At 34.1% G+C, this 144,179-nt stretch overlaps 7 protein-coding genes across 11 annotated transcripts; 5 read left to right on the top strand and 2 right to left on the bottom strand.

Annotated features, from left to right (window-relative positions):
* Nucleotides 1-2,058: 2,058 nt before the first annotated feature.
* On the top strand, nucleotides 2,059-3,898 carry LOC141711603 (NAC domain-containing protein 18-like). The gene is made up of 3 exons (XM_074514180.1): nucleotides 2,059-2,357; nucleotides 2,679-2,992; nucleotides 3,081-3,898. The coding sequence occupies exons 1-3, from the start codon at nucleotides 2,168-2,170 to the stop codon at nucleotides 3,627-3,629; spliced, it is 1,053 nt and encodes a 350-aa protein (XP_074370281.1). The 5' UTR covers nucleotides 2,059-2,167; the 3' UTR covers nucleotides 3,630-3,898.
* A 26,220-nt stretch (nucleotides 3,899-30,118) lies between these two features.
* On the bottom strand, nucleotides 30,119-35,453 carry LOC141711602 (peptidyl-prolyl cis-trans isomerase CYP37, chloroplastic). 3 transcript variants are annotated; one of them, XM_074514177.1, is made up of 12 exons: nucleotides 35,188-35,453; nucleotides 34,228-34,485; nucleotides 34,062-34,151; nucleotides 33,685-33,780; nucleotides 33,060-33,167; nucleotides 32,551-32,600; nucleotides 31,930-32,029; nucleotides 31,505-31,558; nucleotides 31,067-31,225; nucleotides 30,862-30,984; nucleotides 30,661-30,710; nucleotides 30,119-30,550 (listed from the first exon to the last, which is right to left on the bottom strand). In XM_074514177.1, exons 1-12 carry the CDS (start codon nucleotides 35,395-35,397, stop codon nucleotides 30,442-30,444), a joined length of 1,407 nt encoding a protein of 468 aa, XP_074370278.1. In that variant the 5' UTR covers nucleotides 35,398-35,453; the 3' UTR covers nucleotides 30,119-30,441. The 3 variants fall into 3 exon arrangements, with proteins under 3 accessions (XP_074370278.1, XP_074370279.1, XP_074370280.1); XM_074514178.1 differs by having other exon boundaries at nucleotides 30,119-30,537; nucleotides 30,662-30,710; XM_074514179.1 differs by having other exon boundaries at nucleotides 34,228-34,493; nucleotides 35,188-35,403.
* A 19,221-nt stretch (nucleotides 35,454-54,674) lies between these two features.
* LOC141711601 (trafficking protein particle complex II-specific subunit 130 homolog) lies at nucleotides 54,675-69,348 on the top strand. 3 transcript variants are annotated; one of them, XM_074514175.1, is made up of 21 exons: nucleotides 54,675-54,821; nucleotides 55,868-56,097; nucleotides 56,798-56,979; nucleotides 57,425-57,608; nucleotides 58,030-58,120; nucleotides 58,936-59,096; nucleotides 60,337-60,426; nucleotides 60,546-60,707; nucleotides 60,974-61,035; nucleotides 61,188-61,278; nucleotides 61,754-61,917; nucleotides 62,227-62,434; nucleotides 62,787-63,332; nucleotides 63,435-63,647; nucleotides 63,988-64,363; nucleotides 64,467-64,563; nucleotides 64,668-64,752; nucleotides 65,149-65,338; nucleotides 66,085-66,383; nucleotides 68,643-68,733; nucleotides 68,868-69,348. In XM_074514175.1, the coding sequence occupies exons 1-21, from the start codon at nucleotides 54,758-54,760 to the stop codon at nucleotides 69,041-69,043; spliced, it is 3,762 nt and encodes a 1,253-aa protein (XP_074370276.1). In that variant the 5' UTR covers nucleotides 54,675-54,757; the 3' UTR covers nucleotides 69,044-69,348. The 3 variants fall into 3 exon arrangements, with proteins under 3 accessions (XP_074370276.1, XP_074370275.1, XP_074370277.1); XM_074514174.1 differs by having other exon boundaries at nucleotides 68,640-68,733; XM_074514176.1 differs by having other exon boundaries at nucleotides 68,596-68,733; nucleotides 68,868-69,105.
* Nucleotides 69,349-70,002: 654 nt separating this feature from the next.
* LOC141710568 (uncharacterized) lies at nucleotides 70,003-70,484 on the top strand. Its single transcript, XM_074513133.1, has one exon. The coding sequence runs from the start codon at nucleotides 70,099-70,101 to the stop codon at nucleotides 70,303-70,305; it is 207 nt and encodes a 68-aa protein (XP_074369234.1). The 5' UTR covers nucleotides 70,003-70,098; the 3' UTR covers nucleotides 70,306-70,484.
* A 5,956-nt stretch (nucleotides 70,485-76,440) lies between these two features.
* Nucleotides 76,441-77,771, top strand: LOC141710567 (uncharacterized). Its single transcript, XM_074513132.1, has 2 exons — nucleotides 76,441-76,528; nucleotides 77,039-77,771. Exons 1-2 carry the CDS (start codon nucleotides 76,448-76,450, stop codon nucleotides 77,510-77,512), a joined length of 555 nt encoding a protein of 184 aa, XP_074369233.1. The 5' UTR covers nucleotides 76,441-76,447; the 3' UTR covers nucleotides 77,513-77,771.
* A 23,471-nt stretch (nucleotides 77,772-101,242) lies between these two features.
* Nucleotides 101,243-102,603, bottom strand: LOC141710566 (uncharacterized). The gene is made up of 2 exons (XM_074513131.1): nucleotides 102,325-102,603; nucleotides 101,243-102,213 (listed from the first exon to the last, which is right to left on the bottom strand). The coding sequence occupies exons 1-2, from the start codon at nucleotides 102,539-102,541 to the stop codon at nucleotides 101,423-101,425; spliced, it is 1,008 nt and encodes a 335-aa protein (XP_074369232.1). The 5' UTR covers nucleotides 102,542-102,603; the 3' UTR covers nucleotides 101,243-101,422.
* A 1,126-nt stretch (nucleotides 102,604-103,729) lies between these two features.
* On the top strand, nucleotides 103,730-108,123 carry LOC141711600 (uncharacterized). Its single transcript, XM_074514173.1, has 12 exons — nucleotides 103,730-103,912; nucleotides 104,035-104,148; nucleotides 104,617-104,727; nucleotides 104,814-104,876; nucleotides 105,009-105,122; nucleotides 105,205-105,354; nucleotides 105,907-105,984; nucleotides 106,087-106,308; nucleotides 106,391-106,477; nucleotides 106,746-106,865; nucleotides 107,040-107,132; nucleotides 107,642-108,123. Exons 1-12 carry the CDS (start codon nucleotides 103,766-103,768, stop codon nucleotides 107,699-107,701), a joined length of 1,359 nt encoding a protein of 452 aa, XP_074370274.1. The 5' UTR covers nucleotides 103,730-103,765; the 3' UTR covers nucleotides 107,702-108,123.
* Nucleotides 108,124-144,179: the final 36,056 nt, after the last annotated feature.

The raw sequence follows: 144,179 nt of genomic DNA, 5'->3' as shown, positions 1-144,179 counted from the left end.
CTCGTGACATGCGAGCTGGGCTCGTGACATGTGAGCTGGGCTCACGTGACCACATGCGAGCTGGGCTCATGACATGAGAGCTGGGCTCACACATGCGAGCTGGGCTTAAGTGAGGACATGCGAGCTGGGCTCACACATGTAAGGTGGGCTCACGTTTGTCATTTAGGCTCTCATATGCGAGCTGAGCTCGGTTGTGCCCATGCGAGGTGGGCTCAGATGACTTCACGCGAGCTGGGCTCGGTTGCCAACACGCGAGCTGGGTTCGGTTGCCCACACGCGGGCTGGGCTCAGGTGCCCACACGCGGGCTGGGCCCATGAGCCCACATCTTATGAAATCAAAGGTAACATTGTATTTATTGGTTAAAAAGGAAGGTGGTGCGGGCCGAGGTCGCCAGGCCGGCCTGCATTAGAGGACTTTGTGTTCGACATGGAAAGTGGCTCATAGATGACTGAGTTGCTCGCAAATTTCGGGGCCGACACGGGTTATTGCTATAATTATGGGAAGAAATACGGAGATGCCGTGATATTATAGGAAGCGTGTGGAGCCGGTCGAGATTTACGTGACTAATTGGCTGAAGGCCTGACTTTATCGTGGGCTTGGGCTGCACGGGCTGAAGAGTCCTAACCCTAGCCTACGTGACTTGTTCCCCAAGAACTACGTGAGGCTTGATCCTTAGAAATAGGATACGTAGACACTTGTATGAGACATGGGTCGACACTTGACAGAAAATAACAAACCCTATTCTTTCTTAAGGAGTCTACATATAAGCTCAGCCACCACCAAACAACCTTTCTCTGCCCTCAAACACCGTCCTTGATCTTTGTTCCGCCCATTAACCTCCACAACATTGTTATACGAAATTCTCCCTATAACAGTTTGTATGGGAGCTAAATCGTGCAAGTCTATTTTTTATAAGAATGTAAAGGCGATGTATGTTAACAACTTATTGTATGAAAATTTAAATAATAATTGTATCGGTTTAACATCCTTGTTAATCATCTTTTACACTGTGTTTCACAAATATTTTTGGAGTGAAAAGAAAAAAAAGTTCAAGAATATATTTATACTACTTCTTATTCAATGATTTTTTTGGAGTGAAAAGAAAAAAAGGCTAAAGATTAAGAAAGAAATTCTCTTTATATTTGTCTCTAAAATTTTCTTTCTACTTTTGAGAATATCGTGAGAGAAAAGAAAATTAATCATTTTCAATTATTTTCTCTTTTTTTTTGTAAAGTTTGGGAACAAAGTGTTAGAGATTGTGTGATATATTTACAAGTTTAGATCGGTTAAGTTTGATCTTTAAAATCTAAATAATTGTAAAAAAGAGAGGATATGTAAAAGTTTTAAAATTTGTAATTAATTAATATATAATAAAGAATTGATAGTTGATAGTCAAAATTAATTATTACTCAATAGTCAATACTAGTTCTGTAATTTCTTTGAACTTCTTGAATTTACCAGGAAACACAACAGGCTCCACTTTGTCGAAGTGGTCCCACCATGCAAGTCCTTGACGTGTCAACACCTGAGTGTTTTAGATGATAATTAATTTCCTAATTTCCAGTTCAAGGACCCATAACACATCTACGAGTCTTAATCACCCTCCATTTTCATACCCTTTAAAATGGTTACAAAAATAAATTTCAGCTTGCATACAACCATCCGGTAAATTACTAAATCCATTAACAATCCCATCCTACAATTACTAATCTACCCCTGATCAGAAATTAATTCCCATGCACTAATCATGCTAACCCTATCTTGATTAAACCGTGGTCCCTATAACCCGTCTAAAAATTACTTCCTCCGTCTTCCTGGATTGTTTACATTACTTTTCGGCATGTTTTTCAATGCTTTAAAATATAGTTTCATAATATGTTTTAAAAAAAATTTCTGAATAAAAGTTCCATAAAATTTTTAATCAAAAAAAAAACTTTTAAAAAATATTATGCAACTATAATTTATAGAAGTTTCGAAATATGTATCGAATAATAACATAAACATCCGTGGGACGGAGGGAGTATATATAAAATAACACTACCTGCAACCAACAACATCAACATTTTTCATCTCCAACCCCTGTTATTTTTCTTCTTACTACAGTGTTCAGATGCTCTCAAAAAATAAAATTTTAGTAGCTATTGTTATATAGTAATAAATATTTTAATGGAGAGTACGGATTCGTCGGCAGCATCGCGTAAGCAACAGCCTCAGCTGCCACCAGGGTTTCGGTTTCACCCGACGGATGAAGAGCTGGTTGTTCACTATCTCAAGAATAAGGTTGATGCTGCTCCTCTTCCGGCTGCCATCATTTCCGAAGTCGACCTCTACAAATTTGATCCTTGGGAACTCCCTGGTACGTCTCCTTTTTACATGTCCATTTTGAAAAAAAAAATTACGCATATTAAAAAATTGTCATCATTTGGATAAATTTCTCATGTGAATACTTCTAATTCCTTTTCTACAATCAAATTTACATGTTAATCCGATTAATTTATAAGTTGGTCCGTCAGTAAGCCTTAACTAATTAACCGGTTGCTATGATCAACTTACATATGTATCATGTTCTCGCACAATTTATATTTTTGTTCGTGTAAGTGTGTTTACATAGAAATAGTGAGAAATAGTAATATTTCTATAAATAGTAACAATATGAACATTTTTGCTGGTTGATCAGCCAAGGCATGTTTTGGTGAACAAGAATGGTACTTCTTCAGTCCGAGGGACAGGAAGTACCCGAACGGAGCGAGGCCGAACCGGGCAGCCACGTCAGGATATTGGAAGGCCACCGGAACCGATAAGCCAGTGTTAAGCGGCAGTGGAAGTCAGAAAGTAGGTGTTAAAAAAGCACTTGTGTTTTATGGAGGAAAGCCACCTAAAGGGATCAAGACTAATTGGGTCATGCATGAATACAGACTCATTCCTGATCATAACAAGTCCAAGCCTCCTGATCATTCTGATCTTTTAGCCAATAAGAAAGGATCCTTAAGGGTAATTAATTAAATTACTTTAAATTACCACACATACTGTTCTTTTTATTTGGTTTTAATTTAATTCGGTTTTGATTTGTGTTGTGCAGCTTGATGACTGGGTATTGTGTAGAATTTACAAGAAGAAGAACACTCCACAAAGGCCAATATTAGATGATCATGAAAGTTGCGAGTCTATGTCTATGAATGAATTAATGTTACCATCATTTGGGCAATTACAGAGTCCTCATAAACTGCCATCACTAGGGCGTTCATTTCTCGAAAATGACCCAAATATGTTCGAAGGAATGGTAACAGATGGAACTAACATTCAGGGCTCCATGATTAATACTTCGTTCTCTTCTTTTCCTACAACCACAGCCAATCTCCTCTCCCTGAAACCTAGCTTTCCAACTTCAAGTATGTACTGGAACAACAACACTGAAGAAGGCGCGATGAATACGAGTGGAGCTGCAGGTACTAATAATTGTTCTTCCAGCTCAAGCAAGAGATTCGTTACGGAGAGGGGAGAGCATGAAAATGTGTCGTCATTTCCAAGTTTGTTAATTCAGTTTCCGCAAAATTCTCAGGCGTCAATACATGAACAGGCTCCAACGCATGAGCCACAAGGTTTCACCAACTGGTACTCTCAGATATGAATATCCATGCGAGACTTATAACTTATAAGCAGTTTATTGGTGAGTATATATTGCTAGTAATCTAGTATACTATATATATGGATGTTTAGAAGCAAGTACATATTCGGTACTGTTTGTGATTTGTATATGCATATAGAGATTAAATATATATGTAGCTAATTATACAGTACATTCGACAAAAAGGTAACATATATATTCGAGATATTATGATATTGTATTGAGATTTTATTAACTGGCCATTACTGAAAGGGAAGGGTTTTTGTTAGCCAGCTTGCCTCTATTTTTGGTTGCATTCCGTTTTCATGGAACTACACTATACCGCATAGTCTATAAATGTATTCCATGCTGAGTCATTACTCATTACTATAGACATGCAAGGGGCGTTTGAATCATTAGTTGTCATGAGATACGAGAATACGAGTGCAAATTGAAAGGGTATTGATATGACTTGATGAGAATGAAAATGATTTGGTATTTCAAATTAAAGATGAGTAGTTCCATTCCAAATTATTAAATTAGTAATCACAACACTAAGAGCCCATTTGTTTGTAGCTGAATAACCCTCAAGAGACCGTATCGGAGCGATTCTACTTATTCATACTGTTTGCGTTTGATTTACTTGCTAAACGAATCATATTAATCATTCTGTTCAAATACTCTGCCTGATTGATTAAAAAAATATATTCAAATATTCATACGTTGAGGCCTCGATTATATAATCAATATGACCCCGGTATAAACAAAAATGCAACCTAATAAAAGCATGAAATTTTGTACATGTCTAAATTATTAATTATTGGGTTTTTAATATTTGAAATGAATTCGACACGTATTTTAATACTCTATCTATAATAGTTATATAATTTTTTTTAAATTTTTTCTTCTGAATAAATACTAAATATTTAAACTTTTATACCAAAAAAATAATTCAAAATAAGTTGTAAAACTATGCCAAGAGCCTTAAAATGTGTGTCAGATACTTTATTTCAAATGTTAACAACTCAAATGACAGAGGAGTAATATTTTTTTAATATATAATTTGATATCCGTATTTCGTCAAAACACTTTGTTCAATTAGGTCTACAAAATTGGAAAAAGAATGCATTCGGATTACTAAAAAAATAGCCAAATAATATTATTCATTCTGAATTTAGATATTTGATTGTTTCGGATCGTTAAAAAAATATTAATCATTCTAGTATAAATAATATTCATTTTAATTGTGCTGGTTATTAATCATGAACAAAACTCCCCTACATATATATTTGTTTCAAGCTATTTTCGATTATTCAAGTTTTTTTGGTTGAAAATCGTTCATAATTAATCTGTCGAAGTATTTATTACGAAATTTGATCCATAAATCTGGAATTATTTGAACAAAAATTGGATTAGTTTTAAAATTTCAATAATATATAGTATATTAATCTTATATATAATAAATTTAAGAATTTACAAATAGTTTATAACTATTATTCAGATTTTAAAAGTCCAGTGAACTAAACATCTTTTAAAAATTAATAGAAATTTTTAGAACACTCCTTGTTCGCCAATTGACATTCTAAAGTACACGTTTATTATATTTCACAAGTTTATGTGATTAGAGCAATTTCAACCCAAGACATTTTAATGATGTAAATTTTAGTGTAAAAATTAACTTTAACCGAAACTTTAATAATGTCAAATTTATATCAAATAAATAGTATATATGACACCAAATTTGGTGTAATTTTTATACCAAATTTAGCATAATTCGTAATTACTACCGTGTCCTTACCTTTATTAACAAAAACAAATTTATTCTTATTATATCCCATTTATATCCTCCTATATCTAAACAAACTACTTGCTTTTGAAAAAGTACGAATATCATATTTTTATTTAAATATTTATTGTAAGATATACCGTAAATTAGTTGGAGTTTATTTTATAATTAGTGTAATTTTGACAATATTTTAGTGTCAAATTTACACTATTTTTTATTATAGATTGGAGATGGTCTTAAGAACAATAATATATAGAAGAATATATTGTGACCGTTTGAAAAATAAAAAAAAAATAATTTATGATTTAAAATAAATTATGAGGAACTTATAAGTGATAAGTAGATGATTATTTATTAGTTATACAAGTGTTTGTATAATTTTACTTATAAGTTAGAATTTTTTATACCTTAAATGAACCAAAATGAATAAATTTAAATAAAATTATTTTAATTCTCTAATTTTAAATTAATTTCATAATTAAAAACATAGATTTTAAAGTCAAAGTTAATAAAATTCCGAAAATACGAAATAAGTTCAGAAAAAATATCTCTTTACAACAATTCAAAATTAGACTTATAAATTAGTTAGACAAACATTCAAGATAAGAACTTATAACATCAGCTGACTTATAGATATAGGACAAACAGGCCCATTTTGTTTCTTCATCTCAATTGAAGGATATTGCATGGCAGAACCCTACCTATACATACGCCATCCGGCCATCGTTCTCTTCTATTCTTCCTAGCAAACTGGCATTAATCTTTTTCTTTAATTAAGATCAGTAAATCACTAACTATATTTCAGTACTTCTGATGATGATCCTGCATGTTAATATTCACTAATATTTTTTACTCATTAATCACTCTGCAGTGTAGTAGAGAACTAGTGAAAATGGAAATAAATTGTCCAGATCGATCGTTTCAATCTTGCAAGTGTACGTATGAGAAGGGAAAAAAACAAATGAAACAAAAAAGAAACAGTGAAAAATGGCCACAGGATTAAAGATGAAAGGAACCTTATAAAGAAAGTTATCTTGATCGAGAGTTGAGGTCATGTAAAATCGATCGTTCAACATCGTTGTTGCAGAGAAAAAGAAAGAGGGATGAGCATTTTGTATTTTCTGAAAGCAGAGAAAAGACACCACCGTACCTCATTTTGTCCAACGTTATTCATCACTTCAAATCATGTCCACTGAGATTAGGGCATGGGCATGGTTTGCCACCACTGAATAAGTGGCTTGTTGGCTTATAAGCCTGTTTGTTGACCCAATTTATAAATTAAATTTACAATTTACCTGAAACAAAAGAATAAAAATGGATTCAGGCACCGATGAGTACATTGAACTATCCACTTCCACTTGATACCTATTGTAATGATAAATGCTGTCTAGCCGTGACCTTCTCTTGAATTCTCACAACTCTAACTTCCAAGAAATTGGTTTAATGTTAGTAAAGAAATATTTTTTTTAACTTATTTTGATTTTTAATTTTTTTTATTAATTTTAGTTTTTAAATTTATGTTTTTAAATGTTAAGTTAATTTAAAAGTCATGAATTAAGATAATAATATTTAAAAAATATTTATTTTAGTTCATTTAAGTTAAAAAAAATCTGACTTATAAGTAAAATTAAACAAACACTTAACTAACTTATAAATATTATATATTTATCACTTTTAATCCACTTATTAATTTTAAGTTATAAATTACTTATTTTAAAATTTCCCAAACGGGCACCATATTTGAGTGACTTTGTTTTCTCTTAAATTGATTTATATTAAGTAGAAATTTAAACATATTTTAAAATTAAGTTAAATGAAATTTATGATGTTATGCAATCACCAGTAGTTTGGATTTACAATCGGGATCATATTTAATTTTATTATACTCCCTCGTCCAAGATTAACTGTTGTTTTGTTGACTATTGGGTGGTATAAAGCTCAATTTTAATCGAAAATTAGATATTATTCTTTCATAATTTCAAAAAATTGAAAGGTATAATTTAAAGCAAATTTGATAATTTTCAATGATGTAGTTTCGTAATTTTCTAATTAAATAATATACGTAATTTTTAATTAAAGTCCAGTCAATTTAACTTCAAAAAGGTAAAATTGTATGGTTAATCTAGGGCAAAATAATATATTTAAATCTAATATTTAATTAGTTATGTTAAAAAGTAACAATTTATTATTAAGGTAAATTTCGGTTGATGAGAAATAAAATAGCGATAATAAATAGTTTATTATTATTATTATTATTATTATTATTATTATTATTAAGAAGGCTAGTTCAAACAACCAGGTTCTTATTTCGATATTATCTTTCAACTCCAAGAGCGATCAATCGAATCAAATTTGAATATTTTCAAATTATAACACATTTTTTATGATATCTTTTGACTGCACTTTCCCTTTTCGGTAATGAGTACAAAATTAAATTAAAATCATTACCGGCTTAATTTGGTAATTGACATTTGACATTATGCCACACGTATGATAAACTCAATATACAATACGTATTTTTCCATATACGCCAAAAAATTAACAAAGCTTTAATTTCTAGTCACTAATTTACCATCCATATACGAAGAGGGGGAAACGTATACGTTTTTGTACTTAATACACGCGCAAGTTGATATACATGATGATAACCTTTTTAAAATGACTAATACTTTAATTATTGGTCATGTCAATTTATCATGGCTACACAAAAATTGGGTTCCTGGTGCAAAATAATATTTTTACTGTGAAAAGTATAACTAAAAGATAATTTCAAATTCTTTTTGATTTTTTCTTTTATAAAATAATACTAAATATATTAATAAGAAAATATTTAAATTACAAATGTGTCGTATGAACAAGTAATAAGTTACTCGGGAAGACCTGCATCATTAAACTTAATTGTTAAAAAATATGGGTGGTGGCCCTAAATGTCTCTTAAATGTGAAAAATGGTCCAAAATGTTATTTTTGAAAATTATGCCCATAAATGTTATTTCAAGACGGTACATCTTACAGCGTTTAGGCAAAAAACCCAAAATGATACATCGTGTGGCGTTTTGACACTTTACTTTTTTTTTATAATGTGCAAAACATTAGATAATGTAGAGTTCGCTACATCATGTAGCGTTTTTACCCCAAAATACTACTTTATTTAGCGTTTTACATATATAGTTTTTTAAAAAAAATAATTTTTAAGCTCAAATAAAAAAAATTAATACTAAAATACTAAAAAATTATTTAAATTGATCCTAAAACTCAAAAGGTGATTGGTGAACCATAAAATGTCAAAAATTATTAAATTAGGTTACACTCTTAAATTTAAAAGTGTTTAATTTAAAATTTATATTTTTGGTTCCTAGACCCTAAAACCCAAAAAAGTATAATCTATATTTAAAATTTATATTAATTTTTTTGTTAATATTTCTAAAACCTAAAAAAATATTGATGAACCCTAAATGTTAAAAATTGTTAAATTATGGTATATTCTTAAATTTTAAAAATATTAAATATAAAGAAATATCGAAAACGTAACATTAAGTGATGTTTCCGGGTCCCTAAACAGTACAACAAAAGAAGTTCAAAATAAAAAAAACAAAAGCATACAAAACATTACATGAAGTAACGCGATGGCCTTTGAAAATTAAAAAAAAAACAAAACAAAACAAATTGCTACATCGTGTAGCGTTTTGGATTGTTTTCCGAACGCCGTGATGAATTAAAATTTAAGGCTATAATTTCCAGAATTGACATTTTGGACCATTTTACACCTCAAATTGACATTTTGGTCCATTTCTCAAAGAATATATCTTATGGAACATGCTGTTTTTTACACTTCCTCAGAAGCAAGATTACAAACGATAAAATCCGGAGGAGAAGGTAACACCTGACATAATATGTAGCTTGTGCTAACAAATGCGCTACAATATTCACATATCTATAAACAAATACGACTAACACTTCATCAAAGTGTTTAAGAATTTCTCGACAATCATCAACAAAAGTATCAAAAAAAGATTGACATGTGCTTCTATTAACTGAATCAACCAAGCATTTAGCATCACACTCAAAGATATATTTGTGACGTCACCCGTTCTTAGTCCAGGATAATGCTTCACGTAACCTAATAGCCTCGACTTCTCTAGGCATCCATCTACCACGAACCACATTACTACGAGCTCGAATAAATCTTCCACGGTCATCACGGATTACACAACCCATACCCATCTGCCCACACTTCGGAGTACAAACATCATCTACGTTAATCTTCACCTATCCATGAGGAGGTTTACACCAGACACGAGGGTTTCGCCGATTCTGAGTTGTTTTCTTCATTTTCTCTTCTATAGCACTTTTCCAATCATTGAACATATTATAAACATTAGACTGAACTCCAAAACATGATGTGTTGACTCGATTTCATACCCAACTATTTCTTCTGTGCCACAAGTTCCCACAAATCAGACCCATCATGGCATTTTGTTCCTTACTTTCACTCTGAAACACGCGTTGAAACAGTGTCATAGCAGTATCATTAGGCATCGTAATAACATCAACACTCAAACCTGCTTTGGCCCACACCTCCTGAGCAAAATCACATTGGAATAAAACATACAAATCATATTCCACATATCTCTGACACCATGAACAAAGCATCCAGGAAATTTGAGTTTGAAATATACCTTGCACGCAAGATATCAGTCACTAAGAGGTTGGCATTAGTAATGATTTCCCAAGCCTGCTTGGCCAACAAGGTAATATTGAAACTTCGTAAACTTTTAAACCCCAAACCATCATTCTCCTTCACTGAACAGAGCCTCTCCCATGACATCCATTTAATCTCTCCACTCAATTTTATATTCCCCCACCAGAAAGCGTTCATCTTCTTCTCAATTTTGTCACAGATTTCCATTGAAATCAGAAACATACTCATCCAAAAGTTTGGAACAACTTGAGCTGCAATCTTTAATAAGAGAACTTTGCATGCCTTTGATAACGTTTGGTTTTGCAAGGTTTGTAACTTATGATCAATTATTTATGGCAGAAATGAAAAGGTTGCAGTCTTCCTTCGCCCTACGCACATGGGCATCCCAAAATACTTGTTAATGTTTGTGCTCTAGAGACAACACTATTTATATTATGAAATATTTGGATTATTAATTATGATTCTATGGATTATTATTTAGTAATTTATTGTATATTTATTTTCTGCGATAAAATGTTAGATTAATAAATGTCCTTGGAATATAATATGTAAATCTATATCTCTAAGTACGTGACTTAGAAATGAGATTATGAGAATAGTATTATTATTCCTAAAGGTCCCTAGTCGAGTATTATTATTAAGGGACAATAATAAATACGTTAAGACTAGTGTGTTTGTTGACTGATGATCACATCTCATTGATCATAGGTATGGTGATACTAAAGTCAAAACACAGGCACATGTATTAAATACATGATGCTGGATTGACCCGTTGTGAGATACTACATGTTTAATGTGTCATAAGTTAATCTCACAATGATAATGATGTATTGGTCCTTAGACCTGAAATTATTATATTTCTATACAAAAATTAATATACTTTGATACTATTGAAAGTTATCCTTGACTGGTAATCATAAAAGTAATTATTGGGTATATTATGAATCATATGAGAAATATGAATGATCTAGATGGGATTTAGCCCTCCTTTATTAAATGAGTGATATTATTGGCCTCTTGATTGAGTAAGACTATAAAATGCATGGACGTGCTCAAATAGTGATTTGTTTAATAGTTTACTCATTGATCAAGGAAAGAAGGATTAAACGCTTGCAGAGGATGACACAATGCATGCCTCGAGTTTGATCTATAATATAAGGCTAAAAGGATTATATTACATTGTACATTATTCACGAAAGATTTAATTGAATCACCAATTAATATTATTACTTGGGTAGCAATGATGTATTACTAGATGACACTCATTGTTTATAATTTTATTATTGGAAAATAAAATTATCGTCAACGCAATAATAACCTAAAAGGTCACACAAAGAACGTTTAAAACGGAGTATTATTTAAATTATGAATTTAAATATTTTATTATTATTAATCGAATTTAATTATTAAATTAATTAAGTGAGACTTGATTAATTGTATATTAGAATTCAAATTTAATAATAATATAAACCCAAATCAGAATAGGTCTTTAGAAGCTCATTAGGTTTAGAGTTAGGCCTTAATCCTCTCTCTCCCCTATATATACATTAAGATGTATAATTTTAGAGTTAGTCGTTGCATCACGTTTTTGGAGAAAAACCCTAGCAGCTCTACATCTTAGAGAGGCTAGAGAAAGAGAGAGAGAGACAAAGGCAATCAAATTGGCTACTACCGGCTCTGGTGATCGTTGGACGATAGGACGTTCGTGTGGATACCTTTGGAGAGCAAATCTTCGCAAGGAGGGCTGCTGTGGTTCATCAAGATCAGAACGTTCATCATATTCAGAAGGAAAGCTTTATTAGGGTACATGATCCTATTCTTCATAATTTTCCGTTCATTATACATAGATCCTGAGGTAGGGATTCAAAATTTTTGATTTTCCGCTGCGTTTATATGCCCGAATCCCTAACAATGGTATCAGATCTATGTATATAATGTATAACGCCCCCAAATCCGGGGCCAGAGGATTTGGTCGTCACTATAAAACCTTAATCCAAATTAACCTGTTTAATCAATAAATAAATACCAGCGGAAGATATTTATCATTTATGACCCCAAACTAATCCAAGATTTGTTAAGGTTACAGTTCTAGAAACAAGATATCCAAATTCCATAAATAAATTTTTCTCTTTCTTTTAAAATTCTTTTCAACAATTCTCAATCTCAACACTTAACCCGCTAGTATAACTTCGAAAAGAAGTATACTAGGCCCAACTATAAAATAACACAATTATAATATAATATAATATAAACAACTTTACACAAAAAAACTTCCACTAGTCCGCAAACCCTGGACCAACCGCCTTCCAAAAGCTTCTTCTTTGCTTCCTTGAATTACGCAGCTAAACAGCGCAAGTTAATCCTCACTAGAGGTTAAATTTGAAAACATGCAAGTATGAGCGAAAGAAATGCTCAGCAAGTTCATTATAGCATATATAGGGTCTTTTGATATAAAACCGACATCTGCATTAGAGCAGATCATTTAAAATCATAATTTGCTAAACCAGAAAATTTAGTTAAGGAATCCCAGAATTGATTCCTTCTTTGTATTCAAAATCCTTTTGATATTTTTGAGCGAAAATGCTTCATCAATACTTTGAATCTTGACAAAGATAAAACTCGTAAAATAGTGTTTACGGAAATATCGTAAACAACAATACAATGAAACAATGATTATGGACTGAATCATAAAAACTTATTCAAAACTGAACTCTTGAAATTAATACTCATTTTGTTGTCATATCAAATTAGATGTCAATACGAACTTTGATGCTCACAACATCCCATACTGAAGTCAACATCAATCATCTATACTAATACCACCTTTGATATTTAACAACAAAGTAAGTATCAACATAAATCAGAAACAGAATCAAAACTGCATTTAACCATTAATCCAAAACAGAAACAGTTGATAAATCATTTATTTTATGAATATAAAAAATGATATGATAATTTAGATTGGGATCATTCTCCGATGGGCATACTATCACATGTTGATCCGCCCGTGTGATAGCACTGGTTCATGATTCGTAGAAACATGTCCCCAAAAACACGAGTACTCAAATAAAAAGGCAAGATACCTGCCTGTGGCAGAAATTGTGTCATAATATTTCACATGACACTTAGAAATAGCCCTCCGCTGGACCGTCCGTCCCGGTCACTTACGTAATTTGATCCAATCTTAAAACCTTTTATTGAAAAGGGGTCGTAATAATCGATACCCGAAATAATTTTATTCCCCCGTTTACTTGGGTAGGAATATTCGCAACCAAATCATCTTTTTCAAAATCCAAAACATTTATAAAACCAGTAATTTGATAAGTAAAATCACTTAGCTATTCTGAACATTGAATATCAGAAGAGTATTTGCATAATAAGCATTTAATTTAGTGATATGTAAAACAGTTATCTATTCTGAAGTGAGAATAGGAAAGCAATACTTGCATAATCATAAACAGTTGGATATGAAAAACATGGAACTATTGTGGAATTAGATAGAAAACGTGCATAATAGGATTCAGAATTAATATCACTTGAACAATAAGTGATGATATGGATACTTGCCTTTGGGTTTTTAGCAGTTAGTCACACCCGCAATAACACACTTATCTCAGTCTGGCATCTCATGACCTCGTTATCCTTCTATTTTGACAACTCACTGATATGCTGCTCCTGCGATTGCTAGAAGCCATATATCCAATACCATTCCATTTCATTCTTCCCAATGTCTGGTCCTGATCAACTCGAGCGATCCGCATCTATAATTAAAAAATACAGCTTTAATCATCTAAACGATAATTACTCGACGAACTACGCGTCAAAAGTCTATCGTCTACCCATACGATAGCCCCACATAAAGAAAATAGTCAAACACAAGACTCTTGATCCACGTACGCACGTAATTCACATAGCACTTAAACACATAACTCACGTATCACATAATTCATATCACATATGGCTCAGTTTATCGAAAGGTTCGACTCGGTACGTTCAAAACCAAAATCATGTCAAAATATGGTTTTTCGATCAAAAATCGACTCAGAAAGATTCACAAATCAAACGGCCTTTTAATACAAAAGAAATTAGGTCTCAAAAATATTTTTATTGGAAGCGAAATATTTTTCTGAGTCTATACGCATTCGTTTCGTATTAAACGAACGAACGATTTATTTATTACGAATAAAAGAAGAATAAATCAATTGATAATAATATTAATTTTTAAATCCCAAAATATAAATTTTACAAGCTCAAAAAAAATTAAAATCAATATTTAGGAAAAATCAGAATTAAAAATAATTTTTCCATAAGAATTAAAATAAAATTAATACAAATTATCTAAATAAACTGATTAATTATCAAAATAATTAATCAATTTAAATGAATAAAATTTTTGGATTTTTGAAAATAATAAAAGAAAATAATTTTTGGAATTTAAAATAATTAAGTAAATAATTATTAGGATTTAAAAATATTAACTAAATGATTTTTTTAATATCTAAAAGGAATGATTTTTAAAAACAAAATTTGAATTTTGAATTAAAATTAAAAAGAAAATACAAAAACACATTCTGGAAAACAGGAAATGGGTTTTCAGGATTAAAACCGGGTCGATGTTGGAACAAAACGGGTCGGGAAGTCGGGTCGGCCAAGAACAGGCAAGAACTCGCCAGAGTTCTGCCCAGATTCCGGCCGGCCACCACAACTCCGGCCAGCTCCGTTTCTCGGCCAAAACGGTATCGTTTATAACATTTTTATGCGTAATCCATCTCAAATCAACCCAAAAACACAACGGTGCAGACAAACAGAGCATATCATACTGGGAACTCGATTTCTGATCATCACCGAGCAAGAACTCGGAATAATCCGGCGAGAACCCGAGTTCGCTCAATTTCGAACCAAACTTCACGATTTAGAGGCTAAAATAAAGCTCGTACAATCCACAATCCATTACAATCAACAATAGCCTTGGATAATCATCAATTAACTTAGAAAAAGAATTCAAAATTGAAAAAAATAAGACCTCGACCTATATTTTTCGGCAATCAAACGATTCAAATAATACATGAAAACGATTCTACAACTCATGGGGAAACTATCTATAACATCAACAACAATCAACAACACCCAGAACTAAAAAAATAGAATTCAAGTTTATGAACATGAAAAATTGAATTTACAATTCGATTACCTTCAGCTAATAAAGTTGATATCAAAACAGAGAGCTCGATGAGAGTTTTGATTCGGTTACTCGAACTTTAAAAATGAAAATCAGAATCACTCTCAACCGCTTGATTGATTTCTGAGGATTTAAGAACACCGTCCTCACCCCCACACCCTTTTTCCTGATTTTTATTATATTTTTAATAATTTTTCTGAAAATAAAATAAAATATAACAATATAAACTGCTATTTCTTTATTTATGTAGAATCAATACCCCAAAATAAATTAAGGGTGTTTTTATTCCCATAATTAAAATAATAAAGCCCCAAAATCATAATTACGGGGAATAATTTTAAAAACAATAAAATATAAAATTCGTATCAAAATTTCCCAAAATTCGCGAATAATTCAAAAATACAACAATACGGGAAATTTAAAATACGAGTAATTCTTTAAAAATAAAATGCGAATTTTGTGGGCTTTGACGTCCCGGTGGGGTCCCGGTCCGTTAATTTTTGAAAAACAAAAATGATTCCTAAATTAACCGAAAGTCCCGAAAATACATAAAATACATTCAAATGCACATAAAACGAGTAATGCAAGTAAACACGCGTCCAAATTACGGATCGATTCATATAGATACAATTTAAACACGTAACAAGTATCCTATTGGATCATATCAGATCCGAAAATAAATTACTTAGCCACTAAGTAACTATAAAACGATACAATTTAATACCAAATTTGGATAATTATCAAAACCGGGCTTCTTATAAAACATTTTATACGAAGATAATGTAATAATATCACGTCTTTCGAGAATACGGGTTTTGTTGATTTATCAAAACGATTGTCGTATCGAAAATTTTATGCCGGGACACGTACGGGTCAAACCGTAATCCGGATCGAAAAAGTTAAAACACAGAAAATGCTCAGAATATCCAGATTAGGTTAGGAATGAGTTTTCGGAAGAGTTTCGGGTTGAAAAAACGCAAAAACGGTTGAGGTTGGACGATTCCCAGCTTTATAATTACTCAGAAAATAATTAATAAATCCATAAATTATTATAAAATCATATAACAGTCCAAAAATTACCTGAAAAATATCACAATTATCTATATTTTATTCTTGACATATAAAAATTAGAATACTCAAAGAATATCACATATAAACATCCAAACATCACTTCCAATTATCATATAATTCACTAAAATTCACATAAAAGTTACATAAACAATTTCAAATAATAATAATAATAATAATATCTGAAAATATGGGATATTACATAATGGGATGATTTTATTACGTGTTTAAAAGTTTTTCAATATATTAAGCATGAATGAGATCTGTCATGTATGTATGTGATACGGTTTATGTGTGAGATTTAATATGCATGCTGTTATGTTTATTTATGATCGAACTGTTATGAAGAGCTTTCTGTATATTCACGTGATGTTTACGTATATGATGATACTAGCACGTAATATTATGCCATGAAAGATCAGTATGTGATTTGTATGTTATACATAATATATGGTTTAAGATAATGATCTAAACTGTTGGACATATGGTATATTGACATGATATGTTCTACGGGGAATGATTAGTGTGTATAGGATACATACTTCTGTAACTACATAAGATGCAGTAGGGGTAGAGACTGGTTTAGATATGATCTGTAGTTCTGAAATTGGATTTCTGTACTAGACTGGTCATCCGTAGATGGTTTTATCCGTTGAAGGATTTATCCGTCGATGGTTTCATCCGTTGATGGATTTATCCGTTGATGGAGTTATCCGTCGATGGTTTTATCCATTGATGGAGTTATCCCTCGATGGTTTTATCCGTTGATGGAGGTATCCGTCGATGGTTTTATCCGTTGATGGATTTATCCGTTGATGGAGTTATCGGTCGATGTTTTATCCGTTGATGGTTTTATCCGTTGATGGATTTGTGAAATATCCGTTGAAACTGCATTTGATGTAGCAGGGGTTGGTTAAGATATGATCTTTAGTTCCGAAATTGAGATTTCTGTATTAGACCGGTCTTCCAAAATTAAAAATTTCTCTTTTGAGCTGACCTGGCAGCTCGACCTCGCCCAGGGCTGCCGCCCCGGACCCCCGCTATATTTTGTTTTTCTCAAGTTCTTTATTTGTTTACTTGAGCATGGTGTTGGTTAAGGCCTTAAGACCTTTAGATTAAAGTTTATGGTTTTGGTTTTATAAATACGACTTGCATATCGTTTTCATTATTCTTGTAATTATTTAACCTCGAATGTAACTCGAGTTTTCTTATGTAAGTACATTAGTATAGGTTGTTTTAATGTAATGTACTTCAAGACGGTATGATCCAAGAGGAGTAGCAACAATCGAGACAAGAAGAATGAAGACTTGTAATTGTATTTATGTTATTAACCATATATTGACTTTGATCCTTTCATTAGCTTGGAAGGATCACATAGGATAAAGGTCAAAACCAAGCACGCTTACATACCGCACTTTACATATTGATGTATGAATATGTGTATAGAATAGTTAATGATGCATGCTTTAATTAGATTAATCATGCATGAATGTATGTATTAGATACGTCACCCATGTCATGCCTGCTAAACAAGATAAAATCTGTAACGACTCAAGATTTTAAAATTTACAAACGATTATGAGATTCTCGTGTTTATGAAACACAGAATGAAATACGAATCTTCTTTATTTCCGATATGGGGCGATTTTGTCAACAACGGGTTCATTGAACTTGTAAGGTTATGGGTTTTAAGCGAGACCGGTGTGACTCCTCCACTACCTAAAAATCAAACCATTGACGAGTATTGATTTGAAGTATTTTATTCAAGGAAAAATAGGGAATCTCTTTATGATGGGATAATGATCGTTATAATACTAACAAAACCCTAATTTTTATATTAAATTGTTTAGATGCCTTCCAATATTCCAACACGTTAATCCCTAGATCGATAAGAGTGGGTTCGCCATTCATCTATCGTTGGACGGCCTGTTGAAGTATATAATATTTTTTTAGACTTTTGGGTTTGACTTAACTAAGTTACCACAATAGGATTGTGAACTTAGAGGCATAGAGTTTAGTGAGATTTATTGGATAAATATGAATAAATGTTGTTCCGCTGAACTATCCAAGAGTTATATAGTTGATATAATTGACAAATGTTGTCTACCTTATTGAATCATGTTTTAGGAGTAAAGCCAAAGCTGAACTAAAACGTTGTAAAATTTGGATCTTGGCTCACTAGAAAGTATATAGAAGATATTCATTCCGAATTAATAGTTAGGGCTATTAATTTGATAAAAATAGTGAGAGATATATATTTTGAATATATATAAATAATCACTTGAACATAATTTAATAATCATTTGTAGACTAATTTATCTTATGCACTTAAACATTGTAGATAACAAGTGGCAAACAACTCAAACAACTTCTCTATGCGATCAGTCCTTGAGAAGGACAAGCTGACAGGAACAAAATTTCTTGACTGACAGAGGAACTTGAGGATTGTCCTCAAACAAGAGCGCAAGCTCTATGTAATTGATATCCCTCGCCCTGCACATCTCCCTGAAGGAGCATCACGTGCTCAACATAGTGTTTATCATAAACATATCGATGAAGACACAGATGCTCAATTTCTCATGTTAGCGACCATGAGTGTTGAACTTCAGAAACAACATAAGAATATGGATTCTTATGATATGATTGAGCACCTTAAACGTATATTTGAAGGACAGGCTCGTCATGAGAGGTTTGATACTTTCAAATCGTTGCATGCATGTAAGCAGGGACAACGTGATCTGGTTGGAATGCATGTTCTAAGAATGATAGGGTATATGGAGTACCTTGCCAAGTTGGGTGCCCCAATTGCTATGGAGTACCAGATTGATCTTATTTTGTAATTCTTAAACAACAGTTATTCTCAATTTGTGATGAATTACAATATGAATGAGATAGACTAGAACCCCACCGAATTGTTGGCTATGTTGAAAACTGTTGAGACCAACGTTCAAAAGGCGCCCCTACTCCCATGCTGATGGTGAATAAGGGGAAGGCCAAAGGAAAGGGTAAATGGAAAGGCAAGAGGAAGATGGGATCTAAATCTAATGCCAATCAGAAACCTAATCTGACCAAGGCTTTGAAGCCTAAAGGTGGTGTTCCAAAGGTTGGTGATTGTCACTATTGCAAGAAACCAGGTCATTGGAAGAGGAACTGTCATTCTTATTTGGAGGATCTGAAGAAGAAGAAGAAGAAGAAGGATATTATTGCTGCTTCTGATTCAGGTATTTATGTTATAAAAGTCAACTTGTCTACTTCTACATCTTGGGTATTGGATACTGGATGTGGTTCTCACATTTGTATAAATGTGCAGGAACTGCAGGGAAGTAAGGCATTGACGAAGGGAGAAGTCAACCTACGAGTTGGCAATGGAGCAAAGGTTGCTGCTTTAGCTGTAAGGACTTATCATTTATCGTTGCCCACTGGGCTTGTTTTAGAACTAGATAAATGTTTTTACGTGCCTGCGATTTGCAGAAACATTATTTCAGTTTCTTGTTTGGACAAGAAAGGTTTTTCATTTTTGATTCAGAACAATAGTTGTTCCTTTTCATTCAATAATGTTACCTATGGGGTTGCACGTTTATTTAATGGTTTGTATGTTCTTGATTTAGACACTCCTGTCTATAATAAAAATAATGATAATAAACATATTAAGATGAAAGACTCAAATCAAACATACCTTTGGCATTGTCGTTTAGGTCACATAAATGAGAAACGCATTTCCAAATTACATAAATATGGTTACTTAGATAAGTTTGATTTTGAATCATACAAAGAATGCAAATCTTGTCTCATTGGCAAAATGGCTAAAGCTCCTTTTACCGGACAAGGTGAAAGGGCCACCGAACGATTAGGAATTATACATAGTGATGTATGTGGTCCAATGTGTACGATGGAAAGAGGTGGCTTTTACTACTTCATTACATTTACTGATGATTTCAGTAGATATGGATATGTGTATCTTTTGAAGAACAAATCCGATTCTTTTGAAAAGTTCAAAGAATACAAGGCTAAAGTGGAATAGCAAATAGGGGAAAATATAAAAGTTCTATGATCAGATCGTGGGGGAGAATTCTTAAGCCTCGAGTTTAAAGGTTTCTTGAAGGAGTGTGGTATCATATCACAGCTTACTCCTCCTGGAACGCCTCAATGGAATGGAGTTTCTGAGAGGAGAAATCGTACCTTGTTGGACATGGTGCGATTGATGATGAGTCTAGCAGATCTTCCAATAAGTTTATGGGGTTATGCTCTAGAAACGACTGCATATACACTAAACTAAGTTCCAACTAAATCGGATCAAAAGACTCCATATGAGATATGGACTGAGAAACGTCACGGCATGTATTTTATGAAAGTATGGGGATGCGAGGCGTTTGTGAAACACTTGATGTCTGACAAGCTGGGAGCAAAATTGGATAAATGTTATTTTGTGGGATATTATGAAGAAACTAAAGGGTATAGTTTCTATAATCCTACCGAGAACAAAGTGTTTGTTGCTCGAACCGCTGTATTTCTTGAAAGAGGGTTACTTTCCAAGAAAATTAGTGGGAGGACTATAGATCTCGATGACGATCGAGTTATACAAAATAACATTAAAGCAGAGTTAGAAAATGGGAAAGAAGAACATCAAGATGTTCCTGTTCCGGAAACACAGGTTGTTCTTAGATCTAGTAGGACTCGTCATGAGCTAGAGAGATATTATGGATTTCTCTTGACTCAAGATGATGACGTAATGCTCATAGACAATGATGAGCCTCTTACCTCCCAAGATGCTATGAACAGTCTAGACTCCGAGAGATGGCTAGAGGCCATGAAATCCGAAATGGAATCCATGTATCAAAATAAAGTATGGACTTTAGTTGATCCACCTGAAGGGGTAAAACCTATAGGGTGCAAGTGGGTTTTTAAGAAGAACACTGACATGGATGGTAAATACAGACCTATAAAGCGCGACTAGTGGCAAAAGGTTTCAAAAAGTTCATGGTATAGACTATGATGAGACTTTTTCACCAGTTGCTATGGTCAAGTCCATCAGGATTTTGCTAGCAATAGCTGCTTACTACGACTATGAGATTTGGAAAATGGATGTCAAAACCGTTTTCTTAAATGGGAGCCTTGAAGAGGATGTATACATGATTCAACCTGAGGGTTTTGTTGATCCCAAGTTTGCTAAGATGGTCTGTAAGTTGCTTCAATCTATTTATGGATTGAAGCAAGCCTCAAGGAGATGGAATCATTATTTTGATGAAATAGTCAAATAATTTGGCTTTATTCAAAACGAAGATGAACCATGTGTTTACAAGAAGGTTAGTGGGAGTCATGTGGCATTCCTAGTACTATATGTAGATGACATATTACTAATAGGGAATGACATACCTTCTCTACATACTTTTACGACTTGGTTGGGAAATAGTTTCTCCATGAAGGACTTAGGCGATGCTACCTATATATTAGGGATCAAGATCTATAGAGATAGATCAAGGAAATTAATCGGCCTAAGTCAGAGTACATACATTGACAAAGTATTGCATCATTTCGGGATGCAAGAGGCAAAAAGAGGATATGTCCCAATGTCTCATAGGATATTGATCTCAAAGACAACTGCCCTAAATCATTAGATGATAAGTGCCGTATGTGCAAAGTTCCATATGCTTCGACAATTGGATCTATAATGTATGTAATGATATGTACTCGTACTGATGTTTCGTATGCCTTGAGCATGACGAGCAGATACCAGTCTAATCCTGGTGAGGGTCACTGGACAGCTGTCAAGAATATTTTTAAGTACTTGAAGAGGACTAAAGATTCATTCTTGGTGTATGGGGGAGATGAGAAGCTAGTTGTAAAGGGTTACACTGACGTCAGCTTTCAGACAGACAAAGACGATTCAGTATCTCAATCAGGTTTTGTGTTTTTCCTTAATGGAGGTGCTGTAAGCTGGAAGAGTTCAAAGCAAGAGACAGTAGCCGATTCTACAATGGAAGCTGAGTATATTGCTGCCAGTGAAGCAGCCAATGAGGCTGTTTGGATACGAAAATTCATAACGGGACTTGGTGTGGTTCCATCGATCACAGATCCAGTTGATCTTTACTGTGATAATAATGGAGCCATTGTGCAGGCTAAAGAACCAAGGTCCCATTCCCGGGCAAAGCATATACTTAGGAGATATCACCTTCTTCGAGAGATTAATGAAAGAGGAGATATACATATATGTAAAGTGCAAACTGATGATAATGTTGCAGACCCACTGACTAAGACTTTGTCGCAACAAAAGCATGAAGGTCATACTAGTTCCATGAGTATTAGATACATGGGTGATTGACTCTAGTGCAAGTGGGAAATTGTTAGTGTTTGTGCCCTAGAGACAACACTATTGTGTTTATATTATAAAACATTTGGATTATTAATTATGATTCTATGAATTATTATTTAGTAATTTATTGTATCTTTATTTTCTGTGATAAAATGTTAGATTAATAAATGTCCTTGGAATATAATATATAAATCTATATCTCTAAGTACGTGACTTAGAAATGAGACTATGAGAATAGTATTATTATTCCTAAAGGTCCCTAGTCGAGTATTATTATTAAGGGACGATAATAAATACGTTAAGACTAGTGTGTTTGTTGACTGATGATCACATCTCATTGATCATAGGTATGGTGATACTGAAGTCAAAACACATACACATGTATTAAATGCATGGTGCTAGATTGACCCGTTGTGAGATACTACATGTTTAATGTGTCATAAGTTAATCTCACAATGATAATGATGTATTGGTCCTTAGACCTAAAATCATTGTATTTCTATACGAGAATTAATATACTTTGATACTATTGAAAGTTATCCTTGACCGGGTAATCATAAAAGTAGTCATTGGGTATATTATGAATCGTATGAGAAATATGAATGATCTAGATGGGATTTAGCCCTCCTTTATTAAAGCAGTGATATTATTGGCCTCTTGATTGAGTAAGACTATAAAATGTATGGCCATGCTCAAATAGTGATTTGTTTAATACTTTACTCATTGATCAAGGAAAGAAGGATTAAACGCTTGCAGATGATGACACAATGCATGCATCGAGTTTGATCTATAATATAAGGCTAAAGGGATTATATTACATTGTACATTATTCACGAAAGGTTTAATTGAATCACCAATTATTATTATTACTTGGGTAGCAATGATGTATTACTAGATGTCACTCATTGTTTATAATTTTATTATTGGAAAATAAAATTATTGCCAACGTAATAATAACCTAAAGGGTCACACAAAGAACGTTTAAAACGGAGTATTATTTAAATTATGAATTTAAATATTTTATTATTATTAATTGAATTTAATTATTAAATTAATAATTTAATAATTAAATTATATTATAAACCCAAATCAAAATGGGTCTTTAGAAGACCATTAGGTTGAGAGTTAGGCCTTAATCCTCTCTCTCCCCTATATATACATTAAGATGTATAATTTTAGAGTTAGTCGTTGCATCACGGTTTTGGAGAAAAACCCTAGCAGCTCTACATCTTAGAGAGGCTAGAGAGAGAGAGAGAGAGAGAGAGGAAATCAAATTGGCTAGTACCGGCTCCGGTGATTGTTGGACGATCAGACGTTCGTGTGGATACCTTTGGAGAGCAGATTTTTGCAAGGAGGGCTGCTGTGGTTCATCAAGATCAGAACGTTCATCATATTCAGAAGGAAAGCTTTATTAAGGTACATGATCCTATTCTCCATAATCATCCGTTCATCATACATAGATACTGAGGTAGGGATTCGAAATTTTTGATTTTACGCTGCATTTATATGCCCGAATCCCTAACAATACTTACCCGGATTTTGCATTTCACTGACGCCAAGTTGATCAAAGACTTCTTGCCTATTAGTTTCAGAAGTATTTGAGGAGAATGTAACTAGCGATTTAGCATAGTTTATCATTTGCCCCGATAAGCTTTCATATCTACAGAGAATTCTCTTCATAACACTCGCTTCTATCTTCGTAGCTCTGAAAAAGAAATGGCAATCATCTGCGAACAATAAATGAGAAATCGTAGGTGCACCCCGAGCAATAGTACATACATGTAATAAATCCATTTCTTTATGACGTCTGGTAATTGAATTAAGCCCCTCTGTACACATAATATAAATATATGGAGATATTAGATCACCCTGACGTACTCCCCTTTGCGGAATAACATCTCCAAATACACTACCATCCCGAATAAAACTATACGACACTGAACCGATGAGCTTCATAATTTGAGCAATCCACACTTTTGAAAAACCAAATTTCTCCATAATGCTACTAATAAAATTTCATTACAACTTGTCATATGCTTTCAAAATATCAATTTTAAAAGCTACTAGACCCTTTACTCCCTGAGTCAATCTTATCATTTAGTGATTAATTTCAAATGCAATCAACGCGTTATCTGTAAGGAGCCTTCCTTCTATAAAAGCATTCTACTTATCCGAGATTAGGGCTGAGCAAAATTGAACCGAAACCAAAAAACCGCACTGAACCGTGCTAATTCTGTTCAGTTCGATCCTGATTTTTTAAAAATTATAATACTATAATTTTATAGTATATATATTTTACATATATCTTAAAAATTATATTGGTAAATTTTTATTTGTAATTGTATTTATACACTCTTAGAACTCTACATATCACCTTACTTTAATTATATTTTAGATTTTATAATTTTTGGTTTAAATTTTTAATACAATTATATTTTTTCCCAAAAATTCGGTCTTTTCGGTCCAAAACCGGACCGAACCGAATTATTTCGGTTTAGTCCGGTCCATAATACAATTTCGGTCCGGTTCGGTCCAAGAAAAAAATGATAATTCGATTTTTCGATCTATTCGGTTCGGTCCGGTTTTGGACCGAACCGAACGAATGCTCAGCCCTATCCGAGATTATATATCCTAAACGGGTTTTTAATCTATTTGACAAAACCTTAGACAAAACTCGAATCAAAAGGTTACATAAGGATATAGGTCATAAATCTGTCATTGACTGGGGTACTTTGATTTTCGGGATCAAACACACTACCGTTCAGTTAACATCCCCTTGAAGGTCTCCTGTCCTCATAAATTCTTTACAAAAATTAACCACACCTTCCTCAATGATATTCCAATATGTCTGAAAGAATGTCGGATTTAAACCATTGTGCCCCGGTGATTTATCCCAATACATAGAAAATACATCTTCCTTCACCTCCTATGGTGTAAAATCTCAGCCTCTAAATCATTGTTCTGTTCCTCGTAAAATTACAAACTTTTTCCCTCTCTAACAGGCTGCCACTCGCACCTGAAGATTGAAACACTTGTGAGAAGTAATCCGTTATAACATTCTGAATCTCATTTTCCGTGTCTTTCCATTCGCCTCTCCCATCCTTAATTCCTCGAAACCCCTTTTTTTCCTCAGACCTGATGCAAAATTATGATAAAATATGATGTTTTGATCTCCATTTTAAAGCCAAAATTGCTTTGCCCGTTGACACCGGTACACTTCTTTTTTCTCCAAAAGGTTTAAGAACTCCCATCTCACCACATTATAAGTTTGAATACCATGAGAATCCCTTCGAGCCCTAAGTCTATTTAGATTTGACGACATTTCTGTAACTTTCTTTTGAACTCTTGACTTATTCGACCTCCCCATTACTCGAGCTTTAGACAGCAGTACCTTATTCTTTCCAAAATTTCTTGCCCTGCAGTATAGTCCCAACTGTTCTTTACCAAATTAAAACAGTCTTTCTCCTTTATCCAGACTTTTTCAAATAAAAAACGCTTGCTTCTTGGCACATACACTTGCATATTCAAATTAAAATACAACGGCAAGTGGTCAGAAGTAGCCACTTCAAGTACCCTCACTTCAGCTGACGAAAACAAATTGCGCCATGTCTGCGTAACCAATCCCCGGTCTAACCTCTCTTGCACCTAGTAGTCCTTCCCTATAAATTTCTCCTATGTAAATTTCGCCCTAACATATCCCAAGTCCATCAGAGCACAATCCTTAATTGTATCAAAAATACCATCCAAACAATTTTGAGGATGATCTCTACCATCCCTCTTCTCATCTGCGAACATGAGATAATTGGAAAATCCTATAATGCACCACGGAAGCGTCGACTTTCCTGCTAAATTACGTATCAGATTCCATGATTCCTGTCTTCGACTTCGCTCTAGTATATCTCCAACGCCCCACTTGATTACGCTCTACTTCAAAATCAATAAAGTGATTGCCTACCTCACTTACTTTACAACCACCTTCGTTTCTCCAAAACAAAGTCAGGCCACCACTATGGCCTTGAGCATCCACGACTTTACATCCTGCAATTTAGGGTACGTCTTTTATTTTATTTTTTGTGGTTAATGTTTCCGATAAAAAAATAAAATTGGACTTATTTTGATCCACAATTTCTTTAAGAAACCTAACTGTCCGTGGTTTGCCCAGCCCACAACAGTTTCATGTTAAGAAACTCATTGTTCTAGGCGGGCCTATATCATAGGACATGTCTCTCGCAATTTTTTTGTCCCATTTTTTGAACATAGGCTCATCTGAAATATCCTCCAAATTATCTCCTACATTACTCAAATTGTCAACTCGTCGTCGTTTTGGATCTATAACAACTATATCCATATCACCTTGATTCCCTCCCAAATTTCCCCTTTTTGGATTTGAAAAACTAATGACTCCTATTCCATCATCCTGATTTCTCGACATCATTCTTATCCCCCCATTCTCGCCTAGATTATCGCGTATATTTCCCTCCATCTCCATGGATTGTACCTCTGTCATGTATCTGCCTTGTACGGTGGTTGTCTGATGCATCTGTATGTATTCCAGTTCTTTACCAAACTTTACTTCCCTCACCACCATTACGTAACCATCTTACTCCTAGGTTTTGTGACTGCATATTTTATGAACAATGTCCTTCTCAAAGTTTGCATACACAAGACTACAATCTCTTTCTGAATGTCCCAGAACTCCGCATACAAAACAAAAAGTACTTAAACGTTCATATTTAAAATTCACCCAACTCCAATCCTCTCCTTCCCATTAATCTTTATCGTTCTTTTCAATGATTTATCTATACCCAAAATTACTCGTATCCTTATTTTTCTACTGTGTGCTCTAAACACAAAATTCAATACATTTTGATGAGTTGTCTTATTTTTATTGTTAGAAATTATCCATCATTATTAATAAAATAAACATTAATAAAAAAATATCATCGAAGAGTTTATTGTGTGCCCACGGTCCATAAGAGAAAAATCGAATAAATAATTATCTGTATACAAGTAGGGGTGTGAATTCGGTTAACCGAAACCGAAACCGAATTTTTTTTCGTTTAACCGAAACCGAAATTGTGGAAAAACTGCTACTGAAAACCGAACCGAATTGTATTCGGTTTTAAACCGAAATCGAACTAATATTTCGGTTATAACCGGAAACCGGATTTTAAAACCGAACTTAATAAACTATAATCAGGATCCAGGACTCTCTGACCAAGTTGGATCAATCTTGATATATATACACCAACTAACAATAACATTTGCTAACATATTAAGGTAGAAATACACTGGAAAATGAAGACATGCAGTTTGTCTGAAGGCAAAGCAGCCAAAGTCTGCCAGTAACCTTTCTCAGTCAAAACAGTAGAGCACAATTCCCAACTATGAACACAACCATACAGATGTATCAGATAATTTGGAGATTCAGATTTCAGAAATGAAGAGTGAAGAGTGAAGAGTGAACTGAAGACTGAAATCTGAAGTAATCAAGTGACGGAGATTCAGATTTCATATAATTGATATATGTATCAGTATTATGTTTATGTATAATTGTATATTAAAATATTAATATTTTGTATACTGTATAGTAATTCGGTTTTTCGGTTAACCACGATTAAAAACCGAATTACCGAAAAACCAAATTTTAGGAATTTTACTGCCGAAAATCGAATCGAATTTTACAATTTGGTTAATCGAACCGAAATTATTTCGGTTATTCGACATACCAGATATTGAACAACTTATAGCTTCACGAATATAGAAAGTTCAAACATTACGGCCCAGCATCATAGAGCTCGGAAGCCATACGGCTGCTGCATCTTCTGTTGTTAAACCTGGGCCACAAAAGAGTGTAATTTCATTTTTTATTTTAAAATCCATCAAAAAACAGGTTGAGATTAAAAAAAGGCGGCCAAGTTAAAGAAAATATTTTCGTTTGTTTTTACGAGGAAAGTATGTTAATATTCAAATTATATATTACAAATCAAAACAAATATATAAAATAGAACTTGTCTATTTTGCTATCAAAAATTTATGTTTTAAAAGGACTTTTTTGAAAAATATTCAAGGCCAAAAATATTTTTGCAAAAATGTTGTCATTTAAAAAAAATTATAAAAAAAAAATTATTTACAAAATTACTATCTTTCAAATTTTTTTTGTAAAAATACGGTTTTCTGCACTTGATACAAATTTCTACAATTTTATGCAACCTCAAATGCAACAAAAAAAACTCCATTCAAGTATTTGCATATTTTTCTGATTTTGGTTGCAACATATATTTTATAAAAAATTTGAGAAGATAGTAAGATAACAAAAAAAAATTAAAAAATAGTATTTTTGTTAATTTCTCTTTTTTTGTACAAATAATCATGTACTGTGGACTACAGAGACGCGGGCAAAAAAGAATTATATTAACAGATAATCTGAATTAATATATCGCAATTGTTATATGCAGTACTTCATTCACACTATAAGTTTACAAATTACAACTAATCATAATTGGCTTCATGAAATTGTAATAGTATATTCTAATGATACCTTTTCTAGATTATTGAATGAAAAAAGTTCCACAATAATCATGATTATTATGCTAGTTGCATTATAAAACGACTCACCTAATTTGTCAAGGTCAATTAACCACTCCATAATCCACATACCCGGTTGTTCAAGGAAGATCAAAGTCAATCCAGTGCTACACAATTTTTATACAACAGGGGGCACCATTTCTTGACTGCTGACTCTTTCATTTCAAAGGAGTTAATCAATCTAGAAAGACAAAAAAATGATATATATACCTGGCATTTACATTTCTTTACCTCCAAACTAAGAAATGCAGACCATTTCCTCCAAGAAAATGATGGCAAGGACACTAACTCCAGAAAATGTATCATCAATAACTGGTCATTACAGGGTTGAGAGATACCATGATTCGAAGAAGCATTCCATAGGAACGCCAAGGCGTCACCAACACACGAGTCTACGGTCCATGACTCTCCATAACCACCGGGAGGCGCCGCCCAGGGATAAGTTAAGAGGGCGTAGAGCAGGCAAAGAGGTAGCAAGAAGGGCTCTGATGCCACCGATTAGGAAGCTCAACATGAGGTGGCGGAACTTCCAGCCAACCCCAAGTCGCCTCTCTAATATGTCAATGACGTAAGTTCTAATGAAATCTCTAATGCAGATCGTTTTAGGTAATTTTGATGATTAAATCTCTTGTATATATGATGATGTGATTGTGCATATCATCCGAATATATGCTCATTTTTGAGCTTTTAAACCTCAGGAGTCAACTTTAATTTGCTTTTGTTCAAGCTCGGCCTATTTTGTTGGCTCTGTACTGGAACCTTGCTTATTTAATTTTTTGTACCAAGTTATCTCTCGAAAACTAGTAGTTTCTGTACAAGGATTTCCGCAATCCAGTTCTACTAAAAATTGCCCAAAAGGATGGGCTCTAAAAGTTTGACAATGCTGTGAAGAACCTCAAATCTTTGATCAAATAATCAACATAATTTAACAATCACGTCTTTATAGCAGTGAGGTCATCAAGATGAATATCTTGTTAGTCCTCGGAAAAATGGCTACACATAAAATAGTGAAGAAACAAAACATCACCAATTTAGTGCAGCTACACAGTTGTTTGTACCTTTGTAGTAGTATGGTTTTCTGGAGAAAAGTTCTCAGCAAGAGAGAAACAGAGCTCGAGTCTGACAACAATGGATTACCCAGCTGATTGATGCCTTGTCAGATGTATAAACAAAATTGAAAGAATTAAGGTAGACGGCCATGGAATCAACTTTCTGGCAATACGAGATGGTCAAGTCCTTCCACTAGCTTTGCAGATTGGATCACATCGCCACTCTTGATCTCAGAAAGAATGTCTTTCCCAGCAATTGTATAGCTGCATTAAAAAATAAGAAAAGAAACAAAGGAGGCCACTTGAGTATTCATTATATTCGAGAGGAATTTATTTATGTAGCAGAACAAATGCTTGGGGATTTCGGGAGATACCCAAACACGGAAAATTGGCCCTCGTCAAAAGAGAGTCCTCCTAAGCCAGACTGATTCATAAAATTGCTAAATTTAGAACAGTTACTTAGTCAAAAGTGCGGCACATCGTTAAAGATTGACCACAAAAATATATATGGTTCAGTTTAGAAGTACAGGCATATAAAAGAATCAATGAGAAATATATCGTCAGCTGCTACTCACAAAACTCTTGTCATAGCGATAGAAGAAAAATTGATTTGGTGAGGAATACTCGTCAGAAACATCACTATGAGCCATCACTACTGCACCATAAACTGAAAGTGGTAGCACAGGCAACTCCCCATCCTACAAAAAGAAACGAGTTGTTATCCAAATTAATAAAATGTTACTTATCTTTTTCTTATAGTGGCACCAAAAGTTTTCATACCTGAATGCTTAAAGTTGTTTTGTAAAGTGGCTCAAATTGTCCTGCGGGCATAATCTCTAAAGGAGCACTGTAACCGATATTTTTGTCCACCCCGCTATCGGATAATATTGCTTGATCAGTAGATTTAAGCTTCACCCCATCGTATGCCCCATCAACTACCTAAATCACAATTGAGTACTTGTTGATTAGTTCAGCAAGTATTTGCCACCAACCTAATCTTCGTAAAAAGTCGGTTAGGTCCTGACCTAATTTATGAGAAAATGAAAGATTAGATTTTGTACAGAACACTACAGCAAGCAATTCAGGAGTGAGGAAGCAACTATGGCAAATATAGGCCCAGAAGTAGTTTTTTAACAATCTATAAGGCAGTTATAGTGGATGCATATAGGTTAATAAAAAAATATTCGACGAGGATGAAGTAAGAACTTACTACCTTACCAGTTTGGCAAAGTTCCCGGCTGTAAGTGGTGCTGAATATCCATCTATAACAACCTGAAGTCATGTATAACATCAGTAGGTATACAAATATCCACAAGCGTCGGATAACTCTTCCATTACTATAATTTTTAATACTTTTGATTTGGTATCACTTGAGTGATAAGAAGTAGAAGTGTGAGAACACCTAGTTTTAAATTGTGGTACTATTACTAATCATCTCAAAATGATCTAACGTTTCATTACTAGGAAATATATTAAACTCTCAAAGAAAGCTTTAAGGATACTACTAAAAAGACAAAAACAATATCATCCCCCCCTCCCTTTTGCACACCATGAGGTTCAATGGAAGGACATTATATTCGGCTCAATGACAACTATTGCAATCGGGGTATATATCTATATTCACAAAGGAATATTCTTTATACCTGGATTTTGGCAGTCTTTCGTGATTCACCGCCAGCTGGCGAAAATGTTGAACCATCCTCTTTTGCAATTACAAATTCAACTGTTCCTCTTCCTGTAAACCTTTAGATTCAATAAATTTTAGCACCCTAGAGTTAACTAAGGTTTTTGACTTCTAAAATTAACTTCAAAAGCACAATTGATGGTATACAGTGATAATATCATCACAGGCTCACAGCACAAGAAGGCAGAGAACAAATCCCATGCAGTACCCTGAACCTAGCCTTTGTACCATGTTCAAATGGTTAAAATGACCAGACATTAATTAGTAAAGTACAAAAGAAAGTAGACAATTACTATAACTTGTGCATTAAATCCGAGTCCCATCATTAAACCCCTAAAAAAGTAGGAGAAAGCTTGCTTGCAATTCAATTTTTTAATTAAATAATAGTTATAAAGAATATCTTTATGATTCAACTTTGTCTTTCAAGCTGTTAAGGGTTGACCATGATTTTGATATTTTTGTTTCGTTCTTCCCCTCATCCATTGACATTTCTCAGAACAGATAATTGAAAGGAGACAAAGAGAACCAAGGGAGGGGGCCATGGTTGTTATATCAAGTAAAAATTTTCAAACACCTTTACCTTGGATATTTCAAGTACTGTGCCGGCAACAAAAATGACAACCCTGGAGCCTGTCGAAAACCAAAACCTTGACATTGATCAGTCATAGACACGCCTTACTATATTTAAATATTATAGGGTATACTATCACATTAAAAATTTTATAATTATTTTCCAAACCCTCAATGCTTTGGCTCTACTCTGTGGACCAATTTGACCACAGTAATTAAATCGTAGTTACTAGCAAATTGGTCTCCAGCATATATATTATTTGACCACAGTAATTATTTACTAATGCTTAAACTCCTCCCCTCTGTCATTGCCAATAATAGAAAGCAACTAATGAAATTAGTTTATATTTATATAAGAATAAGACAGAAACTTAATTCAGATATAAGAGAGTCAGTTTGACATCTTTAATCCAGAGCCATATCAAAAATTCCTCTTACAAGCGTAAACAAGTAGAGGGTCCTAAATATGTCTAATCAACATCTGGAATGATCTAGTATCTGTTAATAAACCATAATCACCTGTAACAACTCGAGTTCTGCAACAGTGTCCAGTGAAGATGCTAGACCCACTGACACTCTATCTGGATCTTTATCTTTTATATATCCAAGAAGGGTTTGTAATCCACCCTGAACATTGACGAAAAGTTAAGATACACCACTTGGGGACTACATCATAAACGCTCAACTTTATATACATATATGAATTTCCCTGCTCATTAGATAAGAAATTTAAATTAAATGAATCGTATTTCCTCACAGAAGGTTATACTAAGATGATGAAAGTGAATCTTGAAAGAACATATTTTTATATTTTAAAGCTAAATAGTAAAGATAGTGGCTTTTAATTGTTCCATGAGGGTAGCAGAAGTAACTAAAGAAATGTAGCTGAGTACCATTAGGTCCATTATGATTAAGAATAGTAAAATTTATTATCCAAAACTCAATAAGTACATAAAATATATCCCACTCCAGCTAGCTTCTGCTTGAGAAGGAATTTTTTAGGCTTAAAAATCTAAGGTTCCATCATTTAGGTCCTTAGTTGTTTTTAATTTTAGATCTACTTGAGCTAAACAGAAAATGGAGACATAACAGTAAATTTACTTGTCATTTCTACCTTGAGTCTATCTATTTTTATGTGACATACCTTCCCATCTATCAGGGATGTATACAACTCCAAACCCTTATCCTTAAAATCAGCCGGGACACTAGCCAAGATGGATTCTTTTTCATCCTTGGCAATCTGAAATAAAAGAGAGGTAAAACTATAAAATAAAACAATTAAGGATCACTGGGAGAGTTACCCAATTTATATGGTAGCAACATAAGCAGATGCTGAAATTTTTTATCATCTACTTTTAATTGGCACCAATCATCTAGGGCTAGACATGCTGGTTCCATTTAAAATAAATAATGATTTCTTATTTGAGATGATTCTTGAAGTTCTAGCACACTTTATTTAAGGCACCTAACCAACTACAATAAGTTTCTTTACCAGTAGTTAAGGATCCAAAGTAGGAGTACCTTTAGAGCCTTTTTAACATTACCCTCCATTGTTCCAAATGGCTTTCTCTGTGGTATCCTTAGCAAATATGAAATATCCTCCAAGGAATCCTAAAAGAATAAGGGAATATTCACAATATATCATATCTAAAGAATTGAATTTTTTTACGATGAATCTTTCTGTCACCTGTATGGTCTTCATGTTAGTGTTTGCAGGGATAGCCTTTCTCAAAGCTAGTTCCCCAGTTCTAGGGAGTTTTGTCTCTGGGGAGTAAAGGACTGCATTTGCAGGAGAAACAGACCATGATGCCCAGCCCGGTAAAGGTAATGAAGATGTCAGCTGAACGAAAATAACAAATACGGAAACTGCAGTCCCAAATTTCTTCATCCGATCTTCCAAAGTTGATGTACATAGAGTAGTAAGTTTGTGATGATTTATAGTTTCCTGCATGGCTAGAAACTAAATCAGGGGCAAGGAAAATCTTAAAAAAAGCAATGTATTGCTTTGAAAAAACATCCAGAACACAAAATACATGCCGCAAAGTTGTGAATTTATCAAATAAGTACACTACGAGCATTCAATGCTTGCATGATCTTGGAACATAAATTGAAATTCAGAAGCCTTAAAAATAATATAAAAAATACTACACAATCGATATTAATAGGCTAGGAGAGGACAACCCGTAATTATATTGGGAGTTCGCAGTGATTAGTTAAAACTCTTAAGAAGATCACCTGAGTTCAACTACAATCTCTTTTGTTAGGCAATGTAGGTTCAAGTAACAACTACTAATGCAATTTTATTTTTTTTTGACAAGAACTGATAATGCAATTAGAACATAGAATTATTAGTATGCATTACCATGGTGTTCAATATCTTTAGCAAATTGATGAGTCCTATTTCAATATATACACATAAGGATAAGGGTCAAATTCCAAATACATTATCTGCTTACAATTTAGCCAGGCACAACAAAATATTTGTAACTGTACTCTGGAGAGAGAGAGGGAGGGAGAGAGAAAGAGAGAGAGAGAGAGAGAGAGAGAGAGAGAGAGAGAGAGAGAGAGAGAGAGAGACAGACAGGGATACAGGGAGGGGGGGGGGCGAGAGAGAGAGAGAGAGAGAGAGAGAGAGAGATGAACTAACCGCTGATGAAGGAGGGGTGATCTTTGTGGAGAAAATGGGAGAAATGAGTTTGGAGTGAATGAACCATCTTGATGGGTTTTTTTGTTTACGAACGGGGATGAGTGAACAACATGCAAAAGATTGTTTGATTATAGAAACATTAGATTTAGATACATTGTTATTAAGAGAAAGCTTGTGGGAGACAGAGGAGGAGGATAAAAGAAAAGCCATGGAAACAAACGTTGTCTGGAATTTGCAGCTTTATCCAAAATCCTATCTTTTTCTTTTGCCACCTTCACTTTGAAAACTTGGCCAAATTTATTTGCAAATTTATTTATTATTTATTATTTTAGTAAAACACTAAATTCTAAGGTAAATTGATTTAGAATGTACAGTAATTTTTTCCTAAGGTAGATGTTCGTTTTTTAGTTATTAACACAGGCCTGCTTATTTGAAAACCACTTAAGTGGTGGCTTGTTTTTTGTCACGTCACAAAAAAATTCGAAAAATTCAATATTCGTCCGAAAAATTCAGAATTCGTATCCGAAATAAAGCGGATATTATCCGTATCCGAAACAAAGCGGATATTATCCGTATTCGAATCCGACAATTGCGGATACGGATACAGATATAGGCATATTTGTATCCGATAGATATATTTTATATTTAAATATTTAAATAATTTAAAAATATATTATATTAAATTTATAGTATATTTATGTGTATATATATACATATATATACGATTATATTATGTTTGTAAAATTTATAGACATAGGGAAAAAAATCATTTGAGTTCAACAAATTTAATGATAACGATATATTGAAAAGATAAATAAAAAATTGATTTTTTGAAAAATTAAAATATGATTGAATCACTTTATCTCTTATCTTAATTTTTAATTTTTACTATATTTTTTCTAATTTTTTCATTTTTTTAAAAAATTTAATAAAAAATAAAAAATCTGATTTAAAATCGGATTCAGATCCGGATATTATATGTATCTGGATAGTATCCGTCGGATCCGGATCCAGATATAATTCTTTAAATATTTTCGGATTCAGATACGGATACACATATAAATTTTCGAATTCGGATCCGGATACGAATATAGGCAGGTCCGTATCCGAATTATCCGTTTGATAGCCCTACATGTCACCTACATTTTGTTGATATTAGTTCATACTATTTTCTCAGAGAGCTAAAAAACTAGATCACTTCGTCGACATTTTGTTGGTATGTTATAATCATAACATTTTCCATCAAGTTAACAATCTTAACCAACAATGTTGCCATTATGGATATATTTTTCTCAACTAAACCACAATGTGGTTGAATATTTTAATTAATTAAAAATTTATCTTCCGTGCAGAGATCCTGGACGCTTCTTTTATCTCGAGAATTTTTTACATAACGTTATAACTTATAAGGCATATTTATATAAAAATTTAGAATAGGATATATAAATTCTCGATAATTAAAATTGATGTTTTTCATATATCCCCCTAACTAGTTTGAAATTTAAGTCTTTTCAATTTTTTTACTAATATTATGATTTTCGGTTATACTAAACCAATCTAAGAACTGCATTACGATCTCATTTTTAAAAAAAATACAATTTTATCTTGTTAGTAATATTGATTGTTTAATTATCTTGAAAAATAAAGTTAAGATCAATTTGTTTGCAGAAATGTAATGTAAATTTTGAGTATATATATATATATATATAAATTTTTGAAATGAAAACAAGTGTGAGCAAGTACTTATAGTACAGACATAAATAACAAAAATCAACAAGTTGAAACTAAACACAACCCTAAAGAGGGAAGGCGAGGGTAGGTTTCATATTAATTAATATGGTTATTTTTTGCATGTAATCAGCAATAGACAAAAACAAATTCATTATTTTAAATGAAATCATCTCTATAACCTCATACTAATTATACATCATAATCTTAGAAAACATTATTTTATAATGTTATCACATACAATCAGATTTGAATCAGAATTTTTACCTCTTACAATAGCTTTCTGGTCACCGGAAGTCTCAACTCACCCTTGCCCTGTTATCCACAACGCTCTCCAAGCTCCTTTGGATATTCTTTGGCTGGATGCAGGAGTCCTCACACGGTCTCTTCCATATCGCTATTCGTCAAGATATTATTTTTCTGAACCAATTCTGATTGTATACAATACTTTATAAAATAATCTGTTTCTATTATTATGATATATTCCTAGCAGAGTTTATAGAGATTGAAGAAGTTTTAGCCAGACATATTGAGAGAGAGAGAATTGAACTTCAGAAATTTTCAGATATCTTTTCCATTTCCTCTATGGACTTATTTATAGTAGTCTTTTTATATGGTTACAGATTACCGGGATAACCGGTTTCTTTTACATAATTACTAATAATTCAGGAATCTTTTCTTTTCTTTGTCTGCCATTTCTTCTTTTGTCATCTCTTCATATTTTCTTCATCTTTATCTTTTGTGTCTGCCATGATATCTTGCAGGATTTGTCGTCTTTTTCCAGGGAATCTGCTTTTCTTTTCTTCTTTCTTTATCTTTGTCTGCCATGATATTTTTGGAATCTCCTGGTAATATAACTTTTTGGTTTTCACCATTCAATTTGCAATATTCTGGTGTATTACACCATTTTTGTATTATGCAAAGGGATCAGAATTCATCCCTTTGTCATCATTTCTCAGACTGATAATAGGTCTTTTTCGAGGACCTGTTATCCTTTGATAATATTCAGTAGTATGTTTTGCATGATTATATTTCAGGTTTTCTATTTTATCAAGCATCATTTCTAATGCATTAGTACCTGAATTTTGTATAATATTATCATAATATAAAGTTATTATACTTTCGGTGAAACCTCCACCATGGCTTTCAGAAATGATTATAGCTTTCCGAGCTCGTAGTATATCTTGTATTTTGGACCTGAGGGTAGCTAGTCCAATAGCTCGTTTTTCACATAACCATTCCTGGAATTTGTTGATATCACAAGGATTTGGTAATTTCAAGCTTTTGGTTTCTCCCACAATATCTGTCATATTCCTTCCCAGTTTAAATAGTTGACATATTATTATGGGTTTTCCAACTAGATCGGTTGATGCATCAAAAACTTGTATTCCGTATGAGCCTGCTCCCATTTCCCGTATCATAGCTTCCACGGATTTGACAATTATACTTGGTAGCTTTGATATACAATACATGGTTTCATTTGTTAAGATCTTGTCAACAAAACCATGTATAAACAGGTTATATACTATGTCAGGTTTTGCATTTTCACAACAAATGTATCTGGGATATTTTGTAGATTTTGTCAGTCTGCAAATATCAGGGTTAGATTTATAATCATAATATTTCATCATTTGCTCGTATGTTTTCACTGTCTCAGGTGAGTATTTCAGCTTATCACTCATTGATAAATTTGACAGAGTAGTTGATATGCTGGTTGAAGGTGATGGCATGGTTACAAGCTTTGATGAAAATGTCATAGGTTTTATTGTAGGGATTGCAACTGAAGCTTGTAGAGTTGTTTTGTCTTTTACAGCTTCCATAATTTGTTTCAGAAAATGTTGGTTCTCCTGAACCAGGGTTTCTATCTCCTTTTGGAGTTTGGTGATTTTTTCATTATTGGTTGATATATGAGATGTAACATCAGTGATATATTTCTCAAAATTTTCCATCTTTTGTTATCCTGCTAAGAACAACAAACAATTAAATTTTCCCTTTACAAAAACAAAATGCATGACATTCAATGGTATTTAATTTTCTGATAATTGATATTAATAATTCATCAATATTCCTTCTGTTAGGAGCGAAATAATAACCAATGTGTTTTTCTATTTCTAGAAATCCTTTATATGCTTCTTCTAGTTTTTCTGTGTTATTTTCATCTAATCCTTCGAGAGCAAAATTTTTTATAAATTCTACAGCTTCTGAAGTAGTAGTCCATATTATTAAAGATCCTGATTTGATTTTCCATGGTTGAGCTTGTCTTCTTGTATATTCTATTTTCATTGTTTATTTTCTCTGCTAAGATAGTCAGCTAACACATTTTTTGTTCCTGATATATTTTTTATTACAAAATCATAACAACAGAAAAAAGATTGCCATTTTCTTCTTTTATTTAATTCTGGTAATAATTCTATTTTATTAGTAATAAAAGCTTTCACTTGAGTATTATCTGTTCTTACTACAAATTTAACAGGTAACAAATGATAATGAAACTTTTTAATCCCATATTTTACAGCTAATAGTTCTTTTTCATTTATGTGGTAGTTTGATTCATTAGGTTTCCAAGTTCCTCCTGCATATCCACATATATGTGTATTTTCTTTATCTATGTCATCCTTCTCATATGCTATTAGGACTGCTCCCCATCCTATATCACTAGCATCAGTATATAATTCTAAATGATCTGTTTCTATGGGTATTCTATGTTTTGGTAAATCTTTCACCTTTTCCTTAAGAATTTTTATACAGTTTTCATGTTCTTTTGTCCATCCAAAAGGTTTATTTTTTGTTAGTTCCTGTAATGGTTTTCTTAATTTAGGTAAGTCTTTAATATGATCTGAGGCATAATTTATTATTCCTAAAAATTGTTGTACCTCTTTTTTATTTTCTAATTTGTCCTTAAAATTTACAATCTTTGTTACTATATGGTCTTGTAATTGTATACCTTCTTTATCTATTTTGTATCCTAAATATTCTATCTTATTCTTAAATATTTCAGATTTCTTTTCAGAAAGTAATATTCCATGCTGGTCTATTGTTTTTATAAATTGCTCTAAATGCTTTATATGCTCTTCTAAAGTTTCACTATATATTAATATATCGTCTACATATACTATACAGAAATCTTTTAATTTTCTAAAGATTTGGTCCATTCTTCGTTGAAATATTTGTGGCGCATTTTTTAATCCAAAGGGTAATACTATCCATTCATAATGTCCTTGCGGAGCACTAAAGGCTGTTAAAGACCTTGATTCTTTGGTTAATTTTATTTGCCAAAATCCACTTTTACAATCGAATTTACTAAACCATTTCTTATTTCCTAGTCTATTTATAAGATTTCTTTTGTATGGTAAGAAATATCCATCAAATATAGTTTTCTTATTTAATTCTCTATAGTCTATTACCATACGGGCTTTTCCCCTTTTTTGTTCATTATGTTTTCTTACAAGGAAAGCCGGGCTACTATGTGGACTTTTACTTTCTTGTATTAATTTTAGTTTTAATAATTCATTGATTTGATTATCAAATTCTTTTTGGTCTGAAGGGCTATACCTTATAGGTTTAGATCTTATTATATCATTAGGGTTTAATAATTTTATTTCAGCATATATTTTTTCCTTATCCCATAAACTCATAGGATTTTCTCCGAAGTTAGATTTTAATAAATTATTATATTTTTTGGTTAATTCTTGTAGATTATTATTTCTTTCTATTCTTAAATTGTTTATAGTATTTATAGTACTTATTGGCATAATTCTTTTTAATACTATCCACTTATTACACGGAGTTTGTAATGATAGGGAATTTGAAGTTACTATATGTGTTTTAAAATAATCTAAAAAGTTATTTCCTAATAATATAGATTGCTTCATCTTATTCTGATATACAATAGGTAAACTGAATAATGTTTTATTTAGCTTTATTCTCATGTTTTTTGCTATTACATCTAATTCCTTCTTTTGTTCATTAAATCCTGATACCCTAGTTCTATGTGTATTAGATTTTTCCCATCTATACGAAGCTAAAACTTCCTTTTTTACTAGACATAGATCTGCTCCACTATCTATAAATATTTTTTGTTTTAGGAATTTATATTTTTTATATTCTACATCTGCTTCTATGTATATTGCTACCATTCCTCCCAATTGCTTTCACTAGATGATTCATAATTTATAAAGTTTATTTCATTATCAGTTTCACTAATATAAAACTCTTCATATTCATACCATCTATTGTCATCTTCTTTAATTTGTTCTATTTCCATTATGAATTGTGATGTATTTATATATTTTACTTTCTTTTCTTTCAGTTTAGGACATTTATTAGCATAATGTCCTTTTTCATTACAATTCCAACATTTACATTCACTTATATCTTTCTTTTTAAAAGGTTTTCTTCTAAACTTTCTCTTATTTTTATATCTTCTCCTATTTTCTGGTGTATTTCTAAATTTCCTAAATCTTTTTCTCTTATATTTGTTGTATTTATAAGGATAATTATTTCTATTTTGTTTGCTTCTGTACTTATCATATGATTTTTTCTTATTATACCTCTTCTTATAGTTCCTATAGGGTTTTTTATCTTCACATCCAAATACTAATCTTCTTTCAGTGAATCCACATATTTCTCTTAATCCTAGTTTTTTATCCTTTTTAACCTTCTGTTGTACCCTATATTCTTCACATTTTCTCATTAGATATCCTCTTAGTACTCTTATTCTTTCACCGAGGGTGTTCTCACGAGGTTCTAACTTATTATATTCCTTAGTTATTTCAGTATTATAAGGTTCTGGTAAATGATCATAATATAATTGTTGGTATATATGTCCTTCTTCGGGTAAGAATCTAGCTTCATAAAAGAATTTAGTGAAACTTATAGTATATTCTGGTAACCTATTAATTTTACAGCATTTCATATTATTTAGATTCATTATTATTTCTATTTTTCTTTCTATTAGAACTTGGTCTCTAGCTACTATCCAAGGTTCTCCTAAAAATTCTCTTTTTAATATCATATCAAATATTTGTAACATTGATTTCCAATCCGTTGCATACCTTAGTACTTCAGTTTTTAACTGATATTCTATAGATTCTATCCAATATGCTACCTTTCCAATTAACGTTTTTGAGATCAAGTTATAAGTATATTCTAACTCATCTGTATGAGTGGAGTTCATTAATGCTATATACATTCCTAAATTCCAATCAGTTATTCTCCTACTAATTTCTTGTTCTTCATATACATTATCTAAGTCTAAAAAGTATCCATTTAAGTTTACGCCTTGTGACATTGATCCTATAAATTCTTTAAATTCATTATGTTGTCCTATTGGTATGTGTTTTGGTATCGTGTTCCTATATCTTGTTATAACTTCCATATTATGGTCGGTTACTTCTTCTTCTGGGTAGTTATCCATCTCCTCATTTTTTATTTCTTCAGTTTCTATATCAGTATAATTTTCTTTATCTTCTTGGTCACTATTTGATTCTTGTTTTATTACTGCATTTACATTTTTCATTCTTTCTAAAGCTTCTATTATATTTTTATTTTCTATTTCTATTTCAGAATTTTCTTCATAATTACTGTTATATTCTTCTATTATATTCACTGTTTTTCCTAAATTATCTTGTTCCGATTCACTAGTACTTGTTTTATTATTTGTAGACACAGTACTAGAAACTTCACTTGTATTCTTTTTCCCTTTTAACTTATTTAATTGTTTTTTCAATATTTCTATTTCTTTTTTATTTTCTTCTGTTTTTTCATTTAATTCCTTTTTTGTTTGTCTTAAATCTCTTTTTACATCTTTTAGTTCCTTTTTAGTTTCTTTATATTTATTTTTATATTTTTTATATTTTTCTAACCATTCTTCATTAGTATTTAATCGTAATTTTTTATTTTCCGTTCTTATTTCTTCTACTTCTTCCTTTTGTTGTTCTAATTTTGACTTTAAATATTCTATCACAGTTGTATCAATCTTAAACTCAGTTTTGCTTTCACAATTTGTTTCCTTTTTTAATGGTTCATACTTATATTTTTCTCTTTCTAAAATTTCTTTTCCATGATTCTTTAAAAATGTTATCACGTTATATTCTTTTTGTTCTTTAGTTTCCATTAGAACTTTCCTTTTTTACTAAGTTGTCCCAAATTGTCTAATACCTTTCCTATTGGTTCAGATATATTAGGTTTCATTTTACTTATATCTATCATCATTGGCTCATTAACTCTTCTCCATGCATTTATGGCTTTTAATTCTGGCTTATTTGTAATTTCTTTTTCTGGTATAATTTTTTGTTTTCCTTCTTCTAATTTTATTAACTTGTCTAGTATCATTTTTAAAGTAGGTATTTCAGAATTATTCCATAAGCTTGTTAACTCTTCTCTTATTATTTGTCTCAAATTTTCTTGATTATCTTGTTTTTCTACCAATCTCATTATTGCATTTAGTTTTTCCTTAACTATTATTTCTTCCCATAAATTTTTTATAAATTCTGAGTCTGACATTTTATTATTTGTTGATTCGCTTCTTCCAACCATTTCCAACATCTATCCAATATTTACTAGTATTTTTACTCTGTTCTTCTAATTTCTTAATATCATTTTCTAACTTTGTTTGTCTTTCCTTATATTCTAAATATTTTATTTGTGAATCTATTTCGCTTTCTAACATACTCTGTATCTTCTTTAACTTTTCTTTCTTATTCCTTAATTTTTCTTGTATATTCATAGTTTTTCTATAAATCTTTCTTTTCCTTGATCTACTATTTTTATTCCATTATTATTAATTTTATAATTTATCATTTTTAAGAAGTCGCTTCCTAATAATAATTCACTCGAACTATCATATTCTATTACTCCTATATTTATATTATATTCCAAGTCTAATATCTTAAACTTTAAATTAGTACATTTAGTAATAAATATTTCTCTATCATTTTCTGCATATCTGTAAGTCTGAGGTTCTATCCACTTACAATTTTCTTCATTTACCTTGCTTATATGAATAAAACTTTTGGTAGCTCCTGTATTAATTTCTGCTATACAGTCTCTTGTTATTGTTTCGTCAAATATTATTATTTTTATTTTCAAACTATCAGTATCTATTTTTATCAAATCTATCTTTCTACTCGTCATACTCATTGATCTAATTAATCTTATAGGATTTTGTTCTTTTCTAAAACTTAATCTAGATCCTTCTAATATTGGTTTGATTCTCTGTCTTGGAATCATTTGTCTATTACTAAAATCTATTGTAATTTCTTCTGGGATTGTTATTTGAGATTCTTCTTTATGCTCAATTTTTTCTAATATATCATTATATAACTTTGGTACTATTATTCCTAATTCCGTTTGTTTCTTCACATGATGGTTTCCAGTCATAGCATAAACCATTTTGGTTTCTATACTAATAACTTTACTTCCTTTTTGCATTTTTATTCCATCTAACTTATAGTATAATGTTAAAGATCTTTCTTTATTTTCATCCCTTAGGGATATACTGAAATCGGGTTGTATTATAAATTTTAATTTCTGATATATCAAGTTTCCTTTTATTACTGCTATTAATGAATCTTGTATATTTCCTATTATTCTATCATCCAATACATATATCTGTATAGGGGTATCGATATTTTTCTGAAAATATGCTTTTATTGTAAATTCTATTGCTCCAAAATATATATTTTTTAGTTTATTTGCTTCCTTTTGTTTTAATTTGGATAATTCTCTTTTTATTAATCCATCCGTTATTAAATTTATTCTTGTTTTTCCATTTATTGTATCTATATCTATTATATTCTCATGTTTTTGGGCTATATACCTAACTTCCTTATTTCTTTCAAAATATGATGTCTTGAATATCTTTTTTATTGTTAACTCTTCTGTTTCACTTTGAATTTGATTATATATATCTGGTTTAAAACTTAGAGTTTGTGATGTTCCTCCTTCGTATTCATCCATTTGATAATACATATCTTGTTTTTCACTTATTTCTTCTAATGACATTTTATCCATCTATATTTTATCCAGTTATATTATTTGTTAAAATTATTCTTTTAAGTCCTTGTATTCTTAGTTTATCATTTCGAAATGTTATTATCATATTTCCAAGTTGTTGGTAAATTCTCATAATTTCTTCGTTATTCTCTCTTGTCCATATTATTTTATTTTTTCTTTCTAGTAATTTTTCTAGATCTCTTTCTAATTTTTCCTGATTTTTTATTAATTGCTTTAGTTTTCTATTATTTCTAGTTATTGCATTTGGATCTATCCAATTCATTTTTTAATTTTTTGTCTTAAATCGTCTATTAATTTATATTGTTCAGTTAATACTTCTTTTAAGTCTTTTATTTCGATTTCTAAATTAGTTTCTTTAATAAATTTTTCTCGCTTTAGTAAAAGTTTTTCTTCCTCTAGTCTCCTAATTTTTTCATCTCTTTCTTCTAACATTGTTTGTATCATAGCTATAATATCTAATTTTTCATTTATTATTTGCATGCTTATCTTACAACTTTCAATATGTTGATTTATTAGCCTGTTATATGTAGGTTCTTTATCAGCTATATACTGAATTGATTGTATCCTTAAGTCTTCCATAAGTCAGATTAATTGTTTGTATAAAATTTTCTTACACATCTGTTGTGTTGCTTTGTTTTCTACCATAAATAAAATTAATAGAGTTGCTATTATTTTAGATTTATATCTTTTATTCTTTTCTCTATTTATTCTTGTCGGAGGTCTCATTTAATTATCAAATTTTATTTCCTTTTTACTATTCATTAGTTACTATTCACTGTCGGTTACTATTCAAATTGCTACAGTGTTTTTACTATTTTGCTACAGTGTTTTTACTATTTTGCTACAGTGTTTTTACTGTTCATCTCCCGCCTATTACTGGCTCTGATACCAATTTCAATTTCTAAATTTTGTGGGTGTTATATATGTTTAAAGATCTACACAACCCTAAAGAGGGAAGGCGAGGGTAGGTTTCATATTAATTAATATGGTTATTTTTTGCATGTAATCAGCAATAGACAAAAACAAATTCATTATTTTAAATGAAATCATCTCTATAACCTCATACTAATTATACATCATAATCTTAGAAAACATTATTTTATAATGTTATCACATACAATCAGATTTGAATCAGAATTTTTACCTCTTACAATAGCTTTCTGGTCACCGGAAGTCTCAACTCACCCTTGCCCTGTTATCCACAACGCTCTTATGGAAGACTTAAGGATACAATCAATTCAGTATATAGCTGATAAAGAACCTACATATAACAGGCTAATAAATCAACATATTGAAAGTTGTAAGATAAGCATGCAAATAATAAATGAAAAATTAGATATTATAGCTATGATACAAACAATGTTAGAAGAAAGAGATGAAAAAATTAGGAGACTAGAGGAAGAAAAACTTTTACTAAAGCGAGAAAAATTTATTAAAGAAACTAATTTAGAAATCGAAATAAAAGACTTAAAAGAAGTATTAACTGAACAATATAAATTAATAGACGATTTAAGACAAAAAATTAAAAAATGAATTGGATAGATCCAAATGCAATAACTAGAAATAATAGAAAACTAAAGCAATTAATAAAAAATCAGGAAAAATTAGAAAGAGATCTAGAAAAATTACTAGAAAGAAAAAATAAAATAATATGGACAAGAGAGAATAACGAAGAAATTATGAGAATTTACCAACAACTTGGAAATATGATAATAACATTTCGAAATGATAAACTAAGAATACAAGGACTTAAAAGAATAATTTTAACAAATAATATAACTGGATAAAATATAGATGGATAAAATGTCATTAGAAGAAATAAGTGAAAAACAAGATATGTATTATCAAATGGATGAATACGAAGGAGGAACATCACAAACTCTAAGTTTTAAACCAGATATATATAATCAAATTCAAAGTGAAACAGAAGAGTTAACAATAAAAAAGATATTCAAGACATCATATTTTGAAAGAAATAAGGAAGTTAGGTATATAGCCCAAAAACATGAGAATATAATAGATATAGATACAATAAATGGAAAAACAAGAATAAATTTAATAACGGATGGATTAATAAAAAGAGAATTATCCAAATTAAAACAAAAGGAAGCAAATAAACTAAAAAATATATATTTTGGAGCAATAGAATTTACAATAAAAGCATATTTTCAGAAAAATATCGATACCCCTATACAGATATATGTATTGGATGATAGAATAATAGGAAATATACAAGATTCATTAATAGCAGTAATAAAAGGAAACTTGATATATCAGAAATTAAAATTTATAATACAACCCGATTTCAGTATATCCCTAAGGGATGAAAATAAAGAAAGATCTTTAACATTATACTATAAGTTAGATGGAATAAAAATGCAAAAAGGAAGTAAAGTTATTAGTATAGAAACCAAAATGGTTTATGCTATGACTGGAAACCATCATGTGAAGAAACAAACGGAATTAGGAATAATAGTACCAAAGTTATATAATGATATATTAGAAAAAATTGAGCATAAAGAAGAATCTCAAATAACAATCCCAGAAGAAATTACAATAGATTTTAGTAATAGACAAATGATTCCAAGACAGAGAATCAAACCAATATTAGAAGGATCTAGATTAAGTTTTAGAAAAGAACAAAATCCTATAAGATTAATTAGATCAATGAGTATGACGAGTAGAAAGATAGATTTGATAAAAATAGATACTGATAGTTTGAAAATAAAAATAATAATATTTGACGAAACAATAACAAGAGACTGTATAGCAGAAATTAATACAGGAGCTACCAAAAGTTTTATTCATATAAGCAAGGTAAATGAAGAAAATTGTAAGTGGATAGAACCTCAGACTTACAGATATGCAGAAAATGATAGAGAAATATTTATTACTAAATGTACTAATTTAAAGTTTAAGATATTAGACTTGGAATATAATATAAATATAGGAGTAATAGAATATGATAGTTCGAGTGAATTATTATTAGGAAGCGACTTCTTAAAAATGATAAATTATAAAATTAATAATAATGGAATAAAAATAGTAGATCAAGGAAAAGAAAGATTTATAGAAAAACTATGAATATACAAGAAAAATTAAGGAATAAGAAAGAAAAGTTAAAGAAGATACAGAGTATGTTAGAAAGCGAAATAGATTCACAAATAAAATATTTAGAATATAAGGAAAGACAAACAAAGTTAGAAAATGATATTAAGAAATTAGAAGAACAGAGTAAAAATACTAGTAAATATTGGATAGATGTTGGAAATGGTTGGAAGAAGCGAATCAACAAATAATAAAATGTCAGACTCAGAATTTATAAAAAATTTATGGGAAGAAATAATAGTTAAGGAAAAACTAAATGCAATAATGAGATTGGTAGAAAAACAAGATAATCAAGAAAATTTGAGACAAATAATAAGAGAAGAGTTAACAAGCTTATGGAATAATTCTGAAATACCTACTTTAAAAATGATACTAGACAAGTTAATAAAATTAGAAGAAGGAAAACAAAAAATTATACCAGAAAAAGAAATTACAAATAAGCCAGAATTAAAAGCCATAAATGCATGGAGAAGAGTTAATGAGCCAATGATGATAGATATAAGTAAAATGAAACCTAATATATCTGAACCAATAGGAAAGGTATTAGACAATTTGGGACAACTTAGTAAAAAAGGAAAGTTCTAATGGAAACTAAAGAACAAAAAGAATATAACGTGATAACATTTTTAAAGAATCATGGAAAAGAAATTTTAGAAAGAGAAAAATATAAGTATGAACCATTAAAAAAGGAAACAAATTGTGAAAGCAAAACTGAGTTTAAGATTGATACAACTGTGATAGAATATTTAAAGTCAAAATTAGAACAACAAAAGGAAGAAGTAGAAGAAATAAGAACGGAAAATAAAAAATTACGATTAAATACTAATGAAGAATGGTTAGAAAAATATAAAAAATATAAAAATAAATATAAAGAAACTAAAAAGGAACTAAAAGATGTAAAAAGAGATTTAAGACAAACAAAAAAGGAATTAAATGAAAAAACAGAAGAAAATAAAAAAGAAATAGAAATATTGAAAAAACAATTAAATAAGTTAAAAGGGAAAAAGAATACAAGTGAAGTTTCTAGTACTGTGTCTACAAATAATAAAACAAGTACTAGTGAATCGGAACAAGATAATTTAGGAAAAACAGTGAATATAATAGAAGAATATAACAGTAATTATGAAGAAAATTCTGAAATAGAAATAGAAAATAAAAATATAATAGAAGCTTTAGAAAGAATGAAAAATGTAAATGCAGTAATAAAACAAGAATCAAATAGTGACCAAGAAGATAAAGAAAATTATACTGATATAGAAACTGAAGAAATAAAAAATGAGGAGATGGATAACTACCCAGAAGAAGAAGTAACCGACCATAATATGGAAGTTATAACAAGATATAGGAACACGATACCAAAACACATACCAATAGGACAACATAATGAATTTAAAGAATTTATAGGATCAATGTCACAAGGCGTAAACTTAAATGGATACTTTTTAGACTTAGATAATGTATATGAAGAACAAGAAATTAGTAGGAGAATAACTGATTGGAATTTAGGAATGTATATAGCATTAATGAACTCCACTCATACAGATGAGTTAGAATATACTTATAACTTGATCTCAAAAACGTTAATTGGAAAGGTAGCATATTGGATAGAATCTATAGAATATCAGTTAAAAACTGAAGTACTAAGGTATGCAACGGATTGGAAATCAATGTTACAAATATTTGATATGATATTAAAAAGAGAATTTTTAGGAGAACCTTGGATAGTAGCTAGAGACCAAGTTCTAATAGAAAGAAAAATAGAAATAATAATGAATCTAAATAATATGAAATGCTGTAAAATTAATAGGTTACCAGAATATACTATAAGTTTCACTAAATTCTTTTATGAAGCTAGATTCTTACCCGAAGAAGGACATATATACCAACAATTATATTATGATCATTTACCAGAACCTTATAATACTGAAATAACTAAGGAATATAATAAGTTAGAACCTCGTGAGAACACCCTCGGTGAAAGAATAAGAGTACTAAGAGGATATCTAATGAGAAAATGTGAAGAATATAGGGTACAACAGAAGGTTAAAAAGGATAAAAAACTAGGATTAAGAGAAATATGTGGATTCACTGAAAGAAGATTAGTATTTGGATGTGAAGATAAAAAACCCTATAGGAACTATAAGAAGAGGTATAATAAGAAAAAATCATATGATAAGTACAGAAGCAAACAAAATAGAAATAATTATCCTTATAAATACAACAAATATAAGAGAAAAAGATTTAGGAAATTTAGAAATACACCAGAAAATAGGAGAAGATATAAAAATAAGAGAAAGTTTAGAAGAAAACCTTTTAAAAAGAAAGATATAAGTGAATGTAAATGTTGGAATTGTAATGAAAAAGGACATTATGCTAATAAATGTCCTAAACTGAAAGAAAAGAAAGTAAAATATATAAATACATCACAATTCATAATGGAAATAGAACAAATTAAAGAAGATGACAATAGATGGTATGAATATGAAGAGTTTTATATTAGTGAAACTGATAATGAAATAAACTTTATAAATTATGAATCATCTAGTGAAAGCAATTGGGAGGAATGGTAGCAATATACATAGAAGCAGATGTAGAATATAAAAAATATAAATTCCTAAAACAAAAAATATTTATAGATAGTGGAGCAGATCTATGTCTAGTAAAAAAGGAAGTTTTAGCTTCGTATAGATGGGAAAAATCTAATACACATAGAACTAGGGTATCAGGATTTAATGAACAAAAGAAGGAATTAGATGTAATAGCAAAAAACATGAGAATAAAGCTAAATAAAACATTATTCAGTTTACCTATTGTATATCAGAATAAGATGAAGCAATCTATATTATTAGGAAATAACTTTTTAGATTATTTTAAAACACATATAGTAACTTCAAATTCCCTATCATTACAAACTCCGTGTAATAAGTGGATAGTATTAAAAAGAATTATGCCAATAAGTACTATAAATACTATAAACAATTTAAGAATAGAAAGAAATAATAATCTACAAGAATTAACCAAAAAATATAATAATTTATTAAAATCTAACTTCGGAGAAAATCCTATGAGTTTATGGGATAAGGAAAAAATATATGCTGAAATAAAATTATTAAACCCTAATGATATAATAAGATCTAAACCTATAAGGTATAGCCCTTCAGACCAAAAAGAATTTGATAATCAAATCAATGAATTATTAAAACTAAAATTAATACAAGAAAGTAAAAGTCCACATAGTAGCCCGGCTTTCCTTGTAAGAAAACATAATGAACAAAAAAGGGGAAAAGCCCGTATGGTAATAGACTATAGAGAATTAAATAAGAAAACTATATTTGATGGATATTTCTTACCATACAAAAGAAATCTTATAAATAGACTAGGAAATAAGAAATGGTTTAGTAAATTCGATTGTAAAAGTGGATTTTGGCAAATAAAATTAACCAAAGAATCAAGGTCTTTAACAGCCTTTAGTGCTCCGCAAGGACATTATGAATGGATAGTATTACCCTTTGGATTAAAAAATGCGCCACAAATATTTCAACGAAGAATGGACCAAATCTTTAGAAAATTAAAAGATTTCTGTATAGTATATGTAGACGATATATTAATATATAGTGAAACTTTAGAAGAGCATATAAAGCATTTAGAGCAATTTATAAAAACAATAGACCAGCATGGAATATTACTTTCTGAAAAGAAATCTGAAATATTTAAGAATAAGATAGAATATTTAGGATACAAAATAGATAAAGAAGGTATACAATTACAAGACCATATAGTAACAAAGATTGTAAATTTTAAGGACAAATTAGAAAATAAAAAAGAGGTACAACAATTTTTAGGAATAATAAATTATGCCTCAGATCATATTAAAGACTTACCTAAATTAAGAAAACCATTACAGGAACTAACAAAAAATAAACCTTTTGGATGGACAAAAGAACATGAAAACTGTATAAAAATTCTTAAGGAAAAGGTGAAAGATTTACCAAAACATAGAATACCCATAGAAACAGATCATTTAGAATTATATACTGATGCTAGTGATATAGGATGGGGAGCAGTCCTAATAGCATATGAGAAGGATGACATAGATAAAGAAAATACACATATATGTGGATATGCAGGAGGAACTTGGAAACCTAATGAATCAAACTACCACATAAATGAAAAAGAACTATTAGCTGTAAAATATGGGATTAAAAAGTTTCATTATCATTTGTTACCTGTTAAATTTGTAGTAAGAACAGATAATACTCAAGTGAAAGCTTTTATTACTAATAAAATAGAATTATTACCAGAATTAAATAAAAGAAGAAAATGGCAATCTTTTTTCTGTTGTTATGATTTTGTAATAAAAAATATATCAGGAACAAAAAATGTGTTAGCTGACTATCTTAGCAGAGAAAATAAACAATGAAAATAGAATATACAAGAAGACAAGCTCAACCATGGAAAATCAAATCAGGATCTTTAATAATATGGACTACTACTTCAGAAGCTGTAGAATTTATAAAAAATTTTGCTCTCGAAGGATTAGATGAAAATAACACAGAAAAACTAGAAGAAGCATATAAAGGATTTCTAGAAATAGAAAAACACATTGGTTATTATTTCGCTCCTAACAGAAGGAATATTGATGAATTATTAATATCAATTATCAGAAAATTAAATACCATTGAATGTCATGCATTTTGTTTTTGTAAAGGGAAAATTTAATTGTTTGTTGTTCTTAGCAGGATAACAAAAGATGGAAAATTTTGAGAAATATATCACTGATGTTACATCTCATATATCAACCAATAATGAAAAAATCACCAAACTCCAAAAGGAGATAGAAACCCTGGTTCAGGAGAACCAACATTTTCTGAAACAAATTATGGAAGCTGTAAAAGACAAAACAACTCTACAAGCTTCAGTTGCAATCCCTACAATAAAACCTATGACATTTTCATCAAAGCTTGTAACCATGCCATCACCTTCAACCAGCATATCAACTACTCTGTCAAATTTATCAATGAGTGATAAGCTGAAATACTCACCTGAGACAGTGAAAACATACGAGCAAATGATGAAATATTATGATTATAAATCTAACCCTGATATTTGCAGACTGACAAAATCTACAAAATATCCCAGATACATTTGTTGTGAAAATGCAAAACCTGACATAGTATATAACCTGTTTATACATGGTTTTGTTGACAAGATCTTAACAAATGAAACCATGTATTGTATATCAAAGCTACCAAGTATAATTGTCAAATCCGTGGAAGCTATGATACGGGAAATGGGAGCAGGCTCATACGGAATACAAGTTTTTGATGCATCAACCGATCTAGTTGGAAAACCCATAATAATATGTCAACTATTTAAACTGGGAAGGAATATGACAGATATTGTGGGAGAAACCAAAAGCTTGAAATTACCAAATCCTTGTGATATCAACAAATTCCAGGAATGGTTATGTGAAAAACGAGCTATTGGACTAGCTACCCTCAGGTCCAAAATACAAGATATACTACGAGCTCGGAAAGCTATAATCATTTCTGAAAGCCATGGTGGAGGTTTCACCGAAAGTATAATAACTTTATATTATGATAATATTATACAAAATTCAGGTACTAATGCATTAGAAATGATGCTTGATAAAATAGAAAACCTGAAATATAATCATGCAAAACATACTACTGAATATTATCAAAGGATAACAGGTCCTCGAAAAAGACCTATTATCAGTCTGAGAAATGATGACAAAGGGATGAATTCTGATCCCTTTGCATAATACAAAAATGGTGTAATACACCAGAATATTGCAAATTGAATGGTGAAAACCAAAAAGTTATATTACCAGGAGATTCCAAAAATATCATGGCAGACAAAGATAAAGAAAGAAGAAAAGAAAAGCAGATTCCCTGGAAAAAGACGACAAATCCTGCAAGATATCATGGCAGACACAAAAGATAAAGATGAAGAAAATATGAAGAGATGACAAAAGAAGAAATGGCAGACAAAGAAAAGAAAAGATTCCTGAATTATTAGTAATTATGTAAAAGAAACCGGTTATCCCGGTAATCTGTAACCATATAAAAAGACTACTATAAATAAGTCCATAGAGGAAATGGAAAAGATATCTGAAAATTTCTGAAGTTCAATTCTCTCTCTCTCAATATGTCTGGCTAAAACTTCTTCAATCTCTATAAACTCTGCTAGGAATATATCATAATAATAGAAACAGATTATTTTATAAAGTATTGTATACAATCAGAATTGGTTCAGAAAAATAATATCTTGACGAATAGCGATATGGAAGAGACCGTGTGAGGACTCCTGCATCCAGCCAAAGAATATCCAAAGGAGCTTGGAGAGCGTTGTGGATAACAGGGCAAGGGTGAGTTGAGACTTCCGGTGACCAGAAAGCTATTGTAAGAGGTAAAAATTCTGATTCAAATCTGATTGTATGTGATAACATTATAAAATAATGTTTTCTAAGATTATGATGTATAATTAGTATGAGGTTATAGAGATGATTTCATTTAAAATAATGAATTTGTTTTTGTCTATTGCTGATTACATGCAAAAAATAACCATATTAATTAATATGAAACCTACCCTCGCCTTCCCTCTTTAGGGTTGTGTAGATCTTTAAACATATATAACACCCACAAAATTTAGAAATTGAAATTGGAATCTTTAGTGATTGCTGCGATTTGAATTAATGGCCAATTTCTTGGCCCAATTTCAATCCATTAAAAGCTCGTGCGATCGCATCATCGTTGCCGGTAAATTTCTAATTCACTCATTCAAACCCTAATTTCTCACTTCACTTTCCTCAACTAATTTTATTTAACTGTTATTTACTTTGCATCACTTAATTAATTACACTTTTTAATTAATTCATATCCATTTTTCACTACAGCTAGTGTTGATTGTAGTATCAGTGATTGCGAAATTGCTTAGTTTATAGTTGAACTGAAATTGCTGATACGAGTTTGTTGTTGTTCGTTTCGGAATTAAGTTGCGTAATGTAATTCAGTTAAACTATGCGATCACTCGCTCTGTATGTTTGGTTGCGGTTTTACTTGGTGATTATGGATTATTTGTATACAGATCTGTCGAATTCTGTTAGGTGAAATTTGGAGTTGGCATTGATTGGTTGAGCTGATTTGTTTGATTTTACGTATTGATTAAACATTGTCTGTTGTGTTTGGTATACTTTTTACGTAATTAGAATGTATTAGGTATTTGGCAATAGAATTTGTATATGCTTGTTCATTTTTTGGGAGTATTGGGAAAGAACTTTTGTTAGCATTGCGATGAAATAGTTACATATGTATGTGTGTGTGTGTGTACATATATGGTTAGTTTTTGAAAAGGTTTTTGCAGTGTAAAGTGCTTAAAATAACTTGTCCTGTTTTAATGAAGTGATGGCAAGAAGTTAATAGTTTTGTAAGACGTGTTCAATTTAAATGCTTCGTCTACTCCTCCTGCATGTATTCTACTAAGGATACAAACTTTGACTCGGTTGATTTTGTACATATTCGGAAATTCAATGTATGTCAATCGGTGAAAACTGTCTATCAATAGCCTTCATACTCGCTGTTAAAATAAAAAAAGATGAAGCACAATACAAATTATGTACTTTTTAACCCGTCATTATTAAAAGAATTTTTTACTTGGTTAGATCTATATTATATTTTTTTCGAAGTTTTTTTTTTCTTTTTCGCTATCATTTTTTTGTCACATTTGAGACCATGGTTAATATTGCAAACTAGTTTATAATTTTCGTTGTTTAATATTACACATTCATTTTTCGAATCCTTTTCAGTTGAAGATGTGAGCGATTTGTGGCCTCTTGTCAAGAAGGACTTTGAAGAAAGGTTGCCATTAAAAGGAGCTGTTTTGAATAATAAGACGCGCAATCCTGTTTTTCTCGAAACCCTGCCAGTTGAATATATCTTGACAACGGAAGCAAGACTACGTAGTCGATTTCCTCATGAATTATCATTATTTTGGTTCAGAGAACCATACGCAACTGTGGTTCTCGTTACATGTGAGGTAAATCTGAATTCTTTAAAACTTGTAGATAATTTTAAAGTAGCTTTTTTGCTATCCAAATGCTAGAAACAATTTGTTAGTTCTTAGAATAATTTATATGCAACTCGTGACCACCTGAAAATAAGTCGAAGAAATTTTGTCCGTGATCCTGCTCCGGTCCAAATTTCAATATGGATTATATTTTTGGTCCATTACATTTCTAACCTGAAAGCCATATTATAGATTCCTTATATTTTTCAGAGATTCGAACTTTCAGTTATGACAATGTATCTACACACAATAGACACGAGTAAATACTAAATCTTAACACAATTAATGAGAAAATAACATTTTTTTAACACAATTAAGTTACAATACTGATGCACAACAACGTCCCCTATTATAAAGTTTGTAGTAATGTGCACAAACAACATTGCATATAGATGATTCATTATAGGATTATTTAAGGAAAACGAAATGAATGTCACGTGCACTATACATCCATTACGCATCGCCGCAACAGTCTTGCGAATATTTGGAATGCACCATTCCTCCGTCCACAAAATCCGTTTCTTTAATTGAGGTTCTCAAAATCTGAGCTTTTGACTTGTATATTTGTTTTTTGTGTAAGATAATTATGACCTTCTTATTTAGTGATACATTTTCTTTTTAACAAGCTTTTTTAATCTTTAGCTATCTAATGGACTGCCCTCTTGCATAGGATCTTGATGAGTTCAAGACCATCCTTAAACCACGCTTGAAATTAATAGTTCAAAATGATGAACGCGAGTGGTTTATTGTATTTGTATCCAAAGCTCCTCCTCACAATGATCAGGCAACCAAGATGGCAAAAAAAGTGTATGCAAAACTTGAAGTTGATTTTAACTCGAAGAAAAGGGAAAGGTACATATCTAAGTGGTGATATTATGATTTATTCGGAAAGAGTTTAGCGAATACCAGATGGCTTACATGTCATGTACATTTACAGTTACTTCAGTTGAGCTATCATTAGTACAATATGTCAATATCATGACATATATTTTAGAAGATTATCCTATATTATTGTCTCTTTAGTTGTCCTGATATAGGCCAGTCAGACAATTAACAGGCTCATAATGAGAGTGGAATTTGTGGCTGATTCCGAGGTTAAGCAGTTTTGAAGATTATTTTTAATTTATTATCTTATTTGATGTTAAGTATTGTGATAACTTGCTCTTGGGCATAAAATATAATTAAAAATCAGCACTTAAACTATAGATGTATCATAAGCAGGGGTTTTCGTGTAGTATTATGATATTACAAAATTGAGGACACTAATTTTCTTGTGTGATGCTTGAAAAATATTCAGGTGCTGCAAATTAGATGTGCATGGGCCAGAAGCAAATTTTTGGGAAGAGCTGGAGTCCAAAGTCCTGGAGTCCATTAAAAATACTCTTGATAGGCGGATCCAATTTTATGAGGAGGAGATTCGCAAGCTTAGTGAACAGAGGTTTAAGCCAGTATGGAACTTCTGCAATTTTTTTATTCTGAAGGTAGCTTCTCTGCTAAATTAAAATTCTACTGTCAACAAAATTATTTATTTCAGGCTATATGGCATTGTCGGAGTAGTGTATTGTATTACTGTATATCGGTTGACGTGTTTTGCTTCTTTTTACTATATATATCTCTATATATCATTGACTACCTGATGGGATGAATTACCCAAATTAGGCTCTGCGCCGGGTATTTTTGGTCGGTTTTGTTTAATGGCTTCAACCTTGAATTAATTGGACAGAAATAGCACTCTTCTTGCCACAATGACCGGATTTTCTATCTCAAAAATTGATTATGCTTTTTCTACATGTAATGAAAGTTTCCTAAAATGCTCAGCGACAACAGATGCATGTATTTATATTTGTAATATATTCATACAATATGTGTCTGAACTCTCTTATGCTCGTTTCTTGGGTATAGGAAAGTCTGGCTTTTATGTTTGAGATGGCCCATCTGCATGAAGACTCATTACGAGAATATGACGAGCTAGAACTCTGCTACTTGGAAACAGGTGCCAACAATGTGTACTCTGGTTATCAGTTTAATAGTTAACATGCTTGTATTTATCCTTATATTTTGAAATAAAGAAAAGTTACACATAAGAACAGTCTAATTCTTTCGCGAAGTTGAATTTTAGATTAGTTATTTAAGATTGTATTGGGGTTAATTATCAACAAGGTCACTTTTTACACTCAAAGATATCAAGTGGATCACTCAAAATTTTTTGATCTCATTTGAATCATTAAAATCATAAAAAATATCAAATAGATATCTCTAATATGTTTTCGAGAGGTAAACTTTATTTTTCATTGAGTTCCACACATTTTTCTTGGCTGTTAGTATAACCAAATGAAAGGTTATGAATTCCAGTATTTATGAAAATATATTCAAATTTTAAGAAATTTATTTACTATTTATTTTTATTTTTAATTTTATTTTGTTTAATTTATATCAAATAATTAATAAATAAATTTCTTAAAATCTAAATATATTATCATAAATACTAGAATTCATAACCTTTCGTTTGATTATACTTACAGCCAAGAAAATGTGTGGAACTCAATGAAAAATAAAGTTTATTTCTCGAAAAGATATTAGAGGTAACTATTTGATATTTTTTATGACTTTAATGTTTCAAATGAGACCAAATATTTTCGAGTGATCCACTTGATATATTCTATTGTAAAAAGTAACCTAGTTGATAATTAACCCGATTGTATTATATCTCCATAATATTCAGTGAAACCTGTGAGTTGTAAGTATTCTTTTCACCCTAAAAATTGAAGTTCCGGGTCACTTTTCTAACTCTTTGCATATGTTTATAAGTTAATATGGCAGGGAAGCAAAGAGATTTTGGAGGAATGGACCATGGAGACGATCAGGCTGCCCTCTTAAGCCCAGGCAACAAGCCTTTGACACAGATTGTTCAAGACGACTCATTTAGAGCGTTCGAGTTCAGGCAGTATTTATTTGCCTGTCAAGCAAAGGTGTGCAAAACAACTCCCTTATAGTGTTCAGCCTCAGTCTTAAATTGGATAACAACTCACTTTTATAGTATTTTTTCACTCTGTCAAAAATGAGCTTGATTTTTGTAAGAATGTACCTTTTGTTTACTGAAGCTAAAGAAAACAAGATATTAAAAGTTTTCAAGCTTAGGATGTTAGAAAACTTAATTCTTCTCATCAAAAGTTACGAAATATAGGAGTAGTATCCAAGCATATTTAGGCTGTGACTAGGTTAGAGAATACAGATACCACCAAAGCTAGGGTGATAGTATCGTACTTGGGGGAAATTATGGCTAAAGATATTTACAATATCCTAATAGATTATGACTGTATTTCCAAGGCTTCCAATATATTCACTATTCATACCCTGCTCAAATTGGTCTATAATCAGGCATTTCAAACTTAGACCATAGGGGAGGGGGCATTTTACTTTTGAGTCCTTACTCCTAACAGACCAAGCTAATGCTTTTCTTGGCGGAACGTGTAAAGGTAGACTACTAGTTAATGAAATGTCTGTAGATCAGAATATGGTTTGTGCTGGCAGTTGAGATGGATCTATACAAAGGTAAATACAGTATTACTATTAGAAATTGTCAGTCCCGGATATTAAACAAAAGTAATTTCAGTTTTGTTATTACACAACATCATACCTACTTAAATATTCTAACAAAGTTTGGAGCTCTATATTCAACTGCTACTCCGGATCTAATCTCAACAAGTTTCTTCTTTCCATGCCAAATAACATCGTCACTCCTTAAAAGAGAGCATGAAGATAACCCTTTGGCTGAAGTCAATCAGATCTACACACACTATATGTATGACCAATGAGAGAATAGTATGCTGTTTCGAAGAGCTGAGTGCAAGTATCTCAAAAATGCTGTGTATGGTTTCCATGTGACAAACACAGCATGCATATACAAACTTACTGCTATTGCATTGTAGGAGAAATTTGACCCTGGTAAGAATGGAAAGATATATTAATTATCCCACAACGGGTAGTATACTTTCTTTTGAACAGGAAGAGGTGCAATGCCTCTATTAAATTAATGGGTAACTAAAGAAATTTCAAGGTTCTTTCCTTTAATTTTTGGAGTTCAACAAATGCTGAAAAATATCTGATTAATTTGTTAATGTCTAACCGCTCTGTGGCTTTGACGTCTTAAGTATCACTTTTCTGTAAAATGTGTTTCTGTGTTGAATGCGTGTATTTTAATTTATACAGCTTTTATTCAAACTAAGTCGTCCTTATGAGGTTGCATCAAGGGGTTATGCATTTATAATGAGCTTCTCAAAGGAACTGGTCCAGCATGAGGTACTTCTGTTTTGTTTAATCTGTCCGCGCTCATTGCTTTGAATAAAAATACAATACTGTTTCCACATCTTTCCTTTTTACATTCTTCCTTATTCTGCTTCTGATGGAGCTCTTTGCAGAAAATATTACCATTTTGTACAAGTGAAGTATGGATGATAACAGCTTGCTTGGGATTAATTGATGCAACTGCGTCGCGCTATAGTGATGGACTAGTTGCACCTGATACAGAAAAAGAGTTTCACCGTGTTCAGGGAGATCTATATTCCCTATGCCGGACTAAGGTACAGATTCATACGCTTTACAAGATATTTAATCATTAGTTATGATTTTTTGCTTCAAAAAGGTTCTGTGAAAGAAAATCGACCCTAGACATATTTTTGCTAGCAGACATATTTGGTGAACAGATGATGATATCATAAATATCTATGTTTAATTGTTTATTAATCATAAAGAGAGAAACAGTAGCGTTCTTTTTCATCCTTTTGACTGGAGTACAAAGTTTGCTAGCAATTACCTTCTTGTTGAACTTTACCCATCCTTGTGGCAGTTTATGAGGCTTGCATATTTAATTGGTTACGGACCTGATATCGAAAGAAGTCCTGCCAACAGGTGTGTACCTTTGACATCCTGTTTGAGGATAAATACTAAATATTGCAATGAATGATCTATTTCCTTTAAAAGTTTCTTTTGTACAGTCAGAGTCTCCTGTTCCTTTATAATAAAAATATAAAATATTTACATCCCACCTTTCTTTCCAAAAGTGCTTCACTCAGCATGCTACCTTGGCCAAAGCCAGCGACCTGGCCTTCAGTTCCAGCTGATGCTTCGCCTGAAGTACTTGAGAAAGAAAAGGTATGTTCATCATGATGTTATAGTCATTGAGCATTTGATTCTTGAAGAATTTATGGTAATTCATAACGTCATAATAAAGTCTTCAAGACCAATATTAAAATAACATCTAATCACAGATTTAATAGTGCCTCAGCGGCCAGCTTATCAAACCATGACACTAATAAATTGATCTATAACAGATGGTATTTCTTGCAAGTTTATGAAATGAATAAACTGTTCTATAACTATGAGTCATGTTTGATTGTCCTACATATCAGCTTTCCTCTATGTTATATGGACACAGGTGTATTACTCATGGAAAGTCAGACAGTTGACCACTATATATACAGAACAAAAATTCATAATTGCAATTATGAATTGAAGAGTACCTACCCCCTTGTTCTGTGTCTTCTAGATAAATAAAGATCTTGTAATATTTTTCTATAAATTATGAAGCTACTACCAAATTATTACATCGAGGGTGATATATGTGCAGATGATTCTTCATGCTACTCCAAAGATCAAACATTTTGGAATTCAGAGAAAATCACTGCCTCTTGAACCCTCAATACTACTGCGTGAAGCCAATCGTAGGAGGGCTTCCCTTTCTGTTGGAAATGCTTCAGAATTGTTCGACGGCCAATCTGGTTTTATGGATGGGTAATGGATGTAAATGTATTATTACAAATAGTGTTATTCTTGAGAGCCTTGCAATCCAAAGTCTACAAGATATAGAATTGGGAGCAGGATGCACTTATATTGCACAAGTTATATTGTTGCCTTTTTTATTTAAGTTAACATTGTATTGGAAGGAACGCTGTAGCAAATTGCAACCCCTTGTACCCCCAAATCTATGCTCAAGAAAGGATCCTGCTTCAGTATTATTAATAATATCTTTTTCTTTTCTAAAAGATCTAATTTTGTAGTCAATGATCTTTTAGTTCTAATTATATTGCTATGTACTGACAGCTCAGATTCGGAACTAAGACGGGCTCCAGCACCTAAAGTAAATGCAGTTACCATGTCACGAACTAATTCTTCTCCAGGAAACTTTGAAAGCCTAATTGACCGACCGATGAGACTTTCTGAAATCTATGTTGCTGCAGAGCATGCTTTGCAGAAAACAATATCAGATCCTGGTTTATGGAAATGTATGTCATCTGTAGAGGAGTTTGAGGTAAGCAGCTTAACGGAAAGTTTTGCATTGAAGTTTCTCTAAACAATTGTAATATTTTTATCAGCATATCTATTAAGGAAAGGACTTGTAAAAAAGTATAACTTCAACCCAGTGTGTGGTTGAGAATTATAATAATGCATTACCTCTAAAGTTATTGAATGCACAAATATATTTGCTTTCACTGAATCATATGTTGCAACAAATTTCAAATACAATCTCTTATGCTTTAGCATTTTCATAAATTGATACCTATAGATTTTTTTGTGAAACTGCATAATGTTATTTTGTGTCGATAGAGAATATGTTTGGGTACTGCAAACTTTCTCTGACTGTTTAAATATGTCTATGTCAGAGAAAGTATCTACAGCTATCTAAAGGTGCTGCTGATAATTATCATCAGTCATGGTGGAAACGGCATGGGGTTGTACTTGATGGAGAGATTGCAGCTGTTTGGTACAAGAATGGTAATTATGATCTAGCCGCTAAGTCGTATGAGAAAGTTTGTGCTCTTTATTCTGGGGAAGGATGGCAAGATCTGTTAGCAGAAGTTCTTCCCAATTTAGCTGACTGTCAGAGAATACTCAATGATCAAGCTGGCTACCTATCATCTTGTGTTAGATTGCTGTCACTAGACAAAGGCTTATTCTTGGTTAAAGAACGCCAAGCTTTTCAATCAGAAGTTATTCATCTTGCACACAGTGAAATGAAGAACCCTGTACCCCTAGATGTGTCATCCTTAGTGACATTTTCCAGCAATCCCGGGCCACCAATGGAAATATGTGATGGAGATCCTGGAACATTGTGTGTTACTGTATGGAGTGGGTTTCCAGATGATATAACTCTTGAAGCACTTAGCCTAACTCTCACGGCTACCAATTCTGCTGATGAAGGTGTCAAGGTGTTGCTTCTTGTTTTCCCAAACTAATCGGTTCTGTGCCAATTTATAATTTATTAGTTTCTTATAAAATTTATAATGACATTTCTCTTTGCTGATTTTTAGGCGATAAAGAGTTCTGGTGAAACAGTTTTAAAGCCTGGCAAGAATGCCATCGCCCTTTCCTTACCTCCACAAAAACCCGGTTCTTATGTTTTGGGCGTTCTTACAGGTCGCATTGGCCACCTGATATTTAGATCTCATAATTTCTCCAGAGGCGGACCTGGAGACAGTGACGATCTTATGAGTTATGAGAAGCCAACAAGACCTATCTTGAAGGTACTGTTGCTTTCTTTTCTTTCTACAGAAGAATTAAAATACTGTTTTTACCCTACTATGCTTTGATAGGGTAATATTAGTTCTATATGATGATCTGCATTGTGGATAAGTAACAAGTTATGCTGAGAATCAGAAAAAGAATGAAAGATTCAGTAAAATCGTGATCTTATTTTATGTCATAAAAATTGGCAAATCTTGATCTTATTCCATAAAAATTGGTGCATTGCGATCTAATTTTCTTTTATGAAAATTGATAAATTCCTCCTCAGTCTTGCACTCTAATTTCTAACATAGAAGTTAAAGAGTAGTTTGTAAGTAGCTTTTATTTCTTAATTATTAGGTGCTCCAACCAAGGCCTTTGGTTGACCTGGCTGCAGCTGTTTCTTCTGCTTTGCTATTAAATGAATCTCAGTGGATGGGAATTATTGTAAAGCCGATCAATTATTCCCTTAAGGGCGCTTTCTTGCACATTGACCCCGGTCCCGGTCTAGTAATAGAGGAGACACGCGTCATTGAAATGGAAAGGTACGATAATGCAGGTGTTGATTACCTAAAGAGTACCAGGAGTGAAGATTCTGCTGCTGATGTACATTCTGAGCAGCTAACTCTTCAGGACAGTATACTAGAATTGCCAGAATGGGCAAGCAATATAACTTCTGTTATATGGATTCCTGTGAAAGCCATTAGTGATGAGCTTGTTAGAGGGACATCTGAAGGTGAGTGTTGTAATGAACTTTTGTTCATTGTCTAAAATACTTGTCCAGGACAAATTTCAACTTTGTATTTCTCTAATTACTGTATATGCAACTTATCCGTCAGGGGTGGATAATCCGCCGAGACAGAGTCTAGTGGATGGATTGAGGACTATAGCTTTAAAACTTAATTTCGGAGTATCACACAACCAGACATTTGAGAGGCACTTCTTATTCCACTCTCATTCATTCTGATTCTGTGCATATATGCTAATAGGTTTGTATCCTGCAATTTAGTTTAATTTACACCCTTCTCTCTAATTTTCAGTACCATAGCAGTTCATTTTACGGACCCATTTCATGTAAGCACGAGGGTCACCGACAAATGTAATGATGGCACAATGCTTTTGCAGGTACTTATATTTTGTAGGCATACATTGTCGTGATTCTAAAGTAGTAGCGACAACATGCATACCTATACTTCTTGGACCTATCTTCTGTCATGCATAGTCTCGACTGTGTAGCCATTAGCCAATTAAGACCATATTCTCGCATGTTTATATTAAATAGGAATCATGTTGTATTGCTCTATCCACTATGAAGCAAGTAACCATCGTAGATTATGCTCTCCCAAGAGTCTATATGCGACTTTTTCTTCGAGATATACTTATGTAATGATACTATCGAACTTGTGGTTCTTTGGACGTAGCACTTCACATAAAGTTCATGTTTTTGTTTGTGAACTGCTTGCCTCAAACTTTTTTTTAAAATTTCTTCTGAAACTATCACTCCTGTATGCTTTTCACAAGGTGATACTACATTCACAAGTAAAAGCTACATTTACAATCTATGATGCTTGGATGGACCTCCAAGATGGATTTGTTCACACTGGACAAGGTGATGGGCGACCAGCTTCAGCTTTTTTCCCACTAGTCATTTCCCCAACATCTAAAGCTGGAATTTTGTTCAGTATATGCCTTGAGAGTATGAATACGGAAGGTAATTTTGGTCGCTTCTCATTTTGATTCATTCTCAGGGTGACTCGTTCATAAATCATAACCATGTACTTTTAACATTTACACCGGACTTTATAAGTTTTAAACATTGAATCTAACTTTTTTTTAAAGCAAATGAAAAAGAAGGGAAGTGAAGGAAATAAATAAAAACAACTTTCACTAGTGTGCTGCTGATTTTTTACATGTCAAGGAGAGTGATTAGAAGGGATATGGATGGAAGATGACAAAATTCAGTAAGAAAAATAAAATTATATCTGGAATTCTATATTAAAATAATTATAAAGTTTTCATATTCTTACTATCCTGCATCCTACTTTTTGAGTAAAAGTGGGATTAATCTTACTAGTAACTTTTCTTTCGTCCCTAATGGGAACACACACGAGAGCCATTTTTTTTCCACTTCACTTCCAGTATCTGATTTCTTTTATATTTAAAACTTGGGAGCAGTCTCAGGCTCCATTTTTTTGGTGTAAATTATCAGGTAAAAGAAACAAGTTTGTAAGATATTTTCTTAACTTCCTGAGATGTAAATATCTACGCTACTTTCTCTGGTTTATTTTATTTGACTTGCAAAATGTTTTCCTTTGACTAATTTTCCTAAACAAACATAAAAATTTGGGAAGATAGTTTCTTGTAATATATTTTACACCAGACAAGCAGAGCCTTGGTACTCGTTCAACTAGAATGCAACATTTTAAACAGCTCACTCGTGTTATTTTTCTTTCTCAGATGAACCCAAGAAGCTTCGGGATGATAGTATATTGAATATAAAATACGAAATTTTGGGTAACAGAAATGTTGGAGCACATAGCCCTGTGGCTTTGCAGCCTAGTGGAACTCAAAATGCTACTGAACACTTGACATTTAGGTGTGCTATCGGTTTACAGAGGCCTGTACTGGACCCCTGCCTTGCAGTTGGTTTTCTTCCTCTTCCTTCAAGTGGTCTCAGAGTTGGACAGCTCGTTACCATGAAATGGAGAGTTGAAAGATTAAAATATTTTGACGATAGTGCTGTATCTGAAAACAAAGTAAGTTAAATCCTCTCTTATTTTGTTAATTAGACCTTGTTAATGGTGAAGACGAATATTAGTATTCGTCTGTTTCTCACAGAAATAATTCTATTATTTAAGAAAAAAATGGTAGGGATTAACAGAAATTTCATTCTGCTGCAGAAATTTGGAGGGTTAATGTTTATCCTTGCCAACTAGGTTACGTTACTAATAAATATCAATCGACTCACTTCTTATTTTTGTTAGGTTATATAGGTCATTTTCCTTCTATTTGGAACTTTATCATAGGTAGTTTGATGATGGAGAATAACACCTCTGCTTTAATAGGTGCATTGTAGCTTCTTACTAATTTGATGAGGGGGTGAAATATGTGGCGGAATGCAGGATAGACTTACATGGACTAGCATATGTGACTATATAGAAGGGACAGTTTTACTGATTAGCTAATTAATAATAGTTGGCAGAGTTTAACTCCTATGAAGTAATTTTTGAAACCATAAAAGTTAATAATTTAATCAGGTTATTGATTTCTTTATATATTAATAATTCATTAATATGTTAATGTAGTTCAGTTCTCATACTACTTTAAGCTTCTTATATTATAAATAGACAAATAATACATAGAAAACAGATAATTTTGTGTATTTAAATATTTAGTCAAATTATCATAGTTTGATCGTTATATATTACTAAAATTAAAATTTACACCAAGTAGATACATGGTTAATGTATAAACTAACATTAACAAAGTATATCACAAATAATAAAGTAATCTCGTCTCTCTTAGAAGTTATAGCAAGTGATTATTTAAATAGTAGTGCTAGAGGTACCAAAATTTGGTCCCAAATGACGTGGCATTTCTAACTTGACAATACGGGATGATGTTATTGGTGGGATTTATGTGAATGCAGGGGGTCCACTATTCTTAATTGATTTGTAGTCAATCAATGCATGACACGTGGCATTTGGGATCTATTTTGGGTACCAATTTGGTACCTTTAGTATAATTCTTTTAAAAAAATTATGGAAATTAGAACGTGATGACATTTCCAGGGGAAATGTAAAGTGAAATGTGAAACCTATTAATTACAAGAACAAACATGTATATTCATACTATGAATATACTATGCAAAAACCTTTTTATTTAATCAAGTACATTTACTATTGATTAATAGTACTTGTACCTAATGCAGTTCTATAATAAATATGCTGTTTTTTCCCGAAGACCGTGGGGGAGACCAGAAACGAAAGCTTGTCTTCTATTTCAGCCCAACTATATAATATTTGTAAAAGCTTGCTTTTTAAACCTCGTTAGGTTTTGTAGCTTGTACTTTTAATGCAGCCCAACTTTTATAGTCTAATAAAAATGTAATAGTCCCTCCTCCCTCCGTCCGATAAACGTTATCTATTTTACTTGTCCCAAAAAAATTTCCACTTTCAAAAATTTAGGTAAATTATGCTTTAAATATGGTAAAATTTCACAAATGTTGTATAATATGATTATACGACTATACGGAAATTAAAGTATATTTACAGTAAACCAAATATGTTTTTTGGTTGATAGACAAAATGAATGGGATGGATGGGACTATGGGAGTGTAAGGGATGGAAATTATGTTGTTAAATAATTAAGCTAATCTTCAATCATAGTATACTTTGTCAACTGAGATTTTAGAAGTTCATTTATGAAAGTAGCTCAATTTTTAGGGTTATACAATAAAAGGGTGTGACAACTTAAATCTTATTTTTAAGCCTAAATTGCTGGCGACTAACTGATGCTAGATTATCTTCTGTTTGGATTTGTAGTATAGTAAAGATGTGAATCTGGCAATTAGTTTATGTATGAAATTGGTCGGTGACCTATGTGTTATGTTGGAAATATACTCTCTCTTAAATGGGTGAATTAATTATTTATGAAGTTAGGGCAGTCGGGACAGTGATAAAATACCAGCAAATTGAGGTTATACTGAATTGAGAATATCTAATTTACCTGTTGCCAATTACTCTTTCTGTGGTTTCATGGTCGCGAGAACCCTTAAGTAGATTTTGTTGTTTTGTTTGTGGTCATGGCTTAAAGAAAAAAAGTCTGAATTTTCTTTCCCTCTAGCCATTCTTATCCTTTTTTCTACCAATCTCCCCTCCAACACACACACAAAAATGTGTTCTTCACTTTTCTTGTGCAAACTCAGCTGGTTATTTGGAGATTGTGATCCTGTTACACTAAATTTAGGTATGTAACTGGGGAACGTGGATGTCTTTGATTTATTTGTGCAGCAGAACGAAGTATTGTATGAAGTTAGTGCGAATTCTGAGAATTGGATGATTGCTGGGAGGAAGAGAGGTTATGCAGATCTATCCAAAGATGAAGGTGTCCAAATCCTTTAATCTGTTTACATTTATCTTATATTCAATCACACTATTATTTTGTTTTTTAAGCAGTCAATAAATGTTTGCACTATGCTTTCTTCAGCATTTAAAAATAATTATATTGCGTTGCTACAGGTTCAAGGATAGTAGTCTCTATCTTATGTGTCCCACTTGTTGCTGGATATGTTAGTCCGCCTCAATTGGGGTTGCCAGATGTGGGTAAGACAACTATAAGTTGCAATCCTCCTGGTCCTCACTTGGTCTGTGTCCTGCCTCCACCTCTGAGCTCTTCTTTCTGTATACCTGCCTGATGTCATAGCTTTGTAAGTGGCTGTAGAACTGTTTACGTGTAGGTGTTGAATTGATGTAGCCAGTTGTTGATCAGTAAGCTTTGTAACTAAAAAAGAAGGGTACAGGGATTTATAAATTTTGTTTTTGTAGCTGATGAAAATGAGGAACATCTGGTGGTTTTTAGACCATGACACTATTTCGGCTACCCTGCGTTTTTATAATTGTATAGCTGTACTATGTTGTAGACCGGCAAATCTGAGTCTTTTTTTTGTTGTAAAATCATTTTTATGAGGCAATGTATACAATGAAATTTCTATTTTTCATACATGTAAAGAGTATGTCGGAATTCTGTTAACGTTGCTCTGCATTCATGTTCTTGCGTAAATGCGCCAGAGGAATGAACATTTAGTAGTTTGGGGATTGAACTCATCTAATTGGATTTTCCCCAATCATATTATCATAATTCTAATTGTGACAACATTTATGGAAAGGCCAAAGAAAGATGTCTTGGAAGGCTTGTTCGAGTTAAACATTTAATTTATGGTTTTTAAAAAGCTGTTGACTAGATTTACTTTTTACATATGAAATTTACAATTTCATTTAACGGACTGTCGAGTGTTGACAGTGTGTTGGTTTATTATTATTTATTATGTATCACACAACAATAATAATATGGCCAACTGTAACCTTAACGTGTCAGTCATCCACTCAACCATAACTTAGTTACCAAGTTTGCAACTCCAGTCATCCGTCAACTGAAAACCTATGTTTGTCTATATATGTAAAAATAGAAACATATTTAGCATATAGAGTAGCTACTAGCTAGACTTGTTGTGCACCAACACCAGCACACAAGAAAACCAGATCTTATAAACACACACAGAGAGAGAGAGAGAGAGAGAGAGAGAGAGAGAGAGAGAGGACAGAGGGAAGGACAGAGGGAGAGGGGGGAGAGAGGGAAGGACAGAGGGAGAGGGGGGAGGGAGGGAGAGAGAGAGGGAGAGAGAGAGAGGGAGGGAGGGAGAGAGAGAGAGAGAGAGAGAGAGAGAGAGAGAGAGAGAGAGAGAGAGTTGTGATGGTGTGCATCTGCTTCTTGGTAGATCAAAGGAGAATGAAGAAGAACATGAAGCCAGTAGCAGCAACATGCTCGCGGTGTGGTTGTAGTGCAAAGGTAGCTGACATGGAAACATCCACAAGATTTTGTAAAATCCCATTTTATTGGAACTCTTACAAAGCCATTATCTGTACTTATTGTGGAGCTACTCTTAAATCTTACCCATAACTCACTGGTTATATCATATCTATATACACTTGTATATATATTTATTATTTTTGGTCTCTTTCATCACTCTAGTCCACTTCATGTATTGCTTGTTCCTGCTTCTGTCCGAGATTCTTGGAATGAAGATGTACAGTAAATATGCCGGGATAAATTAAAGTTGGTTACTCTGCAAATCAACTAATCCATTTTGAAACTACAAAGAATATAAAACTACATCAAAATTATTCACGGTATATGAGAAATAACAATCATTTTATTTTTACAAAATTGTTGTCACATGAATTTTACTCTATTTTTTCAACAAGCATTCATTTACGAGTTCAATTTAAAGCGCTAGTCTTTTTTGGTGGGCTAAATGATTTAAGAAAAATTCACAAATTTGGATATAACTTTGATTACGATGGAGTAATTTCTCAAACAAATATAATTCATACGTTATATGATGAGTAATGTTTGGTATCCCAAATTCATTTTTAAAAAGTTCCCGAAAGACATATGATAATATTTGTCACGTTTTAATTTATTAGTGCATCTGTATTCATCTTATATACACGGAATCTCATTTTATTATAAAAAAGTTATTAAATATGAATCTGACATATCAGTATTTTGAAGTTCGATGATGATTTTGGTAACGGTTTTGAAAAATGTACAGATTAATTTTATCCGGGGATTATATGTAGACTAGTACTACATTAAAGTCTGAACACGTTGAAGTTTAAACGTTGTAAAGTCCCTAGTTCATACGTGGAGCTATGATGAATTATGTTGCAACATTCAAGTCGTGATCAAACTAACTTCCTTAATGTGCATGCTATTTTCATTTTTGGACAGTTGGGGCACCCAGATTATGGTTCGTCGAAAGTGATTACATATTCTATAGTACCAATTAATTGGGAAATTATCAGAGAAGATTTAGTTGAATATTTAACCCTATGCTCAATATGGTGTTACTCTTCGTAATCACAAGTGTCGCTATCAAAAAGGATCCCAAAATTCTTGTCAAATGAGGATACACGTCATTTTTTTATTCTCCATATTTGTTTTAATGTAAGGGACCAATTTTCTTTACGAAAGATTAGTCCAATGCCACAATGACAACTTAGCATTGAAGAACCGTATCGGGAATGCTTTCCGAAACTTTATAATTTCTCTTTTGAATCACCTTTGTTGAATATAGTCACTCTGCTGTTACTTCAGACTTAACAACTCAGCAAAAGCTTGACAACTCATCAAAAGTTTGTTACGATTCTGTTATATTCTAGTTGTGGTATAAAAACAATCCTAATTCTTTCATTCTGTAACTTCAAGAATAAAATTTATATTTCAGTAGCTAATAACTTTTGTTACGAATAACGGTATTTTATAGTAAATGTAGAGCATCTAATTTTAGCTTCTTCTTCATTCCTGCAATTTCATATAATCAATTCTGCAAGTTTTATCATGGTCTCAAAACTTCCATGGTGATTGATCGTGTATTCTAATATCTCTTCAAGCAGAATCATCAAAATTCAGGTAATGCCGTATCTAATCTCTGTAAATCTACAGTTTTCTCATCAATTTGTTTAGATCATACTCGTTATTAAGATCAATTTGCTCATCGTTGCATTTACTTGACATATTATGATGATTTCTGATATTTCGCCTTCATCGCTCTCCTTTTCACACGTCTTCTTCGTAACTTTCATTTTCTGAATGCTAGAGTCATTTCTCGTCACGACGTTTCTCTTTTGTTGAATCTCTTTGAAATCATTCCTTAATTCAATATAATTTGTAACAATCATAAATATGGTTAGTCTGTATTTTGTTCTGTAATCTGTTTGACGAAATACCCGAAGGAAGCAATTCGAGTCAAAATCCTTGGACGAGACCACTGGTTTCGATGAATCAGGATGTTAACTGTCCGTTTTATATACATCCGTTTGATGCCAATACAACACTAACTTGTTTCTATTAAATTCAATGGGACTGGGTATAGCAACCGGAAACGATCAATTATGCTTAGTTTGTCGGCTAAAAACAAACTAGGATTTATAGACGTTTCCGTTAGTAAGCCTGTGGCTACCTCTGTGGATTACAAGGCTTGGGAAAGGTGTAATGATCTTGCGTGTTCTTGGCTATTGTGTAACCTGGATGATTTTATATCAATGAGTGTTTTGTTATTTAAAACGACGAGGGAAATATGGCTAGACTTAGAGGAAAGGTTTGGCTATGCTTCTATGACTCAGATCTTTTCTTTGGAACAACAATTGGCTGATTTGGCACAGGGATCATGTGACGACTGAGAATTTTTCGACGTAATTAAGTCAATAAAGTATGCTTTATGTGATGTGATTATAATTGTGTGATTAAGTGTTGATTAATTGTCTTTACTGTATATTAGAATCTAGGAGCGTAAGTAAAAGCGGTTCAATTTAAAGAGTCAGTTTAGGAGTTAAGCTGTGTTGTCGGGTCTTCAGTTAGAACAGAACCCGTCCTAATAGGGTTTTAAAGTATATGAAATGTGAACTATGTGTTATTATGTGAAATGAAATGTTTAAGTAAAGTATTGCGTCCTAGTGACGTGTTGATCGTTTATCAGAAGCGTAATCGAAACGCTGAGCGTCGGGCCGTCAAGTTGAACGTGACCCGGTACGCGTAGAAAAGGATAAAGATTAAAGAAGGACAAATTTTTTGATCAGACATGAGTTGTTATATGTTCGTATGTGTGTGATTACTTGTCTGTGTGCATGACTACGTGATCTGTGATATTTTTATGAATTTAAGAGAATTATTTGATTTAAATAAAGGTTTATTTAATCTTCACGCATTTTTATAAAATTATCTGAGTAAGATAAAAGCATGGGATTTGTTCAGTTATTGTCATAATAGTCCTAGAGACTTTTGAAAAATAAGGGACGGATTTATTTGTTGGTCGTTGCATTTTAAATTGATTTTTATGTGATAAAATGCTATTACTCGCACGAACTTGCAAAAATCATATAAAATCAACCGTTCGCTCAAAAGTTTATTATGAGTAATGGTTGGAAAGCTAATTTCGAGATATACGTATCAAAATTGTCATTTGCAATAATTTTCGACTTTCCGAGAGAGATATATTTTATATTTGATTTTTATTTTATATGAGTAAAAAGAAAGGTTAATCAAACTCAAAAAGGGATTTAGTAGATTACTAAAATGCCCTTGGCCCTAATACAATATAAATTCTCTTCCCCCCTTTCTTCCTTTCTTTTCCCGTGATCACTCTTTCCCCTCTCTCTCACTTTCTTTTCCTCTCTCTCTCTCGAACACTCTCACTCTCTCTCTCGGCTCTCTTCATCTCTCTTCTCTCTCTCTTGCATGCAACACCCAATATTCACTCAAACACAAAGATATTACCATCTATAGCCTCTATTTTTGGTATACTTCTCAAACTCCATTTGCATGTAAGTGTTTGTGTAAGTGTTTTTGATAATCATCTCTATGGTTGTGTTCAAGGAAATCAATTTCTTGATACAAGATCATAAGAGTAGATTCAAGACGATTTTATGGTTTAAAACTCAAGAGGAGACCCGTTACGGGCTCTCTTAAGTTCGACCACCACCGACCATGATCCAAGGAGAGCCGGTGGAATTTTAATGATGTGTTAATGTGATTTTGAGCCTTGCATGTTTTGGTTCTTGAAAGTTCAAAAAGTGTTTTTGGTATTTCCTTTGAAATTTGAGTATGTGATTGAAAATGGATTGTTTTGATTGTTTGATGTGTGTGTAAGTTATTTGATGCTTAGGAAATCAAATTTGAAGGTTGCATGTGGGTTTTTAGTTCGGCATTGTACTAATAAAAAGGGGAATTAGATTTGATGGCTTGATCTTAGTGTAAACTAAGCTTAATTAGTGTAGAATATGATTGCATGTTAGTTTTAAAGAAGAACAAGTAATGCATGTCATTGTTCGATCTTTGAGATTGTAAATCACGATTTAGCCGAATGAAAAATGGGTTTAGAAGAGATAGATTTGATGATTAAGTGAATGCATGCATGTTGATTGAATAAGGTTTGAGTCATTAGGTGATGTTTGATTTTGTGCTTCGAAAATTTTGATGAAAATGACTTGAATGACTAAGTTAAGGTTTAAAACAAGTTGGAAATGTGATATAAAACTTTGCATGTTAAAATTGATCCTTGCATGTGTGATTTATTGAAAAACCCGAATGGGTCATATGGTTAAAAGATAATTAAGTTGATTTTTGTGAGAATATATGCTAATTATCTTAGTCACTAATAAGAACTTGGTTGCATGACTTTGATTGGATTATGCTATGTTCGAATTTGATAATTAAAGAGGGTGTTGAATTTTGATTCGGTTTTTGGTTTAAAAGAATGCAGCGTAATTGCGAAAACACCCTTTTAATATGCTTACCAAAGAGGTTTATTGTGTTTGATTATATGAGATTGAATTTGAGTATACGTGGTTGTGTTTTATGTGTATAGCCGAATGGAATAAAAGTAGAAAAGCGAATGAATTGGTTCCAATACCTTGCTAAGTAATTGCATGTGAAATTCTAGGAGATAGGTGACTTATTTGTGGTTGTTGTGGTTCGAATTAAAGAATAAAAGAAAAGGAAATAAAGTGGTTTATTATCAAAGAACTCTAAGTGACAGTTATGGTCATAAAAGATTTAGTCGTGAATAAATCATGTACTCGTAAGAGCTATACCAGTATGATTTAAGTCGATTGTCGAGTATATATAAAGGTGCAAATGTTAAGAATAAAGTATATGATGTGTGATGTGCTATGTGCTTATGTGTATAAGCTATACTCGAATATTGAGTCAAGAGTACAATCGAGCTATCGTATTGAGTGATCGTTCCGGGAACGAGAGTTGAGAAACTGATTAAGATTTTGGTTTTTATTGTAGATTCGGAGCGTGAGGGCATTCAGGCTAGGAAAGGAAAGGGTATACTAGGTGGCAGTAGTTCAACCTTCAGGAAAGCGAATTCAGGCAAGTAACTCTCATTACTTGTGAAAATGGTTATAGAGAGGTTATTGTTCATACCATGTAGAGTATGGAACTGTTTAATTAATGAACCCCTATTAATGACTTGAGATACCCTGTCTTTGATCTTGTTAAACTGTTAATGATAAGCTTACTGATTCGACCCTTTTGGTAACCTTTCTTTTCTGTTCAAGATATTTTTTAAGCCATGAACTGTTATAAACCCTATAATTACCTTTACGAACCCTTTGTAATGATACCTTATTTCTTGATCACCCTATTGATCCTTGAAACAGATATTGATCCTTATAATTTAAGTACCTTGTTATCCCTGATTCAGAATCCTTGGAGTTGTTCCTTGCTTGTCTTTGAATCACTTCCTTAACTTTGATTTCTTGAAATTTGATTTAAGAATGAGTTTCGACTTGAAAGAGTCCGAATGATTTCATATTCTTGGTAATGATAAAATGAATTTAGAAAAATCTACTTTTTCCAACTCAAGGTTTTCCAAACGAATTCCTGATGGATTGGGACGTAAGAGGCTAGTGGGACTAGTCCAGTCATGGTAAGAGGCTAGAGGGGCTAGTCCAACTTAAGGCTGAAATTATGCCGATTGGTACATTAAAGATCGGATGGAGGTCGGTACGGGCTGATCACCCGTATTATAATGAAATGAAAAGCTAAAGAGATCCAATCAAGGGTTTTATATTGATTATTTAAAATGGATCTGAAACATCCTGTTCAGTAATTGATTCTTGAAAATGAAAATGGTTTATATTGTTGTGAAAAGAGTTGATTGTGATAATGTGAAGTTTAAAGCTTGAGAACCCTGATTTTAATCTGTTGATCATATAATTGATTCCATATAGTGAAATATTGTTGCTTTCCTTTTTCCGAAAGATCTATTCTGATCCTTTAATGATTTGTGACGAATGTCGGCTTTCACCCTACTTTGAGCCTTGTTCCTTGAAAGCCTCACATTTTTCCTTCATAACCCTTCCTTAACCCAAAAGATGGAAATCTGCCACCTAGAGCAAATAAAGTAGAATACCCTGAGAATGGTAAAGTATATTGTGGATTTTATATCGTAGAACTGCTTTATAGTTACTTGCTGAGTTTTATACTCATATGTTTTATTTTAATCTAACCATGGCAGTTAAGCAAGAAGATGGCCAGGCTTAGGCGCACTGCTCGTAAGAGCGTACCTGGTGGTCCCTATCGTGTTGAGGGCTTCCGGTTGCCAGAGCAGGTAGTGGTATTTCTGAGTGAGCAAACGCTTAGAAGGAAAATTGTAAAGATATAATGGGTTATCAGTCGGTTCCAAGCCGGAATCGATTATGTTTATTTAATATTATTTTAGGGTTGTAAGTTATATTTTATGATTGGTAGTTGTAATCGTGTCTCATACTTTATCCTGTTTGATCCTGTTAGTAGTTAATTGGGGTTTATGCTTATTTAATTATTAGATTAAAGGTGCGTGGGTCCTCATTTCCTAACCCCGAGATTGAGGGCGTCACAAGTTGGTATCAGAGCTACAAGATCTAGTCCTTGAGACAAGTTAAGATTAAAAAGGGGTATTTTGGGTATATTTATATCGCGAGAGAGTTCGACTCATATAGAGTTGAGTTAGACTATTAGGTATAGTCTAAGGAAAGTGTGTGCTAGTGAAAGTGGAAACTAGAGTTGGGGTGTGAGTTAGCTGGAAGCTTTATTTAACCCTAACATTGTTTCTTGGTTGCTGTTTTGTGTTTTCTCTCAGGATCCCAGTAGTGGCAGTGACTCAGATTCAGAGATTAGTTTGACCGGTACCCCAGTGGACCATATTCCACCCTCTTCAGAGGAGCCTGTGTATGTTAGTTCAGACCCAGAGGAGGACCCTTCTGAGAGTAGTGAGATCCCTATGCAAATTTCACCCTTGAGGCCAGATTCAGAGACCCCTGCCCCTGAGCCAGAGTCTGAGATGCCTAAGACTGTACCTGTCAGTGTTGGTGGCAAGTTAACCCAGGATCGAGACTTTGTTTACTCCCGCATTCCTGAGTTGGGAGCTTTGGTGGATAGGCTAGCCCGAGAGTCTAGGCAGAGCGCTTCAGTTATGGATGATGAGTGGCGAGTTCGGGTTAAGTTGGTGGAGCAAGTTGCCCGGAGGAGATTGGATGAGGGACCATCCACTAGTGATGTTGATGCTGAGGCCCGGAGGCTGCATAAGATCATTGCTGGATGTTGGTTGTGTTGAGAGAGATTCTGGAGGATTAGACGGGACTGTTGGTTGAGCCCGTAGTTGTTGTTTTTCAGCGCCAGTAGGCTTTGGGATACTTGGTCAGATGCCGGGATCCCTTTTTCATTTGTTATGTTGTATTTCGGAACTATGTGGTAGTGGTAGTTGGTAGAAGTTAGGGGTAGATAGGGGGATATTTTCCAGTTTTTCCTCTGTTTAACCCTACTATATTATTGTACCTTATTTCAGAACTTGTGATAGCCAGACTTTTCTTTATGTACCTTCGTTTAAATAAATCCATTATCTTGTTTTCCATTGTGCACCCTAAATATCTCATAAACTGTTCTAAATATCATATTTCCGTACAACCATGTTTAAAATTCGTAATACCCTATTCTGTGCCATGATAAAACAACACCGATATGAGAATTATGTAGTAATAGGATTGCATGTGCCAAATTGGGTGAAGCCTAAAACCCGCAAAGAGATTTCATAATAAAATGTTGTTATATATGCCATGCTATTGTATTGCTAAATAATTGCTCAATCAGGTTTGTAAGAAATGGCCAACTCACCAGATCACCAAGAAGAAGAAATACCAACCCAAGACCCAGAAGTAAACCCAGAAACCACCATGATGAGCATACTTGCTCAGCTTTTGCAACAACCTGTGGCCCCTTAGGTTTGCCAGACCCGATTAAAGCGCAGTTGTGGTTAAGAGAAATGGAAAAAGCTTTTGAGTTAGCAGAAGTTAAGGACGACAAGAAAGCTCAGTATGCAAGTTATTACCTTAAAGATGAAGCAAGTTTCTGGTGGGAATCTTCGAAGGCATTGTTGGAAGGTAAGGACTTTACATGGGAAAAGTTCACTGAGATGTTTCTGGAGAAGTATTTGCCAAGCTATATGCAAGATCAGTTGGAGATGAAATTTCTGGACCTTAGGCAAGAGGATATGTCGGTAGCAGAGTATGAAGTAAAATTTTCGGAGCTGTCTAGATTCGTACCTGAGTATGTGAATACGGAGGCAAAGAAGGCTAAGAGGTTCCAATAGGGACTTAATCCATGGATTAGGAGTCAAGTAGCGTTGTTGGAAATCAAGAATTATGCTGCCTTGGTACAGAAGGCAATGATAGTGGAAGGTGAGTGTGAAGCTGCGAGGAGAGAAAATGAAGGAAGAAAAAGGAAATTTGAAAGCTCAGAGCAAGAGCAAGGAAGCTCGAAGTTTAGAGGAAAGTTTGGAAGGAATGGTGGAGGTCAAAACTAAAAGTTTCAGAATTTTAAACCCGGTAACGGAGCTCAGAAGAACCGTTTCCAGAAAACAGGACAACCGGGGAAGGATAAAAGACCTCAGATTCAAGAATGTAAGAATTGTGGAAAGAGACTCCCGGGAAGGTGTAATAAGTTGGACGTAACATGTTTCAAGTGCAACCAGAAGGGACATAATTCTTCAGAATGTCCAAACGGAGCAAAAAAGCCTGACTTGGCTTATTTCAAGTGTGGAAAGGTGCGCCATCTGGCCAGGAATTGCAAGGAGCCTGTTCAAAAGGTTAATGTTCTTAGGATTGCTGGACCACCATCTCTCCCAGCACCATCAGTTCAACCCAGAGCTAGAACCTTTAATATGATAATGAAAGATGCGGTGCAAGATGTGGACGTGGTATCAGGTATGCTTGTTATTAACTCAGTAGAAGTAAAAGTATTAATGGATTCTGGAGCAACTAGATCTTTTATCTCTGAAAGTATTCTTAATAAGTTAAATTGTGTTGCGTACCCTCTGGAACCTAATTTGATTATAGAGGTAGCAAATCAAGAGAAAGTTATTGTTAGCAAAGTTTGTCCCGATTGTGATGTGACTATAGAAGGTCGGCACTTTTCTGCTGACTTAATTCCCTTTAAGTTAGGAGAATTTGAGGTTATACTAGGAATGGATTGGTTGTCAAACCATGAGGCGCAAATAGAATGTAAAAATAAGAAGGTGAAGTTAAGGACCAAGGATGGTAAGGAAGTGATATTCAAAGGATAGAGGCAAGAGAAGAAATTCCTAACGGCTATCGAGACGAGGAGATTAATACGTCAAGGATGCGAAGTTTATTTGACTCATGTTATGGATGTGGAGAAAGAATCCGTAAGGATCGAGGATATTCCAATAGTAAGAGATTTTCCGGATGTGTTTCCTGATGAATTGCCTGGACTACCTCCAGATAGAGAGATCGAGTTTACGATTGATTTGGCTCCTGAAACGGAACCAGTATCAAAAGCTCCCTATCGTATGGCGCCAGTCGAGATGAAGGAATTGGCTGCTCAGTTGCAAGAATTGTTGGATAAAGGAGTAATTCGGCCGAGTGTATCCCCGTGGGGCGCACCAGTGTTGTTTGTAAAGAAGAAGGATGGAAGTATGAGGTTGTGCATTGATTATCGCGAATTGAATAAATTGACGATTAAGAATAAGTACTCTCTACCGCGGATCGATGACTTGTTTGATTAGTTAAAAGGAGCTTCGTGTTTCTCTAAGATTAATTTAAGATCTGGGTATCATCAATTAAAGATTAAAGTAGAAGATATACCCAAGTCAGCATTTCGAACAAGATATGGGCACTATAAGTTTTTGGTAATGGAATTTGGTTTGACGAATGCGCCAGCCGCATTTATGGATCTTATGAACAGAGTGTTCAAGCAATATTTGGATAAGTTCGTTATTGTGTTTATTGATGATATACTGATTTACTCCAAGACGGAAGAAGATCATAAGGAATATTTGAGGATTTCCTTGGAAATTCTAAGGAAAGAGAAGTTGTACGCCAAGTTATCGAAGTGTGAATTTTGGCTAATGGAAGCGCAATTTCTTTGTCATGTAGTTAATAAAGAAGGAATCAAAGTGGACCCAGCCAAGATAGAAGCTGTAAAGAATTAGGAAAGACCCAAGACTCCTACGGAAGTCAGAAGTTTTCTGGGATTAGCCGGATATTACAGGAGGTTTGTGCAAGTTTTCTCTAAGATTGTTGTCCCATTAACGAATTTGACAAGAAAGAACGAGAAGTTTGTATGGACGGAAAAGTGCGAGGTAAGTTTTCAAGAGTTAAAGAAGAGGTTGGTAACCGCCCCAGTGTTGGTGTTACCAGATAAAAAGGAGAATTTGTGATATTCAGTGATGCTTCATATAAAGGACTTGGATGTGTGTTAATGCAACACAGGAAGGTAATAGTATATGCGTCAAGGCAACTCAAGCCGCACGAGCAAAAGTATCCAACGCAAGATTTGGAATTGGCAGCAATTGTGTTTGCCCTTAAGATTTGGAGGCATTATTTATACGGGGAAAAATGCGAGATTTATACATATCATAAGAGTTTAAAGTATATCTTCACTCAAAAGGAATTGAATATGAGACAAAGAAGGTGGTTAGAATTGATCAAAGATTATGATTGTGTGATAAACTATCATCCTGGAAAGGCAAATGTGGTAGCAGACGCTTTAAGTCGCAAGGAAAGGTTGAATATGTTAACGTCATCGGAAGAATTGATCAAGGATTTTTAAAAGATAGAAATAGAAGTGCAGACTTCAGAATTGGGAGGTGAAGGTAAATATGCGTTGTCATTTCAACCCGAAATTTTGGAAAAGATTCGATGCTGTCAAGAGCAAGTGATGAATCGCGAAAAGGATAAGTTGACAGGAGAAGAAATTAAAGCTCAAAAGGATGGAAAAGGAATATATCGTGTTAACTCACGTATTTGGATACCTAATGTTGTGGAGCTAAAGCACGAGATTTTGCAAGAAGCACAAAACTCGAGATTTTCAATTCACCCTGGAAGTACGAAAATGTACTAGGACTTAAAAGAGAGTTATTGGTGGCCAAACATGAAAAAGGAAATTATGGAATGGATAAGTAAGTGTTATACGTGTCAAAGAGTCAAAGTGGAACATCAGAGGCCAAGCGGATTGCTTCAGCCACTGGATATACCAGAATGGAAATGGGAACATATAGCGATGTATTTCGTGGTAGGATTACCTAAAACCAAATCTAATCATGATGCGATTTGGGTGGTAATTGATCGATTGACGAAGTCAGCATATTTCTTGCCAATAAATGAAAGATTTCCGTTGGAAAAGTTGGTCAAATTGTATTTGGATGAGATTGTGATGCGTCACGGAGTCCCTATATCTATCGTGTCTGATAGAGATCCAAGGTTTAACTCGAGGTTTTAGAAACAATTCCATGATCATTTGGGAACTAAGCTGAAAATGGGTACAACATATCATCCGCAGACGGACGGACAAAGTGAAAGGATAATTCAGACAATTAAAGATATGTTGCGAACCTGCGCAATAGATTTCAAAGGAAATTGGGACGATCATTTGCCGTTAATTGAGTTTTCCTACAACAATAGTTGTCACGCGAGTATTGGCATGCCGCCTTATGAAGCGTTGTATGGAAGAAAATGTAAGTCCCCTACATATTGGGACGAAGTTGGTGAGCGTAAATTAATTGGCCCAGAGCTAGTTCAACAAACGAAGGAAAAGGTAGAAGTGATTCAAAAGAGATTAATTGCAGCTCAAGATCGATAAGCAAAGTACGCAAACCAAGAATGAAAAGATGTGCAATTTGAATCTGGAGACAAAGTCTTGTTAAAGATATCTCCTTGGAAGGGTTTAACCCGATTCGGAAAGAAAGGGAAGTTGAGTCCTAGGTATATTGGACCATTTGAAGTACTGCGACGAGTTGGGAAGGTGGCATATGAATTGGCGCTACCTCCGCAAATGCAACATCAGCACAATGTATTTCATGTATCTCTTCTGAAGAAGTATAATGCTGATGCGAGCCATGTGATCGAATTGGAACCAGTGGAAATCCAACCAGATTTGTCTTATGTGGAATAGCCAGTTCGAATTTTGGACCGAAAGGAGAGGACACTTAGAAATAAAGTTGTACCTCTAGTTAGAGTATTGTGGAGAAATCCACTAGTTGAAGAATCGAATTGGGAATTAGAAAGTGAAATGAAAGAAACGTATCCCCATCTATTTGCTTATACTAGATTCTGGGGACGGAATCCTTTTAAGGAGGGTAGATTGTGACGACTGAGAATTTTTCGATGTAATAAAGTCAATAAAGCATGCTTTATGTGATGTGATTATAATTGTGTGATTAAGTGTTGATTAATTGTCTTTACTGTATATTAGAATCTAGGAGCGTAAGTAAAAGCGTTCCAATTTAAAGAGTCAGCTTAGGAGTTAAGCTGTGTTGTCGGGCCGTCTGGTAGAACGGAACGCGTCCTAATAGGGGTTTTAAAGTATATGAAATGTGAACTATGTGTTATTATGTGAAATGAAATGTTTAAGTAAAGTATTGCATCCTAGTGACGTGTTGATCGTTACTAAGAAGCGTATTCGAAACGCTGAGCGTCGGGCCATCAGACTGAACGTGACCCGGTACGCGTAGAAAAGGATAAAGATTAAAGAAGGATAAATTTTCTGATCAGACATGAGTTTTTATATGTTCGTATGTGTGTGATTGCTTGTCTGTGTGCATGACTACGTGATCTGTGACATTTTTATGAATTTAAGGGAATTATTTGATTTAAATAAAGGTTTATTTAATCTTCGCGCATTTTTATAAAATTATTTGAGCAAGATAAAAGCATAGGATTTGTTTTGTTATTGTCATAATAGTCCTAGAGACTTTTTGAAAATAAGGGACGGATTTATTTGTTGGTCGTTGCATTTTAAATTGATTTTTATGTGATAAAATGCTATTACTAGCACGAACTTGCGAAAATCATATAAAATCAACCGTTCGCTCAAAAGTTTATTATGAGTAATGGTTGGAAAGCTAATTTCGAGATCTACGTATCAAAATTGTCATTTGCAATAATTTTTGACTTTCCGAGAGAGATATATTTTATATTTGATTTTTATTTTTTTTGAGTAAAAAGAAAGGTTAATCAAACTCAAAAAGGGATTTAGTAGATTACTAAAATACCCTTGGCCCTAATACAATATAAATTCTCTTCCCCCCTTTCTTCCTTTCTTTTCCCGTGATCACTCTTTCCCCTCTCCCTCACTTTCTTTTCCTCTCTCTCTCTCTCAAACACTCTCACTCTCTCTCTCGGCTCTCTCCATCTCTCTTCTCTCTCTCTTGCATGCAACACCCAATATTCACTCAAACACAAAGATATTACCATCTATAGCCTCTATTTTCAGTATACTTCTCAAACTCCATTTGCATGTAAGTGTTTGTGTAAGTGTTTTTGGTAATCATCTCTATGGTTGTGTTCAAGGAAATCAATTTCTTGATACAAGATCATAAGAGTAGATTCAAGACGATTTTGTGGTTTAAAACTCAAGAGGAGACCCGTTACGGGTACTCTTAAGTTCGACCACCACCGGCCATGATCCAAGGAGAGCCGGTGGAATTTTAATGATGTGTTAATGTGATTTTGAGCCTTGCATGTTTTGGTTCTTGAAAGTTCAAAAAGGGTTTTTGGTATTTCCTTTGAAATTTGAGTATGTGATTGAAAATGGATTGTTTTGATTGTTTGATGTGTGTGTAAGTTATTTGATGCTTAGGAAATCAAATTTGAAGGTTGCATATGGGTTTTTAGTTCGGCATTGTACTAATAAAAAGGGGAATTAGATTTGATGGCTTGATCTTAGTGTACACTAAGCTTAATTAGTGTAGAATATGATTGCATGTTAGTTTTAAAGAAGAACAAGTAATTCATGTCATTGTTCGATCTTTGAGATTGTAAATCACGATTTAGCCGAATGAAAAATGGGTTTAGAAGAGATTGATTTGATGATTAAGTGAATGCATGCATGTTGATTGAATAAGGTTTGAGTCATTAGGTGATGTTTGATTTTGTGCTTCAAAAATTTTGATGAAAATGACTTGAATGACTAAGTTAAGGTTTAAAACAAGTTGGAAATGTGATATAAAACTTTGCATGTCAAAATTGATCATGGCATGTGTGATTTATTGAAAAACCCGAATGGGCCATATGGTTAAAAGATAATTAAGTGGATTTTTGTGAAAATATATGCTAATTATCTTAGTTACTAATGAGAACTTGGTTGCATGACTTTGATTGGATTATGCTATGTTCAAATTTGATAATTAAAGAGGGTGTTGAATTTTGATTCGGTTTTTGGATTAAAAGAATGCAGCGTAATTGCGAAAAGACCCTTGTAATATGCTTACCAAAGAGGTTTATTGTGTTTGATTATATGAGATTGAATTTGAGTATACGTGGTTGTGTTTTATGTGTATAGCCGAATGGAATAAAAGTAGAAAAGCGAGTGAATTGGTTGCAATACCTTGCTAAGTAATTGCATGTGAAATTCTAGGAGATAGGTGACTTATTTGTGGTTGTTGTGGTTCGAATTAAAGAATAAAAGAAAAGGAAATAAAGTGGTTTATTATCAAAGAACTCTAAGTGACAGTTATGGTCATAAAAGATTTAGTCATGAATAAATCATGTACTCGTAAGAGCTATACCAGTATGATTTAAGTCGATTGTCGAGTATATATAAAGGTGCAAAGGTTAAGAATAAAGTATATGATGTGTGATGTGCTATGTGCTTATGTGTATAAGCTATACTCGAATATTGAGTCAAGAGTACAATCGAGCTATCGTATTCAGTGATCGTTTCGGGAATAAGAGTTGAGAAACTGATTAAGATTTTGGTTTTTATTGTAAATTCGGAGCGTGAGGGCATTCAGGCTAGGAAAGGAAAGGGTATACTAGGTGGCAGTAGTTCAACCTTCAGGAAAGGGAATTCAGGCAAGTAACTCTCATTACTTGTGAAAATGGTTATAGAGAGGTTATTGTTCATACCATGTAGAGTATGGAACTGTTTAATTAATGAACCCCTGTTAATGACTTGAGATATCCTGTCTTTGATCTTGTTAAACTGTTAATGATAAGCTTACTAATTCGACCCTTTTGGTAACCTGTCTTTTCTGTTCAAGATATTTGTTAAGCCATGAACTGTTATAAACCCTATAATTACCTTTACGAACCCTTTGTAATGATACCTTATTTCTTGATCACCCTATTGATCCTTGAAACAGATATTGATCCTTCTAATTTAAGTACCTTGTTATCCCTGATTCAGAATCCTTGGAGTTGTTCCTTGCTTGTCTTTAAATCACTTCCTTAACTTTGATTTCTTGAAATTTGACTTAAGAATGAGTTTCGACTTGAAAGAGTCCGAATGATATCATATTCTTGGTAATGATAAAATGAATTTAGAAAAATCTACTTTTTCCAACTCAAGGTTTTCCAAACGAATTCCTGATGGATTGGATTGGGACATAAGAGGCTAGTGGGACTAGTCCAGTCATGGTAAGAGGCTAGCGGGGCTAGTCCAACTTAAGGCTGATATTATGCCAATTGGTACCTTAAAGACCGGATGGAGGTCGGTACGGGCTGATCAACCGTATTATAATGAAATGAAAAGATAAAGAGATCCAATCAACGGTTCTATTTTGATTATTTAAATGGAACTGAAACATCTTGTTCAGTAATTGATTCTTGAAAATGAAAATGGTTTATATTGTTGTGAAAAGAGTTGATTGTGATAATGTGAAGCTTAAAGCTCGAGAACCCTGATTTTAATCTGTTGATCATATAATTGATTCCATATAGTGAAATATTGTTGCTTTCCTTTTTCTGAATGATCTATTCTGATCCTTTAATGATTTGTGATGAATGTCGGCTTTCACCATGCTTTGAGCTTTGTTCCTTGAAAGCCTCACTTTTTTCCTTCATAACCCTTCCTTAACTCAAAAGATGGAAATTTGCCACCTAGAGCAAATAAAGTAGAATGCCCTGAGAATGGTAAAGTATATTGTGGATTTTATATCGTAGAACTTCTTTATAGTTACTTGCTGAGTTTTATACTCATATGTTTTGTTTTAATCTAACCATGACAGTTAAGCAAGAAGATGGCCAGGCTTAGGCGAACTACTCGTAAGAGCGTACCTGGTGGTCCCTATCGTGTTGAAGGCTTCCGGTTGCCATAGCAGGTAGTGGTATTTCTGAGTGAGAAAGCGCTTCAAAGGAAAATTGTAAAGATACAATGGGTTATCTGTCAGTTCCAAGCCGGAATCGATTATGTTTATTTAATATTATTTTGGGGTTGTAAGTTATATTTTATGATTGGTAGTTGTAATCTTGTCTCATACTTTATCCTGTTTGATCTTGTTAGTAGTTAATCGGGGTTTATGCTTATTTAATTATTAGATTAAAGGTGTGTGGGTCCTCATTTTCTTACCCCGAGATTGAGGGAGTCACAGATCAAAGACTGTTTTAGATTTTTTCAATGAGATTAAAACAATATGGGATGCCTTGAGTGATATAAATTCCCTTCCTTGTTGCACTTGTCATAAATATACCTTCAATATTTCTCAGAAGGTATTGAAAATGCAGTAAGATCAAAGACTTTTGCAATTCATAATGAAGCTTAATGAGAAATTTGCTACTGTTAGAGGCAATATTTTGATGCAACAACCCTTGCCTAACTTGTCTAATGCTTTTATAGTTTTCCCTCAAGAGTAAGGTATCAGGAAATATCACAACTGAGTAATCATACTGAATTATGGGCTTTTTTGGCTGATAACAGAAAGAATGCAAGGCCAGGACATTTCAATTCTCAGAAACAGCAGTCTTATACTTCTGGAAAATCTGTTGCATCTTCAATTGTACATACCAAGAAAGGGAATGCTTACTTTTGCACACATTGCAACATTAATGGTCACAGTGTGGACAAGTGTTTTAAAATACATGGTTATCCACCCAATTTCAAGGGTTTTAAGGATATAAAGGTGAATACAACAATGTCTACTACAAATATGACTTGCAATGAGTATGTTTCTCCTATGATATTTGTGGCTCAATATCAACAGCTCATGGATTTATGGAATAAACAATCGATTTCATCTTCAGCAAATACTTCCAATCACTCTGATCATGCTATGCTTGCTGGTAAGCTTTGCCTTCTCGCAGAAACTGATTCTAAAACAGGTTGGCTCATAGATAGTGGTGCTACGGACCACATCTGTTCCAATCTCAGTTTATTTCTTTCTTATAAACCAATTGTTGGTAAGAATGAGTACATAGTTATTCCCGATGGTAGGCAGATACCTATACCGCATACAAGTTCTGTACATGTTAATCAACATTTGATTCTTCATAATATTTTACACATACCCAATTTTCAGTACAACTTGATCTCTGTTAAAAGGTTATGTACAAATCTAGAATGTTCAGTTAGTTTTAATGGTCATGAATGTCTATTCCTGGACCGTTTGAAGAAAAGACAACCGATGCTTCTTGGTAGAATTCAAGGCGGATTATATAACACTGCTGGAGTCATAGCTAAAAGAAAAACTGGAGTTAAAACAAGTTGTCTTGCTGTCAAAGAAGATCTTCATGTGTGGCATTTACGAATGGGACATGTGCCCTTTGCGAGATTAAAACTCATACCAGCTTTGTCAGGATTGCAAAGTTCACCTGAATATATTATTTGCCAAATTTGTCCAAAAGCAAAATAATGTAGACTTTCTTTCCCTAATAGCAGTATTAAGACTAGTATTCCTTTTGAGTTGATTCACATCGACGTGTGGGGGCCTTATAAAGTTAGGTCACACACTGGTTGTAATCAATTTCTTTCAATTGTTGATAACTATGACAGGTTTACATGGGTCCATATGTTAAAACACAGAACATATTGTGTGAAAGCAAAGATAGACTTTCTTTCTCATGTTGAAGTTTAATACAAAGCTAGAGTTATTTCTGTTTGATCTGACAATGCCCCAGAACTGTGTCAAGGTCGTATGAAAGAATTATTCTCACGAAGAAGTATTTTTCACCAGACCTCGTGTAGCTACACTCCACAACAAAATGGAGTTGTGGAGCATAAACACAAACACTTATTGGAAACTGCACGAGCATTATCTTTCAGTCCAAAATTCCTGATAAATACTGGAGCGAAAGTATATTGTGTGCCACGTATTTGATCAACCGAACACCTTTATATAGTATTCAGAATGCTACACCTTTCTATAGGTTAACTGGTAATATTCCTTCCTTGACTCATTTGAAAGTTTTTGGCACACTTTGTTTTGCATCTACTATTAGTGATTTCAGAAGCAAATTTGATCAGAGAGCTGTGGCTTGTGTTTTTCTGGGCTATTCCAGTTCTCAAAAAGGTTAAAAAGTGTTAAACCTTGCTAATGATCATTTCTTTGTATCCCGAGATGTAATTTTCCACGAAACACATTTTCCATTTCACTCTCACACTACACCAACTTTATTTCATGCTACAATTTATCTCCCTGCTGTTACTTGTCTGGAATCTGGCGATCTTCTACCAGATATTTTAGATGCAAATTATCAAGATCCTACTCATTGTGATTTACCTGATGTTGAATCTCCTGATCACTTTGATTTTGTTGATAATCTTAATCAACTTTCTTCTACTTCAGTTGATTCTAGTTCAACTGATTATGTGCTTCATGATCTTAGTGAAACTATTCATATGCCTTCTCTTCCTTTACCAACTCTTCGAAAGTCATCTCGAATTCATACACCTCCATCTTACTTATCTTCCTATAAGTGCCATACTGTTTTTAAACCTAGCCACTGGTGTAACTTGGTTATTTTTCCTACTGATCCTCCTAAATGTACTATCACCGAACCTAATTCTTACAGAGAGGCTAGTTCTAATCCTCTTTGGAAGGCTACTATGGATGCTGAATTACAAGCATTATATGCCAATCATACTTGGAATTTGGTACCCCTGCCAGCCAATAAGAAGGCTATTGGGTCTAAATGGATCTATAAAGTGAAACTACAGTCTGATGGGAGTTTAGAGCGGTGTAAAGCTCGTTTGGTCGCTAAAGGGTATAACCAACGGTATGGGGTTTATTATGAGGAGACATTTTCTCCTGTGATGAAAATGAGTAATGTTCGGATCTTATTGTCTTTGGCTGCCAGCAAACATTGGATGCTACATCAGCTTGATGTTAACAACGCGTTTTTACATGGTACTTTGAAAGAAGAAGTTTATATGCTTGTTCCAGAGGGGGTTCCCAATATCAACAATTTTGTTTGTTTGTTTCGCAGATCAATCTACGGATTTAAACAAGCATCACGGGAATGGCATTCAAAATTAGTGGAAGAACCTCTATGTCAGGGCTTCATCCAATCCAAAAATGATTATAGCCTATTCATAAAAGGGCTGGTTCATTGTTTTGTATAGCTACTGTCTATGTTGACGATGTTATACTTACCGGGGATGACATTTCTTCCATTGACTTGCTTAAGGCTCATTTGGATGTAAAATTTGGAATTAAGGATCTTGGTCAAGTCCACTATTTTTTAGGGATTGAGGTTTCACACACGGCTTCTGGTATTGTACTTTGTCAGCAAAATTTTTCCAATGAGTTAATAGCTGAATCAAGTTTTGATATTTCTAAGCCTACTTGTACTCCTCTTCCAGTTCACCTCAAACTATCCAATAGTGATGGTATGCTTATTCCCAATCCTGATCTTTATAGAACACTTGTTGGCAAGTTAAATTACTTGACCAACACTCGCCCTGACCTTTCATACACCGTTCAAATATTGAGTCAATATATGCACGCTCCTTGTACTAGTCATATGTCTGTTTTGCATCACACCCTTCACTATCTTGCTGGTTCACTTTCTCAAGGTATTTTATTACAAGCGTCTGATCATCTTTCCCTTCAAGCCTTTTCTGATGTTAACTGGGCCTCCTGTGTCGACACTAGACGTTCCGTTACTGGGTACATTGTTAGATATATTTGATAATGTCATGTCTAATATGGTTTATGTTTAGTTTTCAGATCTTACTTAAACAGGATAAATCAGTACTTACTGGAATTCAGGACTTAAGGATATCAGTACTTATATTATCAGGAGATAATCATCCGAAGATGGATATCAGAACTTAAGTACTGAAGGACATTCAGATAAGGAAAGCAGCTGATTTACAGGAAGAGAAGATCGAGACAAACATAAGAAGAGATATGCATGAAGAAGGAATTCTATGAAGAATAGAATACTTGGAAGAAAAGATATCTGATTGATATATTTTAGGAAGCAGAATTATATTCCATATCAATTAGCGATTATCTTGTAACTGTGTAGTATATAAACACAGACATAGGGTTTACACAAAAAGTGTTATATTCGAGAAGATTATTCATTGTAACCCTAGCAGCTCTCGTGATATTTTGTTCATCACTGAGAGAGAACAGTTCCATACTGTAACAGAGTTTATTGATTCAATAAAGTTTTTTTTCTGTTACTTGAGTTATTAAAGTTCGATTTGATTGTACTATACACTATATTCACCCCCTCTACAGTGTGTGTGACCTAACAAGTGGTATCAGAGCTAATCTGTTAACGCACAAACAGTTTAAGATCTAAACACAATCATGTCTGAAACAGAAACTCCAACTAAGCCCACCAAAACTGAAGAACCTCCAAAGACATAAATTAAAAGCCTTCAGAGTCTATAACTTGAGAACAAGAGTGGTCATGGAATCTATCAATGTATCCTTTGATGATAAGATGATTACTGGACTTGAAGATTTTATTGATCATGATCAGCTGAGATTTGAAAATGAAGACTCAAATTCTGATACTGAAAATCCTGACAATCTAAATCCTGATACTGCAAACTCTGATGGATTAAACTCTGATGTTATTGAAACTGTGGTAACTACGCCAAAGGAAGATGCACCTATGCAGGGGGAGCATACTCAAGATATTACCACATCTCAAGAAGCATCAGAACATACATCTGGCTCTTCAAGTTCTGATTCGTCAAGTTCTGATAAGCCAAGTTCTGAAAATTCTGAAAATCTAAATTCTGAAGAATCCAACTCAGAGAGCATAGTTTCAGGGGGAGCATCAGAAAATGAGAATGAAGATAACATGGATCATGGGGGAGCATCCAGTTCTAGAGAAAATCTTCCATCTGCAAGGAAGTGGACTAAATCACATACACCTGATTTGATAATTGGAAATCCTGATGCAGGTGTCAGAACTAGAAAAGCTACTTCAAGTGAATGTCTTTACAATTCTTTTCTTTCTCAGACTGAGCCAAAGAAAGTGGAAGAAGCTCTTTAAGATGCTGATTGGGTGCAAGCAATGCAAGAAGAGTTAAATGAATTTGAAAGAAACAAAGTCTGGACCCTAGTGCCAAGACCAAATAACAGATCTGTTGTTGGTACAAAGTGGGTATTCAGAAACAAAACTGATAGTGATGGAATAATTACAAGGAATAAGGCAAGGCTGGTTGCAAAAGGATATTCTCAACAGGAGGGAATTGATTATGATGAAACATTTGCACCAGTTGCTAGATTGGAAGCCATAAGGATATTTTTGGCTTATGCTGTTGTCTTTCAAATGGATGTGAAAAGTACTTTTCTCAATGGAGAATTGGAGGAAGAAGTATATGTTGAACAACCTCCAGGCTTTGTAGATTCCAAATATCCAGATTATGTCTACAGGCTTGATAAATCACTCTATGGACTTAAGCAAGCTCCAAGAGCATGGTATGAGACTCTAGCTCAGTTTCTTCTGGAAAGTGGATTTAACAGAGGAACTATAGACAAAACACTGTTCTACCTCAACCATGGAAAGGACTTACTTCTGGTCCAGATATATGTTGATGATATCATCTTTGGTTCTACAAATGACAGACTTTGCAAGAAGTTTGCCAAACTGATGCAGTCAAGATATCAAATGAGTATGATGGGGGAACTTAGCTATTTTTTGGGCCTTCAAATCAAGCAGAATGAAGAGGGCACTTTTATTTGTCAAACTAAGTACACCAGAAATTTGCTGAAGAAATTTGGAATGCAAGATTGTTCAAGTGCATCCACTCTCATGGCCACTGTAACAAAATTGGACAAGGATACTGGTAAATCAGTAGATATTACTGATTACAGAGGTATGATTGGCTCTCTACTCTATCTAACTGCTGGTAGACCTGATATCATGTATGTTACCTGTCTTTGTGCAAGATTTCAAGCAGATCCAAGAGAACCTCACTTAACAGCTGTGAAAAGAATTTTCAAGTATCTTAAAGGAACAGCTGATCTGGGATTGTGGTATCCCAGAGAATCAGATTTTAAACTAATAGGTTACTCAGATGCAGATTTTGCAGGTTATAAAATTGACTGGAAAAGCACAAGTGGAAGCTGCCAATTTCTTGGAGGCAGATTGGTTTCTTGGTTTAGCAAGAAACAAAAGTCAATTTCTACATCAACTGCAGAAGCATAGTACATTGCTGCAGGAAGCTGTTGTGCACAGATTCTTTGGATGAAGAATCAGTTACTGGATTATGGGTTAACATATTTTAAAATCCCTATTTACTGTGATAATCAAAGTGCTATTGCTATGATAGGTAATCCAGTTCAACACTCAATGACCAAGCACATCAGCATTAGGTACCACTTCATAAGGGAACATGTGGATGAAGGTACAGTGGAATTGCACTTTGTTCCAACAGATCAACAACTAGCAGATATCTTCACAAAACCACTGTGTGAAGCTACTTTTACAAGATTAGTAAATGAACTTGGAATGGTTTCAGGTTCTTTCTCTAAATCTACTTAGTTTTATTCTGATGCATCAGACTTTATGATCAGTATTTACAGAAATTACTCTCTTTGTGTATTCTGTGCTTAATTGAAAATTGCTTAAGTACTGATTGGTGTTTGATGTGACTTTCTAAATCTGATAGTGATATGTCTGTTTATGTAACTATTCAATCCTATGAGGATACCTGTGCTAGATGCTGACCTAGTAGTCTTCAATATACTAGAGACCCCATGTTAGAAGTGATTATTTATGTGGAAATCCATTGACACAAGCAAATTCTGATATTGAGCTTAGTTGAGTTTACTTTGTCTATCTTATTACTAAGACAAAAAACTAGAAGAATGCTTCTCATCTGTTAAGTTCTGATGTTAGTAAATCTGTTGAATGTACTAAGTGCTGATAAACCTCACTTATCAAAAGAAAAAGGAAAAGAAAAAGAAATAAAAATCAGGTACTCCTTTGAGGTCTAGAGTAAAAATGTGGAAGGGACGACCCAAGTGCATTGCTGGTATTAAGTAATATGCATCAGAAAAGCAAAATATTTTCTTGGTGACTTTTCACACTCTATGATTACTGGAGAAATACTCTGATAATAGCATAAATTATGATAAGCAGTCGTGACTCACTTACACTGAGAAGCCACTGTAAAATGGAATTTAAAAAGATGCACAAAATTAGCATAAAACAGTTGAGGTGGACTCAAGCCTGAACTCATTCAATAGTAGGCTTCAGAATAATGACAGGTTTTAAGTAAAGTTTTAGTTATGTCTTATTTCTAAGATGTACTGAAGTGAATCAGACTTTACTCTTTGTCTGATATTTAGCTTAATGCACACACTAAACACTCCATATGAATGATGAAAATTACTGTGGTGATCTATGTTATTTTAGATGAACAGTTTATGTGTCTCATTGCATAAATTTCGAGGACAAGTTCTGATGAATGTTCTGATGATTAAGTTCTGAAGAATCTAAACATAATTTGTGTGAAGAATTACAAAGATAGGCGTTCATTTTTCGAGTTAAGAAATCATGTTCTGATAACTGTTAAGTTCTGATATAAGTCTAACTTCTGATCCTTTACTTGACTTATCTGTGGATAATATCTAAAAACAGTCTCATTTTAAATCAGAATATGTTCAGGAGGAATATTAACAGTCACTATAATTAGGGATAGTGGTCCACGTACATGCACAGTAATTCTTACTTGTTACTTGTGTGCATTAAACCCTGTCTTACACTTCCAATGACTGTTTTTCGTCTTCCAAGTTTAGGGAGACGAGGTAGAATTAATTCTACCTGTCAACATTAAATTCCTTGCGTCTCCTGGCATTCTCTTACCTATATAAACAACCACTTCACATCAGCCTATACATCAATTCTTTTCTCACAAACTCACCTTCATTTTCTTCATACACAACATCATGGTTAACTACAATATGTTTTTAAACTATGAAACATTCAACATGGAGCTGAGCTGTGAAGCCTGGCAGCAGGAATGGCACGTCACTGCCATTCCTGATAAGATTTGGGACTCTGTTCCCCAGGAGGTTCTCACCCACCTCCTGTTCTTTTACATGGACTACCATCGCCATCTGGAGCGATTGGAGGAGGAAAGGTTGGAAGCTCTCCGCCAGCAAGAGCGAATCATCAGACTCGCTATTCTTTTTGTAGAGAGTAGGAAGAAGAAATAATTTATTTTCTTCTTCCTGTTTTTCTTCATCGTCAGCTTTGCCCTGCTTCTTGAGCTAGGACAAAGGTTGTTGATGTTAGGTTTAGAAGCTTAGGAAAATCTTGTAAAGCTCTGATGTAATTTAAATTTCATGACTGTATTCTCTTAATATATTAATGGAATTTATATTTTCTTGCAAGTTCTTGTCTCTGAGATGTTTGTAACTTAAATGCAATGATAAATCCTGATATATCCATGTTCTGATGACCATTTCTATTTTAATTTAAATTAAGTTCTGATCTTACAATATCAGTACTTATTTACTTGATTTATTTTGGTCATTCTCATACTTGAATTTTTTTCAGAATATTGGTGTTGCAGTAAAAAAATAAATAATAATAATTAAATAAGTGGGAACAGTTTCAATTTTGAATTAAAATTGTTTTACCTCGATTAATGGAATTGCTGGGTAAGTGGAACAGGTTTTCCTTGAAAAACTGCAAGTGGGTAAGTAATGATTACTGTTTTCCCGTGCCCATTAACTATTCATTATTGCTGCATGTCTGACAGGTGTCCAACGGTTATATTTTTTTTACCAAGTATAAGTTAGAGAGAGAGAAGATTATACAATCTTTTATTTACTTTTATACTCTATCTCTCTTTCTTTGCTTTTACTCTCTTTCATCTCCTGACGTTGGTTTTTCATACAGACATTTTATCAAACACCTAACAGGCAACTCTTAATTTTCAATTTTTCTCATGGCACCTAAGGATTTGATCATTGATGGAGCTAAGTTCGTTCCAAATAACTATGCTGCAATTCTCGATCATGCTGAAGCTCCGTCTGAGCTGTATTTTGTGCAAGATCTTCTTGCACACAGTAAAATTGGGTATGCATTGACCCAGCCTTCAGTCTTTTCAAGCCAACAAGTTCTGACGTTTTGGCGGACTGAGCATTTTGATAATGGTGGTACAAACGGTACTCCGAGTATTGTTTTCGAAGTGGATGATTCTACTCATGTGGTAACTCCTGGTACAATTCGCAAAGCCCTACATGTACCAGAAGGATGTACTTTTTCAACCCCGGAGGAATCAACTCTTCAAGAGTTAATGGCCAGTTTGGGGTATGAGCAGAGTTTGGCAAAGCTTGGGTAGTTGAAACAGGCTCATATCAGAAAGGAATGGAGCTTCTTCTTCGACTGCATCACTAAAGCTTTTGGGAATAAGTGTTCCAACTTTGATGCCATCCCTATAATGAGTCAGCACATCGGGTATGCTATCATTAACCAAATTTATTTTGATTTTGCAACTGTTGTGATAGGTTTTATTGGGGATAGGATGACAGAAGATAGGAATGTTGTCTACTTTGCTAGATTTTGTCAGCTTATATATAATTTCTGTTGTGCTGATGAACCCCAACCTACCACTGACTTAACTCCACCTTTCAAAATTGTAAAACGAGCCTTTAATGATTTGGTAAATGCTGACCTTAAGAAAAAGGTGGTTAGACCTTTACAGATTCCTCAGTCTGTAAAACAAATCTTGGTAAATGCTGATCCTGACACCTATAGATCTGTTTATCCTAATGTACAACCAACCACCACATCCCAAACACCACAGCAACCATCAGAACATACCACTCATACTACTCAACCTACCCTCAGAACATATCTCAAATCATATCTCTCAACTTCACAGATAGCTCAACCTTCATCCTCAGCACCTACTGTGAAGCCTTCATCTTCCAAGCCTAAGAGGACAAAGACTGTTCCTCAAACACCTCAGAAGAGAAGGAGGATTGTTTTAAGAGATGAGTCTGATAGTGAGGAACAGGTTTCTACTTCAGAACCTGTTATTAAAGAAGCTGAGAAAGTTCCTTCTCAGAAGGATTCTGGAATTGGGGGATCTAAGCTTCTCAAAAGGCTTAGAAGAATGACTGTTGCTGAAACTCCCAAGGAATCCCTATCTTCAAAGAGATACAAGAAACAGAGGGCTAAAAGGCCAGTTTCAGATGATGAGGAAGCAGCAGCTAAGGAAGGAGATCAGGAATCTCTGATCTCACAAGCACCAGAATCTGCTAAAGCCACTGCTTTTCCATTAACTCCAACTTAGGAAGCTGCTACTGAAATGGCAAATACACCTTCTGTGTCTCCTGTTCAAAAGTCTGTATCTCCTATTGATCCAGGCACAAGTCCTGAAATTGATATTCAGAACCTGGTTGTGCCTGAGGTACTTTACTTAGAAGCTCCAACAACAATTCATCCATCAACAACACCTGTTACTGATGCTACTCAAACTTCAGAATTTTCTACTACACCTTCTCTGCATCTAGATGCTAATGATCAGAATGTAGGTGAGCATCAGGATATGGCTGTTGATCAGAACTTAGAACCAGATCAGCACTTAGAGGATGATGCTGAAGCCTCAATTGCTTCTCATACTGTTGTTTTATCAGAAGAAGCTGATTCTGTAAGTTCTGATGCTGCAAATGCTGGAGATACCGGTGATGCTGCTCCAAATGCAGATACTGATGAAGCAGGTCCTTCAGGACATGCCCCTCAACAAACTGTTCTTAAATTTGAACTAGTTAAGAAGTTTGTTACCAGAGAAGCACCAGTGCCTTAATGTGAAACTCCTGCAGGACATGAGTGGACTAAGGAATGGAACTCAGTTACTTGTGTTCCATCTGCAAAGAGTCTTGCTGAGCACTTAACAAAAGCTGATGAGATGTTAATAAATGATGATTTCAAAACACAGCTTCGAGTCACTGCATTGAGTACTAAACATCTGCAAAATCTCCATTCAACTACTCATGCAGAGATACAAAAAATTCAGGAAGAATTAATCAAGCAAGACCAAGTTCAGAAAATTGACAAGAAAAAATTCTTCCAACCTACCTTTGGCAGAGTTGCTTATATTGAGAAGACTCAAGAGAAACAACAATCTCAGATTGATAATATTTTGAAAAATCAAGCTTCTCAGCAATCTCAACTTAATGAAATCCAAACCTCAGTGGAATTGCTTGTCTCTCTTCTCTTACCTGCTGATACCAAAAAGGGGGAGAAAGTAATTAAGTCCAAATGCAAAACTGATAAGACACTGAAGGGGAAGGATGATGAAAAAGATGACCAAGGAAACTCTGGAATGGGTGGAGGTCATAGTCAAGGTAGAGGTTTATCATCAAGAAAAGCTGAAATCACAAGTCACAGGACAAGTTCTGATGCTGGAAAAAGAATTACTTCTGCTACTGGTAAAAGGATAAGTTCTGATGAACTTTTAGATCTTGATGAAGAAATGTCAAGACAGTTATTTCTTCAGGAAAATCCAGGAATGGACTTGGAGAGTCTAATGGAAGAAGAAGCCAGACTTAAATCAGAAAAAGTCAAATCTAAATCTGAAGCTTCTGGTAAAAAAAAACTTCCAAAACTCAAAGGCATTGTGATAAAAGAAAGGACAAATCCTGAAGCAACCATGGCTAAATCACAATTACAGATAGATCTAAGGTCCAAGGGCAAAGAGAAAGTTGGTGAACCTATCAAGGTTTATGTGCCTCCTGTGAATGAAGAAATTACAAATAAAGATGATGATCTTGCTCTGACTTCAAGAAAAGTTTCTAAGACAACCTCTGACATGGCTCAAGTTGTTCAGAGTCAAGAGATAGTTAGTTCTGATATTTTGAAGAAGCAAGTAACCTCTGACATAGCTCAAGTTAACTTGATATCAGAAGATAAATCAAAGGAAACCTCTGACATTGCTCATGTTAAACCTTCAAAGATTCTCCTACCAGGATTCACCAAAGCCAAACAGACTCAACCTTTGAAGACTGCTGCAAGTGGTTTTGAAGCAAGAGTAATTACTGGAAAGGAAGCAAGAGATAAAACTGGATTGGGAAGTGCTGATGAAAGAAGAATACAGAACACTACCAATTATCCAACTTCCTTAAGTGAACCAGGTATTGGAGCAACTCCTGAGAGATTGAATCAACTGGAATCTGTACAAATGGTTTACCATACCTACTTGAAAGAACACATCTTGTTGTATTTCATGACAGATGGTAGGGTTTATCATATAAGGGAAAATGCCATTCCACTGAAGTATTTTGAAGAACTGGAGCATGTATTATTTTTACTTCAACTGAATGACTCAATAACAGAAAGTGCTGCAAACTACTTGAAGAATCAGATTCAGAGACAGAAAAGGCTTTATTCTGTTAAGTCTGACAGCACATATCTTCCAAAGTACAGAGATCACAAGGGTGATATAGTTGAGATGAAGCCCAACACTGCCAAGATTATAACTACCTTTCTGGGTTACAGGGCTGTGGAATTCAATCTTGAGTCTGATAAGGCATATTTAATCAGACTGGATTAGGATATAAGAAAAGCTAGAATTAATGATTTCAGGGCTGCAATCTTTCAAATTGGTGAAGATTCTGCAGAACTTAAAGATGCTAAAAGGAGGATGATTGATGAACTCAGATATGCTGAGAGATGTTTGTTGAAGAACTATCTCAGAATAACTCCTGACATCAGAGAGATCAGAAGATGAAGCCAAGTCAAGATCTACAACTACTTAAATTCTGATATGAATACAGACTAAAGTTGTTATCAGAAGTTAAAGATTGGTAAAGCTTTAAGGACCGTAAGTTGTAGTTATCTAGTCAAATTCTCATGCATTTGTACTTAATGTTTTTGACATCATCAAATATCTGTTAAACTTGTATATTATGCTAATTTACAAGTTGGGGGAGATTGTTAGATATATCTGATAATGTCATGTCTAATATGGTTTATGTTTAGTTTTAAGATCTTACTTAAACAGGATAAATCAGTACTTACTGGAAATCAGGACTTAAGGATATCAGTACTTATATTATCAGGAGATAATTATCAGAAGATGGATATCAGAACTTAAGTACTGAAGGACGTTCAGATAAGGAAAGCAGCTGATTTACAGGAAGAGAAGATCGAGACAAACATAAGAAGAGATATGCATGAAGAAGGAATTCTATGAAGAATAGAATACTTGGAAGAAAAGATATCTGATTGATATATTTTAGGAAGCAGAATTATATTCCATATCAATTAGCGATTATCTTGTAACTGTGTAGTATATAAACACAGACATAGGGTTTACACAAAAAGTGTTATATTCGAGAAGATTATTCATTGTAACCCTAGCAGCTCTCGTGATATTTTGTTCATCACTGAGAGAGAACAGTTCCATACTGTAACAGAGTTTATTGATTCAATAAAGTTTTTTTTCTGTTACTTGAGTTATTAAAGTTCGATTTGATTGTACTATACACTATATTCACCCCCTCTACAGTGTGTGTGACCTAACATACATCTTGCTTTTTGGTACTTCTCCGATTACATGGAAATCAAAAAAACAGACAACTGTTTCTAAGTCTTCTGTTGAGGCAGAATACTATGCTATGGCTTCCGCTGAAGTAACTTGGGTTGTGCGTTTGCTTCAAGAGTTGGGTGTTTCTGGACTGAAACCAGTTCAATTGCATTGTGATAACCAATCGGCATTACATATAGCTCGAAATCCAGTTTTTCATGAGCGAACTAAGCATATCGAACTCGATTGTCACTTCACTCGTGATAAGGTTCTTGAAGGTTTACTCCAGCTTACCTATCTTCCTACTCGCTCTCAATTGACAGATGTGTTTACTAAGGTTGCTCCTTCCCCACAATTTCATTCTCTGTTATCCAAGTTAGGAATGGTTTCTCCCCCTAACTTGAGGGGGGATGTTGAATATAGCCACTCTGCTGTTACTTCAGACTTAATAGCTCAACCTGACAGCTCAGCAAAAGTTTGTTACGATTCTGTTATAATCTAGTTGCAGTATAAAAACAATCCTAATTCTCTCATTCTGTAACTTCAAGAATAAGATTTTCATTTCAGTAGCTAATAGCTTTTGTTACGAAGAAAAGTACTTTACAGTAAATGTAGAGCATCTAGTTTTAGCTTCTTCTTCATTCCTGCAATTTCATATGATCAATTCTGCAAGTTTTATCAACCTTCTTCGTTGTTCTTGTACTGTTACTATGATTTATTTTTACTTATAGTATTTCAACCACCTTATTTGTTATACTGGTTCTGTCACCGTAGATATAGATGAAAAAGTCCCTATATAACCAAAATTGTTAGAGTAGCAAGGAAATTTTTTGAAATCGAAAGGTCCGAAAAGAAACCGAAATTGAAAGGTCCGAGTAGACGAGAAGGAACAACCGCTCATACCTTGTTGGATGGGCTAGAGTTAAACCTCTTTAAAGTAATATGGTTGGGACCAAGAAAAAATATTAATTCAGCGAGTTTATTACTAAATATACATTGTGTCCATTAATTAATTAACATATCCGATACCCGTTGTTATAGTGATATCTTCCTTGCTAGCTTTACGAGATGTCGGATTGTGATCTGTGAGTATCGGAAATCAACTTAAACTTGTTTGTATTATGAAGCTATGAAATAATTGAATATTTTCAGAATCCCTGGGGTGATAAATTGAGTACTTTAGTGAAATTTGAAACAAAGAACATATAAAGGTACATAATTTCGAGAATACAACTATAAATTTTTTTTATTAAAAGATTGAAAATCTGGGTGCTCTTGCTCATTTTCTGCAAACAAGTCCGTTACCACCGGATGATCTGCTAGTGCAGTCCATTGTGCCATAATCCATGACTAATGAGTCCTCTTTGCGCGAAACTTCAGTAGGGGAGAACACACATGACTCACATTTTGTATCCAAAAGAGATGTTGTTCTGTACTTGTTTTCGCCTCCTACAACAGGCATTGCAACACCTGGTTTAGCTGGATTCTGAAAATCGGGCTGGTAAGTCCGGCCTAGAACACCTTCGACCTTTGAGGAGAGTCCCAGAAACCTGAATTGTACCTCCAAATGTGCAAAACAGTCGTCGGATGGTATGCTATAGTTGTGGATCCTGTCGTCCTGTTTAGTAATAGGCACCACATTGACAGAAATTTCAGCAAGTTCTGGAAGAGTAACTATAACGCTATTTTTGGTTGAAAGTCTCTCTACTTTGATTTCATTATTCGCAGATTTCCATATGGATGGATAGCCTTCTGGTATGGCTAGTTCATCGCCATTGTAGGAGAAGTTGAGATGATCAACTTCATCGTCCCATTTTGCTGCTTTTGTGGCCTCAAGAGAGAACTTGTGGTTGTCAAAGAGGATTCCTAGGGCTTGAATCCATGTGAAGTCCCTTGTTCTGCCATCTGGCCTTAGACCGATGAATCGAGCATTGATATGGAGATTGAGATCAGAAACTAAACTAAAATGTTCATTGCTCCTGCCATGAAAGTAGAAAACAATCCCATCTGCCCCAATGAAACGTGGATCTAAACAAGCTGCTCCACGGCCACTGCAATTTGGTTTCCGATCTGCATTTTTAGTAATCAATTAGCACACGTAAACCAGACTGAATCAAGTGAAATTAAAGATTTCTTGCATTCAGTACAAAAATGGAAACACAGTAGCAAAAATTATCTTACTTTTGCACTCAGGGCTGCACACGGGTGAATTACAGTTGAGATAGCAAACTTTAGCTTTTGGATCAGTTGGCGACGTTAAGGGGCACTGGCTTGGGCAATTTAATTGCCTGAGAAAGCATTTGCTGCCTCGGTTATAGCATGTAACAGATTCTCCGCTGACCTGCACAACTAAAACAATTACTAGCAAGATCACCGACACAATTCCACCCGTCTTCATTGCTCAAGTTTCTCCTTCAAGCAAGATGAATATGACTCAAGGTATACTCAACATTGCCTCTTTATAAAGTTGTACATGTTCCATTTTTTATTCCAATGTAAAGTCAGCTTTCAAAGGAGAACATGGTTTAATGGGATGTAGCCTAATTAATATTTACATGCCTTGAATACTTCAAAGGGATTTATAAAATCAGGGTCAAAGCTTGTACCTCTGGTTTAAAAAATTGCAGCAATGTATTAGTTTCCACCAAAAGAGGATCACACGCTACATTGTCCGTGATTTATTAAGCATCTGCAGTTCTATGAAGCTCTCGAGAATTAGGGAGCATGTGATTACACCTAAAGACCATCAAATTATATAGAAAGAGAAAACTTATGAGTTCTCGCAATACTCAATCGATCATCAATTTTAGAGATGAAACTATAAAGACTAAGCCAAGCCAAACAGACCATCTCTCACTCGAAAGTAGAGTCAGGGAGGGTTAGAATACGCGAATCTTATGCATACTAATTCAAGTAGGGAGGCTGTTTCCGTGTCTGTATTATTTTAAACGAAGGACATTATTCTCGGAAAGATCATGTGAAACAAAGCAGGTTCAGCCAAGCTATTCAAAATTAATTTGAATTCCGTTTTTAACTCCACAAATGATCTCGATTCTTTCCTATATTCTCTCCAACTATATACAGGTCATGCTACAATCTCCTCATCAACTGCATCACTCAATACATTGTCAGTTAAATAAATGAATGTGAAGTTCTTAGATTGCAGGTGGAGATTAGTTATTAATTCCCCCTTGATCATTTCTTTATTACAGGGAAAAAGCTAGATGCATATTTGATTACTGTATGAATATAGAGTTAAAAAGTCCAAGCAAATGTTGGTGTTCAAACTCTTGGCATTGCTACTTTGCTACTTACAGGCTTGTAAAATAAAACGTGCAATGGACTAATAAGTTGCCGAAACCATGCCTACAAATTTCAGAAATCCGATGATTTATCAACAATTTTTATAAATTGGCCAATTTCTATAATAGAGACCGAGAATAAAAAAGTCAAGAAAAAAATCAACATAAAAAGTTGGTTATTATTTTGGTAAAAATAATAATAACAGCAATACTTTTATTTATTATTAACTCGCATTCGCAATTATTTATATAAAAAAAAATCAATAATAATCTTAAAAAAGAGACTAGAGAGAGAGAGAGAGGGAGGGAGAGAGAGAGAGATGGGAGTATTATCCTACTGCAGCGCTACCTCTGCTTACTCTCCTGCACTCGGCGCCGCAACTCCAAAACGACGTCGTAGAAGCTCCTCTACTATAACTTATCTCCACCAAAACAACAACTACAATAGCAGCATTTTTGCCCCCGAGGTTTCTTTCTAGTCTTATAATATTATATTTTATTATTATCAACACTAGAATTCTTTTTATAATAATAATTATAACTATAATTATAATATGGTTATTAAATTAGCGAGTTGAATGTATTGTAGGTTGAGAAAGCAGTTGATTCACTCTACTCAGAGTTTAGAGGCGTGGATAATTTGGTTGCTAATAATACAGCTCGTGTGCTTAAAGCTTTTCAAAATGCTCGTGTCAGCTCTCATGTATGCCCTCTCTCTCCTTTTTAATCACAAATTTGATGCTATTGCAATTTTGTTGTGTTTTCAGTTTTTAGTAAAAGGTAGTACAGCTTATTCGAAAATCGTAACCCGAAACAAATTATTTGGAATAAGCTACATTTATCGGAATTATGATGTGTGTAGTTTTAGTTTTCGGGTTTAGGAATTAGGACTATTTGGCTTTATTGCCGGAATTGACAATTTAGGGAAAAGTGTAAGTGTGAAAATTACGGAGGGATGTGGGATTGTGAAAACGGATAGATGGTGTACTATCGGGAATTAATGGATCAAATGTAGTCTTCACTTGTATTGACGTCTAGTTCGGCTTTTTATGTATTTTTTTTATTATAATTGTGTTATGTGGATGCGTTGGCAAAAATGTGGTGAAGGGGGACTAACATGTATTATATTTTGGAGTTGGTACTGAAATTGTTGAATTGTTATCTGTATCAGCATTTTGGTGGTTGCACAGGCTATGGCCATGAAGAAGCTGGGGGGCGTGAAGCCCTTGATCAATGTTTTGCGGAGATATTTGGCGCTGAATCTGCACTTGTCCGATCGCAGGTCTGTTTAGCTTTTTATTTGCTGCTTAGTCATGGCAATATGAGATGCAGTGAGCCTTTTGATAAATTTTATTTCTTCTCAATTAGTTCTTTTCAGGTACTCATGCCATCACATGTGCTCTGTTTGCTTTGCTACGGCCAGGTGATGAGGTGAGATGTCTATTTATTTTTTTCCTTCAATATCTAAACTTGGTTTGTTTCAATTGCCTTTTTAGGTTTAGATAAATGTGATTTTCAGCTTGTAGTTTTGTGGAACATGGTTTGGACTGACTTGGTTATTAGCTTTTGGCAGTTGCTGGTGCTCCTTATGATACTTTAGAAGAAGTTATTGGAGTCCGTGACTCTAATGAACTGGGCTCCCTCAGAGATTTCGGAGTAGAATACAGGGAAGTTCCCGTAAGTTTTTTGTCATCATTTTATAAATATGTTTTTGTATCTTGTAAATTATAATGCTCAATTATCTTCATATCATTTTCAGCTTGCAGAAGATGGTGGTCTTGATTGGAATGCTCTCAATGTTGCTTTAAAACCCCAGACAAAATGTGCCCTCATACAGAGGTCATGTGGATATTCTTGGCGGCGTAGTTTAAGTGTAAATGAGATTGGTAGGGCGATTAAGATGATAAAGGTAACTTGTATGGATTATGCTTTGCTAATCCTATAAACTATTTCATTTCTGTTGAAAAATGGATCATCATAAAAGTTCCTGTGCAAAGGTTGATGGTCTCAGAAACAAATTTCTATTTTTATTTGCTGCATGGTGATACTATAAATCCATTAGCACTTGAAATCATAGCAGTCATTAGTTTTTAACTGGATCCTGTATATCGTGTCCCTATTTTAAATATGGAAACATTGATGCCGGTGGGATTTTTTAAGTCCAGTTTAATGTCAAAATCACTACCTCTGTTGGGGTGACATTTTGTTTTGTGTATCATTATATGTGTTCCAAAAGCATATTTTCCCTATAATTAATTAAAATTTTCAGATTGAATATAATATATTTGGGTTAAAATATGTGAATCCGATTTAACCAGTTGAACCATTAAACCACATCAATGCTCTTGCCCCAGGTCCAGTTTCTGAAAATACGGTCAAGATCAATCCACATGTTTTCTTCAGCTCAACAATCTTACAGTGTTTCCCTAATGTGTGATATATACTATACATGTTTATACAGATGCAAAACCCTAACTGCCTTGTTATGGTGGACAACTGCTATGGTGAATTTGTGGAACTTATTGAACCCCCAATGGTGGTACGTAATAATTTCTTTAATATATCAATATATTTTCATGGCTTAGTAGATTAGTAGAGGTTTACTGTCATCTGAGGTTAATGTTATCGGGACGCCAAACAGGGTGCAGATCTCATTGCAGGCAGTTTGATTAAAAATCCCGGTGGAACCATTGCACCATGTGGTGGTTATGTAGCTGGACAAGAAAAATTTGTAAAAGCAGCAGCAGCACGTCTCTCTGCTCCAGGACTTGGGATTGACTGTGGCTCAACACCTGGAGATATTATGCGAGCATTCTTTCAGGGTTTATATCTCTCGCCTCAAATGGTTGGGGAAGCAATTAAGGTATTAGAGTATGCATTTTGTCAAGCTATGTTGACTTTGTTTCGTCTTAATATGTGATGGTGGTTTGCATCATCTATACAAGGGAAGCTTGCTGATTGCTGAAGTTATGGCGATGAAAGGTTATAAAGTTCAGCCACTTCCCAGAGTAACCCGCCATGATACAGTACAGGTTTATTTTCTAAAATTTTACTCCTGTAAGGCCATAACTAATGCAGACCTTATTTCACACTGTCGGTGAGGGTAAACATGGGTTATTGAACACTTTCAAAAGACTCTCTCCCTTTACCTATTGAGGTTCGACTTCCATCTGATAAGCATCTTAACTTGTACACATGAAGATGATATGGTCATCATGGCGATCTCCACTTTTAACCCTCTTTTTAGAAGATGGAACATATGTCAGTGTAGGAAGTTTGATGTTATCGTGCTGCTTTCAGGCAGTGCAGCTAGGAAGGCGTGAGGTCCTACTTGCTTTTTGTGAGGCTGTACAGAGAAGTTCTCCCGTAGGTTCCTTCACAAAACCAGTTGCAGGAGCAACACCTGGCTATGCATCAGAGGTTCATACAAATCTTAATTGTGTTTTGAGTATTGCACCTTTAAATTTCAATCGACGAATTTAGATTAGCGTTTCCATATGTCTACCTGACTCTGTTTGACCTTGTCTGTTGGTTCTTCCCTTGGTGTGTCTGTATGTGTGTGTAATGCACTTGTTTGTTATATCTATGAATCAGGTGATCTTTGCTGATGGCACATTTATAGATGGGAGTACCAGTGAGCTGTCATGTGATGGACCACTAAGAGAGCCCTACTCTGTCTTCTGTCAGGTATGAGCTTAAGTTATGTCTTCTTCATCTGATCATAGCTAACACTTCTACCTATCTATTTATAATCAATAAAATATGTAATAATGGAACAACAAATGTAGGAAATTTAAGGGGAACATTTATGTTAAAACTCCAATCACACTAAGTTCATATTAAGTTTAAATTCATAGATATATATTGACCCTTTGTTCCAGCTTCCAGCTTCCAGCATTCGCTAAGTAATTATACAACAACAAATGTAGGAACTTTAAGGGGAACATTTATGTTAAAACTCCAATCACACTAAGTTCAGATTAAGTTTAAAATTCATATATATATATATATATATATATATATTTTGACCCTTTGTTCCAGCTTCCGGCATTCGCTAAGTAATAATGGAACAAATGTAGGAACTTTAAGGGGAACATTTATGTTCCCATCACACTAAGTTCATATTAAGTTTAAAATTCATATATATTTTGACCCTTTGTTCCAGCTTCCAGCATTCACTAAAATTTTGCATGCAGGGAGGTACACACTGGACCCAATGGGGACTAGTTCTAGGGGAAGTTTTGAAGTCAATATGACAAGAGATTTGAAGTCTTAGTCTGGTGCAACTCTGGTAGAAAGTTTTGTTCGAGTAAGTCTCTTGGTGATGTATAATGGAGCAATTCCTGGAAGTCTGTAACTATTGAAAAATGGGGTACAAGAGGAGGCAGAAACTTATGGCAGTGAAAACTAAAGTATAAAGGAACACGAGTGAGCATGTTACGTCAACATTAATTTATGATTATGGGAAGGATTAGACAAAGCAAAAGTAGAACATTGCAGTTATGAAGATATATTTTGATCAGAAGTTTCCAAGATTAAAATCATTGAACTGCAGTGGAGTAAGCTTTTCATCTGAAGTTCATTAGAGGATATGAATTTAAGTACTGTTAATCTTATATTGTCATACTGTGTATAGAGGTGGCTGAATAGTCTTTTATTTTCACGGATCGTTTGTTAATCTGCAGTTTTGTAATATTATATAAATATAAGAGTCGGAAATAGGGAATACAGAGTATGTACGTTATGTTATACTCCATCAGTCCCTTCCAATTGTTTACATTTCTAAGAAAATGTCCGGCATGCATTTTAAAGTGCATAAAAAGTATAGTTATGTAGCTTATTTTTACAATTTTTTTCTGAATAAAAGTTGAATGTTTTAATTTTTATTCAGAAAAATAAAATTGTAAAAAAAAATTACAGAACTATACTTTATATGCACGTTAAAATGCGTGTCGGACACTCCCTAAAAAATGTAAACAATTGAAAGGAATGGAGGGAGTACTATATAAAGCCACCAACTCTCTTTTATTATATGAATGTGGTACTCAAGTTTTTTTTTACAACTTAATTAACCACAACCAATTTCAAGCTAGCCATTTCGACTTTATTTATTTATGGATTCCACTAAAAAAATGTCTTAGATCCAAACATGAAAGTTTGAGTCCTCTTGGCAAGGAACAACTTTCAACTATTAGTTTCCGAAAATTACATCAAGATCATAATTTAATTATGCCTCAAAGTTCCATTTTCTAACAATCCCCCACAAATCCATACAGAAATACATATCTGATTTTATCATGACTTGTTTTTTGAGAGTCGGTACCCTTACGGATTTGAACACTCCTAAGTCCTCTACTTCAATGGCTACCAGATATAGATGAAATATTTCACCTTGAATCTTTATCCGTGTAGTGTAACCACACTCCATAGACGACGACAAGTCAATGGCTATAGTCAAATCTACAGCTTTGAAATGTTATGGTCGTGTCTCGATCATGTTCGTTGAATACTTCGAGAAATAACCCTTTCCTCTAATTGCGACCTCACAATAACATTCGCTTAGCTGGGCATCTCCAAAGATGTACTGCTAACATCTCGTCTTACGACTTGACCCATTCAGAGTTCTAAACACTCTTGATATACTAGCCGTTTCAGTACCTTTTGAGGTTTCCAGGGGATAGACTCAGATACGAAGTATCAATCTATATATAGTAAAGGTTCTACCGATTCATCCTTACAACTTGTTATTATCATATTGAATACATTTCGAGGGATCTCCTCTCAGGTGTATTGGGTTCCTACTGTAGATGAACCATGATGGGTTATCAGTCACATCCCCAACCTCGACTTAAGGACCACAACATGCTCGTCAAAGGATCAACTATATTATCCTGAGTTCCTATGAACTCTATTGCAATAATCCTATCAGACACAAGACCCCTTATAGACTTAAGTCTAACTTGGATGTGTATCTTTGTTTTAATATTATACTTCACACTTCTGATCTTGTCGATAGTTGTACGGCTATCACAATAACCAGAAATGGCAGGAAGCGGTTTGCTTACTACAGGTAACATTGACATCAGTCCATGTAACCATTCAACCTATGTCCCCGTGTCATCCAATGCACACAACTCAGTCTCGAACGTAGACCGGATAATTAAAGTCTGTCTAGAAGACTTCCAGGACACTGCTGCACCCCCAAGGGTAAAAAGATATCCAGTCACTCCATTGGAACCGGATTTCTTAGTTATCCAGCTTGCATCACTATACCCCTCGAGTACCCCCCGAAATCTCCGGTAATGCAAACCAAGGGAAATAGTTCCCTTAAGATATCTAAGAACTCTATCAAGTGCCTCCCAATGAGTCTTGTTCGTACAGCTTGTATATCTAGCTAACTTAGACACAGAGTAAGAAATATCTGCTCTAGTCACATTATCAAGATATTGCAAACTACCAATAATCTGAGATTACTTGAACTGAGACACAGGAACACCAAAACTATTCTTGATAAGGCTAACTTTAGGATCGAATGGAGTACTAGCGATTCTACAATTTGAATAATCATACTTCTCAAGTATAGATTACATAATGAGATTGTGACAAGGTTATTCCATCAGTTGACCGAGTCAACTTGATCCCAAAAATCACACTAGCTTCACCCATATCTTTCATCTCAAAGTGCCTTTTCAAGAAACTTTTTGTCTCGTTAATAATCTCAATATTGGTTCCAAATAACAAAATATCATCCACATATAGGCACACAATCACACATTCATTTCCTCTAACCTTATAGTAGACGCACTTGTCACTTTTATTAACTAAAAATTCAAAGCCTAAAACAGTTTCATCAAACTTTTTATGCTAGTCTATAGGAGCTTGTTTTAGGCCATAAATGGATTTGACTAACTTACATACTTTCCTCTCATTCCCAGAAGCAACAAATCCCTCAGGCTGATCCATATAAATCTCTTCTTCAAGGTCACCATGAAGAAAATTTGTCTTTACATCCATCTGATGGATGATAAGACCATGTACGGAAGCCAATGCAATAAGCAATCTGATTGTTATCATTCTAGAAACAGGAGAATATGTATCAAAATAGTCAATTCCTTCTTTTTTCCTAAAGCCCTTAGCAACTGGGCTAGCCTTGTACTTATCTTTTGAGCACCCAGGAGGGAGATCGACTAACTCCCATGTTACATTAGAAATAATAGAGTTCATCTCACTCTTCACAGCGCCTTTTCAGTGCCTCGACTCCGAAGAATCCATGACCTGACGGAAAGTTAAAGGTTCGTCCTCGATATTGTAAGTGATATAATCACTTCCAAATCCTTGACTACCCTTGCACGCTTACTCATTCGAGGTTCCTCTACTTCGTTAGGAGTAGAGCTACTACCAGGATCCGCCCCCACATTCGACATCCCTTCCACATGAACGGGAATGAAACTCGATGTGCGAGTGGGATCATCATCAAAAGTACCTTGAGGTATACCAGTCTTCATAGGGAACACATCCTCAAAGAATGTTGCATCACGAAACTCAACTATCGTAACCGCCACAATATCATGTATGTCAGATTTTAAGAGTAAAAATCTCATAGAAATTGTGGTTTCAAGATAGCCCAGAAAGACACAATCGACAGTTTTTGGTCCTAGTTTCTTTCTCTTGTGTTCAGGGACAAACACATTGACAAGGCACCCACACACACGCAGATAATTCAAATTAGTTTTACGCTTTCTCCATAATTCATAAGGAGTCTTATCCATGTGTTTCAGAGGGACTCTATTCAGAATATGGCAAGCCGTATTCAGAGACTCTCCCCACATGTACTTAGGCAACCCCGAATTAATCAGCATATTGTTAATCATATCTTTAAAAGTTATGTTCTTTCACTCTGCCACCCCATTAGACTCAGGTGTGTATGATAGAGTCACCTGATGAACTATACCATTACTTGCGCAAAATTCATTAAATGAGGTACTCGTATACTCACCACCTCTATCTGATCTCAACCATTTAAGTACTTTGTCAGTTTGTGTTTCAACTTCATTTTTAAACATAATGAATTTATCTAGTGCTTCATCTTTATGTTTAAGCAAATAAACATAACAATATCTACTACAATCATCTATAAAGGTAATGAAATATCTACAATGATCCTTAGTCAACACACCACCAAATTCACATATGTTTGTGTGTACTAGATCTAACAAGCCAGAATCCCTAACAACATTATGAAATGGTTTCCTTGTTAGTTTAGCAGTCACACATACTTGACATTTAGTTTTCTTATTAATGACATGTTTTGGAATCAATTCTAATTCATCATATTCTTTAGAGCACCAAAATTTAAATAATCAAGTCGTAAGTGCCACAAATCAGATGATTCTATACAATTAACAGCAGGTGCAACACTATCATTAAAAAATTGCCCAAAATAGGCTCCACATTCATTAAAAATAAACCGTCAGACAAGTAACCCTCGCCAAAAAATGTACCAGTATGCGTAATAACTACTTTATTACATTTTAGAGAAAGTTCAAAGCCATTTTTAACGAAACAGCTTCCACTAATAATATTTCTACGAATAGAGGGAACATGATGCACTCTAGTGAGAGATATAATCCGCCCAGAAGCAAACTTCAGGTCCACATTTCCTATTCTAAGCACTTGTGCAACACTAGCATTCCCCATCGTCACTGTCACTCCATGAGTCTGTTGATAAGATACAAACAGAGTAATATCAGCACAAATATGCATATTAGCTCTAGTATCAATCAACCATTCATTAGACAGATAAGTGGAAAGTAGTTCAGGGTTGTAGTTAACATACCCGTCGTTGGCTTCAGAGGCAACAACCTCACCAACAACCATGTTAGCCACAGGCCCACTAGTGGTTGCAAGTCCAAGCATATTTTTTGCTTGAGCTACCACTCCAGCTTTCTTCACTTTCTTCACAGGACAGTCCCTGCTCCAATGACCATCATGTCCACAGGACCAACATAGTTTGTTTGCCTTTGGTTTCTTAGCCTTGTTTTTGTCAATTTTAGGTTTAGTGTTATCCTTCTTACTGACAAATTTCCTTTTCTGCCCAAAAGTCACTACGTTCACCTTCGAACTGCTCCCATATTCAACATGCATCACATGTCCTTGTTTGGACTTGTGTTGTTCCTGCACAGAGATGTCTAGCATAAGGTGTGTCCACATGATCTCTCCTTTCTGTCTTTTCAGGGAGAGAGCAAACTCCTCCCAAGACTTAGGGAGTTTTTCAATCACATCCATCACCTTAAAATTCTCAGGTAGGTCCATTCCAGACTAGCCCAAAGCATGCACCAACATCTCAAACTCATATACTTGCTCAGTTATGGACCTGGTATCCACCATCTTGAACTCAAGAAACCTCGCCACAGAATACTTTTCAAGTCCTTGAGAATCAGTATTATGGGTTTGGTCAAGCTTCTCCCACAATTTCTTGCACTATAGGCATTCGAAGAATAAACATCAAACAGAGTGTTCGCTAAAGCGGCCATAATGGCTGCCCTAGCCACCCCATCCTTCTCAGCCCATAGCGCATAAACCGTCATAGTTTCAGCCTTTTTCTTGATCCACAACAGGAGGATCATACTGCACCACCGGCTATAGACCCTTAACAGTTAACCAGAGCTTCATCTTTTTCTGCCAGTTTTATCTTTGATTTCACCGCGGGCAGGGCGGGTCGTAGAGATTTTTTTGGCTTTTCGGATAACAGGATTCCATAAATAGATGCTACTTGTGACATCCATCTTGTAAACGGAGACACATAGCAATCCTTTAAAAATTCAATAAAACTTCAGTGTGTGACGAGGGTTGTGATGATATCTAGGGTCTATGTACCAAATAACTAAGTTATGTAGTAGTATTTGAGTTTATTATTAGCACTCTCAGTTAAAAAGTCTTCGTTAAGAGTGTAGTAGTTATTGTACGTACATAGCAAGTAGGTGTTGTGTTTGATGTTTGTGTTTGAAATAGTGGATTTTATGAAAGAACTCGAACTGATAAAACGACACCATGATTTATTAACGCTCCTGAAACGCAGCAGATCCTCAACAGGCAGTCTTCGAATAATATCAACCATTAAATCATCGGGCAAGTAGGACGATTTTTGGCTACTTCTGAACTTCATATCGATATGGATGCAACAGGTTAGGCTAAATACATGGACCTATTTATAGTTATCTTGCCGTCCCTTTTCTTCTTATTCTGGTTCGCACAATTTTCTAATACTATTATGTTTCTGATTGATTAAGGAGTATTTTGTAATTCTATTATGTTTCCAGTTGATTTAGTTTAAAATTCAATGCAACAGCTTAGGCTAAATACATGGACCTATTTATAGTTATCTTGCCGTCCCTTTTCTTCTTATTCTGGTTCGCACAATTTTCTAATACTATTATGTTTCTGGTTGATTAAGGAGTATTTTGTAATTCTATTATGTTTCTAGTTGATTTAGTTTAAAATTCAAAGGAGTATATATATCCAAAGGAGGATATATAAAAGTTCAACAAGGAACCCTTATTATTTGAGTAATCTAGTAATAACTTTCAATAATAGCCACTCATTTATAACCAATGTTGTTAGTTATTTTAAGAACTACTTCATCATGTTCTCTATTCTTTTTGCCTCGTATATTGTACTATTCTTTTATAAAACTTAGTGTTCTTTACAAAACTTATCATAGTGTATTTTTTATCCTTTATTATATTTTAAATTTTGTAAAACTATATTTATATAGATTTGAACCACATGTTTTAAAAATATTTCAAGTTTTTAAAATATAGATTTGAAAAGTTTTTTACAGAATATAAATTTTGAAGGGGACATTATGTAATAATTTATAATAAAATATTATTTTAACACGTTTTTAAAAAGGTGTATTACAGTTTTTTAACACATAAAAAGGTATATTATAATTTCTTTAAATGAACATGTGTAGTAATTTTGTAGAATTACTAGGTTACCCGTGTAGATCGGTTCCTCACTGAAACTTAGAGATCACATCTAACGAAAATATTTGTCATAACCCGAATCATCAAGTTAGGAAAAGGGAAACTGTAAACATGGCATAGTATAGCATAAGTCAACATGCTAGATACTGATTGCAAATAAACTGTTTTCACTAATATTTTTCGTACACTTTATTTAAATTATTATGGGCTATACACTTTATTTTCTAACAAAATCTGAAAAGACCGAATTTTCAAAAAAATGTATGTTATGTGTGTCGTAACATTGCTAGATAATGTCCCGTGTCCAAAATGGTGCAAGATTGAGATATTTTATTAGCTTTTAAATTCATGTGACATTTAATTCAATTTCAAATGATTATTTTACCCACATTTATTAGTTATTAAAAAAGTTATTTTTGGGAATCAGATTTGAGTCTGTTAATTCAAGCATATATGTCTTAATCTAGACAAATAATACGTATACATAACATGAATGAATTAATATTTGAAATTTGATTATTTGTACCATTTAATTATTTTTGTCATATTTTGTTTTAAAATTTACAGATTTTGATGATACAATGTTGTAGTCTGTATTAGTGATGTATCATATGCAATATACTTTTACATTTCTAGATAATTCATATTAATAAAATTATATCAATAGTTTATTTTTATAATACATAAATAATTTTAAAATTACTTTCATGATTGATGCTCAATTGATAAAATTAGATAAAAATCATTTGTCATTAGGTGTGTAACAACCGGGTCACATGACCAAATCATGTATTCGCAATAATATACACAAAAATATGTATGTACGGATCATATACACAATACATGTGTGTGTACGCATGCGCTATGTATTGAAAAAATATTTGATATTTTACTTATTACAAAAGAATACTGATTAAAAATTAAATAAAATTTAATTTCCGACCTTCCAGCATCAATTAGATATTATCAAGTATACGATTATGAATATATTTATTTAAATGAAATTTAAGGTACCCAATAAATTTATTTGTTTCTGAATTTTAACATTTAATAATATGTGTGTGGTAGACTATCATCATAAGGAAAGAAAAATTTTCACAAGGAAAACATTATTTTACAAGTAATAAATATAAATTTAGATTGAATATCGTTTGGAGGGGATAAATTTTTTAGAATTTACCAAAAATACTATTTTTCTAATTTCTTTTGCAATTTTACTATTTTCTGATTTTTTGTGTAAAAATACGGAATCAACCAACATAAGCCAAAATCAACCAGATATTCAACTGGTTGAATAAAGTTTTTTTGGTTGATTTGAGACTGCATATAGTTGGAGAAACTCGTCGAAGGTTGCATGCAGTTGATTTCAGTTGCCCAAAAACCGTATTTTTGCAAAAAAAATTGAAAAATAGTATTTTTGAAAATTAAAAAGTATTTTTGTAATTTTTTTAAAAATGACAGTATGTTTGCAAAAATATTTTTAGCCTTGGGTATTTTTTTAAAAAAGCCTTAAATTTTTAGAGCGGTGGTCGGGTTTTTATTTTTATTTTTTCATGAAGTCTAAAAAGGATAATTTATTATGGATCCTTTTGTCAAAACCCGAAATCTGGAACCACGGACATGTCATTGACCTCTTGCAACTTGAGGTCGTAAAAAACACAATATAACACATTTTTCCGACTTTTGATACAGTCTCAATCGCTTTTAGATGTAAATGTAATTGTGAGAAAAAATACATAAAATATATAGCAAAATACTAATACATCTTTACCATAAAATAAGTAAAGTACAACACTACCATAAAAACCCTGCACACAATATTTCGGAATTTTAAAAACTATACTAGTCCATGTGTCCCACAAAGAGTCGTTTTTTAGGATGTTACTAGTCCCATAATAACGTTTTATTCTTCCAATACATAAACGTATAGCCAGGTTACTCTCATTTATTACTGTAGTTAAAATATGGATGTACAAAAAACTCATCGGGTCGGGCTTTAAAAAGCCCAGTTTTTTGGAAACGGATCGGGCCGAGCTTTTTTAAAAATCGGGCTGGCCAGGCTTCCTAAGAAATATAAGGCCCGTTTTAGGCCCGCGGGCCGGGCCGGATCGGGACGAACCGGGATTTATCCGGACTTTTTATTTATATATTAAATATTATTTTTATATCTTATAACTCGAACTATGAGTAGTTTAAATATTGGAGAAAATAATATCTTGATATATCATATAGAGTACTTTAGACGCCGAAATAAATAATTATTGTTTAATATAATAAATAATTATAATAATAAATTATGTACAACAATTTGTAACACAAGCTTGTTAGTTGTTATTACCTTTTATGCACTATGCATTTTTGATGTAATAGATTGCCTAATTCATACATTATGTATAGTCACAGACTATATAATATAAAATTATAAATTTAAATAGGACATCATATACAATTTATAATAATAAAATTCGGTTACAATTAAAATTAATTTATTAATTATTTTTAATACCTTTTAATTTGATAAAAACAGAAAAATATTAACGAAATAAATCGGTAAATAATCATATATACCTTAATTACTTCTAATATTATAACATAATATTTTTAAAAATTATAAAATGTATTGTATATTTTTAAAATTTATATAAAAAATCGGTTTTATAATCGAGGTCTGAGAGTTTTTTTAGATCCGGACTTTTATCATGGTTTTGTTAAATCAGAAGGGCAGCGACTGCGTTTCACACTGTTTTTAAGAACCATATACCGTATAAGATATTTACTTCAATGAATGCCAGTACAGAGTACGCTCAGAACTATAAGCTAATGCATCAGGTGGGAAGTGAAGTCCAGAGTAGTGCATAAGGTGATGATGAGGAACATGAACACCTGCATGGAGTATATCACTTAGGTCAATTATGTAAACTATTGTCTATGCAGAGAATACTGAGTGGAAATCATTTGTCTTATCACAATGGAATGTTGTAGAATTTCTATTTTGCATGTTTAATATCCTTAGTTCGAAAATGAAAATATGGATGGCCTGCACTTCGTAGATTTTTGATGGAAATATATAAACTATTATCTATACAATGTTGTTAGGGCCAAGTCCAACAAGAGAGTTAGGCTCAACAAGGAGGTAAGACCTACACTAAAGAGTATTATAAATAGCAGCAAATCCTTATTTGTAAGGGGTTGGATAATTAGAATAGAGGACTCTATCTTAGGGTCAACAGTGACGCTAGAAGAAGGGTTTGATATCTCAAACAATTATCATGGAGGAGGACAGTCCGAATTGCAAACTCCAACGAGAGGCAATGAAACAAATGCCTGAGGCTCAAGCTCCAGGAACCAGAGAGGTAAAAAAAACATCCAGAAGAAGGCTGATAACATTAAGGTTTGAACAAGAAGACATCATATCGGCGGAAAGGCCAACCTAGTCAGATCCTATCGATAGGAAAAAATGACCGAAAGGCCGTGAAAAAACCCTCGTTGAAGCCTCTACTGGACAAAAGGTCTTATCAAGTGATATGCGCTTACATATCAATAAGAAACAGCGAGATAAAAGCAAAGGCGAAGAAGATAATGATATAACAATTCCAAATTAGGAAGATGCAGAGCTAAAATCACTCTAAAAAGAGCGAAAGTTGATTACAAAGAAGATTAGACGCGGAAAAGAAATAATGCGCCTACATCGTGAGTTCTCCGAGGTTTCAGAAGATTGCAAGTCCCTAGAGTACCAGAACGAGGAGCATGACTCTACATGGCTCCCGTCGAAGCAATCAGCATTCTCTGAATACGAAGAATCAACAGGATCTCTTTACTCAAAAAGGAAACAGGAGAGGGCGGATATGACGACGCTTCCGAGGAGGACGAGAATTACCTCGTAGGTTCGAAGCGCCGTCAGACCTTGAAACTTACGAAGCTTGCAGATGACTTATCTCTCATAAAAAACTATATTCGAACGCAGAGCGGGGGCATCGAAGTAGCCTCTGAAAGCCCTCTCTCAATTAAAATTAAAAATGCCAAAATTAACAGGGATTTAAAAGTACCTCCTATTAATTCTTTTGACGGATCTACAGACCCGTCAGATTTTATCAACTCATTTGATGGAAGGATGGTATTTTTTGGCCACTCTGAGGTAGCTCGTTGTCAATTCTTCTCTACCTGTCTAAAGGGTACAGCGTTAAATTGGTTTAACAATCTTCAACCTCGATCAATTGACTCTTGGTCCATTTTGAAAAGTAAATTCAGGATTCGCTTTTCTAGTAACAAACGAGGTGGAAAAATAACAGCCTCACTCATCACAGTCTATCAACGCTCAAATGAAAGTTTAAGAGCATATCTGACTCATTTCAGAGCCCACATTGCTGAAATCATTGACCTCACAGACCCATTGGCTATTAACTACCTCATTACGGGCATTGACAAATCACGACACAGTCAGCTACTCGTAGAACTCTTCGAGAAGGAACCTAAGACCTTACAGACATCCATCAAAATTATTAAGCATAGATTAACTCTCCAAGAGGCTGTAGGGAGCATTCAACATTCCCGATCCCCGAAAGTTCAGCGTAATCGAAGCCCACAAAGACCTAGAGACTATGAAAAAAGAGAGTATCGCAGTCCTCGAGAACCAGAGAGAGTTCGCCGCTCTAGAACCTCGCAAAGTTCTCCGACGCCTCGAGGATATCAAAGGCGTCGAGACTCCAGTACTCAAGGATCTTCACAATATGATAGCAAAAAATGGCCATCAGATAATAAGGAAATAAAGAACCTACGAAGCTAAATACAGAAAAAGCTACGATCCTAGCTATCCTCAAAACGGATCCTTCCTATAGACCCCCGAGACCATTGAACCCAAACAGGCCTCCAAGCAACAAATACTGCAAATATCATGAGGACACGGGCATGAAGCGTTGCTATCAACTCACCAACCTCATTGTGGAAAAAATACGTAATAGACACTTAGCCCATTACGTGAATAACAATTATCCTCATCGAGCGTCACATCGTGACCCCGACAGAGTCATCGATGTCATCTCAGGAGGATATTCGGCCGGGGGATCATCCAATAACTCAAAAAAACTATATGCACGAGATATCTACAAGATTGAATCAAAGAGACCTCTAAGGAACCCAACACCAGTCATCTCCTTCTCAGACAACTATTACACATATGACATCATCGAAGATCACCAAGATGCTTTGGTCATAACAACTAAAATAGGAACCAACGCTGTCAAAAAGATTTTGGTAGATAACGACAGCTCAGTAGATATCCTATACTATAGCGCTTATTCAAGGATAAACTTAGGGGAGAGAAAACTTGACACAGCTAAAGGAACCCCACTGTATGGGTTCACTGGAAACGAGGTCAAACTTGTGGGACTCATTGACCTCCCGGTGCTTTTTGGATTCCCTCCATGGCAAACCTGGCGGATTGTCAAATTTCACGTGGTCAACGCAATCTCAAGTTTTAACACAATTATAGGACGAACCACGATAGGCCCCCTCAAAGCAATCACCTCCATTGCCCGTTTGAAAAAGAAATTTCCTCCAAAGCTACTAAGTTTGGAGTCGGTGAAGTTTGTGGAGACCAAAGGGCTTCTCGACAATGTTATCGAGGTAACTCCATCCCTAAAAATCGTCATTCGCAGGCTTCAGGGGTTCATCAGGTTTTAGAGGTCGATCCAAGGGAGATACTCGAGGTTCTCAAACCAAGCAACTACGAACCCAATGAAGAGTTGGAAGAAATGGATCTGTACGAACCCCCCATGGACAAGAAAGTTCAAATAGGTGCAAGGTTGCCCCTAGATATCAAAGACAAACTGATTCAAACACTTCGCAGCTTCGCTGACATTTTTGCACGGGTACCGAAAGTCATGTCAGGGATACCAGAAGAAATAGTAGTTATATATTGAACATATCTTCGGAAGATCGGCCAGTAAAACAGAAGAAAATGGTCTTTTCTTTAGAAAAGCAAGATGCCATAGACATCGAGATCAATAGGCTCCTTCAGGCGGGGTTCACCAAAAAAGTCCAATTCCCTCGGTGGATCGCTAATGCAGTCCTAGTAAAGAAAAGCAACGGCAAATGGAGAATGTGCATTGACTACTCGGATGTGAATAGAGCGTGTCCAAAGGATTTCTACCCCCCACCAAACATAGACCAGCTCATAGACTCGACTGCAGAGCACAAAATGCTATCTTTCATGAATGCTTTCGCGGGTTATAATCAGATCAAGTTGGCAAAGGAATACCGGGATCATAAACGTTTATAACACATAAAGGCGTCTTCGGTTATAAAGTCCTACCTTTCGGCCTCCTCAACGCAGGTGCAACTTTCCAGAGAACCATGGACACTATCTTTTCCCCACAAATCGATCGAAATCTACAAATTTATGTCGATGACATGATCGTAAAATCAGTCAAATCTTCAGAACATATCGCTGACCTCGTAGAAACATTCTTGAGGATTAGAGCTCATAAGATGCGTTTGAACCCATCAAAATGCTCATTTGGGTTAACAGGGGGTAAATTCTTAGGATACCTCCTAACTCATAGAGGCATTGAAGCAAATCTAGTACAAATTAAAGCAATTCAAGAATTACTATTTCCCAAATCGCTAAAAGATCTCGAACGACTCGCAGGCTCGATAGCCGCTCTGCGATGCTTCATTCCCCAATCCTCCAAGAGGTTCTTATCGATGTTTGATACTATCAAAAAGGCCTCGCAGTCAAACAAGTTCATTTGGGATGATGCATGCGAAGCAAGTCTCCAAGGCATCAAGACCTTCTTAGCTTCACCTCCGATCCTGACAAAGGCCTCTCCTTGTGAGCCCCTCAAAATCTATCTATCCGCATCGGATGCTACAGTTACTTCAGTGCTAGTGAAAGAAAAAGCATCTGAACAACTCCCGGTCTACTTCGTCAGTCATATGCTAAAAGACGCAGAATTTCGGTACTCAAAGATCGAAAAACTTATCTTCGCCTTAGTTTCTCAAGTAGAAAACTGCGACATTACTTTCAGGGTTGATTGATTAGTGTAATGACTAACCAACTACTTCAAAAGATTCTCCATAGGCCCGACATGATAGGAAGGTTGGCCGCATAGACCATCGAACTCAGTCAGTTCAGCATCGAGTTTATTCCAAGAACTTTTACAAGGTCACAAGCCCTGTCAGACTTCGTTGTGGAATGCAATTTCATGTCTAGACAAGAGAGAGAACTCGTATCAGAAATAATCAAAAGGTCATGGACCCTTTTTATCGACGGGTCCTCTACTGCCAACCTCGGATAGGTTGGTGTCATTCTCACAAGCCCAGAAGGCTTCAAGATACAACAGGCTGTCAAATTCCAATTCAAAGCCATAAATAATGAGGCAGAGTACGAAGCTCTCATAGCGGGGTTACGACTTGCCCGACACCTCGAGGTGAACAACATCGAGGTCTTTTACGATTCTCAGCTCGTGGTCAAACAGATTATGGGAGAATACAAGGTAATAAACGAGAGAATGGCTGCTTACGCAAATGTCGTCAAAAGTCTACTAGAGCCAGTATCTTCTGGAATGTTAAATTGTATAGACGGATCCATAAATCACTGGGTCGACGCTTTATCTAAGCTCGTGACCTCGAACACCAACACTCTAACCACGCCGCTTTACGTCGTAGATCTCGCTGCCTCATCTATCTCGGAGCCCTCCCCAGTTATCAATTATGTTTCTCTCATTCAAGACTGGAGAACCCCTTTAATCCAATTCATTCTGGGAACCCTGCCCGAAATGAATGAGTATGATAAAAGGAAAATAGCCTTCAAGGCAAGGAATTATTGCCTCGAGAACAATCAACTACACAGAAGATCCTTAACAGAGCCATTATTTAAGTGCATCGGGAAAGACGAGGCAGAACTAGCCATGATAGAGGTCCATACAGGCATCTGTGGGGAACATTTAGCCGTCAAGAACCTCACTCTCAAAATCATGTGATACGGTTTTTATTGGCCCTCTATGCGACAAGATTACGAAGAATTCACCAAAAAATGCAAACCATACCAGCTTTACAGTTCGGTCGCACACAGACCTCCCACAACTCTATCCTCGATAACCTCACCATGTCCTTTTTACATGTGGGGAATGGACTTCGTGGGACCATTACCAAAAAGCTCGGGGCAAAAGAAATTCATCATCGTGGCCAGAGATTACCACACCAAATGGGTTGAAGCTAAAGCTCTGGCTCGAATTAGAGAAATCGAAGTCATCAACTTCTTCATGGAAAATATAGTGTTTCGATTTGGAGTTCGACGAATGTTCATCACAGACATTGGAACTCAATTTATGGGAAATGAGATAGAAAAAACCTTCGAACAACTCCAAATACAACACTTCAAGGCTTCAGTAGCATACCCCTAGTGCAATGGCCAAGTGGAAGTAACAAATAAAGCAATTCTCCGAGGCATCAAGAAAAGATTGACGAAGGGTGACAGGCTATGGGTCGATAAGCACTCGAATGTACTATGGAGCTACCGTACAACCCCAAGGGCATCAACAGGGCAACCCCGGTTCAAAATGGCCTATAGAACAGAAGCAGTTCTTTTTGTCGAGGTTAGTTTAGGCTCGGCATGACTTCAAAATTTTGATTCTGAAGAGTCTTTAACAGGATTGCGTCTCAACTGTGATCTGGTTGAGGAGCTCAGGTCAGCCCACCTCAAGATCGCCAAGTACCAGGAAAAAACCGCAAAATACTTCAATTCCAAGGTGAAGCCTAGAAACCTCGAGGTCAATGACCTTGTTTTACGTGAAGCGGCGGTTTCCCAACCTAACAAAACCAGCAAACTTTCTTCTCCATGGGAGGGTCCTTACAGAGTAGCAAGGGTCATCAGGTCGGGGACATATCTCCTCACTCGCCAGTCCCAAATACTTGGAATGCAGTCCACCTAAGAAAATTCTACTCATAAAATCCCACATGAAAAAGACCCCAACCAACAACCACGATGCCTTAAATTATGATAATTTATGTAATCTCTGAAGGTTTTTAGCACATAAATGCAGCGAAAACGTAAATTTAAATCTTAAAAAAAACTGAAACCCTCCGCAGGATCCATGCGAAAAATAATATTTAATTCGTAGTTCAGTATGTTTACCTTAAGAAATTTTACGTTAATGAAAAGATGGAGGTCTTTAATGGCGATCCAAAAATGATGAACGGAGATCCTTAGCAGCTGCTCCTCAAGTGTGAAGCACTCCACCGGTATCCACCGAGAAAACGATGTAATGAAGGAGGAGGAGATGGAGAGTATTAGGGTTTTGTAAATCATTTTGGTTGAGGCAAAAATAGGGTTTATAATAGTATATTTATAGGCAAAATTTTCAGCTGAAAATTTTCCCATAAAATATTATTATTATTAACCCTTTATTATTCTCATTAATAATTAAAACACCTTTTAATTATTAATCCTTTTTCTAAACACTTTAGAAATAATTCTTTCTCTTGATTTAATTTCCAAAAATTAAATTCTTAATTAATAATATTAAGAACCTTTTCTTAATTAATTTATAATCAATTAAATCTCATTTAATAAATTATTAAATTTGCCAATTAATTATTTATTTCATAAATAAATAATTATCAGCCATTATTAATTAATTCCTCCACCATTAAATCATTCTCTTTTATGGTGTGACCCTGTAGTTTCAATATTAAGCCGGTAGTAGAAATAAATAATAATAAAACTATTTTATCATTATTTATATAAATTCTCTAATTCATTAAATATGATTAATTAATTAATCATATTTATTCTACATCGTGAGGGATACTTCTCAGCATATCGCGACTATCCGGATAATACGAATTCACTGCTTAGAATACCAAGAACCTATTCAGTGAGTAGTTACCGTACAATCAATTCCTTCTACCCTGCAATGTCACGATTAAATACAAGGCATGGAACTTGTGTCAAGCCTATCTTATTTAATCACTTGCTTTTCCATTCACTATGCTTAGTTCTATTTAATGTAAATTAGAAACTCCTTTCTAATTTCATTCACTCTGGCCAGAGATTCCTGAACTAACATAAGTGGATCAGCATTGAACATTCTCTTCCTACACTGGAAGGGGTAGATCCTTTATTGATCATACACTATCTTCGTGTACAAATTCCTATACCCAGTAGAGCCCTTATAATTGTCCCTTGAGACTAAGAACTAAACCAAAGCATAGTTCAGTGTACACAAGATGACTATGATGACCTCAAGTCTAAGGATACTTGTACAACTATCACTATGTGAATAACTGCTGACACGTGAGTGAACTCCATCAGTTGTTCAGCTGTGTGAGTCATGTTCAGTGAAATTATTCTATAATAAGCACCTACATACTAGCTATAATGTCACCACACAAATGTCTATGAGAACAGACATCCTTCATAATGAAGTAAGCATAGTATGTACCGATCTTTATGGATTATTAATTACCAGTTAGTAATCCTATGACCAGGAACTATTTAAGTTTAGAGTTATCATCTTTTAGGTCTCATTATTATGATCTCATCACAATCCATAAAAAGCTTTACTCTAAACTGTGGTATATCTTATTTAAACATTTAAATAGATAGAGCCCGCAATAAAAACAAAACAAGTCTTTTATTAATATCAATGAAATTAAAACAAATTACATAAAAGTTATTCCTAAATCCTCATACATCATTGGACTTAGGACATATCTCTTTCAATCTCCCACTTGTACTAAAGCCAATCACTCTGGTATCTAATACGCATATTGTCTTTATGACGATCAAAGTGACTCTGAGAAAGTGGCTTTGTGAGTGGGTCTGCTACGTTGTTATGTGTGTCAACTCTCTCGACGTTGACATCTCCTCTATTTTTAACTCAGATTCACCACCAAAAACAAAAAATGTCCTGAGTCCTTCGCAAGTACTTAAGGATGTTTTTCACTGCTTTCCAGTGGTCTTCACCTGGATTATACTGATATCTGCTCGTCACACTAATTGAATAAGCAACATCAGGCCTTGTACACAACATCGCGTACATGATAGATCCTATTGCTGAAGCATAAGGAATCTTACTCATACGCTCTCTTTCCTCAGGTGTCTTAGGAGACATTTTTTCGGAAAGGGACACTCCATGGCTCATCGGTATGAGACCTCTTTTGAATTTTTTCATGCTAAACCTTTTAAGCACTTTCTGGATATATGTACCCTGGGTAAGACCTATCATTCTTCTAGATCTATCTCTATAGATCTTCATACCGAGAATGTAGGATGCTTATCCCAAGTCCTTCATGGTGAAGTTCTTTGATAACCATACTTTGACTGATTGTAGCATCGGTATATCATTTCCTATAAGAAGTATGTCATCCACATACAATACAAGAAATGTTACCGCGCTCCCACTAACCTTCTTGTAGACACATGGTTCATCTATGTTTTTGATAAAACCAAACTCTTTGATTGTCTCATCAAAATGGATGTTCCATCTACGAGAAGCTTGCCTTAAACCATATATGGTTCGCAGCAGCTTACACACTAGGTGTTCATTTCCCTTGGAAAGAAAACCCTCTGGCTGTGTCATATTCACTTCCTCCTCAAGTTCCCCATTGAGGAAGGCCGTTTTCACGTCCATTTGCCAGATCTCATAGTCGTAGTAAGCAGCAATTGCAAGCAAAATCCGAATTGATTTTAACAGGTCTACAGGCGAAAAAGTTTCATCAAAGTCAATCTCTTGCCTTTGTTTGAATCCTTTTACCACAAACCTGGCCTTATAGGTCTCCACCTGGCCATCTGCTCCAATCTTTCTTTTGTATACCCACTTGCACCCAATAGGCTTAACACCTTCAGGCGCCTCAACCAGAGTCCATACTTGGTTGGTATACATAGATTCCATTTCGGATTTCATGGCACTATGCCATTTCTCCGAGTCAACACTACTCATAGCCTCATTATAGGTCACAGGGTTCATCATCAATGATTGACAATTCATTGTCATTCTCAATGACAAGGCCATAATACCTCTCAGGTTGGCAAGACACTCTCCCTGACCTACGAATGGGCTGTTCCACAGAAGGTTGTTGTCTGAACAGGTGTTTCCACTTGATCCGTAGTAGTTTGTGCTTCTTGAACTTCATCAAGTTCAATTTTGCTCCCACTGTTTCCTTCAAGGATAAACTCCTTTTCCAAGAAGGTAGCATGTCTGGAGACAAACACCCGATGATCGGTGTAAAAGTAATATCCCAAAGTCTCTTTAGGATATCCCACAAAATTACATTTTACGGATCGAGATTCCAGCTTATCTGGGTAAACTTTCTTGACATAAGCTGGACATCCCCAAATCTTAACGTGTTTAAGACTCGGTTTCCTTTCTTTCCATATCTTATAAGGAGTTTGAGGAACAGATTTAGAAGGCACCTTATTCAGTATATATGCTGAGGTTTCCAATACATAACCCCATAGGAATACTGGAAGATTCGCATAGCTCATCATGGACCGAACCATGTCTAACAAAGTTCGATTTCTCCTTTCAGATACCCCATTCAACTGTGGAATATATGGAGGAGTCCACTGGGAGACTATACCATTTTCTTTGAGATAATCTAGAAACTCTCCATTCAAGTATTCACCACCTCGATCTGATCGAAGAGTTATAATACTATGTTTGGTTTGTTTCTCCACTTCATGCTTATATTCTTTGAACTTTTCAAAGGCTTCAGACTTGTGTTTCATCAAATACACATATCCGAATCTAGATCGATCATCTATGAAAGTAATGAAGTATGAAAATCCACCCATGGCTTGCGTAGACATTGGTCCACATACATCTGTGTGTACCAATCCTAGCAAATCTGCAGCCCTCTCTCCATGTCCACTAAATGGAGATTTGATCATTTTACCCAATAGACAAGACTCGCATATAGGATATGATTCAAAATCAAAGGGGTCAAGTAACCCTTCCTTATGCAATGTCCGCAGTCTATTTTCACTAATATGACCTAGCCTACAGTGATAGGTCAGATTTTCATCATCTCGTTTTCTTTTATTAGTTTGTTCAATCTGAACTAAATCATGCTCTACGTCACATACATACAGACCATTATTTAAAATGCCACGTCCAAAAAGAACATTATCTCTAAGGATAGAACATTCATTATTCTTAATAATAAATGAAAAACCATCCACATCCAACATAGGAATAGAAACAATATTCCTCACAATAGAGGGAACGTAGTAACAATTATTCAAAATAATAGTCTTGCCCGTAGGCATATGTAAACTAAATGATCCTACAGATATGGCCGCAACCCTTACTCCATTGCCCATACGTAGAATCACCTCATCTTTTTCAAGAGTCCTACTTCCCTTTAGTCCTTGCAACGAATTGCAAATATGAGAACCACAGGCGGTATCTAATACCCAAGTAGAAATTTGACCTAGTGACATATTAACTTCGATCATAAACATGCCTGAATCAGAAACGGTAGTCTTACTACCCTTCTTCTTCTTCAATTCTGCAAGGTAAACCTTGCAGTTCCTCTTCCAGTGCCCCAACTTGTTACAGTGAAAACAAACAGCTAAATTAGGACCAGTCAACTTGTGAGCATCTAGTATGCTCCGGAGTGATAGTGCATAAGACATGACGAATATAGTAAATCTGTAAATGATAAACACATAACAACACTTAGCAAATATTCAATTTCATTTCAAAACACTATATGAATCGGGTCTTTATTCATAAGTGTCTCCCACTAGTTTATCTAATTTTTTCAACCCCTTAAGTGAAAATTAAGCATTCATAATGCTAGTGGGAATAGGGATCCTACATTCCATCACACAACCTCGGCTGTGGCACGAAACGTCATGTGATGTTCAATAGGCAGACAACTCTTGTCAATTACATCTTATGTTATTCCCTAATATAAGTTTAGCCTCTTGAATAATTGAGTCACGGCTGTGGCACGACAAACTCAATATTCTAAGTCAACTCTAACCCAACATTTCGTACAATTGAATCAGTCTCCAACGGCCCACGGCTGTAGCACATACCAACCTTTAGATTCTAATTCAATGTACACATCTCTATGTAATAGACAAGTATTTCTTATTTCGAAATCAAAGCCCTTGGCTATAGCACGAAACGACAATGATTTAAAAATAAGAACCACTTTCTACCATGTTGGAAGGCTATGACCGACACAAGCCCGTTGTGTCATTGGCCAATTACTACTTGATATTATTTAATTTTAGAGGGATTATATTACGTTACAATCATAATCATATTATAAAGAGATTCTTCCTTTTAAATTAAATATTTCAAATCAATAATCGATAATCAGATGATTCCCAGATCGGGTGGAGCATTGTCAAGAGGCGTCACTTAATAACCCTTTCTTACATATAGAAATCTGTTGTTGACAGAATCATCCTTTCTCTCAATATTGAAAATTCATATTCAATTACGTGTTTCATAAATACAAGAATCTCAATCGTATTTATAATATTTATTGTTAAGGCAAGAAACGATTCTTATTCTAGATTTTCTAGAGCACGCCTTATATTGATTTAAGTTCACCTAAATCTATCATCGCATGGTAAACATAGGCATATATCTCATATATAAAATTAAATAAACAAGTAAATGTAAAGTGCAATAAAGTAAATGTGTTTGGTTATGGCCCCATCCTATGTGATCTTTATCAAGCTCATGATAAAGATCAAGGTCAATCTAATATGGTGATGGAAATAAATACAACTACTTATTACATAAGTCTTCTTCTTTGTTTAGACTTCTTGCATGCCTCATCTTCTTCTTTGTATCACCTCCATTGGATAGCCTTCTTGAGTCTTCAATTACATTACATTCGAGATTTATGATTACAAAGATTGACGATATGCAAGTAGTATTTAAAACCAAAACCATTACACTAAGGTCGAAAGGCCATAACCATCCACCATGCTCATACAACACATAAAAGCATGTTAAAACACATAATCTGATCTTAACATATCATATTATCCATGATCTAATCATAAAAAAAATATGACAAAAATCAGAAAAATCAGAATCAAATCAGAAAAATAAGAATCACTGTTTACGGGAAGTAAACGACGTCAAACGCCTTACAGACGAGTCGTTGATAGCTTTAGCTATCAGTTTTGTTCAGACGCTCATTTACCTATGGAATAGGGTATTCGTTTGCGTAAATCGGACACCAAACCCAGATTTCAGCAAATCTGCAGCAACCAATTCAGAATCCGTATCTAATATGATTCTCATAATTATAACAAACATAAATCATATATATATCAGTATATATACAGATTACATAATCATTTTATGATTATACAGCTCACATGAATATCATATATTCAAAACCATACATATATAAGCATATTATATCAACATCAAATCATGGCGAATCACGTACATGCTCATATATCGAAAACAGTTAAACACATCAATGAATTAAAAAAATTTCGCAAGTAGCTCTGATGCCATTGAAGGGTTTTTAGCACATAAACGCAGCGAAAACATAAATTTAAATCTTAAAAAAAAAACTGAAACTCTCCGCAGGATCCATGCGAAAAATAATATTTAATTCGTAGTTCAGTATGTTTACCTTAAGAAGCTTTACGTTAATGGAAAGATGGATGTCTTTAATGGCGATCCAAAAATGATGAACGGAGATCCTTAGCAGCTGCTCCTCAAGTGTGAAGCCCTCCACCGGTATCCACCAAGAAAACGATGTAATGAAGGAGGAGGAGATGGAGAGAATTAGGGTTTTGTAAATCTTTTTGGTTGAGGTAAAAATAGGGTCTATAATAGTATATTTATAGGCAAAAATTTTAGCTGAAAATTTTCCCATAAAATATTATTATTATTAACCCTTTATTATTCTCATTAATAATTAAAACACCTTTTAATTATTAATCATTTTTCTAAACACTTTAGAAATAATTCTTTCTCTTGATTTAATTTCCAAAAATTAAATTTTTAATTAATAATATTAAGAACCTTTTCTTAATTAATTTATAATCAATTAAATCTCATTTAATCAATTATTAAATTCGCCAATTAATTATTTATTTCATAAATAAATAATTATCAGCCATTATTAATTAATTCCTCCACCATTAAATCATTCTCTTTTATGGTGTGACCCTGTAGGTTCAATATTAAGCCGGTAGTAGAAATAAATAATAATAAAACTATTTTATCATTATTTATAGTAATTCTCTAATTCATTAAATATGGTTAATTAATTAATCATATTTATTCTACATCGTGAGGGATACTTCTCAGCATATCGCGACTATCCGGATAATACGAATTCACTGCTTAGAATATCAAGAACCTATTCAGTGAGTAGTTACCGTACAATCAATTCCTTCTACCCTGCAATGTCATGATTAAATACAAGGCATGGAACTTGTGTCAAGCCTATCTTATTTAATCACTTGTTTTCCCATTCACTATGCTTAGTTCTATTTAATATAAATTAGAAACTTCTTTCTAATTTCATTCACTCTGGCCAGAGATTCCTGAACTAACATAAGTGGATCAGCATTGAACATTCTCTTCCTACACTGGAAGGGGTAGATCCTTTATTGATCATACACTATCTTCGTGTACAAATTCCTATACCCAGTAGAGCCCTTATAATTGTCCCTTGAGACTAAGAACTAAACCAAAGCATAGTTCAGTGTACACAAGATGACTATGATGACCTCAAGTCTAAGGATACTTGTACAACTATCACTATGTGAACAACTGCTGACACGTGAGTGAACTCCATCAGTTGTTCAGCTGTGTGAGTCATGTTCAGTGAACTTATTCTATAATAAGCACCTGCATACTAGCTATAGTGTCACCACACAAATGTCTATGAGAACAGACATCCTTCATAATGAAGCAAGCATAGTATGTACCGATCTTTGCGGATTATTAATTACCAGTTAGTAATCCTACGACCAGGAACTATTTAAGTTTAGAGTTATCATCTTTTAGGTCTCATTATTATGATCTCATCACAATCCATAAAAAGCTTTACTCTAAACTGTGGTATATATTATTTAAACATTTAAAAAGATAGAGTCCGCAATAAAAACAAAACAAGTCTTTTATTAATATCAATGAAATCAAAACAGATTACATAAAAGTTATTCCTAAATCCTCATACATGATTGGACTTAGGACATATCTCTTTCAATCTCTCCTTTCAAAATCCACGAGAACTCGTCTTAATGTGACTCTTCGGGGATCCTACAACTACGAATCAGGATTTAACGCCTTCGATCAATCAAAATTGCTCCTTGTGATTCAACTTTTAATAGTTAAAGATATGAAATAAAGCCATGAAGACAAATATGAGAAGGCCGACATAAAATCAATGATCTTAAAATCAAAGAGTCAAGCAAAAGAACACAAGTACGAGCAATTACGAATAGTCTCAACTCCAAGACGAAAATCTATGATAAAAAAACAACCAAAAGTGCTTCAAAACATAAACCTCAAACATTTAAACTACATGCAAAAGGGAAATGACGTAACTCGCAAAGACAAACAAAAAATTCAAGCCATAAATTTAAAAGATAACAACACAGCAGCAAAGGCCCTCCATCAAAAGAAGACGAAAATCCAGCAATCTCAAAACAAAGAGTTGTCGCCAACAAGCTAAAATAAAAAACATAATAAAAAGGAAAGGCCCAAAAAAGCGATGGACATATAAGGATTGATGTTCAAAAAACTGCCAAAATAATTTGATGTCTCCCACAAGATCGTAAAAAAACCACAAATAGAATCCAAAGCAACTTAAAAAGTCTAAAATTTTGTCAACATTACACATAAATAAACCCGGACATATCCAGGGAAATTTAAACTTTAGCTCCGACATATGTGGCTTCAATCACCGGTACAACCGGCGTAGCCCCAACAGCTCCCTGAATCCTTCCTTGCTCCTCCCTCAGGTAATTCTCCCAGCGATCGTTGACCACGTCGAAGCCTCGCGCCTCCATGCGCTTCCAATACTCGCGGTAACACTCCTCAAAAAGCTAAAGATATTCCTCTTCCAGTGATGCCAGCGCATCCTTGGTCTCTCCAAGTTCCTTTTTAACAGCATCCCGAGCCTCGACAACAGATTGCAAAGGCAACCTTCAACGTAGCAATCTTCAAATTTGCTTTAGCCAAGTCAAGAACCTGCTTCTTCATAGTAACGGATAAAGAGTTGCACTCATTAGAGAGATTTGTGTTCTCATTCATCAGGCTCGATATCTTTGAAGAATTAGCAACCTGGTCACGGGTCAACCCAGATAGCTGATCCTGCAAAGTCGATTTTGACTTTTTCAAGTCAAAAACCTCATTACGAAGCTTCGAAACTTCTTCAGCACCAACAAATATGTCATCAGTCTCGGCAAGCTCGAGCTCCGACATAGTCTACAATAAAAACAGAAGAAACTATTTACTCTTGCAAGGTGAAAATACTGTAAAAAGGAAAGAAAAAACAAAATCACGAGTAAAAGCGACTAAAACAAAAAAGAAGAGAAAAGAAAAAAAAATAAAGAAAGAACAAGGAACCTCCATGGCATACTCACAACAAGCCACGAGGAATCGAGGTCTTGATCGTCCTGAAACCTCGACGCCTTGAGGTACTTCAGTTTAAATAATTTCCTTCCCCTTATCTAAAACTTGATCTCCGGAAACACCGATCCTCCCATTCGATCCATCTTTCTTTGATACCTCCAACCCCATTGACACTGGATTTCTATCCTCAAGAACAACCACCCTCGAAGCGTCTTTGTGCTTCTTATGACGATGCATGCGAGAAGACCCATGCTGGCGATGTCTCTTCTTCTCCTTAGCAGCCGTATCTAGCGTCGGATCCTTCGCAATAGCTCCCAACACATTAGGCAAATATCGATCTCCAGCTTCAGCAAGAAGCTTCCCCAAATCAATTTCCTTCTCAACAGCACTATCAACCCCAGCTCCAACTTTTTTCTTAGCCAACAACTTTAAAAAACTCTTAGAAGGCATATTTAAATGAGAATTCACAAACAATCGAAGCTTCGGACCTGCAACTGAAAAATAAAAATAAATTCTTAATCAAGAACTACAAGATACAGAATAAAGCAAGAAAGCAGAAAAATGCAAGACAGTAAAAACATGCCTACAAAGAACATTATATCTTGCGACAATGGTTACACAAAAACCGTATATCAGAAAATGACGAAGCCTTAAAATGTGAAACATGACCACATAACTCATCCAAATCTATGGCAGTCATGGACCCCATTTCACTAAGAACCTTCAAAGTTTCAGAAGATAGTTGGCGGCACCACGAAGACACCTCAGCGATCTCGCATCCTTCATACCAAGCCCACCCCAAGTGCCAACCAGAGTTCGAGGACAGAGTACTTACAAGCTTTGGGCAACCTGGTTTAGCATCAAAATACACTTGAGCCGTGTAGACTTCAGCCGATACAGAGGAAAGAAAAGATCAAGCGTAGGTTTCATACCAAGCTCGCTACAACGAGCAATAACCTCGTTTAATTGAAGCACCAAGTTAGGTGATATTTGGCCTATCCCACAATTCAAAACTTTCAAAACACGAAGAAAGAATGGATGCATAGGTAGCCTAAATCCATACGAAAACCATAAATCAAGGACAACCTGCAAGCCGGGACGAGGTGAATCCCATATTCGGTCTTCAATACTAGGCGCGGTCACTGAATACACATCAAAAAAGGTACAAAAACCAAACAAAAACCCCATATCCAAAGGAACCTTGTGATATATACTAGCAGCATTATAGGGCTGTTGGGACCTAAAAACTTAACTTTATTATCTAAATCCATTGTTCTTATGTCGGTGTCAAAGATTAGCGCAACATCACCAGCCCCATCGGTCCTTGAAGCATCACCAAAATCCTCATATTTCATATCCCCACCCATCTCAAAACCATCCCCAAACGACGAAAATCCTACAAAACCCCCTAACGGCGTACGAACTGAACCTAAAGGTCCCAATTCACTAAAATTATTCTCTGATCCAGAAGACCGACTATCTCCCCCACTCTCCATTGATTGACTCATAATGCTAAAAGAGAAAACAACACGACCCACAATAACTAAAGAAGAAGAAGAGTGAAAATACCTACGGCGGACGCGACAATCGGAACAATCCCTCCAACGCTCCTCTGGCTAATCGGCTTTCTGCAAGGAAGAGAAAGAACCTGAAAACCTAAGGGTGTTAAAGAAAGTACAAATAAAAAAGAAGCAAGGATTTTAAACAAAAAGCTAGTAAAAGAGGAGAAAACCTTTGGTTTTCCAAGAAACGATAATCAATTACAAGGAAGTTGAAGAGACAAAAATATTTTCAAGATAGAGAAAGAAAAAGAATTTGAAAAACTGAAATGATTAGGTGACAAAGATTGTCTCCCTAAATAAAAGCCCAAAAAAATCTAGAAGATTTAGAGCTTGGAGGGGGGGCTATTGTTAGGGCCCAAGCCCAACAAGAGAGCTAGGCCCAACAAGGAGGTCAGGCCCACTAAAGAGTATTATAAATAGAGAGTAAATCCTCATTTGTAAGGGGTTGGATAATTAGAATAGGGAACTCTATCTTAGGGTCAACAAATGTAATGTTATAAAGTTTCTAATTTTCATGTGTTATTTTCAGGAAACGTGGAAAAGCAGAAGGGTTATCCGTGTCTGTCTAGTAAAATCAACGATTCTAGTTTAGAGAGAGGGGGAGGATTGGGTGCGAGGGGAAGCGAAGGATGGAGGAGGGAGGAGGGAGGGAGGGAGAGAGGGGGGAGGGAGAGGGGGGTGTTAGGTCACACAACACTATAGAAGGGGGTTGAATATAGTGTTTATATAATCAAATCGATTTAGAACACAAGTATGTAACAGTAATCAAGTTTATTCAATATAATAAGCTCTGTTACAAAGTAGGTTAAACTACTCTCTCAGTGATGAACAATATCACTAAGAGCTGCTAGGGTTACAATGAATAATCTTTCTCGTGAATGATAACACATATAGTGTAAACCCTAAGTTGTGTTTATATAGTACACAGTTACAAGATATCTTCTAATTGATATGAAATATATCTCTTCATAAAATATATCAATCAAATATTATCTTATACAAGTCTTCTAGTCGACCAACTCCTAAAGCATATCTTCCTTTGTTTTAGTCCAGATCGTCTCCTAGAAATCAGCCGCACTTTACTTCTGAAGCATATCTTCCTTAAGTTCTGATATCACAAGTTCTGATACCTTAAGTTCTGATATCTTCCTGTCTTCAGTAAATCCTGATTTCCAGCTGAGTCCTGATAAGTCCTGATATTAAGTTCTGAAACTAAACACATCAGATTAGACATGACATCACAAATATATCTAACAGGGGGATTGGGCGCGGGGGGAAGCGAGAGAGGGAGTGCTTATTTTTATTTAATTTATGTGTTTATTTAGGTTTTTTGATATAACCCACTCTCAAAGAAGCAAGTGTATAATCCAAAAAATATAGAGCTAATGATGGTTAGGCTATACACGGGCACATGCTAGGAAGGTTAAACCAGAAAATAATTGAGTGGTAAAGAGCCATTAGAAAAAGGAATCTTGCCTTCTTAAAGTTTAACTTCCCATAATTAAACTAATAACAAATATGTAAGTATCAAATACTACCTCACTGGGATGGCCATGACTTTTTGCGATTTTAGGGAAAAACAGGCCATTTTTTGGAACCTGAATACCTGAAACAATATTTACTCACAAGTCAGTTGTATAATTTCTTCAAATAAGTTTATTATATTTTGTCATTAGATTTGAACTTCAAGTAGACAACTTTGACAAGTGATAACTTTTGTAGAATATTATTGTGGACTTAGGTAATGACAAGCATATATAGAGGGAGGGAGCGGGCACGAGGAAGTGAAGGAGGACGAGAGAGTGCACTTGTTTTATATATTTATGTTTTCATTTAGTTTTTTATACATTGCCCACTCTCAACAGAACCAAGTGTATGATCCAAAATAAAAATAAAAATAGGCCACCTATGATTACGTTATATGCAGGTACACTAGGATAGCTAAACCGGACAAAGATTTGAATGGTATAAAGTTATTAGGAAAAGGAAACTTACCTTCTTAAAGTTTAATTTCTCCCTATTAAAGCTAAAGCTAACTCCCGGGATAGATTCCTCATAATATTATTATATATCAAAATTATCTAAATCCAAATCCGGCTTAAATTAATCTCAGATATATAGTTATCAAATGCTACATCGGTGTATGGATAACACATGACCGCGGTTTCCTATCATGTACTGGAAGAAGATCCTTGATCAAAGACATTTCATCATGTTATCGTGCTTCCGGCTTTCTGAAAGCTTCCAGCAGATACTTCCCATATAAATTAGTATTCTTCATCTACCATTAAACATAAATTATTTTAGCAGATAATTAAGTACATTAAGTTCAAACCTTGATATTAAAGTCTTATCCGAGAACTGGTATATGATAAACAACTATAAATATATTAAAATTGTTGATGGATGTATTAATTGGTCAAAAGTACAAGGAAAATATAGGAAAAGGTAAAGATTTAGAATAAGTCCACTAGTTCATGGATATGTTGTATTTAAATTTCTAGAATAATCTTAGGTACTGGATTTTAAGTAATTCTTTATGTCAAATAAGTCCTAGCTGATAGTAAATGGATATGTGGTGGTGTACCTGAGTTATAGATGGCTTACCTTACATAATATGGAAATCATATCATCAAAAACACACAACCACTATTCTCTTAAATGTAGCAGGATCAGAAGTGTCCGGATCAAGAGGTGGCTAGCAGAATGTTTAAAAAATCAGATTCAAGTTAATACGAGTCAAGATTCTTGCAATACGTCAGAAATGATATGTGCATAATATCATTTTTACAAGTCAAGTTCAAGGAAACACAAAACTATGTCTAATCATGACGAAAACAAGTTTTAAAAAAAATCAGAAATCTAGTTGAAACTACACAAATCGATCTGAATCGTTTGATAAATGCAGGGCCGGGGTAAAATAATTGAGAGCCATATGCGAAATTTCAAAATTTGGCCCATAATCTTTACTTCAATAAAAAATTTAAATAACGGTTTCTAAATAAAATTAACTATTAAAAATAAATTGTAAACCATAAATATATTTCGATATATTCACCTAAAGAGATTATTTTGTAACGAAATAATCATCAATATTTAGCCTTTTTTACGGCATAGTTGTTCGTAAATAAAATTTCTACAATTTGAGTTTGGAAAAACTCTTTTCTAAAAGTGCAACGGTAATAGGAATAGTTATTAAAATTATATATATAATTTTTACATTATGAAAGCACGAAATATTTTGAAGAACTTTAATAAATCTAATTCTCCTATTTCATCCAAATTTCTTATAGTTTTTAAAAAAAAACTTGACCAATTTTTTTCTTAATAACTAAAATTTTTTCTAGTTAATTTTTAAAATGAAAATTTGGGGCCCTATAATTTTGGAGACCCTATACGGTAGCTCACTCTGCGCTACCACAGCTCCGCCCCCGGATAAATGAATAATCTTGTTAATTTAATAAAATTTTCATGTTCCGATCATATTTATTTATCGAGATTTAACTGTACTTAGTATCGTCAGATTAAATTTAGGAAATTGAAACTATTCGGTTGATACACTGATTTTTTATTGGAAGATTTTTGACGACTATCAGATCAGTCAAATATTTTTAATCAATTTATCAGTAATTTATCGACGATTTTTGAAAAATTGACGAATATTTATAACAGAATTCAGTACTTAATAGTAGTAAAACTTACATGATTTTACAACTCAGTAATTAACCTCTTTATTTAATACTCAAGCCTCATAAATAATAAAATAAAAAATATTACATGTTTACGCAATAACACTACAGTAATACACTAGAACATTTTATATAATTTAATCTTTCATGATAATAAATATATTTTTCAACAAATCCTATAACAATATTGTAACTTATCGCCATAATTACTCGATTATTTGTTACAAAAATTCACACATAAAATTAAGATAAAAAAAAGTCTTTCACATTTAAATAAAATTTATAAAATCTAACTTTTAGTTTACAACATACATATTATTAATTTGGTAGTTTAGAACATACTAGTCATGCCTTTTATTTTAAGGTAAAATAACGAAGAGATATTTAGAAAAAATAGAGCAGGTTAACTATTGGTTATAGAAAATATATTAATAAAAAAATTAAATTCTGACAAAAACAATAAAAAAGATGGTCAATTAAGTATTGGTGTGGTGGTGCTCGTGTCCCACCTGCGGAAGGTCACAAGTTCAACTCAAACTTACATGTGATTAATTATCAAAAAAAATTCTAACAAAAAATACACTTTGTACGAAGAACAGGAAAATTGTTGTGCAAGACATGCTTATAATATCACAAGACTAAGTCACATTGACAGTCCTAAGAAGCACCTTGAAAATGGCTTGTGAGATTTTCTTTGAACCGTCCTCTGTATAATTTTCAATAAACTGTAGCACTTGTTAATTTTATCTACTATTACTCAGTCTGTATTTATAAAGTGTTTTATTATCATCAAGTTTCTCTTAATTTATGCCTACAATTTCCGTAGACATAAATTGGGGGAGTTTGTTAGGAATATGTCATAAATTTGATGATAAGTTCACCAAAACACCGTAGTAGATTTAATTTAGTGTTTTTGTAGCTATCGACGGATGATCACTTTAACATCCGTTGAGAGAGTAGCTTATGTATTAATAAGTTTTGTAACACATTCCTGCATACTACAATACCTTAGAGATCTAAAAGTTGTAGGATATTCAAAGTCATGTTGGCTACTAGATTGATATGCAAAATAGGTTGGCCAATTGTATATATTAGATGCCTTGTAATTTTGCATAAATAAAAAAGAGTAAACTGCTATGGAAGACTCTTGACGGATGATTCTACAAGGTTTCAACGGATGATCTAAGTCACATTTAACGGATGATCTAATGAAGTTTCAACGGATGATTCAACATAATTTTGATGGATGAGCCAATGAAGATTCAACATATGTTCTAATTCAAATTGCAGTTGATAGTGATTTGACAGTCACATGGGTTGATTAGATGCAAATTGTGGCAACCTATTTACAGGTTTTAGAGAACAAAGAAGCATTTCCATTTCCATGCTAACTTGAAGATATTCAAAGATGCTGGATGGAGAAATGAAGAAGCATGTGGTTAGACAAAGACAAATTTTGTTTTATTAGTTTGTCTTTGTTAGGTCACACACACACTGTAGAGGGGGTGAATACAGTGTATAGTACACTCAAATCGAACTTTAAGATTTAAGTAACAGAAAACAAACTTTATTGAAACAATAAACTCTGTTACAGTATGGAACTGTTACCTCTCAGTGATGAACAAATATCACGAGAGCTGCTAGGGTTACAAAGAATAATAACTTCGATAATGATAACACTTATAGTGTAACCCTATGCCTGTGTTTATATACTACACAGTTACAAGATAATCGCTAATTGATATGGAATATAATTCTGCTTCCTAAAATATATCAATCAGATATCTTTTCTTCCAAGTATTCCATTCTTCACGGAATTCCTTCTTCATGCATATCTCTTCTTATGTTTATCTCGATCTTCTTTCCTTTAATCAGCTACTGTCCTTATCTGATTGTCCTTCAGCACTTAAGTTCTGATATCTATCTTCTGATGATTATCTCCTGATAATATAAGTACTGATATCCTTAAGTCCTGACTTCCAGTATAAGTACTGATCAACAGTTAAGTACTGATTTATCCTGTTCACGTAAGATCTGAAAGCTAAACATAAAACATATTAGCCATGACATTATCAAATATATCTAACAATCTCCCCCAACTTGTAAATTAACAAAATATACAAGTTTAACAGATATTTGATGATGTCAAAAACATTAAGTACAAATGCATGAGAAATAGACTAGATAACTACAACTTACAGTCCTTAAAGTTTTTACCAATTTCAACTTCTGATAACAACTTCAATCTGTATAAATATCATAATTTAAGCAGTTGTAGATCTTCGACTTGGCTTCTTCATTTTCTGATCTCTCTGATGTCAGGAGTTGTTCTGAGATAGTTCTTCAACAAACATTTCTCAGCATATCTTAGTTCATCAATCATTCTCCTTTTAACACCTTTAAGCTCTGCAGTATCTTCACCAGTTTGAAAGATTGCAGCTCTGAGATCATTAATCTTTGCTTTTCTTAACTCCTGATCTAGTCTTATGACATAAGCTTTGTCAGATTCAAGATTGAATTCAAGTCCCTTAATACCAAGATACGTTCTGATCTGTGCAGTATTAGGCTTCATATCAACAATATCACCATTGTGATCTCTGTACTTTGGAACATATATGCTGTCAGACTTAACAGAATAAAGCCTTTTCTGTCTCTGAATCTGTTCTTTTAAGTAGTTTGCAGCAGTCTCTGTTATTCTGTCATCCACTTGAAGTAAGAAAAGTACATGCTCCAATTCTTCAAAATACTTCAAAGGAATGGCATTTTGTCTTATATGATAAACCCTACCATCTGTCATGAAATACAACATGATGTATTCTTTCAAGTAGGTATGGTAAACCATCTGTACAGATTCCAGTTGATTCAATCTCTCAGGAGTTGCTCCAATACCTGGTTCACTCAAGAAAGTTGGATCATTGGTAGTGTTGTGTACTCTTCTTTCATCAGCACTTCCCAATCCAGTTTTATCTCTATCTTCCTTTCCAGTAACTACTCTTGCTTCAAAACCACTTGCAGTAGTCTTCAAAGATTGAGTCTGTTTTGCTTTAGTGAATCCTGGTAGGAGTGTTTTAGATCTATTTTCTGATATGAAGTTAACTTGAGCACTGTCAGAGGTTACTTGCTTCTTCTGAATATCAGAACTTACAATTTCTTGACTCTGAACAACTTGAGCCATGTCAGAGGTTGTTTTAAGAACTTTTCTTGTAGTCAGAGCAAGATCATCTTTTCCATCAGTAATTTCTTCTTCCTCGGGAGGTACATAAGGCTTGATAGGTTCACCAACCTTTTCTTTACCCTTGGATCTTGGATCTATCTGTGGTTGTGATCTAGCCAAAGTTGCTTCAGTATGTATCCTTTCTTTGATCACAATGCCTTTAGGTTTTGGAAGTGACTTTTTACCAGAAGCTTCAGATTTAGATGAGACTTTCTCTGATTTAAGTCTGGCTTCTTCTTCCTTTAAACTTTCCAAGTCCATCCCTGGATTTTCTTGAAGAAATAACTGTCTTGACATTTCCTCATCAAGATCTAGAAGTTCATCAGAACTTATCCTTTTACCAGCAGCAGAACTTATTCTTTTCCCAGTATCAGAACTTGTTCTGTGACTAGATTGTCTTGATGTAAACCTTCTACCTTGACTATGACCACTACCCATTCCAGAGGTTCCTTGGTCATCTTTTCCATCATCCTTTCCTTGCAGTGTCTTGTTGGTTTTGCATTTGGACTTAATTACCTCCTCCCCCTTTTTGGCATCAGGAGGTAATAAAAGAGAGATAAGTAGTTCCACTGAGGTCTGGATTTCAGTAAGTTGCGATTGCTGAGAAGCTTGATTTGTTAGAATTTGATCAATCTGAGCTTGTTGCTTCTCTTGAGTTTTCTCAATATAAGCAACCCTGTCAATGGTAGGTTGGAAGAACTTTTTCTTATCAATTTTCCAAACTTGTTCCTGTTTGATAAAGTTCTCTTGAATCTTGTGTAGCTCTGCATGAGTATTGGAATGAAGACCTTGTAGATGTTTAGTACTCAATGCAGTGACTCTATGCTGGGTTTTAAAATCATCAGAATGTAACATTTCATCAGCTTTAGTCAAGTGCTCAGCAAGATGTAAAGCATTTGGAACACATGAAACTGAGTTCCATTCCTTAGTCCACTCCTGACCTGCAGGAGTTTCACTCCAAGGTACTGGTGCATCCCTGATAACAAATTCATTTACCAGTTCAGACTTAGGAAGAGTCGGTGGAGGAGTATGTCCTGAAGGACCTGCTTCATCAGCATCTACAGTTGTAGCAGCTTCACCAGTATCTCCAACATTTGCAGCATCAGAACTTAAAGAATCAGTATCTTCTGATAAGATAACAGTGTGAGTAGCAATGGAGGCTTCAGCATCCTCTAATTGCTGATCTGATACTAAGTTCTGATCAACAACCATATCCTGATGCTCACCTAAAATCTGATCATCAGCATCTTGATGCAGAGAAGGTGTTGTTGATAACTCTGGAGTTTGAACAACATCAATAACAGGTGTTGTAGAAGTATTATTTGCTGTTGGAGCTTCTAAGAAAAGTATTTCAGGCACAACCAGGTTTTGAATATCAATTTCAGCACTTGTGCCTGGATCAACAAGAGACACAGATGGTGAGTTAGCCTTGTCAGATACAGCTTCCTGAGATGGAGTTGATGGAGAAGAAGTGACTGGAGCAAATTCCTTGTCTTGTGAGAACAAAGATTCCTGATCCCCTTCCTTAGATGCTTCCTCCTCATCATCTGAAACTGGCCTTTGTGCCCTCTGTTTCTTGTACTTCCTTGTTGATTTGGATTCCTTGGGAGTTTCAGGAACTATCATGCGTCTAAGCCTCTTGAGAAGCCTAGAACCCCCAATTGCAGAATCCTTCTGAGAAGTTGCGTTCTCAGCTTCAACCACCACAGGTTCCGAAGAAGGAATCTGAACCTCAGAATCTGATTCATCTCTCAAAGTAAATCGCCTCCTCTTTTGTGGTGTTTGAGGAACAGTCTTTGTTCTCTTTGGCTTAGAGGATGTAGGCTTCACAGTAGGTGCTGAAGAAGAAGGTTGAGCAGTCTGTGAAGTGGAGAGATAGGATTTGAGATAAGTTCTGAGGGTAGGTTGAGTAGAATGAGAGGTAGGTACTGAGGTTGATGGATTTTGGTTATGGTGAGTTGGTTGAACATTTGAGTAAACAGATTTATAAGTAGCAGGATCAGCATTTACCAGAATCTGTTTCACAGACTGAGGAGTCTGTAATTGTCTCACCATTGATTTCTTTGTGTCAGCATTTATCAGGTCGTTAATGTACCTTTTTGCAACCTTAAAAGGTGGGGTTTGAGTGCTGACTAACTGGGGTTCAGCAGTACAATACGTATAAATAAGTTGACAGAATCGAGCAAAATAAACAACATCTCGATCCTTTGTCATCCTATCCCCAATAAAACTAATTATTCCAGTTGCAAAGTCAAAATGAGTTTGATGGATAACAGCATACCCTATGTGCTGACTCAGAATTGGGATAGCATCAAAATTTTAACATTTGTTCCCAAAAGCTTTGGTGATGCAATCAAAGAAGAAACTCCATTCTCTTCTGATATTAGCCCGTTTCAACTGTCCAAGTTTCGTCAGACTCTTTTCATATCCCAATTCAGCCATTAACTCCCGAAGGGCTGAGTCCTCTGGAACTGAGAAAGTACAATCCTCGGGAAGATGTAAAGCCCTGCGTACTGTACCAGGAGTGACTACAAACGATGAATCACCCACTTGGAAGATAATACTGGGAGTTCCACGGTTACCACCATCATCAAAAATGCCAGTCCTCCAGAACCTCTAACTTGTTGACTTGAAAATAATTCAGGCTGAGTTAAGGCGTACCCAACCTCACTATGTGCAAGAAGATCTTGCACAAAGTGC

Source organism: Apium graveolens, chromosome 3 (genome assembly GCF_009905375.1).
Source record: "Apium graveolens cultivar Ventura chromosome 3, ASM990537v1, whole genome shotgun sequence".
Classification (NCBI taxonomy): domain Eukaryota; kingdom Viridiplantae; phylum Streptophyta; class Magnoliopsida; order Apiales; family Apiaceae; genus Apium; species Apium graveolens.
Note: the sequence above shows the minus strand (reverse complement) of the source record. Positions and strands in the feature narration are given on the sequence as shown.

What these genes read in the sequence shown, in the direction of transcription:
- LOC141711603 (XM_074514180.1), top strand. Translation starts at nt 2,168, where the DNA reads ATGGAGAGTACGGATTCGTCGGCAGCATCGCGTAAGCAACAGCCTCAG. An exon ending in TGATCCTTGGGAACTCCCTG is followed by an intron (nt 2,358 to 2,678) that starts GTACGTCTCCTT and finishes CTGGTTGATCAG; the next exon opens with CCAAGGCATGTTTTGGTGAA. An exon ending in ATAAGAAAGGATCCTTAAGG is followed by an intron (nt 2,993 to 3,080) that starts GTAATTAATTAA and finishes TGTGTTGTGCAG; the next exon opens with CTTGATGACTGGGTATTGTG.
- LOC141711602 (XM_074514177.1), bottom strand. Translation starts at nt 35,397, where the DNA reads ATGGCTTTTCTTTTATCCTCCTCCTCTGTCTCCCACAAGCTTTCTCTT. An exon ending in TCACCCCTCCTTCATCAGCG is followed by an intron (nt 34,486 to 35,187) that starts GTTAGTTCATCT and finishes CTAGCCATGCAG; the next exon opens with GAAACTATAAATCATCACAA. An exon ending in CAGTACTTGAAATATCCAAG is followed by an intron (nt 32,030 to 32,550) that starts GTAAAGGTGTTT and finishes TTGAATCTAAAG; the next exon opens with GTTTACAGGAAGAGGAACAG.
- LOC141711601 (XM_074514174.1), top strand. Translation starts at nt 54,758, where the DNA reads ATGGCCAATTTCTTGGCCCAATTTCAATCCATTAAAAGCTCGTGCGAT. An exon ending in ATTCCCTATGCCGGACTAAG is followed by an intron (nt 60,708 to 60,973) that starts GTACAGATTCAT and finishes TCCTTGTGGCAG; the next exon opens with TTTATGAGGCTTGCATATTT. An exon ending in CTGCTGATGAAGGTGTCAAG is followed by an intron (nt 63,333 to 63,434) that starts GTGTTGCTTCTT and finishes GCTGATTTTTAG; the next exon opens with GCGATAAAGAGTTCTGGTGA.
- LOC141710568 (XM_074513133.1), top strand. Translation starts at nt 70,099, where the DNA reads ATGGTGTGCATCTGCTTCTTGGTAGATCAAAGGAGAATGAAGAAGAAC.
- LOC141710567 (XM_074513132.1), top strand. Translation starts at nt 76,448, where the DNA reads ATGGCCAGGCTTAGGCGCACTGCTCGTAAGAGCGTACCTGGTGGTCCC. An exon ending in GCTTCCGGTTGCCAGAGCAG is followed by an intron (nt 76,529 to 77,038) that starts GTAGTGGTATTT and finishes GTTTTCTCTCAG; the next exon opens with GATCCCAGTAGTGGCAGTGA.
- LOC141710566 (XM_074513131.1), bottom strand. Translation starts at nt 102,541, where the DNA reads ATGAAGACGGGTGGAATTGTGTCGGTGATCTTGCTAGTAATTGTTTTA. An exon ending in GTGCAGCCCTGAGTGCAAAA is followed by an intron (nt 102,214 to 102,324) that starts GTAAGATAATTT and finishes CTAAAAATGCAG; the next exon opens with ATCGGAAACCAAATTGCAGT.
- LOC141711600 (XM_074514173.1), top strand. Translation starts at nt 103,766, where the DNA reads ATGGGAGTATTATCCTACTGCAGCGCTACCTCTGCTTACTCTCCTGCA. An exon ending in GCAGCATTTTTGCCCCCGAG is followed by an intron (nt 103,913 to 104,034) that starts GTTTCTTTCTAG and finishes AATGTATTGTAG; the next exon opens with GTTGAGAAAGCAGTTGATTC. An exon ending in ATGCTCGTGTCAGCTCTCAT is followed by an intron (nt 104,149 to 104,616) that starts GTATGCCCTCTC and finishes TATCTGTATCAG; the next exon opens with CATTTTGGTGGTTGCACAGG.